Raw genomic sequence first — 144,179 nt, 5'->3', positions numbered from 1 at the left:
TGTGACCCGTTAATTCGACCCCTGTTAATAAGGACGACTCGAATTAATGCCTGTTTCTCTCAGAACAATCTTTTTCAATGGATTTACGCCTCGTGAATATGCAAATCTTGCTCTCCGGTAAATGCGTTGGGTGAAATATTAAGGAGTCCATGGAGACACGTGCATTGTTTTTCCCGCTAATGTGGACAGCGATGAATATAAAATCCCGAGTGCCTCCGCGAGACTGTCGGCGCCTAGAATTTGGAGTGCAGAAAACCAGCGAAAGGTAGAGGAAGAGCGCACAAGCGCTAGTAATAGCCGTTTTTACATGCGCGGTCTTATGCTTTAAATGGGAAGGTGCCCGGTCGCCGCACCTCAATATATGCTGCATTGAATGTGTGACTGTCAAAATAAAAAACAAAAAGTAAAAACTCGCAGCGCAGTACGCTGAAACCCACATTCAGCAGCCGTTAGACGAGTCAGTAGACGCGCCATCGCGCGTCTCATGCATGGACCACTACACGATTCAAACTTCCTTGAAGCTACACCAGCTAATTTAAACACAACAGCGACTAAAACAGTTAGCCTCTAGTTTCCTTCATACCCAGATTTTCACTGCACTGCCTGCCACTATGCGTAAATGTAGTTGGTAATCATGAAATCCTTTTTTAGAGTAATTCGTTTTGTTTTACTTCATCATTAGGTATTACGGACAATTCGCTTTGTGGAAACATTTGCACGAGAAAAGAAGTACCCATATTAATGAAGAACGACCTTATACAGCGCGTGCGCTTATTGTATATAACTTCCTTTCTCAAAAATGTCAGGAAATAAGGTGGACACGTGGAATCATTTAGCAAGGCCACTCAGCTGGATCGCGATTTTTCGGTAAAGCAGCCGTCATTTTCACGGCGCGTGCGAGCACAACTGCAATGCTGCTATCCTGTCTTTCATGAGTCAGCCGGAACTTCACCATCGGCTGCATACCGTTGTTGCTGTTCATAATCCGTCAAAGTGAGGCGAATGCCCTGTCGTAAATCAGTTTTTAATTCATTGCCTGCCAGCGGCATGCATGGTAAATCAGTAGCTGTATACTTTAACCCTTCCTGACCAAAATGCACATTAGCTTTGATTTATTACCTCAATTTATTAGTGGAGGAATGGCGTAGAGCATCAACCTCGCTGCAAGAGGACCGGAGTTCGATTCCCGGTGCCACGCAATTCTCCACCGCGTTTAAAGAAAAAAAAAATCCGCGTGCTGATGGAATTGCTAACCAGGCCTGGAATGCGGCCTGACCTCGTTGACCAGAACCAACAACGCAGTTCTTCATCAGAACAGGATTTCGCCACAACGGTTTAATACTTGGCCGCAACCTCTAAAAACAAAGCGATTAACCCTCGGGCCTCAGTCCCCAGCGCCTGCGGAGCAGCTGACCAAGGCGGTGGTCAGACCTGTGACGCAGCAGAGAGTGCTAAGAATCTCTGGCTCCGGACAGGCCGCCATTGGAAACTGAACCTGGCAACGTTTAACGCAAGAACCTTATCCACTGAGGCTGGCTTAGCAGTGTTGTTAGAGGAATTAGCGGGTATTAAATGGGATGTCATAGTGCTTAGTGAGGTTAGGAGTACAGAAGAGGAGTATACAGTCCTAAAGGGCGGGCACGTACTGTGTTATCGTATATTAGTAGACAAACGGGATTCCTCATCAATCAGGATACAGCTGGCAACATAGAGGAGTTTTATAGTATTAACTAGAGGGTGGCAACTGTCGTAATTAGGCTTAATAAAAGGCACAAGCTGAAGGTGGTGCAAGCCTACTCACCTGTATCAAGAAATAGTGACCAGGTTGTTGAATGCTTCTATGAAGATGAAGTGAGAGGCACTACATAGGGCACTACATGTGTTGGCACTAGCTAGGGCAAACGAGTAGGTGTTTGAATGTGCGCCTCCCAGAGCACAAGAATAAAGTTGGAAACTTCACCACAGACAGCCAACTGGCGGCCCATTGCAAAAAAAAATTGACGCAGTACCACCTTGCCACCCTGTCATACCGTCCTTTTGTATCGACACCATATCGACTTGACTATAGAAGTCAAGGAAGCGTGTGAGATAGCACGGGCAGGAGACGAATGCGTCAGCAGGCCGTCTGTTGCATTCTCAAGGAAAGAGCTTGATTTCATGGCATGACGGAATGTGGCATTTTGTTGTATTTTCTTCTTTCTATCGGCTGTATCAGTTGTGTATAATATGCTCCTGATCTGCAATAAACCCGCTGTGTTGAGAGTTAGCGCTTGTCCCGTCTCGTCTTTGTCCTGCGTTCTTCCCGCGTTATGATTACTGCGTTACAGTATGGAGCATAAAATGTCGGTATGGAAAATAAGGAAGCAAGTATGAAATTTTACAGACTCCACATCACTTCATCTACGTTGTTTGGAAATCTTAAAGAAACTCTGTGGATTCCTTTTGACTCCGTGCAGAGGAGATATGAACTTCCATGTAGTTTTTCATATTTTTTGTATTCTATATTTCCGTAATTCTATACGAGTGGCTTATGTTGAATGTTTCAGTAGAGTCGCTGAGTTGTTTATTGCGACGTTCTGATCGACATAGCAAACGTCATCGCAGGTTGCCTAAGTGCTCCGCTTTATATTTTGTTTCATATTGGCTCAGTGCTATGATCACTATTTGCAGAAAAACGAAATATGTCCTTTGGATGCACTGAAACGTTCCAGTTACTCATTTCAGTCAGCTACGGGAGAGGGTAAAATAAGGAATAACTTTGCGCTTTCGCCTATTTTTGCATTCGTCCAAGACTTGTATGGAATTTAATAAACTAACGTGGTCAGCCGCGTCATGAAAGTCTTGCTTACGCGCGCTTTGAAACTCAACCACAGGAAAGAAAAATCAGTATACACACTGTTTCTTTCTGAATCACTTCGAAGTTCAGGCATTTCGAAGACATGGAGCTCCTCGCAAGACAAAAATCAAGCATTTCCGCCGATACAGCATGCAATATATTTAGGTGTTGCGGTTTGAGTTCCGCCGCGCTTGAAAGTAACTACCTTTTCCAGAAAGATAACATAAACACTTTGTTGAGTAGCAAATTGTTTTGACTGGAGATTTGATGTCCAAACAGCTGCATATGTTTGCGTAACACGAGAAAGGAGAGGCCTTTACCTACACCTACCTGTGTATAATAGTTGAGTACATCTGAGAAAATAAAATACACTTTCTGAAAATACGCAGTGGAACCTAGAGAAAACATTACTACAATACTCTCTTGTGATTGTATGGAAGAATTCACCTGCAAACCACTGTAAACCAGCACGAAATATGCGCTTCAAACCTCGCCTGAATTGCTCTCTTTTGATTGATACTACCGTTCCGCACTAAAACCAATCATTCGGCCATTACGGATGCCAGTGGAGCACTGTTCACCATCCGATTGTTAGCGAGCCAGCAGGACGCAACAGAATTTCACCATTGTGCATATGTACAGCTTTCTGCAGTACAATATGCGCCGTCCTCAGCTTTCCAATTTGTCTAACTACGAAACTCGCGGTGAAATGCCCTGCCACCGTTGTATGTATATGTTTATTTTATTTATTATTTTGTAATGGCTCTTAGATGAGCCACAGTCATTTTCAAGCTAATTGCTTCGGCTTTTGGCCTGGTGCTCATTCTAAAGGCTATGCACATTTTTGAAATAAAGTTTGGATTCAATTCAATTCAGATTGTTACTCGAGAGATGTCTGCCATCGGAGACACTAGAGAGGGTTATTCAGTGGTCTCCAGAACAGGCCACCTGTTGTCATCACGCTGTTCGTTCACATGGGGCATCCGTTGTGGCAGAGTTGAAGGTGCAATAACACGGTGTTCTTGCCTCTACGCATCGATAAAAGCCTAGGCACCAGTGTTCTATTAAACATTTTAATAGGCGCTAGTTCGCTGTCTTTATGGTCTTGCATTGAAGCTATTTTGAAAATGTCGACATGATGTCGGGTAACTGCCAAGAACACAGACGCGCCGGATGTTTTTTTTTTTTTTTTCAAGCTGGGACAGTTGAGTACTTATTTTGCACTCAGTTTAACTTCGATAATCGCTGCCTGGCTCTGCCCGCCACGTTCGACTCAGACAAGAGACAGTCTGTTCAGCCGCTCAAATTCAGTGATGTTCTTTGCCCTCAACCGCCATCCTCGTGACATTCATCGGCGGTCTGTTGAGACGTGCCTGCTGGTGGTACCTTGGAGAAGAGCTGGGGCTTCGGGAGCAGCGATTCAAACTCGTCTCATGCATGGCCCTCAACACGCTCTCAAACAGTCGGTTAAATAAGCTTTCAAAACAATGCGTGCCCGTGGAGCTGGCCACGAAATCACTCCCACCAGCACCCTTAAAGTTTGACCGTTTGTGCGCACGTCTCAAGAGAAAGACTGAAAGCACGATAGGCTGTATAGCCCATTTGTCTGTCATGTAAACAAAAAGTCACGGTACATTCCTTGCGTGTGCACTATGGTCTACGAATTTACTTTTTCTTGCCAATTTTTTTTTGTTGGACAGACAGGATGGTGTGTTAATATTCCTTTGAAAGAACATTTTACCTACCTGTCCTCTGATGAGTATTCGCACGTTGGGAACATTGCAGGGTCTGTGAAAAAAAAAGACAAAGAAGTAGTGCCTTCTGTTATTATACAAGGCTGAGAATTTATACAGGCATAGCACACAAGATCTGTCGAGGCACAAATTGTAAAAAAAACTACGTGTGTTAGCGACCTGTCCCTTGTACTTGCTGGCTGTGAGGTGTGGTTTCTGGACGCGAGGTTGTGACGGCAGCAATTTGATAGCCTTGAGCACGTAGTTTTTGTTCACTGTGTATATATATCATATTTCCCGCCGCGATGGCTCAGTTGTTACGGTGCTCGGCTGCTTACCTGAAAGACGCGGGTTCGATTCTGGCTGCGGCGGCCGAATTTCGATGAAGGCGAAAATCCAGAGACTCGTATGCTGTGCGATGTCAGTGCACGTTAAAGAACCCCGATTGGTCGAAATTTCTGGAGCCCTTCACTTGGGCGTCCCTCATAGCCTGAGTTGCTTTGGGACGTTGAACCCCAATAAACCGATATATATCATATTCATTCAGAAAAATTCAGTTGTCGGTGTGCGGGGGCCAGTCCACTCGAGCTTCTTTTCTCCCTGTTTTCTGGAGCAGTTTCTCCAATTACAAAATTTACCGAGCCTTGTGATCGGCTACAGGAGCACAGCTGAGTTGCACCTGACTCCAGGTTTTCAGGAATTCAGGGTCGTTGCTACCCAACCCCTTCTGGTGCCCTCGCCGCTAATACGACGGGTTGACGGTGACGTGCGGCGCGTCACTTGCAGTGGCGCCGGTTGCTGTTCAGCTGCAGGGTGGCATGACCGAAGGAAACCAGTATGGAACCTCCAGGCACCCGTTGCTGTCGAGCTGCTTGCTGACTTATTCATAACCATTAAACCATTATGCATTGTCCCCACCCGTCTGATCTTGTAATAGCGAGGGGGCACTCAGGGTCGTTCAGGAGTCAGGCGTACACAGCGCGTTGAAGAGTGACGGTGCGTTCGCTAGTGCGACACACTTAAAAGTACTACATCCGCCCACCGGCCTTTTATGCTTAAAGAATTTTCCCCGCTACAGTTACATAACGATGATCACAAATACGTTCGTTTAATAATCCGAAGCAATGCAGCCGGTTAAATACCATTCCAATAACGAGAAGACATGACGGAAAATGATCGAAATGAGTGGTATTTCCTGCAGCCTTGAAGTAGGCGGACTTGCGCTAGTTAATTTTGCTGCCGAGGCGTTTAGCTGGCGATACGACCTCTGCTGTCAAAGATGAGGCAGTTATTGCCGAGATAATTGTTAAGTTTTGCCCTACGGTTGACGAACTACACACGCGTCCAGCATATTGCGCCAATAATTTCTTGTTTCTTTTCGTTTTTTATCCACAAGAGATTAGAGCACTTATGTTCCGAAAGTGTTAGATCACACTAGTTTCGAAACTCTGCTCCGAAGCCCCTTTATTCTCCCTGACCTACTCTACCCCTACGTTAACTGTATCAATAACTGTAAGCTGGCCTGGCATTTATTAGAAGTTACCTGCGTCTTCCTTTTTGCTCACTAAATTCAAGCTTTAGCTAGCGGTGAAGAGTTCCTTCTAGTGTTGCTCATTAAACGACAGTCTATAGATATAGATTAATTAGTTGTTTTAACACATCCGTTCTATCGTTAGTTCGCATCTACAAGGGTAACTTTTGCGGTGAGCAAGGAAACAAATATTCATTATTCGCATTAAGTAGGAAAGGATATTTCAAACAAGCCAGCATTGCCTTGAGGGTTTAGGGGATTATTTTTCCCCACCTGGATATTGGATTCGATAAAAGGATCATTTTTGCCGCATTCAATTTAAATAAAGTTACAGCTCTTTTGAATAGAGCCCTAGATGTTCCGAAATGTGGTTCAGTCGCACAGAATGAGAGACCAAAAAGGGGGGTACGCACTTGTGGTCCGATGCGACTAGCTCATAACCAAGATGCTCTTTTAGGATACTACTTGTCCTTTGGACAGTTGACAGTTTTTCCTTTGATGGTTTCCCCATTGTGCAGCTTCCCATTGCCTAAAAGTGGCGCGAATTCAATTCGATGTGATTTTGGCTTGATTCATTTTCTTGTTATTAATTCGATGGTATTGCATTTGTGGGCATTTTTATGGGAACGAAATGGAACCTGCGCGAAGCAACGGCCTCCGGGTTGGTCTCGGCATCACAGAGGTATCCTCTTCCTCGGGAAATATAGCGGAAGCCGGGTACCTACTACTTCATCACACCCTGACAAGAAGCATTTCGTTCATCGCATTCACATGACCCACAGCAACCCTGGCTTTGGTGAAGCCTTCAAACTTCCACATCTTCCAGGTCCGCAAGAGCTACGAAATTATTGTTTTCCTATTTTTCTCCCATAAAACTCTCGCCCCTCCAAATGCTAAAATTTTTAACAAGTATAAGTCCAAAGGACTTTAAGCCACAGACAGCAAATCTCTGGGTTGCTCTGGTCTACTGAGATGAAAGGTACTCGCAAGAAACACTACTCTTCGTCGATGCATCAGTTTTTTTTAAACACAGTGCCTCTAGTCTTTTTTATGTGCTCTTGTCTGGGCAAATACTCTCCTGTCGCCTGCAGCGGGCAAAGTCTTCCACTTCTCAGAGCTCCAAGACGTCAAAGATGCTGTGTGTCGAATAGCTGGACGATGTGTGATATGCATACACTCCTAAGCAACTCTACAAAACGTCCCAAGCCTGTTGAGAAACCTAAACATTCACTCTACGTTGACTTTGGATATCTGCATCACTTTGCCAACGACACAGGACACTGTATGCAATTGGAATCCATGTCCACGCACTGAAACTATTGTCAACGAAAAGGTAGAAGAAAGGGCTCGCGGAGGTCTCCAACTCTAAACCTTAAGAAGGATATTGTTCACAATAACTTACACCTCTCGACTAGTAAGAAAATAAGCCTACCAGAAAGCTGGATGGCTCTCGAACTTGCCGTCTCTTAATTATGCATTTATTTGTTCCACTGAGCAATACCAAAGATCTAGACTACCGCACTGACTTCCTTGCCATCTGAAGTCTGCCTACCATCGCCTACGACAGAACGGCGCGTTTACAAACAGCGCCTGATACCGCCTATGTCAAGCAACCAAACCACACCGCGATAACTGTGCTTCAGTTAAAACTGTGCAACACATTCTCTGAACGTAGAGCTTATGCAGCTATGGGAGTATATTCCAAGCATCAAGTGGACACCCTGGATGAAATGCTAGTAAAAATGAACTGTGTTCGGGTCGTTCCACCTGCCCTGCCGCGCCTTGAACTTTGGTTGCGTATTTGGCACACAATGAAAAAATTGGAAAATATTGAAATGTTTTTCCATGTGCTTTCATGCGCATTTTTTGTGCACTGAACTATCTCTCTGCCCACTTGGAAGGCTATGGCCTTGTTCAATAATTCTAAACATTTTGCAGCACCCTTTTTTGTAGCACTCATAGCTCATCAATCCATATTTTTTTTCATAGCTCGAGCTTTTATGCGAAGCATACTACTTTAGCTACCACTTCAGCCCTTCACCGTGGTTATGCGCCTCCAAATCACGTGATACATGACGTCACACCACGTGACACGATGACGTCACGACAGTATAGAAACGGGGGCCCAGCTCGCGCCGTCGCTGTGGTTGTGCGCCTCCAAATCACGTGATACATGACGTCACACCACGTGACACGATGACGTCACGACAGTGGAGAAAGGGGGCCCACCTCGCGCCGTCGCTGTGGTTGTGCGGCTCCAAATCACGTGATACATGACGTCACACCACGTGACACGATGACGTCACGACAGTGGAGAAACGGGGGCCCACCTCGCGCCGTCGCTGTGGTTGTGCGCCTCCAAATTACGCGACACGATGATGCTTCTCATCCTCCAGGCTTAACCAAGTTACGCCTCAGCCATTTTTTATTTTACATTTCTAATGCCATTTTCCTTCACCATTCTCTCTCAAAGCCCATTCCCAAGAAATAGCAAGACATAGCAGGTTATGGATTCGTACCATAACCTTCGCAAAGGCAACCGACCCTAGCCGACCACTCGTTCAAGAACTGCGATATTACCGGTATCAGTTGCATACAAACTAAAGATACCTAAAATAATAAACAAATTAAAAAGAACTAATGATCCATTCTCTCTTACACTGTTTAGATCACCGCTGAGACAAACAAGAGCCGCCGCTAATTATAGATTTAATCTACCGCCTTGTCACAACACTTACGGTCAAAGCCTTATTATAGTATAATGGTGCTCAGATATGGAATGAGATTCTCCTTGGCATCAAACTCAAACATTATTTTTCGGCCTTATTTTAAAAACACTTTTCTTCTCTGTCCAGAGCCGTCGGACTAAACACGTTTGTGTTTGGTTTTGTACATTTCCGAATATTTTTGTTTTTCAGTAAATGTATGCGCTTTACATATTTGCAATGCTGCGATTGTAGTATCTCACGCCTTTTTGTACATGTAGTTTTGAATTTCTGTCATTTCTTTTCTGAATATCTTGTATATGGGCCTTTCACTAGCCGAGCTTCCTAAGGGTCCAATCAAGCTTTGTTGTATTGGTTTCGCAAAGTAAAATTATAATGATGATGATGATACTAGTGTTCTTCCCACCACAGGTAAAGTATGTGTCTCTTATTAGAGAGCATTTCCCTGAGTGCCTTAGAGCAGCGTGGCCTCGAAAATGTCAGTCTCGAGAACTGTAGCAGCCCGCTATGTTGTCGCAGACGCGTGTATGTGATAGCGGTGGAGGTTATCGAAGGACATTTTCCACCGATGGTTAATTCCCCTTTACTGAACATAGAATACACTCTGTACATCAAATTACTATTTTGTATTTTTTTATTTCTATAGTTTCCGCACCACTTTTTTCCGCCTTTCAATCCCAAAAATCTTTGGCAGCACGGACCTAGATGCCAGCGCTGTTTACACGGCGGCTCAATTATCCGCCTTTTAATTACAAAACTTCTCTCTCTCAATTTGACATGACCTCTGAAATGTCAGTCCTGAGCACCGGTGACAGCCTGCCATGTTGCAGAACAGGGCTGGACGCAGCCTTGATAGAGATTTTCGGATGACATATTTCCACATGTGCTGCTCCACAAAATATTGTTCTTGAGTGCATCAAACGATTTTTTCCGAAAATTGCAAAAAAAGTAACCGATGTAACCAAGATGTAATCGGTGGAGACGTTATCCTCACAATGCAAAGTAAAAAGTCTGAAAAAATATTCAGAGTAGGAAGCTGTTCTCAAACAAGCATTGTTGAACAATCGGAAGAACTAAAGCAGCAGATTACACGCGACAACGATAGATAATTTTCTAAGCAACTATCTTATTTCATTAAAACATTCCCTGAGGAGTTCTAAAAGCAAATAATGCTAAGATGATAATTAAATGGCACTTTTACAGCAAATGGCAAGTGAGAGCGTAATGATGCTTTGATGTGCAACGGCTTTTAACAACTATTCCAAGTCTGTATACACACAGCATGATGGCTCTCTTCCTAACTATTCCAGGAATTTTCCTTCAATTCATGATGTTGTGATTTCCGGGCCAAGTATTTCAAACCTGTTGTTAAAGATAAAAAAAAAAAACCCTAGGCCAGATGGCATTCTCAATGCAGCACAGAAGCGCTGTACAGAATAGTTTCCAAAATACTTACACATCTTGTTGGACAGGTGGCTTCAAGAAGGCTCATTACTGGATCATTCAAGAACAGCCAGAACTAAGCCAATTCATAAAACTGGATACAAATCATGTATTCAAAATTACGCTCCGGTATCATTATCCTCAGTAGCATGCAAAAATTTAAAATGCATTATCCACAAACGAATAGGTGTTATCTTCAAGTAAAATAGTTCCTAAATCAGGCACACAACGGCTCAAGACGGCAATTCTCTACCAACACTCAGCTAGTTCAAACCATTCATGACTTGGTACAGACAATAAACGAAGATAAAGATCCTGAGGCTATACTTATGTATTCATATTAAAAAGCATTTCACAGATTCTCATCATAAACTTCTTCACGGAGCAGGTAAATTCATTAAATAATAACAAACCGCTGACATCGATTTGAGCTTATCTAAGAAGCCATCGCCACTTTGTACCAATAAATAATTCTCCTTCTCTAGTACATGATGATTCTGGCGCGCCCCAGAGGCCCGTTCTTTGGCCCATTCTTTTCTTTAAATCATTATTAACGATATTGCTTCTATCTCCGCGTCTCTCAGATTGTACGCTGAGGATTGTGTGCATTTTGAAAAGATTACAGCCACTGAGAATGAAGTAGGGTTAAACAACGATTGTGCACAGGTATATTGGTGTGAACGCTGCCAGACGTGTGTTACATACGACAAGAGTGTTTATGCGTGTAACTGAGAAGAAGAAGCTTCCTCTATTTAATTACACTGCTAGCCATACTTTTATGGCGAAGCAAATAGCTGCAATATCGAAAGCTAAGGTTCTGCAATAATCTCTAATAGGCAGAACACACTCATAACGTCAAAGCTAACGTCCTACGCAAATCAATTTCCCTTCGACGTGCTTTGTAGTTCACCCTCGCCAGTGTTCTTTTGCTCATATATAACATATAATTGAAGGAGTAGACACGCCCATTGCTAGGGCTGCCGTCCAGATTTTGGATGCTATTGAACCGGTGCTTGCTACTCTTTAACAGAAGTCAGAAATTACGCCTCTACTATAGTCAGCACCATCACTACAGGACAGAATCTATCGATCGGCAGTATTGCAGTGGAATGCTCGAGGTCTGCGAGGTCGCCTAGCAGATTTCAGGCGGAGGATTTTCAAGTACCGATTTCGTCTGCTTATAATATGTTAGCCGAATATCACATCTTTTCGAGTGTCCGGTGCTGAGAATTTCCTGTCTGAAGCGGCTGGGCATTTGAGCAAGGTACTACTATGCGTCCGCCGCGACTTCACTTACGTTCGGCATCAAATACCTGGGGTCAGTAGAAACGAGCATGTTGCAATCACTGTGACATTGAATGGATGCACAATCTCTATTATAGGGGGCTACATCTTACCAAGTGGTTCATTTCACGCCATACGACTGAAATCGCTGCTCGACAGGGTTTCTGAGCCCTTTATAATAGTAGGAGATTTCAATGCGCATCAGCATGGCTGGGGAAGCGCCGTTACGAACGTTCGAGGACGGGATATCGCCACGTTCATAGAGAGTACAGGTCTTCTTTTGCTCAATGATGGCACGCCGACCTTGTTGCGCGGCACTACCCACCGCAGCTGCCTGTACCTGGCATTTGTATCCAAGCGCCTCTTATTGTCCGCAGTGTGGTGTGCTGATATTGACACGTATGGAAGGGACCACATACCAATGTATGTGCAGCTACGATGGTTTCATGCTCTTCCACATGCCAAATACGCTGCACCGACTGTAGTGCTTTCTGCATTGTTCTTCGTATTTTCCTGTTTGTGTGCCTTTTTGGGCAGTTAAAAATGTTGTACCCGAGATCGGCATAACAGGTCACACAAACTTACGTTAAACCGAGGTCATGCGAGCAGCTGCTTCAACAGATTGCGCTTTTGTTAGCTGAGGATTTTCACCGGGGCCATATCATAAAGCTTTAGTGGATACCGAGTCATTCTGGCATTGCGGGAAACGAACGTGCCGATGCCGAGGCTCGGCTAGCGCATGATGATGGTTCTTTCATTGGAATAACCTTTTACAGATCTGATATTGGAGCCTTGCTGGCGCATTTATTGCAACTCGCAATGCAGTTGCACTGGAGTGCTTCGAGCCATCAGCAGGACCACATCTCTAAGATGACGCCGGCTCGCGATTTCATCTGCGATCTCGGGTAACGCGACGTCAAGGGACTTTATTCTACCGTCTAAGGCTTTGCATTGGCTGCACCAAACACTAACTTCACAAGATTGGAATAGAAACTAACCCAAATTGCGTACAGTCCCACCACTCCAGAGAATATTGGACACCTTCTTTACGAGTGCCTGAACTGCACTGATGAGAGGAGACCCTGACAGCCACCGTGAGACAAGGGCATTCTAGCCCTCTCTCTGAGGAAGCCCTTCTCGGCGCCAGGGCGAAACATGCTGATTGGTGGTGTGTGATGAAGGCCGCGCTCAAGTTTTATGTGCAACAGGCCTCGATACCAGTCTGTAACCGCCTGTGCACTGCCTACACGGGTTACATAGTTTACAAGATTTAGTCAGTTTACGGGCTAACATGCGTGAGAGCGCGCTTTGTGTTTTCATGGAGCCCCCACTCCAGTATGCTAATGACATGTGTCGATGTGTATTGAAGACATGAATTTCACGTACGTCTACTCATCGGGATGCGAGTTCCAGCCAATGTATGTGCGCGGACATCACCCATGAAACTCATTGTATTATGCCATCATCACCGTTCACTCGCACTTTCTCTTTCCTCCCCTTCCCTTTCGCATGTGTGGAGTAGCAGGCCAGGGCTATATTACCACCAGCCGACCTCTTCTCTTTTCCTCTCATTAAAATTCCTTTCTCTCTCTCTCTGTTACGTGTAACACCGTTATTCGCCCGATGCTAGCATATTCCGTCGAACTCTGTGATCCGTTCATTGAAACAAAATCCCCTAATTAGAGACGGTACAAAAGAAAGTAGGACGGTTTATTTACGACACCCATGGACACACATCTATCACTCACTTCCTTTAATCAGAGTAGTTTGCTTCCAGTCTTTCCAAAGAAATCGCATTTGTTGTTTGAATTTCTTTTTTTTAAATAATCCAAAAAAGGTTCACATAATATTTTCACATCAAATATATCGTATTCCTATGGAAATAACAGAAGACAACGGCACGATTTAAGGTAACACCTTTAAATGCACTAATTCACGCCTGTAAGTATCTTTATTTCTCTAGACCAGCCCCGCCGCGGTGGCTTAGTGGTTACGGTACTCGGCTGCTGACCCGAAAGACGTGGGTACGATCCCGGCCGCGGCGGCCGGATTTCGATGGAGGCGAAATTCAAGAGGCCCGCGTACTGTGCGTGTCAGTGGACGTAAAAGATCCCCAGGTGGTCGAAATTTCCGGAGCCCTTCACTACGGCGTCCCTCATAGCCTGAGTCGCTTTGGGACGTTAAACCGCAGTAAACCAAACATTGCCGTAGAACGATCACTGGCCAGAATAACCTCAATAATGATGCGGCGACCAAAATTCCCCAAACATTTTTGAAACCCACGTTTATTTTTCTTAAATTTTTACATGCTATATACCTTTCTGTTGCATCTGTAATTTGCGTTTCTGCATTCCTGTTCATTATTTTTGGTAATTTTCTTTTTTATTGCAACATCCTAACATTTTGCTGTTTAAAGCATTTGTTCACTTTTTGCGAATGTCTACCAGAAAGGGCTCGTCAAGGATCCCACAAAATATAAATAAAACTAACATGTATGGATTGCTATCGGGTGCATTCTTGCGACGAATGAGATAGGCCATCCATAAGACTGTATTCACTGAAGATATCTATAAAAGCAAGATCTCTCAGCATTGCATAGAGTTGATGAACAAATAAATGTAGCGAAAAGCAACAGGTGCCGCCTGCCGTGGTTCATCCCGCAACGAGAAGATTCCGGTTGCGCATTACCTAGCTGCGGAGGCTACTGCTCAAAAAGTGTGCACAGAAACTTTTCCCAGCCACTCATTTCAGTCACCTGTTTTTGTATTCACACAAACTGTTTCTTGTAAAATTTTATTGCGCTACACACCATACACTCCTTAGGCACGCGCACACAATAATTTCGTAGCGCCACCACGCCTCGTCTATTCAACGGTATAGTATATGAGATCTGTGCTTTCATGCTTGAATACGTTCATTGCAATGCCTTTAAGAGACTTGTTGAACTTAACAAAGCGCAATAAAAAGACAGGGACAAGAAGAAGAAGCACGCAGGACAAACGCAAGCGTTTGTCCTGTGTGCTTCTTCTTCTTGTCCCTGTCTTTTTATTGCGCTTTGTTAAGTTCAACTCGCCCAACTTTCTGCATTGCTAAGAGACTTCTTGCGCAAGAAGGAGAGTGTAGGAGAAGGAGGAAGAAAATTTTAAGGAAATTGGAGCTATGCCCTTAAGGAGTATGACCCGGTAGCGTTAACCAATCCCTGCACCGGGTCCTATTGCCCAGGCACATGCGAACACTGTTTCAATATTATGTGAAAGACCAGACGGCATACGTATCTACTCGATGCAAATGAATGATTGCTGCTTTATAAAAATCCTGGCGTATGACGACCTCTCTGGAAAATTTTACAAAGCAATTAAGTTGGTTTTATCTCCTGTCCTAGTTCATGTTTTGGAGACCAGTATTTGGTATTGGTTTTCGGCCACAATCATTTACCGAAAGTCATCTCATCATAACACCAAAGCCTGATATTGGAAAAAAAACTCCGATTTCGAGATGGCAGCACACCAATGGACGCAGTATGGTGTTGGGGTAGAGCTTCTGCCTCTAGTGTAAGGAGTGTGGTTCGCGAATTCCGGAGCCGCGTAATTCTGCACAGGATAAATAAAAAGTGGTAGAATTTTAACGTCGCTAAACCTAGTAGACGTGCGAAAGTATGTGTCTAGCCTGGTTGACTAAGGAGCTTCCTTTGCGGGCTCGTACGCACGTATGGGAACTATATTAGTTCGATATTAGCGTCAGTTGATCAAGACGATGTGCAACCCACATCGCCAGTGTGTGTTTCTTAATCCCATAGTAGTGTTAGTTGCCGAACACGACGATGTGCACTGCAGAGCGCGTGAGTGTGTAGCAGTTTACAACAAGACGTGATAGGCTTCGGAGACGGCATGGTGCTCGTGCAGTGGCCAGCGAAGCTAATCGCTTCACGCCGCCGCGCGTTCCAAACCAAGTCCGTGCAATTTTAGTTGTATTTGTTTACTTATGGCTTAGCCAACGTCACCCTCAAACACACAAGCACAAACTCGTTGAGCCGGTTAGTCCCCACGAAGTAGTGCTTTCGCATTGGTAAAAACCACGTTTCAAGGGAATTGCATAACCAGCCTTGGTGTGCGCCTTGATCTCGATGAGCACAACCGACAACGCCCTCCCTCACCAGAGCAGGATTGGGCCACCCTGGCGTACTGCTTGGACGCATCATCTCATATGAATACACTACTTAACCCTCGGCCCTCAATCGCCAGCGACCACGGAGCAAATTACGAGTGCGGTGGTCTGTCCTGTGACGCCGCGACGGGTGCTAAGATTTTCTCGCTTGCGGCAAGCCGCCATGCAAAACTACACCTGGAAATATTTAGCACTAGAACCTTATCCGGTGAGGTTAGTCTAGAGGTGCTGTTCGGGGAACTGGAACTGGTGACCATTAAATATGATATCATAGGGCTAGTGAGGTCAGGAGGGCATATCAGGTGTAGACAGTTGAAAAGAGTGGGAACATACTATGCTATCGTGGATTAGCAGACAGACGATAACTACGTGTGATTTATCATCAATAAGGTAATAGCTGGCAACATAGACGAATTCTATAGAATTAGCGTGAGGGTGCCAGTTATGGTATTTAAGCTGGATAAAAGGTTCAAACTGAAGGTGGTACCGGCCTACGCGCCTACATCCAGCCATTATGACCAAATCGCGGAGAGCATCCATGGGGACGTAGAATCACCAAGATCAAAGTAAAAGCACTGCACAGTGCATTGATGTGTGACTTTAATGCCGCGGTTGGTAAGAACCAGGCTAGAGGCCAGACAGTCACGTGGTAATTAGGCATAGGCTCTAGGAATAGCCGGAGGCAGTTATCAGTAGAGTTCATAGAGAGGAATAATTTACAGATCTTGAATACCTGCTTGCGCAATCGGGATAACAGGAAGTGAGAGTGGAAAAGCCCCAATGGCGGGGATAAAAAAGGTGTGGACCATACTGTGCACTCATTCCTTAATCGTGCACAATTTTGAAGACCTCGTAGAGGCCTGATGTTACCACTGAACAATGTTAAGGGCACGAATCTGCCTGCACATGAAGAGGAAAGGGTAGAATCTAGTGAGGCAGAAGGCCGCCAGTTAGTTTGCGGTAAGATAGAATGTGCTGGAACCAAGGATCTCGCTGCAGAAAATATATTCGGATTTAACTGAAGGTGATAGCCTCACTGGCCAAACAATTAGCAATAATCTCACTGCTACCATTACGAAGTGCGCAATAAAGTAGGCGATAGGATGGTTAGGCGTGATATCGGTAAGCGCTATTACTGCACGAAAGATCTTATTAAGAAACGCCAGAGCATAAAAGTATAACCACACAGTAAAAATGGAACTGGCAGAGTTACCAAAGCTAAACTATATATGGAAGTTGACCTACATGCAGAAGTTTGCAATGGAGAGAATCGAGCAAGCTCTAAGGAACTGGGATAGGATGAAAGCGTTCAAGCTTAAACTATGCATAGAGAAAAATCAGAAGTATGCGCTAAGACACAAGGTTGGCAATGCCATTAGCACTATGGATGAGATAGGTAAAATAGCCGAGAAGTTCCACACATAATTATATAGTAGAGAATGTAATCCGAACGTTAATGAGACAGGCAGGACTGAAAAGCGGTTAAACATCCCACTATAGTGAAGAAAAGGGGAATAAGGAAAACTTTAGAAGCAATGCGAATGGAAAAAACAGCTGGTAAGGATCAGGTAACAGGGGATCTGTGGAACGAAGGTGAGGAATCTAAGCATGAAAAACTTGCTGTGCTTCCACCTTTTTCACGACGCGACTGCGCATGCGCCCATCCCCTGGCGGCGGTGTCGCGAAACATACTGGAAGTGTAAACAAACCGGCTTCCTACGCGGCGGGGCGCATTGCTGCAGCCTTCGGGCGCTCAGCACGACGCATTTGGCGATGCCTACGACATGTGTTGCATACGGCTGCAATGCCCAATATGTAAAAGAAAGCAAAGTCGAATTTTTTCGCTCTCTGAAGGCTTCCCGGGACCGCCTTCGACGCGAAGCGTGGATAAAAGCAGTTCGCCGGCTGGACGATCGTGGCCGCGCTTGGGCACCGTCAAGCACGTCAAGACTGTGCGGGAATCGCTTTGTGACAGGTACGGACGAGGTACCGCGGTTAAATGCGTGTGCAGTCTATCACGAAATCTTTTATTCGTGGGCAGGAAGGCCGCGGCACCGCGGCACCCAAACTTCCGGTCGCTGATCTCGAGATCGTGGTTTCGATGCACACCACGACAGCCGCATTTCAGTGGAGGCCAAATACAAAATAACTAGTGTGCTGTGTATGTCAGTGCACGTGAAATAAGTCCAAATCGCATATATTAATACGGAGGCCTCCACTGAAGCGCTCCACACAGCCCATGTGGCCGACGTTCAAATCCAAGTATAATACCATGGCGTGCGCTCATCGCAGGCAACTGTTTTTCAACAAACAAGCAAAGGTGCACTGCGGCGGTAGCCTCTCACGCTTCCAGTTCGTCATCAAAAATGGCTCTAGGTTTATATCCCGGTAGGGCAAAAAGTGAATCGGGTATATTTAAGTTATCTCCAAAAGTTTTTCAGCACGCACATCCGTACGGATCCCTACGGACGGGCGGATGGTGGAACGGAAGAAAAAATAGAGGACACTCGAGGCAAAAATGTGGCCATTTCATCTGTTCCTACATTAAAACACTGCAAACTGGAATCGCACACCAGTAAGAACATACGAGTTTGCACATTCAATATCGCGACTGTATGCAGATCGGCCTCCATGCAACCAAGCTGCGGCACGCTTTGATAAAGCTAAACAGCACTACCACCAATAAATGGGCAATGATCGGGGTATTTCATTGAACATTACGTTCCGAATGTAGCCTTAATCTTTGAATCGGCGGCCCAGACGTTCATCATTGAAGAGGCGGCCCTGAAGAATTAGCTCTTCGGTGGGCACAGCAGCCTGCCTCGGACTTCGCACCCCGCCATAAGTCAGCCGTAGAAATTCTCCAGATACCAGGTGCTGCCCAGGACACGCCATCGTCGACAGATTCCAACAAAACGTGCTCCGCAGCGGCACTCAGTCAGGCTCTCATGGCGCGTATTCGATAATCGACCATATGCACATTCACTCAGATGATACAGAAATGCGCAGACTATAAGCAACCGCTATGTTGCCTTCATAGAATGCGGAAAGTTTTTTAGTTAGAATTTCCGCAGTCGATCATGCAGGCATTAAGCTACAATTCTGTACATTAGCGCCATGTAAGCATACAAAGATGTCTATAACGGCTGCGCGGCGGCCATAGTCCTCCATAAAGTGATTAACATAATTTCATTAGGGAAGCGTGTCAGGCAGGAAGACACGATCTCCCAAATGCTATTAAACTCCTGTTAACTAGAGGTTTCAAGGATCCTGGATTGAGAACAGGTGGGTATTACAGTCAATCGAAAATACCCAAGCAAGCTTCGACTCTCTGATTACATCGTCATGCTAAGTGACTCCGGGGACGAATTGAAAAGCATGATCAATGCCTACGAGAGATATTTCAGAAAGGTGGGCGTAAAAATTATATGCACAAAACTAAAGCAGTAGTCGACAGTCTCCTAAGGGAACAGCAGTTCACGTTTGGTAGCGAAGTGCTAGGAGGGGTAAGGGGATACGCACGGCCACTTAGAGCAGGTAGTGACCGAAGATCCGGATCAATAAAGTGAAATAACCAGAAAAATAAGAATAGCATACAGCCCGTTTAGCAGGTTCTCTCACAGCATTAATGGCAGTTTGCCAATATCCTTCAAGAGAAACTATATGACTGCTGCACTTTACCGCTACTTGCCTATGCGGTTGAGAGGTGAAGACTAACATAAAGGGTTAAACTTAAATTGAGGACACCGCAACGAGATATGGAAAGGAAGATGACAGGTGTAACGTGTGGGGTTCTGCTGCCCCCTTTTAGCCGTTTAAACAGCGCGCGCTGCGTTCCAGTCATCAAGGTGCGCGCGCGAGCAGCGCAGTTGTGCATGACCGAACTCTGCTCGCGAGATGTGGCATGTGATCGCTGCTGCGATGACTTCATAAAAGCAGAGAAAGCGGGGCTGGGGGGATTTCCTGCGGGAGCGCGGGCGGGGCGCGGTAATGCATTCTGTGACCAGGGGCGCTATGCTGGAAGGCCCGAGTTTGCTGAAACTCGGAATCTTCCCGAGTTCTGGCGACGCCCTCAGATGAGTGAACTAATGGTAGCAAGACAAAATCCCACCCTCGTCACGCCTCCAGCTTCATTGGGTTATCGGGATATATTCCGTGGTTTATCATCGCATCGGCGCCACCTCATGGTCTTCTTGGGCGGTCTACAAAGAACGGGTCACGTGAGCCAATCGCCGGTGCACTTTTCATTTGTCTGTCGCTCCACCAAGTGCATTGCGTGTCCAATTCAACAAACGAGGTTTGTTGAATTTTTTAATGCACTTAGTACACCTTTATAAACATTTTATAGTGTGCAAGATTTGGATTTAAAGAGCTTTAGAGTGATTCATACATCATTAAACTTTCCTTTGTACCGCGAGGGAACGCTACCAACGCTACATCATGTGCAACGCTAGGGCTAGCAACGCTGTGAAGGCTACGGAAGTAGTCCGCAAATAAAATAAAGAGAGGTATGTCGCTGTGCGCTGTTTTGTGGCCGTGTGGTCTAACGCGTCGCTCCGGAGGGTCGACAAGCAATGGGAGTGCGTGGGTTCGAATCCCGCATAGTTAAACTTTTTTTCCCACATTTTTTTTTCATCGCAAGTTGAATTTCGCGTGACTTGAATGAGAAAACTCGTTTTGTTCAGAATCGCTTGAATATTATTCCGTGTTCTGAAAGGAACAGGATGCATCTGTTCATTTGATGCATACCGCATACGCCATGCATACACCACCTCGATATGGCCTGTTTTCCCGTGTTAAGTGTTAAATTTTGAACATAGTATTGATTTCCACAGTGACAGCAAATAGTACTGCCTCAGGAGTCAGCTTGGCTCGATTTCCCTGCTCTAGAAGAGCAGAAGCTGCTCAGGCAGGATTTTCATTCAGCCAGGTACAAAGAGTTCCAAGCTGTGGGAGCGTCAAGTAAAAATGCAGAAAAAGTTGTATAACGCTAGGTAAAAATTTTTCAAAAAAGCAAACCATAAATGAGACAGGACAATAAAGAATGCTGACCCTGCAGTGTTTGCAAGAAATGGTTTATTCTGGAAACAGCCAGTGGCATGGATCACAGTGCACACAAATTAAAGGACACGTGCAGTGGATGCACACCAACACACAATCAGTCAAGTGCTCCAAAACTGAAAAAAAAATGTGGAACCATCGAACAACACTATTTGATAAAACGAAAACCTGACCAATGTACTAACAAAGACGTGACTCGACACAAATTCACACTCAACTGAGCAAGAGCCAGCTTGAAATCACTCACACCTCCAAAAAATTAAGGACAAAACATACAGTACTCGCTACCTCAACACTGGCACTGCATAACATGTCAAAACGACCAGAGAGTGACGGTAATGCAAGACAGCACCAAACCAGGAATTCCTTTTCAGGACATGAAGATCAGACACCAATATATACCATTCCCAACCCTCACACACAAATTGAGGACAATGCCTATGGGTTTGTGAATGTTCGAACTTTTTGGACAGCATAATTGAATAAATTTCTGTTCAGTTAGTCGAACGAATTAAACAGTATATGTTCAAAATTATTTTAAATGAATCCAATTAACCCCCAATTTTCATATACTTTCCAAATAATTGACACAACGCTTCATTAAGCTCCCCCATATTTTTCTGCAATTAAACTTCCAAAAACTGCACACATTGACGACGTGTACCAGTATACGTATTCTAATTGGAAAGTACTATTTGCACTCCCTTACAAATTCTACTTTTCTACAGACACTATTAACATCACCACGTCCACACCTACACTACAAGTTACTGCCCAATACAATTTGATGCAACGAATTCCAATGATGCAATGATTTGATGGAAATGTTACAATTTCCTCGGCAGACTGATCGACACACACACCCACATACAGATATTTCACCTATCCACCCACACACGCACAAAGGTGATCACAGCAAGCCGATGAGTCCTCTCTCTTTCCTCGGTAGCATATGTATTACACATCAATTCGAAGTCAAACAGGTTCCTCGATGCCACTCAAATCTTCATCACTGGAATCGGTGCTCGACTCATCAGAGGAGGAGTTGCACGAGTCGGAAATGCTGAAGACAACCGGTTCAATTTCAGCGTCAACATTCATATCGCGTTGCCATGCTTCAGCCTCAACTTGCTCCACATGAACACAACAGTTATGCCAGTTTTCCTGGCTTACAGACGCCAGTGCTTCCGGCAGGAGCTTTTCCACTTCAACCAAAGTGAAACATTTATTGCGACTTACGATTATGAATACTGCATAAGAATGCAATCTGCCAAGTGACGCAAATGCTACCGTTTAAAAACCCATTAAAATGCATGCATGAAATAGCTGGAAAAATCCATGCACCTATTACGTGCGCAAACATGAGGTAAAAAAAAATTATCTACACTGAGTGTAAAACTGCTCAGTTACTGCTAAACGGAAGCGGTTTTTGAGGTTTAATACCCCAAAGTAACTCAAGCGAGGAGGCATGCCATGGTGAAGGGCTGCCAATAACTTCAACCATATGGGGTTCCTTAACATCCACTGACACTGCACAGTACACGGACCACTATCACTAATCAATGGGAGAACATTCCATTAACCGTGACATGCATGAAAGCAAAAACAGAGCACTCTTACAACCATTGTGTTCAATACATAATGTGCCTTCCTCGTGAAAAAGTAGGCCTTCACCACGTCAGAGCTGGACTTCGAAGGGGGCTTTACGCCAATGTCGGTCCTGTCGACGCATCCCACGACGTCTGTGATGCCGCCGCGCAGAAGGAAACGCTCCATAACATACGCACGCTCGGCCGCAGTCGTGGGGAAAGCGAGCCACCGCTTCTACACAGCCGCGTCGATAAGCGCGTCGGAGACGTCCTTCACACAGCGGCTCACAGTGCTTTGGTGGCGTCCAATAAAACGGTCTGCGCCGACGCTCCCCTGGAAGCTCCCGGTCGCGAACAACCGGAGGGCGCAGAGGACTTGCTCTTCGACCGAAAGCGAATGAGGCCCGGTACGCCCTCTCCGCAGGCGTGGGTCGCCGCCTAACTCTTTACACAACCATCGTACCGATGTTTTGGAGAGGCGAAAATGTCACTGGAATTCGTCGTCGGCCATGGCAGCAAACGGGTCCAGCCGGCCGTACTGACATTTGCCGTCAGTGGAAGCGATGACCCAGGCTGCTGCTGCTGCCGCCATGACAGTCCCGAGATGAATTCGGGGCACTTCACCGTTCACGAGTTTAGCTCCGAGTTCACCTGTCAATCAAAACCATTGTTCACGCCCCCGGCGTGCCGTACATAAATTATAGGCGTACGCGCTTTGGGTGGGCCACTCCCAACATCCCTGCCGGCTACAGGTATGCTGCGAGGCTGTGCTGATTGCTGACAGACATCGACGATGTTGACCATCGAAATATAACAGGCAAAACGCACGTCATCGCTGATTAATCTAAGCACCTCTGGGAAGGACACGCTACGTGGCGACAGCCGCCGATTTCTTCGCTCGCATACCAAGATTGCACAACACTATAGCCTGTTGCAACCACGTAAGACAAAGCACAACGCTGACGGCGCGTCACACCTGCTTGCAAAGCGTCAAACACGGACCGCGATGACGAAACGGTGCTTGGAGCACGTCCTACTCCAACAACATGGCGCCACAGGTGTTTGGCTTGGCCATGCTTTCATCGGTGATAAAGCTCAGCATCAATGTGTCAAACACATCCGGGATCGACAAACGGTCGCTGCTCTAGACCCAGTGCAATAAACGTTCACCTTTCTCGGTTATAAGTCCGATTCCATTATTACAAACAGGATCCCTCATCTGCCCGAACGATATTATTGCGATGTCACTGCGGTATAGACCTTTGCATCGGGCGAAGGAGTTGTCGAAACTCCTCTCTGGACTGTCGGAAACCGGTTGCACCGCCGCTTCGACCGTGCTAGCGCGAGGTGCTCACGACAGTCCAGTGAACAATATGGCAGCGCACAGGGAGCCCTTACTGCAAAGGTCTATACAACGAAGATCGACGTTAGTGACAAAACCAGCCCGCGCAACCTTGAAGTGCACGATGTAAACAAATACTACGCAGATACGCGCGCCACCACCTTCAGAGCTTTTAGTCAGCGTCTGATGACATAGGATGAGTTGTGTCGCTGGGTAGCACGCTCTTCGCATCCGCAGCGCACTAAAGAGGCGTCACACACAACAGGCATACGTAATGGATCATTGCATACAGCCAAACAGCATTTTTTTTTTTTCTCAGACCGCATCACAGCCGCTCGCACGGCCAATTTCTACCGCTGAGATTCGCCAAGAGCGTACTAAAAGCAATGGTTGGCCATAGGGGGCTGCGGCAGCGGCCGTAGCAGCGGAGAACTCCACCTGAGGTCACTGCAGAGAGCAGCAGTGACAGGGGGGGGTGCAGTGCAGTTCAGTTTTTTGTTGTTGTGTATTATGCAAGCCAGAAGATGCATGACTGTTATATTTTGATATACGACACAATAAAATATATTATCGCAATGGCCGAAAAATAAGTCAGATTCCGCGTCTAGTAGTTGCCCAGTCTTTCCAGTCGAAGGCAGCGCTACCGGCGGCGTGTGAGCGCAGGAGCTCTCGTTTTCGGCGCGGCCGGCTGCCGCTCTAGTTCGTATGCAAGCCACGCTGCAAGCAATGGTCTCAGTATCGCCACTAGCGGCAGAAAGTGTCAAATCTTTGTTAATTTCCTAAAGCTATACTTTTCAACAACGCTTCATTCGATTCAATTTTAAAATAAATTTGGAAATGAACAAAATGTTCGTAATATTATCTGTTGCCTTTTAACGTATTCGAGAGAAGAGAAAGGGTTGATACAAGAGTGCGCCTAGTGCGCACTGTTCGTCTTCGGAAATGGAGAGACAGACAGAGCCTGAAAGAGAAGACACGCCTTTGACGCCCCCGAAAAGGCGTGTCAAACAGCTAGCGGTGAGTGTGCAGATAGATAGGAGAGAAGTGACGATTTCGCGATTGCTGACATGGCGCTGATAACTTCAGGTAGCGCTGCGGCCTGGTATTGCGCAGTGTATTGTGTTTGAAGTGTGAAACGAGCGCGCAGAGTGCGCTTGTATCGCCTTTACGTGGCTTTATCTCTACATTTTATTGTCCGCTGCCTGCGCACGTTCCGCGCTATCTTCGTTCACTGACTGCCGTCATCGCAAACTCGGATGAAACTCGGGCGAGCGCCAAACTCGGGCCTTCCGGCATAGCGCCCCAGCACGAACCATTGCGATGTATAGCTAGAAGCAATATGCAAAACGCTTTGAAAAGCGCTGCCAATGCCATACGGCGAGGATGGGTGACATCAGTAGCATGCTCAGAAAGAGCCGCCGGCCAAGCTTCCTTTGGATACGCCTTTACCGCCGATACACCTTTACCGCCTTTTAGTCGCTCATTTTGGTGGTCATAAATGTTGCTAATGAAAGTTCCTGCTACTACTTTCTGGAGAAAGTTCCTGCTACCACTTTCTGGAGGTAGATATTGTTAGGCCGCCGCGGTGGCTCAGTGGTTATGGTGCTCGGCTGCTGACCCGAAAGACGCGGGTTCGATCCCGGCCGCGGCGGTTGAATTTCTTTGCAGGAGAAATTCTAGAGGCCCGTGTACTGTGCGATGTCAGTGCACGTTAAAGAACCCCAGGTGGTCGAAATTTCCGGAGCCCTCCACTACGGCGTCTCTCATAGCCTTAGTCGCTTTGGGACGTTAAACCCCATAAACCAACCAACCAGATATTGTTAGCACCTAGCACTTACTATCGGTAGTTACGAAGCAGCAACTTGTGTGGCAAGCACTTACTACACTCGAAGTTTTTAATGGTGACAACCCTTTCTAAGAGCACAGAGAAATAACCTTGCATATTTTGCACACAGGACAATGTGGCCGCATGGCCGCATGGACGTCACTTCAATGTCCGCGTGGCATTTTTATTCACTTCGCTTTAGAGATTACGAATGTTGGCTTATTAGGGCTGCATGTCTGAAATCTGTATCCTTATTTTTCAAAAAAAAAAAGAATTCTACCGGGCGCGCTGCCACAATTCTCTTCGAGGTAAAAATGATTAGACTACTTACTCCCCTTTCACCAACACAACCAACTGAACAAATTAGAAAGACACTCGACTGTATTTGTCATTTTCAAGGACCACTGGACTTGTTTATGTGCATTTACAGCATAATTATACGCTCGAAAGGACGCTACAACTGAAATAACCAAGCTAAGACGAGATCACATGTAACAACCAAGCGTATTAAAACCAAATATGATAGCCAAATGCTCCCTACGAGTCCGGCACGGCTACACCACAACATTAGGCTTGGTTTGGTATATTCGTTAAACGTGAAAATTTTCCTAACCTATATAACTATAGATATTAGTCCTCATACGCTGCCCTATTGACGCTTGCAGGTTCAGCCCAGTCACCTATGTAACGAAACAGGAAAGCCATTGCAGTCGATGCTTGTAAAATATCTGCGACAACATTACCAGGCGAAAAACTAGTGGCGGCCGGAAATTTGTTTAGGACGGCACACACTGAACTCATGTTGCCTTAATCAGGAAGGTCGTGTCAATACCCGTTTTGTCCGGCTCGGATCTTGTGAATAAACATGGCAAGGACATTTAGTTATGCAGCCAAGTTCAGTGATGACGTGCATATGTCAGAAGCTGTTTCCATATTCCATACGCTCGATTCCTCCTTTTCTTCCAACTTGAAATACGTGAACTGATAGCTATTGCCCTTATGTGATGTTGCCCTGTGAGCCACATTCACTATGAAATAGTGGTGCGGAGAATAATCTTTCTCTCTTGGTCTCACTATACTATTGGTCCATTGAGAATATTTAGCCTTTGTCAATGCGCTATTGCTTACCGCCGCGAAGGCTGCTAGTGCTAAACATGGAGCGTATTTAAAGCCCAAGAAGCAATTAATATATCTTCCTTTGAGAACAAGCAAAAGCTTGCCGATCTACTGCACATTCAGCAAGTGCGTTGCAATAATGCATATAACTAGAGTTCTGAAGTAGTTTCGGACACAGTTTCGTATTGATTTGAGAGTTGTCGTTCATGAAGAAAAAGAAAGATATAGAAAAGGTGGTTTATTGAAGCCACTGGCACCTCAGGAGCAGGGTGGCAACTGTCCGTGGTGAGCCAAGGCGAGCACAGGACGCGCAGCGATGGCAGTGCCGCCGCTAGACAGAACGGCCGTGTTAGTCTTCACAGATAACACAATTGATGAAGCGTGTGTGTACACCGATAGGATAGGATAGGATAAACTTTATTTGCTCTATTTTACAAGTTATTACGGTAGACAGAGGTCGGCGCCGCTGTTCCAGGGCACTGCTAAACTTAGCTGCTCGCTGGGCATGGATGACCAGTTCTCTCTGGAGAACCGCGTTGCCGCTGGACAGCAAACTCTCCCACTGTTCCGCACTCGGATTTTGTACACCGAACTTCCTCCGGACAAGTTTTTCGTCCATTTTTAAAAAGTGGTTACCTAATGCATCATAGCTGGGTACTTTTAAAGAAGCTTATGCCAAAATGGAGCTCGAAATGAGCTTTGGTGTTGCCTTAAGCAATTTTATCGCCCTTTGACCTTCAGCCTGCAATCGCCACTTTTTATGGTTGACAATGACAAACACTACATGGGAAAAGACGGCGGATGCATTGCCGTCCGCTTCCCATACGTTCTCATGGACAAGCTCGCAGCGACATCTTTTGTATGCACTACGAATTTGTCCTCATGATTGTCCTTCACAAGGTTACATTGTAATGATCGCGAGAAGTACGCGTGAGTTGCCGCCGTTGGCTGGAGCATTATTAACCTTGGCCTGCATTCGCTCGCATCGGAACGAGGACAAAGTAACGCGCCCATACGCTTGAGCCGCGCCGTCTTTAGGGGAGAGCTGAACGAGGACTTAGCCCCGTAACGAATATGACAATAAAGGTCCTGAGCACCGTAAGCTCAAAATTGTGAAGGTCTGGCGGTTCATTTGGGGGCTTTCGGTTGTTTTTTTTTTTTCCATTAACCTCAATCACGGTACGCCTTCAGCACCTGTAATTTTTATCGCGTTACGTGACGAGATCGAAGCGCAGCACTGCCTGCAATACAACAAATGCAGAGTGCTGAAAGTTAAGCTCTACTTACTATTTGTTTTTTAATTCGAAGAGCAATACATACAAATCGTTTTTGTAAAAGGTTACGCGCTCACGCAGGCACAAAGATGAGCGAATAATTATGATAAACTGAGTGTAACTAAAATTTATTAAATACGTTTCAGTTAGCTCGCTTGATTTCACTGTAAAGTTAGAGGCAGTGGCGTTAAAAGGCTTTTGTGTACTGCTCTTGGTATCTGTTTTTAATCCTTAAAGCCTAATTTTGAACACCCTGTATACAGCAGCCAACGGTTTATGCTCATGAGAGTGGGTTGTATTATTGCCGCGAGTTTCAGGCCTCCCCAGTTCGAGCTCTTCGATGATCATTCGCTGCTTCTCAGCATATTATGTTTGTGGAAAGGGTGCCCCAAAAATGCTGCTTCTAGCAGTGTTAATACGGTTTTTTTCGCCCCACGATGAGCAATCATTACTCGCGGACCACAAGGAGATCAAAGTATTATCCTTTTGTTACTGGTGCAGCTTCCTTTTGCTAATTCCTTTACCGCCATGCCCAGAATGGCGACAAGAATTCAAAGTTAAATTCTGAAAGCGTTACGTCGGGTAAATTTATCCATGCATTATAATTTCATTCAGTGCAGATTATAAAGAGAGACTCCAGTAGTAAAGAGGGTGGCGCATTGAGATACTTTATACTTTTAGACACATAACATTCAAAATTACGATCCGATTAATTTGATATTTAGCTGACAAGAAGCGCCATCTATGCACTTGAATTGAACATAACACTCACAGTACAAGCGTTTTCCAAGCAGAGAAAAATTGCAATGTGAGCCTTGGCGAAGGAGAAAGCAGTCGAAAAGACCGATTTTCTACACTCAACTTTATTTCTGTACTGTGTAGTGCAACCGAAGACGCGTCCTCAGTCACTGTAAGAAATTAGAGTGGAACCTCATAAGACAAAAGTTGAGGAGGCTCCACGATTTTTCCGTTAAAGCAATTGGTTTGTTAGAGTCATATACCATCTTGCCAGAAACTGTAGCATTCCAAAAGGCCCACCGCCGTCCAGACAGCGCATGTGCGTGGCAGTGTTCTGGAGAGCGCTTCAAAACTTACACCCGAAGGAAAAAAAACGGCTCAATTGGAAGCAATGGGAAATCTTTTTGTCCTCAAAACCCTCCATTGCCCTTAACTCTACACGCGGCATGCCTCTCTCTACCCATAAATGAGTGCAGTGCACAAACCCAATGCATTAACTGCTCAAAGAGGCACTAACTGGGTGGGGGAGGGCTAGTCATGCGGAAAAAACTCTTCTGCTGCAATGGCACTCGTTAGTTCAAAGGGAAGGACGTCAAACAACGCAAGGGACAAAACCGTCGCTGTCCATTCCGAAGTTAATAGACTCATCTGCAGGCATGGAAACAAAGCTTCGTGGAATCGAAGCAGTCGGGAGCTGAGGGAATAAAATTCATTTAACATGGACCACGCTCTTATTTTCTTTTTCGAATGTCACTTGCAAGAGTCATCGTTAAGTAAGTATGCGTAATATAATTCGTTGGATTTTGTTATGAGCTTTTTCGATTCTGCGTGAACATCAGAGGCACTTAGCGAGAGGGCCAAAGTGGAAAAACGCAAGACCCCGTAGCCACTGCCCGCCAGTAACGAAACACGAAGCGAAAGACTTTGGCAGTAAATGCTCGCCCATACTCTGCCCACTCTGTTAAACTATTTTCGCCAAAATAAAGTTAATATTGAAAATGTTAATAAGAAATCCATACATTCATTCTTTCTCTCGCAAATGTAATTTTTTTCTGGTTTCCTGCAGTGTGTTCTCCTCTGTCTTTTTTGTATTTTTGTGGGTTTGTTGCTAGGCACAATTGCTGTTATTCGCTCAGCATGTTTATGATTCACGTTGAGCCTTTATCCTTAACACACACAAAAAACAACAACTGAACTATGTGTAGTAACAGCTACAATGTCTGGTAAATGTGCTGGTATAACTGTTATTACCGACACCTCACCTCGCTGTTTTGCCATGTAATGGGGCCCGTGCGTCGTTAAGTGAATAAACGTTCAGTTTTCATCTCAGGTCCCTCATTTCTTACTGAAATGGAAATAAATTACAACTTGAAAAAACTTGAAAGACTGACTGCTCGCCTTGGTTTCAATAGGCCGCCACGTGTAGTTGCCAGTTACTGCAAGATCAAAACAGAAAACAACTTAAGCGCTTAAGTAACTTAAGTACCGGGAGTAAAGTGTACATGCTTCGCCTGTGCTTGTTCGGCTGAAAATGCAATTTCCGCCGCTGTGCTCATGCTATAACCTAGCTTGTTTTAAAAGCACATGACACCCAAATCATGAGAATAGGGAGAGTAGTAAACCGAAGTTATTTACGTGCTTCGTTTGCAGTTATTTTATTTCCAGCTCTGAGCGCTCTGCTGTAGTGGCTTGGTCATATCAGCGCTCGTTTTCCAATCCAAAGCTCGTGAGTTGGAATCCTAGTGTATTCGGGGGTGTCTATTTCTTTGTCATTTATTGTGAAATGACACAGAAGTGATATACTGGAGTGACATACTGCTTCCACAGCCATACAAAACGGGTGCTCGCAAATGAACGGCTACGGTGGGCTCCCGCTTTCACTGCGGCCTGTATTGACGTCAATCAATAAAAATAATGAATCAATGCATGAATTAATTAATTAATCACTCAATTAGTTTTCTTTTAATGCATGAAAGGAAAAAATAAAATGAGGACTCGAAAGATATGTGGACATGCGCGTTTTACGAGTTCCGAGCTCCTTAGCGTCTGTCGCCGAGCTAATAGCTTACGTTTCCTCGTCCTTTACAGCGTTATACCTCGAAAAGGGCCTATACACATGCTCCAAGCGCCCCCAAGGTGGCGGAACATGATTACAACCAAGCAATATGTCAGCCTCACCAACGCCCAGCACTTTTCCTTCCGACCCTGATTGCTTTGAGCGGGTGGAAAAGACGAGGAACAATGTGGCAGAGAGAATCATTTATATCCGCAAAATTAAGCCGAATATTCATAGTGCTGAGGCACATATAAGTGTTTAAGTAGTCATAGGAAAATAGCGAACAATTTCACTGCCTGCAGCGTTAGCATCGCGTACAGTGACGAGTGCCCCGCCCACTAACCATAGCCACAGTTATCACGGCGTTGCTCCTTCTAGTGCTGCCGTGCGCATGCGTTACTTGGGGTTGTTCACTGTCACCGCCTGCAGTCAGCTCTAGCACCTTATCTCTAGCTGTGTCGTCGTTCTCGAACGTCCGCTGCGAACATAGCAGTCTCAGCGTCGCTGACTGATTTAGTGTCTATGGTTTGTGGGATGTTTTCTTGGAAAGATAAGGCAGACGGCTAATCAGTGAACGGCTATTCAGCAAACTGCGACATATGCTAACCGAAGAGGAGCATATCCGGTGTGCACGAAGCATGATCGGCTGCCCCAAGTATCCTGCTGACTGCATTGAGGACAGGGCGGACCTTCGCTGTAACGGCGATCCACCGTGCGCGCCGCAACTCTGCCCTCAACAGTCGGACATCCTAAGAGCGGACGACCCCCAGGGGCGACTCAAAGCGCAAGTACTGTGCCCTGCTGCGCTTTACTTCGGAGTTCGGCTTGCTCAACCTCATCTAAACCTCCCACTTCTCCTTTAGGCCTCAGGAGATCTTTGTCAGTACAGATATACGATTGAATTAATGAATGAAGAGAAGGAACAAAGAGCGAGACGAAAAATAATTTATTGCACGCCTATGGGACGCCTGGTGAAAGCCCACTTTTACCACTCTTTCCTCTTTCATCTTTTCAACTTATTTCTCCTTTTCATATTTTTGAAAATTGATTTATTTGATTACTTGGCTCTATGCCCCAATCTTTAATTTTTACTGAGGTTTTTTTCATCGCCCGAGATGCGTTACGGGTACCGACGAGGTCTTCTTCTACCAACATCAACCTACAGTAAGTAGAAAACCCGACAAATGAAATGTGTTGAAAGGGCATAAGAGACAGCATTTAACTTTTATGTGGCTTTGCAGTCGCAAAAAAAGTGTTCTCTTTGATATCTCAGTTATCTCTTTCTGCTCTGGTTTTTACGAGGAGTAGGGGCATGAAATTCCAATGCTCACTCTCTGATCTATTTTGACTCTAGTACTGGAATCCAGAGCTCGCGATCACCATGATATAAGATGATTGTTAAGCACCATGATCTGGCACAACGTTTAGTAAACTCTGTGCATGTTTTCGTTTCAGCATTTTTTTTCGGGGTCACTCTATGTATTATAATTAAATAATCTCCTGAAAAACCGTGATGAAGTACCGAGTAGTTTATTTACTTTTTTGTGTTGCCTGCCCTGTAAAAAGAAATATTGTCACCAATTTTCAAGCTCCGTGCCCAGGAAGTAGGCCAGTTTAATACTACGTCCTCGCTAGAGGTGTGGCGCTAGCCTGGTTAGAAATTGTTTTTTTGCTTGACTTTGACAATGTGACACAAAAAGACTGCAATATAAAGCAGCTCTGCGTTTCAGACCCTCCATAGTTCTCACGTGTTTAATCACATGTGCTTAATGTTCGAAGAAGGCTTGCGGATCAAGCTGGTTCCTGCAAAAATGGGATGCGTTCAAGCTGGTATTCCAAACAGGTGATAGTGGCTCGGATGTGTAGGAGCTGGTAAAATGTGCATCACTGTATCCCCCACACTAGGTCTAGTTGAGCGGCTCACACGCATGTTTTATTTACCTGTACATCCAAAGGTCAGAATACATAAATCTGTACTATGCGCGATCTAAGTTTCCGGTTCCATAACATTCACATGGAACTTTTAAATATCTCTTTATAGCTACGTGGAACCAACGCGCTTATTACGTCCAGACCAAGGACCATATGCCACTAACGGGGCGCTCTTTCAGGAACAGCGGGAGTTCGAAATAAGGGAGTAATTACTCATTGACATCCACCGGGGCGCAGCCATACGGCTACAAAGGAAAGCTAGCTACTCCGCCTTGGGGGATTCTCCTAAAACATTGTACCAGTGCGAGTTGGAGAGAGCATTCCGTGTTGTGCTCACGCTTGAACCCAATCACTATCATCATCAAAATCATTAGCCGAGCTACGCCCTCTGCAGGACATTACAACAACCTTTTAAGTGACGTTGGGGGAATTACAAAATCATTCCCCAGATCAATTACGACGCTTTTGTCCGCCAACTGCTTTGCTCACTGAGCGCTGACTCATAAAACTCCGTTGCCAGATTTGTACTCTTATGTATTTTTGTCCCTAGCATTGTTACCTACTTTTCTGAGTGCACATTTTACACCTCCTATTTACCCAGTTACATAGCCGGTTTACTAGCGATTATTTTGCCGATGTATGTTTCCTTCTTTTATGATTCATTCCGTTGTCTATTGCCGTTCTTTCGTGATTTTTTTTTGACACACTACCTAATGCCCGCCAAGGGTCTTTTAGGTACTTCAATCGACCCAAAATTGAGAAACCATGGGAGGAGGGTTTGATTGGGTGTTAAAGGTCCGCTACGATTTATCGAATATCTTGGGGAGTGGGGACGTAAAAACGGTTGGGCAAAATCATCCGCCAAAGCTTGCCTGTTGTATTGTATAAGAAGCTCTATTCTTAATGGTGCAGCTTATACACCGGGGTGGTCTTGATTACAGCGGCCTGTTACGAAGTTCTCAGAGCAAAATTATCTACATTGCACTGTAACTAGCCGCATATCCCTGCGAATGCCGAACCTTGCTATGCTAAATTCATTAGACGCTATTGGTTCACTGCAATGTTTCACTACAAGATACAAAAGCAGACAGTAGCTGCGCAAATAAAGTAGTCATGACAAGAAGTTTAAGCGAGAATTAAATGAATGAAGCTAAGCAATACTAATACATTGTTCTTGTGGGAAGGCACAAATTCACTACATTATTTGCAGAATATTTTGCAAGATTATCAACGAACGTCTTAAAACAGAATTCTCACGAGAACCGCTTGCTTCTAGTGATTAAATATTTCAAGTAACGTTTTGCACGCCACTAGTTGCCCCGAATAACTCCCATTAAAACCAACGGTTATAACCGCACGCGGAATTATTTCGCATGTTGATGCATTTTTCTTAAGTACCAGCGCCGATGAATGCAAACAGGCGCCGCTGGCCATTCCAATCAAACGCGCTCGTTGTGATGCCGAAAATGGTTGCTATAAAGCGTGTAAAAGACACAGTGTCAATGCCGATTTAGTCCAATGATACCGAGGCGTTGAGTCGAACCTGAAACTAAGTTCCATATGGTTCGAGCAGCAAAAAAAAAAATGTTTATTTCTGCATCCCCTCAAGTTTATGCGTGACGGAACGCCTTATTTGGCGCTAACGGAACATCTTATATGGCGTTCCGTTAACGGAACGAATATAACGCCTTCTTGAGTACATGCACAGTCAGCAAAATATGGTACCCTGGTCGCGCCACTATTGCTACGCCTTTGTGTCACTAGCACCTTATGTCATATTTAAAACTGCAGCTGGTGGCACACGACAAGAATAAAGTACAAAAACAGTTTGTCGCGGAGTGCATGCATAATTAGAATTGTTTGTTGATCTATTGATGTAACGACGGCTTCAAATGGGAGACCGGTGAGAAGTTTTGATACGCCTAGCTGCAACTGATGGAACCTGAAGCCTGCACATCGGCATCGCTTTTTATTACAATTTACCTTCGATGTGAAAACGACAAGGCCGTTATTTCAGGCGCAAAGCGATCCGCTGTTATGTGATAATTCACAAGATGCTTCATGAAAATGAGGAACACGACACAAAGCGTAAATGACAACGTTTTAACTCTTAGGATGTGCTTTTGGGAAAATTGTAACAACGTATGAAGCTACTTATCTACTGGGGTTGACGAAACAATAGCAATTCTTTTCGGCAAATGAAAAGGTCAAAATGTTCTGCATGCAATATATCTCAAGCCTATAAAAATACACCCGTAGTTTTGGCGTGTGCGCCTCCAAGCACGGGTTTTGATGGTGCGAAAAATACAGTCTCCGGTGGAATAGGGATTACTGTGTACAGCTCAGTGATTTTCTGCAGCCGTTAGAACTAGCTACGAGGGCAGTGGGCAGTATAAAGACAGAATTTGTAGTGCATTGTAAGCCCACTACAACCTCAGTTCTGTTTCAGTTGCATATAAAGGTATCCCTTTTGTTACGTGCTCTTCCCCATTAGCGGCCGATAGATGGCGCCAGTCGGTACAGTCCAGGCTAGATAAGCAGTAAGGTCTAGAAAAGTAGTGCTTGTATTCCGTAGCTTTGATTGACCCCCGCGCTTTGGACTGTCTTCGACCGCTTATATCATGATTGTCTTCAAGAGTAGACACCGCCACGTGTGTGCAACGCCCAGTGCTGACGCAGAGTGACGCGGAGTGCCGCGACAGACGGCGGGAGGTTTGCTCTGGCGACACAACAGATTCGCAGAAAGTGGCACGACGTCAGGAGTCCCAAACTGGAACACCGTTCTGAGCCCGAGTTGGGCTATTTCGAGAATAGCGGATTAGAGAGCCACGCTCACGGTTCAGCGACTTGGCGGACGCGACGGCGCCAGTGTAAACACAGCGGGCGCTTCCGTTCTTTCAACAACTTGACAGCTCGGAGCGATTGGGGATGCCTCAGCGAAGGCGGAGGCGTTTCCCGTGAGGTCGACGTCACAGGCGCCTCGGTCACAGAGGCGCCTAGCGTTAGAGAGGACCTTCAACACTTGGCCCGCATTATGTGTGAGCACGTCAAAGAAGCCCTGTAGCTCTGGGACGAAAACTCATCTTATTTTGTTGCCTTGCTTTACATGAATTGGCTTGTGTGGATTGGCACCGATGGCCATAGCTCGTATTTGCTCGAAAGAGCTTTAAGTCTAATGTCTAACGGAAGCGGGTCTGTTTTTAACGGGGCTTAACAGAAGATAAAGCAGCGCCGACCAAGAAGACGAATGAAATGACGTCGTGGCTTCCACACAAGAGCCTTTCCCACATTCCACATAAAATTAATCTTCCCACTCTCTTCCTAAGGCTCTCGTATTGCAACCGAGACGCCATTTCTTTCGTCTAATGAGTCAAGGCCGCCTTTATTTCCGCAATATGCGCACAGTATAGCTATAAAGAGTGGGTAAGATGAGTGGGTAAGATTGTTCCAGTTCTTAAGCCAGGTTCTACTAACTACCGGCCCATATCTCTAACCAGCGTCAGTTTGAAAATTATGGAGCACATTATTTATTCGTAAATCACAAATTTCCTTACATCTGTTAAGTTCCTTAACCCTAACCAGCACGGATTTCAAAAAATATGCCCAGGCTTAGCTTGGTTATGCCAAGAATGCGTTGCATATTGCGCGGTCTCTTTGCGCGAGGTATCGCTTGGCGGCACTCGATTTTCTCAGCAGCTTTTCCTCCGTGACGTATGGATGTATGGATAGATGGATAGGGCGCCCCCTTTGAAACGGGGCGGTGGCAACCGCCACCATGCTCAGCCGTCCTTTTTATTCTTTTCCTCTTTTTTTCTTTTCTTTTTTACGTGGTTTGGTAACGTCACGTCACCACGTGACTTGACGTCACCAAACCACGTGACGTCACGTCACGCGGTTTGGTGGCTATCCGGCCGTGCCCAAGGGCTGAACTGAGTGATTGCAATATGCTACGCATAAAAGGACTTTCATGTGACACCCAACTTGCGCTATTTCTTCACGACATAAGTACTAATATAGACCTTAATACGCCTGTTTGCGCTCTCTTCATCGACTTCGAGAAGGCTTTCGACAAAGTTCCTCATAACGCCTACTACTAAAGCTTTCACAACAAAATCTTTACCCGCTCGTCTTCAACTGGATACAGGATTTCCTCACTAACTGTCAGCAATTTCTAGAAGCCAACAACAAATCTTCTTCACTCTCTAACGTACTCTCTGGTGTGCCGCAAGGCACAGTTCTTGGCCCTCTCCTTTTCTTAATTTACATCAATGACTTGCCTAATCATATTTCATCAAACATCCGCTTATTTGCCGACGATTGTGTCATTTACCGTCATAATAATAGTGCAGCACATAATAATGCCCTTCAATGTGATCTATTAACACCGGAAGAGTGGTGTCGCAGATGGCTGATGGTCTTAAATACTAACAAAACGGCGCTTGTTTCCTTCCACTGACGACAAAATTACCCTACCCCAAATTATCTTCTGAACGATTCTAGTGTCTTACCCCGCAATTGCGTTAAGTATCTTGGTGTTGACATCTCGAGTACCTTAACTGCTCTATCCATATAACGCGGATAATTAACAATGTTCGCAAAACTCCCGGCTACCTTCGTCGTAATTTACGTCTATCTTCATCAGCAGTTAAATTACTAGCTTATGAAACATTAATTCGGCCAAAGTTAGAGTACGCGTCTGCCATCTGGGACCCCGCTCAACTTAACCTAACTAACTTTATTGAACTTGCCCAAAATCGAGCCGTTCGGTTCATCTACTAAAACTACTCATACTCTGCTAGTGTTACTTCCCTCAAAAATAATGCACGCCTACCTAACCTCAAGCAACGTCGCACAGTTAGTTGCAAGGCTGTGCTTGTATCACAAAATGTATCATAACTTTTCTTACAACTGTCCTATCCAGCCTGCTCATCGTTCTTCAGCCCGCACAAGCCATAAAAATGTCGTTTACCCAACCCCTGATCGCATCGTGACCCATCTTCATTCCTTCTTCATCCAAACAGCGCGTGACTGGAACAGTCTTCCCGCAAGTACCATCCGTCATACAAACCCGGACCATTTGAAGAACGACATCGAAAAAATATGTTATTAACACCAGGTTGCTAGCCCAACCCTCATGTAAAGCCCTCACCCGAGGGCCCTTGAGGTATTTGTAATAAATAAATAAACTGCTTTTTCACACTTGAAATGCACAAATAGTGTTTTTTGTCCGTTTGATACAATTCAAAGCTTCTGTTTCGCTTCTAAGGGTTCAGTATACTTCACGCTTCGAAAATACTGGCAAAAAGTTTCGCTTACAGCCGCGTCTAAATCTTCACTGCTCCAATTTCCACTGTGGCTTACTCACGGCGGAATTTCAGGTACACTACAGGAAAGCGACATCTGTGCCGGAGCAGTCAGTTTGCCCGCACAAGCGCGGATTATACTCGCCAAGCAAACAGTAGCGAACTGCCAGCAGAAGCACAGTATTTCTGTGAGCGGGTTTACGACAACTGCTAACTTCAGCAGCAGCAGTAGAAGCGATGAGTTAGCACGCGGAGGCGTGACGAATGACGTCATTAGAACGTGCCACGGCAACAGGATAAAGCAGAGGAAGAGTAAATAGCAGTAGGACGAGGATAAAGAAAAAAAGCAGAAGGCAAAGAAGAGTAAGAATTAGAAGTAGAAGGGCAAAAACAGAAAAGAAGAGAGAGTGGAAGAAAAATTATTGTTTTCTTCTTCCGCATTAGCTAAGATAGAAAAGCATTACCGCTAGTTACTCGCAACCGTCGTGTGTTTAGTTTTTACTTTCTTCACAGCGGTTTCATCACAGTGAATAGCAATGAAAAAAAGTTGTTTCTAGAGCCTCCAAACGTACATTTCAAACCTCACTTAATGTGTGGAAAAGCGCAGTCGCAATGCCTTGTAAAACGTGCTCTCATGCAGCTGTTGTTACCAACCTTTTTCTCTTGCTGTTGATCACGTTTCCGCTTTTCAGGAAGCTCTTTCGTTGTAACTGCGCGAAGGTATAATATATTAATACGTATCCCAAAATGCAAACCTTAGCTATTCAACAGATAACTATAGCACAATAGGAAGATAAGATTACATTTCTTGATGTTGATAAAATGCTGCCGGTATTGTTTGTGAAATTTTAGAAATACAAGGACTCCCCTCTGTGGCAGTTCATCGCACAGTTGCTAAATTGATAAATTTTCTTAAGTTGCTGCTAAAATGCAAGCTAAATATGCCGTGAAATAATGTGGAACCGCATCTCAAGCGACAAAGCGCCATTTAAAAGGCTGACCTGCTGTGTTTGACACGTGCTGTCAAAATAGTCCGGATTTTCGCATGTAATGTGTAGAGCAGTCACGACGAGTCCGTAAGTTTAACATAATTGCGCATTCACTCGCTGCTTACCAGTCCAAGATGAAATTTTTATTCCTGATACAAATAATGTTGGAAAAACAAATGTCTTTGCAATACCTTGAAGTACCCTTTAAGGACTTACTGCGGTAACAACTAGGCGCTTCTCCATATCATAATAAAATATCTAAAATACATACCTCTCCAAAGATGTCATTCCCGAGAGTATCCTAGGAAAGAGCTGATTTCATACACCGCTTTAAACCTGTTTTATATCCCGAGTTCAATATGTCACTAAAAACGATCCCATATATAAGCCCGCCGAAAATTTAAGCTTTAGAATCAACGCGAAATGTCTTCCATATTCGTCGTATCTTAGTCACTTCAGAGAAGTTTCTCCCTTTATCATAGGTGTCTCGTTGGTTGCTTGTTATTTGTATAACGATGTTAAAATAACCATGTTCTACTTGCTTCTTTTTCCCACCCCAGTTATGTAACCCCCCTCACATAATACTCCAGTCGGAGCCCGTGAGGTATTTGAATAAATAAATAAATAAATTTTCGTCTTTCCAGACGCCTATAACTGAGACTCGCCAGAATATGCAGTTTCGCAACAGACAGACAAAAAATATAGGCTTCTCTATTGGCTATAAATACTTAAATAAAATAACAAGTTTACAGAAACTCCAATTTGTGAACACGTAGTAGTGCGTGAATTGGACCTTCCGGCCGTGGTGCGATGTGTACTGATTGCCACCACACTGCAGTCGGTGTTAACATTCCGGACTGATATGACATTCCAAGCACGGTATTCGGTGGGTGGGCCTTCTTTACCGTTACTAAATAGCACATTTATGTTAGGGTGCGCGCAGCCGTGAACATAATTTCCTTTTAAGCATTTTTAAACTTATTATTAATCCACTGCACTCTGTCCATCCTTTCCCACTGCCACTGAGCAAAATCGCACAAGCAGCGCCATATTTCAGCCCACAAGAATCTAAATGCAGGTTACTAAACAAAACAAAACGCAATACGCGTAAAATCACTTCAAGTAATCCCCAAGGTACAGAGCCGCTTATCGGGCATTAACGAAGAGGGCGATTCATAGAAGGAGGCTTTTCGTGCAAATCATGGCTTGCATACGGATTCATAACGCTCATTTAGGTGTAGGTAGATTGGTGCGAACGCGATAAAGAGCGAAGCTGAATACGGGAACCGATTCTTTGAAAACTGCTCAGAGCGAAGACTGCCCAACCACGCCTTAGGGCACCGCGCCGACAAACCATTTACAAGCCTACAGACAACTGCACGAGAACGGCAGCCATCTGATAATGAAAGATGATGCAGGTAGTGAGTACTTGTTGCACGATTCCTCTCTCTCTCTATTGCAGCCAGTTCTCACAAGTCAGGGCAGTTCTCACACGTATTTCGGCCGGACGACTCGTACAGCACAAGTTGTTGGAGCCACGGAGTGAGTGCCCCACCCGCTACAGCAAAATAAAAAACTGACTCATCCAATCAATAATCGTTTTTGGACTCGAAACCCACGTCTATTTGTGCATCCTTCTAAAGGCATGTAAGTAGGCACCGCTCTACATACGACTTTGTATCGAAAACTTAATCTATATAGATGTTCCAATTAGATCACTGATTCAGGACTACTTTATCAGCAGCCGTTGCCCGGCAGAGCCTGAATGAAAGTGGAAGTACTATTCCCGTGCAAATGTGCCCAGACAACGTACTTGTCAATATTGACAAACCCGTCGTATATAATGCTGGCACATCAGGGTCGACGCAGTTCCTAACTTATTTTTTGTAAGCGGGAGACAGGAAAGGAAAATATGTATACGCGAAATGTAGGCTCTTTTATTTTTGGCAGATAGTTTTTCTCCTATTTCCCACGAATTCTATCTTCGAAGGCGGTCCACAGCTTATCAATCCTGCACACAGTGACGTTCTTCAAAGAAGCATGATTTGAAAAATGATCGCGTTTGTTAAAACTGCGAATTCTTTGAGCCTTGAGACACACCTTCATCTAGGGTCCAAACCAACGCGATAGTTAACTTCAACTTAATTGTCCTTATAAATAAATTTGATGTCACTGCTTCATAGCATCAGCACACATTTACAATTCCTTTGCATATATATTGTACGCGTCGAAAACATCTTCTGAGGCGTCTTGTCAGTTCAATCAGTCTGAAGAAACGCACTCCGCAGCAGTCTAACGCTGAGCAAAATATATTTTTCGCTTGTTTTGGTCACGTTCCGCACAAAACAGGGGCGTTTATAGCCCTTGCAAGGCGCCTGTATGTATTCAACAGCAGGTGGACCTGTTTTGGTAACTCAGCAGCTGGTCTGAAAACTGCGGATAGCTGGAGAAAAAATAAGCCGCTCTTGACGCCCAAAGCGAGGCGGCTGTCTGGGCTGCCGTGCATGGGAACCGTTTGTTAGTCTAGCGGTGGCTATCCCCAACAACCACCTCGCTATATTTGGCGTGCTTCGCCACCGCCTTCACTAGACGCCTCAGCGAAATGAAGAAATCGTCGGCCGTAGGCTGCACTTCTTGGAAGGCAGGCTATACAACGAGTGGGCGAACCCCTTGCGTATGCGAATAATCTTTTTTGCATCTTACGTTTAGTCCACATAATGTGGATCACTGCTGTAGGAGCTGTAATTCAATGCTTTAGAAAACAATCTGCGGCTTTCTTTAAGGCAGATTTGAATTAAACAAAGCGAAAGGATAGGGTAAATTTTTTTTTGCATTCTGTCTTCCTTACCCGATCACCTCATTTTCATAACCACTAAGATCGGCACGTTGCGTATAAATAGTCCTTTACACTGTTTATTTTCTCCCAGGGATGGCTCAAACGAGCGTCGAGTAGGCCTCTTCTAAACTTAACGACTTCTCAGTGTAATGTAAGAATATCCACGTACATTAGGAGCGGGCTGTCTATCTGAAACAAAACTGACTGTTATTTGCCGCATCCTTTTTTGTTTTTAATACGTCCATGTTTGCTCATTTCAACCAAAGCTGGAACAGAGAATTTAGTCATAACCACAGCGTATCGATTAATGAAGTCCGTAAAGTTTATTTTCATACACTACGGCATGAATATTTCGCCACAAAAAGTTTTCTAAAAAAAATAGGAGAATGCGCGGTATTATGATGGCGCGAAAGCGGCGTCATATCAACTTTGCACCATTCAAGGCGATATAATACCACGAAGTACCAAAACATACCGTTTCAAAAGATTTAGCAACCTTACGCTTCTGAATTATTCCATTCGGCATGACATTGAGTGTAGCCTTTTTGCGCCGTTTATGAGCATACCAGAGTGGCTATGACTGTTGCTAATGGCATGCTAGAAACGCTTTCTGAGAACCGCCCATGCAAATGTAATAATTATTTAATTAACTCTTCACCGTGAAATAATTAGCATGGAAATAACAAGACTCACTTTTCTCCATAATTATTCACGCACTGGTATTAATCATGCCAGAAGAGTCATCTTTATACCTAAGACTATTTTGAACATTGCTCGCGGCGATCGGTAAAAGAACACCTGTGATAAAAAAAAAAGTGAAAACGATGGCTTGCATTTATTGTAGATGAGTTCTTGCCAAGTGCATTCATTTCCTTGGAGATATTGAAGCAGCTTTTAACCATTCCTCTAATACCGAGAATAACACAAGCGCAGTGCAAAAACATCAACGGCTTAAATGCCGAGGTTTGATCTGGGAGGTTTTCATTCATTTACTGCGCGACTGCGTACTTGGTACCCTTGGTGGCGTTCCCACGCGACTACATTTAAGAACGTACCATCACCTGCGTTGCGGCGGTACTTGCCAGCGATATCTCGAGCGTACCGTACACGCGTTTTGGGTTCCCAGCAAGTCCGCCATCTCTCGTGTTGGTGCCGCAAAATAAACTATTCACTTTAACGTCACCTAGCAAAAACCCATAGTGGCATTTTACTGAAAGCTTTTTAACATAGGTGCAACCGATTTTTCGAAATGGCATTGAGGATGCCATGCCCTTGAAAAGTGCGAGCGCTGTGTCCGCAAGCTTAATCGTTGACAAGTGCGCTTATGGTGCGGAGCCTACCTTGTACTATGCTCTCCGTATCATTCGTGTAAATAAAGCGCTACCAAGAAAGTCAGCGGCCGCGTTCCATCGCGCGATTACCGGTCGCGCTCGCACGCCACGGGGATTTCCGGCTAGCGGAGATTTAATATTAAGGTCGCGATGGTGCTCCCACACGCCGCGAGGCGCTACCGTAGAGGGCGCTCTAAATAAAGTGCCCAGACAAATAATACCCAGAAGATGGCGTCCAATTCAAGGAAACGGGAGACGCAAGAAGGGTACCACGTCGACAATTTTTACAGCGCCTCAGGGTACAGGAGCTCCGTTTGTACTTCACGGCCGTTGCTCGGTGTAAGGTCAAGATGTGCAAACTCTTCAGTATGGCAAACAGCAGAGAAACCAAGACTGCTGCAGACAAGGGGAACAAAGAACAAGAGAACAAAGGATATACAGCAAGCTTATACTCCATTTTCCCTGCGAAGAAAACAGCCTACGTGAATCCATGTTGACTCTCTGCAGCCTATTGTGCTGAGGCACTTCGTTCAGGCAGGGTCCCTGACATTGGTATCGCTGCAGTAGCCTATATCGCGTTTAAAATGTGCGGATATCACAGCGAACAATTGACCGCAGAAAGTTCGATTGTGCGGAACACTGCAGTGCCTATGACGCATGCGGAACGTCTTTGCACATGTGTGTAGTTCTAAAGCTTTCCAGATGCCAAAGAGTGGTTGAGACTCGAAAACCTTTCGTTAGCAGTATGAGATCTCCGTCTGCTCGCTAACACATCAGCTATTAGTAAAATGCCGTGGCTCCAAGAAAATTTTCTTATTTTATTTCGACACAGGTAGCATTGACTCAAAGCGCATGGGTCGCATGTACTGGTTTTGTATATTACAAGACGCAAATGACATATGCTAAGCGGAACTTTCTTGTATGCAAACCATTGCGAAAAACTGCAGTGAAATGGCTTCCCGTTTTCGCTAGTTCTTCCTCCGAGCTATTCTTTTGTAGGCGTTACATGGGAGAACCCTGTTTTGTTCGCAGCATCGCAGATCAAATCCACGTGACTAAAGATTTTTCTTTCCGGGGTGGGTAAAAGCTCTGGCATTGTAGTTGAATCCCAGATTAAAACGCACAATGGTGATTTTAGGTGCTTACTCTCTTCAGGTGCTTCAGGTGCTTCGTGTGTACAACTCCCCTAACCATTTAAACTCTCACAACCTTTCGCCCTTGAAATTATTTGCCGAAAGCAGTTTAAAGAATATTTTTTAAAAATAGAACATTAAGATGCAGCACTAAAACGTGTAGCTTCTGAGCACAGATAGACGTATAGTTTTACTACTTAACTCTTTCAGGCGCTTTGTACACAATTGTGTAAGCGGCAAACTTGCAGCTTTTTCTGAGAAACTGGAGCACTAAACAGTGATTTCATTATTTCAGTCAAATTGAGCACCCTTCTTGTTGCAAATAAGTTGCTTTTTTGTACCATGTCGCGAATGCAGTAAATAATGTTTCGCATAAGAGTGAGCTAGGTAGCACTTCGTCCGCCGTTTTTGTGCAGGCAGATTTTGCCGCGAGTGAAAACGTCGATTGTTTTTGCTCAATTTCGAGAGTAATGTGAATCTTCGAAACACAAAGCGATTCCACGATCCCTAGGGTGTTTACCTGACAGAGGAGAACATTTCGATGTTATTATTTCTGACAAATCTGACACTTTGTATGGAATTCTCCATATCGTTGTAAGAACTGGCCTGCTGGTCTTTCACGTTCGAAAACTAACAAATTCCCTTTCTTGAGGCCTGAATATACTACTTAAGTGAAAAACAATATATTTCAGTCAAAACAAAAAATGGCGCTTAAAGGGTTAACTGTACTTAATTTTGCCTCAAGAAAAAAAAACCCCCGACTTAAGCTGGGTGAACATGGCGCCAAGAAAGGGAAAGTTTTATGACCTGTAATATATTTTAGATCTAAACTGGCACGCAAACCCCCATCGCGTCATGATCTGGGAAGCTTGAACTCTACCACAACTAGGTATAATGGTGCTTGCAGTAATCTACTGGCAAAGCCCTAGAGCATGACATGCTTCAGCTTTGAGGACGCTTGGAGCGAGTAGCCGATTCTCTCGTACTAAACTTCCTCTGCCATTCACCATACAGAAAGCTCGCCCTTTTCTGTAGGTACAGTGCAAAACAGGGAAACGTGCTCCTTCTCCGACACTCCTCTCCTGACATGTGCTTCCAATTGGTCACTGGGTTCGCTACACTCGTATTCAATTCAAGCAAGCAAAGTTTTGGATTTTTCTTGCCTTTTCAATTACTACCGGTGAATCATAATCTTCCCTTGCTCCCGTTTCGTTTGCTATGTCCATACCTTCTACTAATTGCTCATGTTTTCAAAATTCTACTGCCACCAAACCATACCAGGACGTTTTCGCATCAACAAAAAGACATGAGGTTCAATTTTTCTGGTTTGAATAACCGAGCTATGCGGTTTTATGAGCAAGGTTTTGGCAGCTTCGTTTCCGAGACAGTCTAGCCACCCAGCCCTGACGTCCTGATTGAAGGGAATCTAATGATTCATGCACGATATTTATTATTATTATCAAGGCCAAAACATTTAACTCGGCTTTCTGCCTAAACTGCGCTTGAAAAACATTACAAAATCACTTCATGCTAAATAAATTAGTTAAGGAATAAAAAAAACCTCGCAATATGCAGTGCATTCTATGGCACCTTTGTCGTGCGTCAACGTCTTCGTCATTTTAGAACACAAGAAAGCATGAGGCGAAAAATCAAGAGGGAAAAGTTCAGGTGAAATGAAGACAGCCTGACTACGAAAGTTACTTGGTACCTCTGTGACTCATCAATACAACGAAATATTAAACCCATGATCAGTTTGTCCTTATGTGCGCACACCAAGAATCACAGCGTTAATGCTTTCGTTAAGAATTTAACCACGCTGTCTGCCCGTCGCCACACTGAATCATTAAAATTCTTACATTGTGTTGTCAATTTCTCAGTAAGGCTTTCAGCTAACCACTACATTAACTTTGCACCATTATTATCTACAAGAAGTCATCACGAGCTTAATTTGATACCGTATTTCGCGCATGCTAATTTTTTCAAATTCAGTTTTTTTCCCCGTTCAATAGAAGCCTGGAATTCTTTACCTGGGTCCATTCGTTCTCGTCCATTTCAAAACTTTGTAACTGCCATTGAAGACGCATAATAGCTGTGTATTCTTACCCTGTTGTTAACAGTTCCTTTCTTGTTTGATATTTCATTTGTGATTTGAACTTTTTGTAATTCTCACTTTGTACATTTTGCTGCATTTTGTTTCCCTGCATTTTGTGTTTTTCCCACTCCTGCCATAGCGCATACAAATTGCGCTGCAGTATGTATAAATAAATAAATAAATAAATAAATAAATAAATAAATAAATAAATAAATAAATAAATAATGCTGAGATGAGCTGGTATGCGCAAGCATTTTCATCGAAAATAAAAGTTCACACTTAGAACCTTTTTGAAGTGCATGGTTGTGTGCGCTTTGTTTCTGCTGCGGAGAAAGGGTGCCGACTTGCACTGGTTCAGTAAACAGTGTCGTTTAAGTGATGCATTTCTTCACTCATTCCATTCTTCTACTGCGTTGATTCGTCTGAAAAATTCAGTCAAATTAATTTGTGCGCCAAAATTTTGAATTTTTTAATAATTTTGATGTACCGTTCTCAGATTAAACTTGCTTTTCTCTTTACATTTCTGTAAGGTAATAAACTTGATTCCTTCAGCTGCTTAGTACTTCGAAACCACGGCTGTGAAGTGAGAGAAGCAGCTATGAGTTATATGCCAGTGTTTCTCTTTAAAGCAGGGTAGCCGCCGGACGATTATTTTTTCAGCAGAGATTCTATTTTTTTTTCTTACGTCGATTTCTATATCATTCTATACATGCATTCATTGAGAACTCAAAAAAGAAATGAAGCCGGTAAACGCTTAATGAACAATTTACGAAAACGGTCGAACCAGTTTATGAAGAATTCATAAGAGGAATACAATCATTGCTATCGGTGTTACATGAGGAAACTGAATATAGGGTAATGTTATAGCCAGTGGATGAGATTAATCCACTACAAGGCTTTACTGATTCATCGCTCGTGTATTCTCTACAACACCAAAGCCAATGACTACAAGAAATATGCTCTTATACATGCAATAACACTCTGGAATGCCCTACCTAACGACATAGTTTTATGCAACGATTCAAAATACTTTCGTACAGAACTGGCACGCCATCTTCAGAATAAGTGAATTCCCTGTCATTTTTACCACTTATTTTTACCACGTATTTTTACCACTGATTTTCATCTGTGCTCGCTGCCGGAAGCGAATTTTTTCTTTGTATGCTTTCACTGCACATGTACACCCTTCATCCTTTTTCTTTATTTTTTTTTCTCTTTAGCTTTTGAAGTTTCCAGTGTGTGTTCATTGTGCGTGTGTTTTTTATGCTTCTTTTATATGAATTGTAGCCCCTCCTTATGTAATGCCCTCGGGCCTTTAAGGATGAAATAAATGAAATGAAATGAAATGAAAAAAGGAAAAATAGCCCATCGGTAAAGCAGTTATGTGCCCAAATTTACTACCCTGTAGCTTTGTCTGACTTGACGTAAGAGATAGACATACACAAAAAAACACAGATTTACGAGTGTGCAACACCGATGGTCCGGTGATAGCTGGTCTGAGGTCGCGACGGAATGGATACAGATTGATCTTGATGTATTAGATTGAATGGAGAGGTAGGCACGCGGTTAGAACACTCGGCTCGTATGCCGAAGGTAAGCGCTCGACTGCTGATCCGAAAGACGCGGGTTCGGTCCCGGCGGCAGCGGTCTAATTTCGATGCAGGCAAAATTCTAGTGGCCCGTGTACTCTGCGTTGTCAGTGCAAATTAAAAAAAAAACCGAGGTGGTCGAAATTTTCGGAACCCTGCACTACGGCGTCCATCATAGCCTGAGTCGATTTGGGACGTTAAACCCCCATAAACCATAAACAGTATGCGGAAAGTGCTGTTAGAGAGGTGGTGAGCTCATAGGAGGGAGATGCATTGCTACCGGCGGGGGCCCGAAGTGCAGCAAAAGTAATGGTTTCGCCGACCCAACATTTTTCAAGAATAAGCAAAGAACAGCTTCTGCGGTGAATTGTCTGCACAGGATACGCTTTTCGGTGGACCGTAACAGGGGAGACAGTGATGCATTCGAAGTGGGGGTACCAAGCATTTCTTTCCTCGCGTGGTTACTTCACCCTCGAAGCATGGGATGAATGGTCGTGGCCACGTAAGACCAGCGCTCCTCCCATCCGCGTCTTACCCGCCGCTCTCGGGTTCTAAACACGGATACGAGTACGAAACACAGAGGAGAGCATTTCCAGCAACTGACAAGCAAAACGCGAGTCTGCACCCTTCTTTCCTTTTTTTTTATTCGTGCTTCCGCTCGCTCTGTTTCACGCGTTTCCAGACCATCAACAACGCGGAGACGGGCATCAGCATTCCTCCGGGCGCGTCAGCACTAGGCGCGTTTTTTACGTGGGTGTCGTCGCGTCGGCGCACGCGTAACGCGTTTATGTACTACGTCATCAGATGCGCGTGCGTTTCAGGAACCTTACAAACGTGTTAGGTCACACAATGGGAAGGGCAAGCGCTAAACTGCCGCCGGATTTCGACACTTCCTGCTTATGAAGTTTCTTGATAAGGTTTTAAAACAAAAACTAAGAGGAGGAACTCTTTGTGTCGCCGACAGCTCCGGCGTCTTTCATGTACTTCCCAAAGCGCTTCGTCGGAGTCTGTGCGGGCTTTGGAACATAACTACTCGGGTGGTTATCGTAAGAAGGAAAATCAAACATGACGCGGTGGTCGTTGTCAGCCTCTTGAACTTAAGCGAATGGCAAGGAACTCAACCTTCTGAGCGAGAAAGTGAAACAAATTATTTCAAAACTATAGGGAACTTGTCGCAGGTTAAAGACATTCCAAAATAACAATTTCTGCCTAGAACACTGATTTAGTGATTCCCATGAGTGTAGACTTGCTCATTACTAATATTCACAGTCTTATTTTGTCTGTAGATTTGGAATACGTACTATGCCATGTATGAGTTTTTAGGGCTAGTACGCTCACATATTTAAATACCGAGCATCCCTGTAGGCCCTCCACCTCCCTTATAGTTAGATGCTGCTAATAAGAATCAGAAGAATGGCAACAATCTTCATTGCCTGTTTGAATATTACGTTTTCTGGCACAAAGTTGTCAGAGCCGAAACTGGTTGAGCGACTAAGTAGTCACCAAGATAATAATAATTAGCACTCCCAAGCAGCAGATGTAAATGGCCCAATATTGGAAATGGATGGTTTCGCTCTGGTCACTTTATAGGAATCGCCTTTGCCGATACATTTCGAATTATAGGGAAAAACACAGCGCACACCTAGGACAAGGACGAAGAAAGACAAGGGCTTAGGCTGGGTCAAACACCAACGCGCAGAGGAAGCAACGTGTATTCTCAGTATCAGCGCTCCCGAAAATCATAATTATACAAAAAATGAAGGTCGCTAGGAAAGGAAATAAAGTAAAAAGTTTGAAGCACGAAAATAGCATCTAGCGAAGAACAAATGCTCCGTACATAGTTTATTTTAAGCCAATGGACTTGACATTCTATTAAACAGAGCACTAAAGCAAATAACTATTTCTTTTGCTTAATTCAGCGGCTCAGGAACTATTGTAGAAAGGGGTACGTGGTGCTCTAGGCGATATCATAAATAAATAAAGGACAGCACAGTACAACAACGTTTCGTGAAAGGAGGATTTGAAATCATAGCTCTCTTTGATGTCTGGTATTCTTCGCAGTGTCGGCGTGGTCATGGCATGTTTTGGGAGTAAATAAATCGCAGTTAGGACTCTCTATATCAACTACGACTTCTTCGTGAATAGGGCCTGAATGCATGCGCTTAACATTTTCGTTTGAGCACGAGTGGCTTTAAATGACCGAGTTTGGTATAATTTATAGTTTATCTCATTTGGCTTTTGTTTGCAAATCTGACAAATCAAACCATTTTATGTCTTAAGTGAACTTTTTATAGTTGATTGATTTTTTTGGTAATTCCAATAACAGGAAAACATGCGCAGAGCAAATAGACGTGGACAAAAAACTGTTAAAAGAGTAGAAAACTGAGCTAGTTGGTTCATAATTCTTGGTGGGTACAGCCGAAATAACAAGACGCAGACACAGAAAGGAACACGTAGAACGTAGACGAAGCTGACTGTCAACTAAAAATTTTATTGGAAAACCCGCGCTTTTTGTTTCCTTGTCAAAAAGATCTTGCTTTTATCTCCCGTGGGGTTCGTTCAAGAAGGAAATTTCTTTTCTTGATAGAGAGATTGATGGTGTACTAACGCACCGCTGTCCTGTTTCCCGTATCGCCAATGCCTCCAGGATCTCACGTGTCACTTGGTATGCAAACCTTTTCATGACTTGAACTTCATGCAACTTGGGCTCACACTTGCGCACTTTTTTTCCTTTTTTGTTTTCTTTACAATCTCTGCAATGCAGGGCTAGATTGCTGCTTGGGGCACCTGATAGCGATGATGCATGTTCCCTTATCCTATCATTAAGGCACCTTCCCGTCTGCCCTATATATTGTTTGCCACAAGCCAGAGGGATATTATAAACCACACCTTTGACACACTCGCTGAATCTTGTTCGGTGTGCGATCTGGCATTGCTGCTTTTTTTGCCTGTTGACTCGGGCACACATGCTCATTGCCTTGTTCGGTGCAGAGCAAACAACCCGGACCCCGTGCCTCTTGCCAATCTTCATGAGGTTGTGGGTCAATCCATGAACATACGGAACCACTGCTAATTTCTCCCTTTCATTGCCTTCTTCAGGTCCACCTTTCCTTGCTTGCACTCCTTTCACTTTCCGCAGCAAGCTTTCAGCTACGCTGCTGAGCATCGGAACGGGGTAATCCGCATGTTTTAGCCTATCAATCTGCCGCCGAAAACTTGTCTCCATCTGATGCTCACACGATTTCTTCAGAGCTGACAAGAGAGCAGCACTCGATATTGCCCTTTTCACGGTCTTTGAATGGCTTGATGAAAAAGGGAGAAACTGTTTCTTCGCCCTAGGCTCGTACCTCCAACATAAGTGTCCGGGTTGGAATTCAAGGCGTAAGTCCAGGAATTGCAGCGAATCCTTGGCTGGAAGCTCGTGGGTGAATTTCAACTCTGGGCAGGTTTTGCGAAAGGTCTCCAGTACGCTATCCTTGAGTCGCTCAAAGTCCGTTGAATCCCCTGTTCTGCACAGAACCAAGAAATCATCCACATAACGAAAAATCCGTGTGACGCGATTTTCTTTCACAGATTCTTGTATTCTCTTGTCGCATGCGGCCAGGTACAGGTCACTGAGTAGTGGTGCTACCTTAGAGCCGATGCTGACGCCTCTTTTTTGGACGAACAAGGAATCCTCATGAGCGACGATCGTAGAGCCAAGATAGGCGCGCAGCAGCCCACGAACCCCACGGGAGATAAAAGCAAGATCTTTTTGACAAGGAAACAAAAAGCGCGGGTTTTCCAATAAAATTTTTAGTTGACAGTCAGCTTCGTCTACGTTCTACTTGTTCCTTTCTGTGTCTGCGTCTTGTTATTTCGGCTGTACCCACCAAGAACAAAAAACTGTGTAATTATTCAGGTGATTGTGGGTTTTGGGTTTCATATGCCTTGTTCTGTGCATACACCACTCATACCCAACAATTCTCAAGAAAAGCTTTTATGAACGAGAAATAGATTATAAACGCAATTTTTTTGCGTATACTGTAAAATTCACTATAACAATCATCAAATATGCAGATCTCACGTCAACCGGCTGCAATTTTTTTTGCTATTGACGTTTTCGCTACTATCAAAATCGTTCCCGATTGCTTTTCTATCGCTGTCTAACTAGTCAATGCGAGCGATGGAAGTAATTTATTACAAATATTTTCCTACACATCGGAAAAACAGATCATTCAAGATTTTCATAACATTAGCTTGCAATTTTTTAACACTCAAAATTTTTGCCTAGAAAAGTTGCATGAGAGCAGCAGCTTTGTTTGGTTTCCTAAAAAACTTGCCTCAGCCGAAAAACCTTGATGTATGCAGATGACAAAACGTTGGACACTAAATAAAGTTTCCGCAACATTAACATCGTTTGCAGTGAATGTGCATGCCAAGGGCTAATGAAAGTTAACAATCGCTCGTCAGCCAAAACGCCGCTGCTATCATTTCTAAGGCTAATTGTGTAAATAGTAGAAATCATTTGTGCGCCTCATTAGTTGTCTAGAGACTGGGTAAAAACTTCTCAGGCCATAGGGGTCTGTTTTGAGCCTTGTAGCGTGAATTTTATTGCGCCCCTGAAGCTCAAAATAATTTAATACTGGGAATGTCTAGTACATTCATGTGAGACAGGAAGACGTGGCAGGACCAGGCAGGTTCCGCAAACCCTACTTTGATGCCCGATCTCAGAAGCAACTTCTCTACGCAGCAGTCGTCGGCCTCGAGTACAGAGATGCGATTATAGGTTTTTCTTCTTTGTCATAAACAGCAACAGTCAATTTTCCTGTCCCTGTAACTTGACCATGACTGAAGTAATATATTGACTAGGGTCCCCTAGGGCCGATTGTCCCCATATTCGAGATAAGTGTTTTGTTATGTCATAGCTACAAGTGTAGAGCACGCCACCATCTCGTTTTTTCGCACGGTTGCGTATTTATAGAATACGGGCATTAGCACTGCATTTATTTATAAACATTCCATTGATTATCGATCCGGCTACCTACATATTCGCTTCGTATCCCATTCGTTAGCAGAGCTACACTATTTTATTTGTTTCGGTTGCATAAAATTACTATTCGCTAAACATTAACATGAAACCATCCCATTCGAAGTGCTATTTTCCTTGAATGTAAGGGCAAAAAAATATAACAGTCTACTATTCACTTCTGTCCTCACCGACTGCGCCCATAAAATAGTTAAAACAACTTGTAATCCTATGAACACATTCTGCGCGCCGTTGCTTGCGGATCTATTCAGCGGAGCTTCCTGTGTGCCCCGCATTCCTTGAAGCCGGAAGTGACGTTGAAATGTGTAAGAAATGGAGCGGCTTTTCCTGTGTTATCGCCACCGGCACGACGTTTACGTATGAGGGGAAGCTGAGTTCGCGAGCGGAGTAAGACGATTCCGTGACTCACGTGTCAAAGTGATTCAGGGCTCCATAAACAAGCGTTGCCCTTGAGAAACAGCACCTTGCCCCCACTTCGGTGTGCCACGGGTGATAGTATTACGTTTTATTTTAATGGCTGAGCCATTCTAACATTCTTGTAGTACTTGGTTCGCCTCACACAGGGAGAGTGTATTACGTTAGTCAGCCTCAAGGGCTGCTCTGTGGCAAAATAATAATAATACTAATTGATTGTACCGTCGGCAAAGGTGCCGTAACTTTTTCACTAAGGGCGGGCATCGGATCACTTTAGAAACTGTTTCGCTCTGGGTGTACACCCGAAGAAGTCTTTGAGGAAAAGTGTTTATTGCTAGAAACTACCTCACTACTGGGCGGCCACGTCAAAAGCGTCGTGAGAGAAGAAAGTAAGATGTAAATAAGTGATGATGGAGCGAGTCAAAGAAGGCAGATAGTGGACTTAGCGTTGGACTATTAATTAATTTCGATCATTTGGTGTCTTCTAACTTGATTGTTGCACAACACAAAAGAGCATAACACAAGTTCTCCATTACCATTTCATCTCCGCGGAACCGCGGCTTTGCAACCCGCCGAAAAACTCTGTCCTTAAGACTTCTTCACTCAATAGTCGATTCTGCTAATTGCCTTTCAGAGGGTAAGCATATCTCATTTTCAAAACCGTCTGCAACCAGGAGCCATCACGATCTTAATATCCAACCTTTTTTTGCCCACACTAAAAATACAGCTTTTTTCCGCGCAATGTGGAGAGTTGGAATTCTTTGCATGGCAACATTCGTGCATTATCAATTCCTGATTTTGCGTCGGCAATTGAGTCGTAGAATTGTATGATGTTGTTTTCAGCGTTTATATTTGTAATGCTTGTCATGTACCCTTGTATGCGTGTAATTGTTCCACATTTTATGTAACCACTCGTGCTATAGCCCATAGAATGGGGCTGCAGTATTTTCAAAATAAATAAACCCGGCCGTTAGCATTCGTCTCCGCGCCTTCGAGCTCAGCAGGCGAGCTCATTATCCGAAACCAACATTCAGAACCCTCTCACTCAGTAGTGCAAAAACAATTTGGCACCCTACGTACTACTGGAATACCAATCGGTGAAAAGGGAAAGCCCAGAGGCAAACAGGTCGCCAGATTCCAGTAGCCAAAGAGAAACTCGAGCGGACCAGCCGACACCTTCCCACCACTCTCGTGCCGCTGGCGGCGGCTTGCGACATTGGCATTGTGCTGCCAGCGGAGAGACGCATTTGGACGCGGCGCCCACAGGCAGGCCCCCGTGCGGCGTCCAAGAAGCCAGCGGCGGCGACGGCAAGCGTCGGGGTGAGAAGAAAGGGGGGAAGGCGCGCAAGAAGAAAGCCACAAGCAAGAGGTTGGTTGCCCGGAGGAAGCGCAAGATAGGCGCTATACTACGCTGCGTGCGTGCGTGTTCGCGGCCGGAGAAGAGCGTTCCCATCGGCCAGACGGCGTTGAGTGCGCGGGGCGGGACCAGTGCTCGAGAGGGAAGAACATGATGCACGCCGCCGTGCCCTGGATGCTGTGCGTTCTGCTCGCGGGACTAGCGAGCGGCCAACGAGAGTACGAGGATACGTTATGTGAGTGTTTATGCCCGCTTACTCTCTTCATCTTTTTCTCTCTGGCGTAGCCTGAACTCAAATGTGGTGGTTGACAGGGCCTGTTAGTGGAGCGGGTAGTCAGAACGGCTCCTGGGTGCATGCGAGCCTATGTTTCGGCTTTACTCTTGGATGTGTTTTCAGAGCAGCGCAGAGCGCAGTGACCTAGTTCTCATAGCTCCCATATTTGGAATTCTTGAAGGGTTGAAAACATAGCAGCAATACGATTTTGGTTCTGAACATCTCATTTATGTTTATTGTTTGAACAGCTTTAACGGAACAGGCAGGCAGGTGCTTTATAAATCAGACTCCCGTCCTTGTTTTATGCGCCTGTGTTTTGGGGTACAAATATTTAGATACGATCGGACACGCTGTAGTCGCCCACTTACTAGCGTGTGTACGCTTTCATCATTCAGTGTTGGATGGTTTCTTCTCAATATATTCACTTAGTCTATGCCTCAGTTATGGATGTACTCATTAATCGACGGATATTGTGAAACACGTTGCACTAACTGCATTGGCTACCTTTTACTTGAAGAGCTAATATATAAAAAAAGATTATGCATTGTTTCTTCCCTATCGCTGTCATAAAGGTATCTAAAGTAATAGGAACGAAACGGTGTATTGTTGGAAATCTTCATTTTACAGTATATAAGCTGTAATGGCAAATATGACTTTTAAGCGTAATAATCCATATATAAACGCTTCTCTGAGTGTTTTTATGCGTTACAAAGAAAACTAAAATCTATTTTCAGGATTTCTAGTTGCACCGGCTTTAAAGCTGGGAGATGATCGCTTATAATGTGTTGCTCTATCTTTTCGGGCGAATCACAAATTAGGGCTTAATTGTACCGCTCTTCTCAAGAGAATCATATGAATAAATCTGAAAGATTCTTTCGCAACTTCATCAGCCGACGTCGGCAAAACAATTCTGTTTGCAGTGTAAACACGCAAGAATTTAATCGAAATTTGATGGGTAATAAAAGATCCTATGACGAGGTGTGCAACCTGTGACTTTGAGGAGGTTCAAACAGATGATCAAGTAATCTTCTGCTGACTACAAAAAGAAGTACTGAACACCAGCAGCTGCTCACGATTTTTCATTCTCCACGTGTGACGAGTTCAACTATTTCAACGTTTCATTTCAATTTTTTGTTAATTTTCTGATTTTATTAACCTCAAAAGACCCTAAGAGGGGTGGTACTCAAAGGGTGGCAAGAATACGAGAGCAGAACAACAACAAGAAAATTAAAAGATACGTTTTAAAAAACAAGATTAATAGATGTTGCGGTTAATTATGTGAGTGTGTTCAGAAATGATGACTTATCTAATGTAAGCACAGAATTCATGATTTCTTCCAAACGAAGTTTTTCCGCTTCCGTTCCGCTGCCACAGTGTTTCATGCACTTGTGCCGGCAGATTGTTAACTCATGCGTGCCCACTTTGTTGAGATTCAGTATAATGTTCGGTTCTTTAGTAAATACATACAAAAAGCTTCAAAATGATTTTATAAGTACATTGAAGTTCGCACTGTAAAACTTCTCTAAAATTTTGAGCCGTTTATAGCTAGCGGCGCTCATCGCTAGTTGGTTGGCAAAAACATTACCTCACTGACAACGCTACACATGACTATAACTGCCACTGCTCAACAAAGTGCACTATGTGTGAACGATTCTGCTGATTTGTGGCATATGGGAAGTGAACTTGATTTACTGTCCCAGTTAGCACTTCCGGTTCAAATTCGGTAGCCCATGTTAGTCTCCGCCTGAGCCTAGAACCATCACTGCATTGTGAGTGCCCCCGAGCCGGTGGCTTTGTACATATTTATATCCTTATGTTGTTGCTGCTTAATGGAAGGTTTAGACAGGACGACAAAGACAACAACGGCAAAGAAGACGCCAAAGCAGGAGAACTAGGCTAATGCGCCTGGTGCTGACATGAATCGCACTTAACTATCTGGTTGTTCCCAACCATCAAATGCGTAAATGCAGTTTAATCTAGCTTCATAAAAGACGCTTGATCACTACTTGTATTCGGGTTGGTTCATGAGTGATCACGTTACCAGCGCAGCGCAGATAGAAGACGTAAGGTGCGACTTTAGAGGGCCTATGCGGCCAGACACTTTTCTCAAGCTCCGAAAGCGCATTTTCTCAACATGGCCTGTGGGTTTAGTAACATGTTGAAGTCATCGAATTTTCACGCCACGATGTGATCTTCGAACATGTGAACGTTGCGCTGTTCTGGGGCTTCCGGATTAGCAGGGCAGATGTAATAGAAAAGTTCGCATATGGATAAGGATCTTGAATAATTTCTACTGCAAACAGAAGAGCAGAAAGTGTGTTTTGACGAGCACTATTGGCCGATCTAAAAAAACATAGGCGATAGTGTGCGCGCATCCTGACATCATGCAAGATGTGCAGCCGCTAGACAAGGAGAGGTATAGTAACCATAGCACAGTGAGGTCTAAAATTAGCGTAGATTTGAACAGGTCACGAAGGACACTGGCAAAAAACAACACATAAACGAGTTAGTGGTAAGAGTTCCAGTTGCACAATTCAGCCTCCCGCTCCATAACAGTTACTCCACTTAAACTGAGGACGACGACATTAGTAAACGAGCGCTGATTGATAATCTCAATAATATTACGCAGGGCGAAATACAAGTAGCGCGCAGGGTAGCAAGACAGGACACTGCCAAGTTCTTTCAGGAACGAAAGACCTGATTTAAAAAAATGCCAAAGTAAAACAGGACCTTAATCGCTAATCAACAAGCTTACGGTAAGTTACAGACAGAGGTACTATATGAAAAGAGTCAAGCCTGTTCTAAAGGGCGTAGTTGCTCTAAAACACTCCAGATGAAACAAGGAAATAGAAAAAACGTCATGTACGCACTAAGACGCAAGGAGAGCAACTTTAATACAAATATGGAGGAGACGCTCATAGAGATTTACACAGAAGCCGAAACAATCAGGACGCTCGTGAGGGTGGAAGTTATGTGCAAAAATCTGACATTCATCCGGTAACGAAGGAGGGAATATAGAAGGCTTTAGAAGCAATTTAAAGGGAGAGAGCGGCGGGTGAAAATCACGTTATTACCGGTCGATTTAGGACGGTAAGGACAATGTGTTAGGAAACTGACCCCCGTACACGCAATTGCTCATGATCTAGAGCATACCGCAATCTTTGAAGCAAGCAGATGTTTTGTTAAATCATAACCAAAGGGAGGCCAATATCTTCAAGAACTATAGTTCGATCAGCTTACCGTCGTTTGCGTAGTAGGTATTGACAAGAGTAATTGGTAATAGAGTGAGGGGTTCATTAGATTTTGATCGGCCACATTACCATCCTAGATGTCGTTAATTGTCGGCTAGAAACCACGCTCTCACCATTAACCAAGTGATGTAAAAATTGGCACATTTTAACTAACACCAACATGTAGTCTTCATAGAGTACGAGAAAGCATTAGAGTCGATAAGTCAGCAGCCACGCTTCCATTGTGGTACCAAATTGTAGAGAAGGCAGTTGTAAGATACTGGGAAAAATCTATAGCGGCAACGCAAACACTGTAATCCTCCATAAATAAAGAGGCAAAATCCCAAATCAGGGAGGGTGTCAGGCGGGAAGACACGATTCCCTTCCGCACGGTTCACTGAGTGTTTAAATGAAATATCAGAACTGGTTGAGAAAAGTTGAGTATAGAAGCTAAGAGAGAGCACATTAGCAAACCCCGATTTGCTGACAACATCGCGTTCTTGAGTAGCTCAGCGACCAAACTGCAAACAGGATTGAGTATCTCGACAGGCAAAGCAGGACTGTGTTCTAAAATTTCTTATGAAGAAATTCAAAGCAATATTCAACGCTCTCTCAAGCGAACAACAGTTTACGATATACAGGGAAAGGGCGGAATTCGTTAGAAGATACATCTAGTAGGGGTAGGTAATGACAGTAAATTCAGACCGGGAGAGTGGCTTAACTACTGGAATAATAACGAGGTGGACTACATTTTTCAGGCGCTTTCAGGTAATGAATAGCAGTTCACCAGTAACCCTCTAGAGGAAGGCATCCAACAGCTGAATCTTATCGGCGTTAACTTATGGGTTGAATTGAGGTGAATTGATACTGAGTACAGCGTGTTGGGAAATGGATGGGAAAATTATAAGTGCAGCGCTAACAGATCGGAAGAGATCAGTGTGGGTCAGGGAACAACTGCGAGTTAATGACATCCTAGTGGAAAACAAAAAGAAGCAATTGGCATGGCAGGGTCGTGTAATTGGAAGGGAAGTTAACTGGTGGTGCCTTCCAACGACGGTAACCAAGCGGATACGAAAGGATGGCGGTTGTAGCGGGGATGTAAGTGAGTCAGGTGTGCATATCAAATTGGAAAATATGATGGATAAGGTGGGCGCTGCCGGCACATGACAGGTTTTATTAAAGGCATATGGAAGAGGAATTTGTCGTGAAGTGAATATTATTAGGCTAATAATGGTGATGGTTTAACTCTGTCACTATGCTCGGGTTTCCGGTAGTTCTTTGAGTACCTGTACTGTCTTAAATATTCCTCGAAGATTTAACCTGTGAACCGTGAACGCTATCCGAATGCTTCAGCAGTTCGCACTTTTTTTCTAGGTGCCATGATGGCACAGTTGCTATGGTGCTCGGCTGCCGACACGAAAAACTCAGGATTGCTTCTTGCTGCGGCAGTCACTTTTGGGTGCGAGATAAATGCTTGGTGCACATTTGCTACACAATGCAAGTGTAGTTAATGAAGCCTATGTGGTAAAAATCGTCCGGAGCTCCCAACTACGGCGTCTTTGTGCGCAGGTAATCGCGCACAATGCTTTTGCGTAAGCACAAAAGCGTTGATCTTGCAACGCTTTTGACTAATTGACAGGTTGACATGGCGTTGCTGACGATGTTTCATCACGTCGTGGCTGAAGTCTGCGAAAAAGTAAATGTACCTGTTTAAGTACCGCGTTTTACGAGCACCAAGCTCTGTTTTATAGCTATCGCACGGAAGTTGCCTCCCGTGTTGGAGTCAGGCAGATAGCGCCGACTTCCTTACATGGATGCAGCAGTAGTGATAGTGTGGCGGCACGCAGACATCGGTGTCATGGTTTTCGCGGTAATTACAGCAATGCGTGGAAAAAAGAGGGCATATGATTCGCTTCCGGTCGAAGATATTGCTTTATACGGAATATCAGTGTAACTGCAAACAATGACTGAGAGTCTGAGGGCTGAAGTCGCACCAACTGCGGCACTGAATTTACCAGACCAAGTGGGAGAACTTTTCTGCATGGTTCTCCGCATGGTCACAATTTCAATACCTTACTGCAGCATATGATAACGCTTTCTGTGTGATACGACCGCAGGCGCCGCTGCGGAGCGTAAAACCAAGCGCTGAAGCGTTACAGGTATGTTTCCTCCGTAGTGTAACGCACTCTCCATCATGGTACCTTATGACAAGCCTACATGCAGCCCATCAGTACACCTGGCTTTTTTTCGGGGAGCAGCTACAGCCCTTTCTGCATGGCTGTTAGGGAGTCGGGTTACCTGGATAATTTTAGCGTCAGCCACGTCATGAAGGCGCGTGATTACACGGGTTTCGCTAAAGACAAACAACCGTGGCTGGCTAAGCCCGCAGTAGCCCCCTTTGACAGTTATCGTTGATTATCCCACAACTTTTCGAAAGCAAAAAGCAAAGGACACTAAGAGGTACGACGGGCTACCAGAGTCTGGATGATGCACGTGTAATTATGTCACCAACCGTTTACAATATGTAATGAGCCCTAAGCAGAAGAAAAAAGCGCAGTCGACGGAAGACATTACGGGACGCGGGTGGTTGAAAAACTATTTCGACGTAAAGTTTCTTATTTGCACTCACAACGTCACAGGCATCAGCTGCCAGTAAATCCGTGAGAAATATAAAGAAAAAAGAAAATACATAATACGGCTCCAGATGTGAACTTTGAACGATCAGAGAGTTCATCTTTCTTGATTCTATACAAAATGCAGCCATGTATCACTATCAATTTAGATTCATTGGGGCTGGTACAAGTGATTTTTATATTCAGAATGAAACTTGAAAAAAAGTAAGGAAATAAATTGAAGGAACTGGCTTTTCTTCGGCACCTGATCTGTAGCCGTCCAAAGAAAGCATATGGCGAGCGTTACAGATACGACAGATTAAAAGGAGCATAGACAAAAGAGAACGATAGCGGAGATAATTACAGATTGCGGCTATCGGCAAGGATGGTTTTCACACATACTTAAGCGGTGTCACAAAATATAAATGAAGAAACAACCTCATCTACGTGGAGTTTGCTGCTATTATTTGCACTTGTACAAAAATACCCCGTTTGCCACGTCCTGTTAGAACGAAGACACACTGGCTCATTCTTCATTAGCTCTTCAGCGTAAGAGCAAGGTAAGCTGGAAAGCTGGATACTTCCATAAGGTGGGTTCAAAAATAACATTTACGCGTTTTCGCACTTTACGCGCTGTTAATATTCGATATAACTTCGTCCGGTTAACAATAACACGCAATGTTCACCGCTTAAGAGAAAGCCTCGCTCTGAACGGTCCGTATTTCTTCTTCTGTTCAACGTTCACAAGAAATTTGGCTCCGTGCACTGAGTGGATAGCAGCTTCGAACTCTTTTGGAATTACAATGTCTTAGTAATCTGACTAAACGTGTTCTTTATAGAAGCAGCTTTAATAAGCTCTTCTTTAAACAATGCTCCAACAAGGTAGTGTTTATGGCGTATTCAAAACTACTGCGAGCGTTGAACAAGCAACAGGCTAAAGATATTTTAGAGGAAGAAATACGATAGCCCTAAATTCAGTTGTTGGCAGTTTCCCACAAAAAATGTCATTTAAGGTGTTGTCAAGTCTGACGTACCTGCTAAAACGGAAAGCTTAGCTTCTCATGACCGCACACCACGATTGGGTGTGCTTGGAACCGGCAACGACGAGCTGAAAAGAAAAGAGGAAGTATTATGGCTCCGATAACAACTTTCACAGCCAAATAAATGTATTTTAGTACGATGCGAAATCAAGAGATTCTTATCCACAGAGCGCATAAAGAGCGGACGCTATCTGAGCCAATAAAAGATCGGCCTTGCCCCCAGAGCAGCCAGCTGGCAAGAGAGTGGTCGCATACAAGCGACACGCCACGCCGCCAAAGCGGAACACAGCGGCGGGCCAGGAACCAACATATCCACTCATTGATAGGCATCGCACGCAGGGCGGACGTGAGAGCCGGTTTACTTTTTACGCGCTTGTTTTCATTCTCCCTATCTTTTCTCCTCTCTCGGCGTGTTGTTCACTTATTGCGGCATCGCAAGGGACGTGCCGCAACACACCGACTTTCCGATAGGGCACGCTCCTCCACTTCCGTGTCTCGGAGTTGAAGGCTTTGAACGCGACGGGCCTGAGGAGCAGCGCGCGTAATGGAGAAGTGACAGCTGTCACAGACAAGGCCGAGAGCTGTACGTCGCTGCCTGTTTTATCGCCTATTTGTTCCTTCGCCCCTTAGAGAAGCGGTAAATAGTGTTCGGGAGTCTGGCATGGCGCGTCACCTCGCTTAGAGCACGTGGTGTGCGAGGCCAGCGGGCCGTGCCACATCGAATTCATTAACTGTTTGCATGCGACGAGGGCTGCAGGCTTGCAAGGCCGGATGTGCATGACAGAGGCAACGCAACTACGAAGTAATGCGTAGATGTTTGGTGGCAAACTAAGAGAAGCAATGTTAACAGTTGTCGGTACGTCTTGCGCCAACAAATATTCACGTTGCTGTTCTTACTGGTTGTCGCTCATTAAAATCCTGGTCATTCCTAATATTACTCGTCGTCTATCACTACTAAATTGTCATGTTTTTCTTTAAGACACTGAATTTATGCAGTGTGGCTGCTTCGTCAACGTAAATGGATCGCAACACATAAAAAGTTTTGAGGAGAACCCGCATTGGTGGTTTATGGTTTATAGGTTTTAACGTCCCAAAGCAACTTAGGCTATGAGCGACGCCGTAGGGAAGATCTGTGGGAATTTCGACCACCTGGGGTTCTTTAACGTGCACTGACATCGCACACTACGCAGGCCTCTAGAATTTCGCCTCCATAGAAATTCGACCTACACGGCCGGGATCGAACCCACGTCTTTCGGGTCAGTAGCCGAGCACCATAACCACTGAGCCACCACGGCCGACGAACACGCATTCGTATTTGTGAAGCTGTATGAAAATGAAGCTTTATCTTAATAACAAAATGTCCCCTTCAAAATAACCGATGATTCCAAAGTCTCCTGTCTCTGAACTGCCAGATTTGCCGGCCTATTTTGTCATGTGCTTTCTAACGCAGAAATATACACGTAAACAAAAATGGGAAACGTTTCGCAAGACATACACACTACGAATGACGGCATTAGGCGCAATGTGTTTTGCGGAACGAAATCCGTGTAAAATACGAAGGTGAAGCTGCCTATTTGGTTCAGTATCGATGAACGTGGTTTAGTTCAGCCCTACATACATACATGGCACGTCTTATCAGAAGCCCTTGGTTGTTTTTTCTCAGTGTCAATTTTTAAAGATGTGCCTTTTTTGCAATGCTGATTTCAGAGAAGGGTTGCTGGCGAGAAAAGAAAAAGATTTTATGCTTTCAAGTTAATGCAATGTTTTTAGAACTTTCCTATACGTGGTACGCTGTCCTACCAGGTACTGAGTCATGCAAGCTTCCTGTTTAATTAAAAGCAAAAAGATTAAATCAGCTGCACTGGATTTATTCTGGCTGTTAGCAGAATATCTATACATATTCATTTATGATAGACCTAGTGTCGATAAGGAGAACTTTTGTTTATATTGTTACTTTTTCTGTTCAACCCAATTTTTTTTGCACCGCTATACAGCAGGGACAATGCTCTCATTACTTACGGTGTTTTCGTATTGAAGACTGCATATTTTTTTTCTGCACAAGCAGTCATGGCTCGCAAGTTTATCTGCCATGATTTTTCATTGACTATGTATGCGCTGACAGCAAGTTTTTGTATACTGCCGTATAAGAGACTACAAAAAATGTGTCAGGTATGTATTTGGTGGACTGTTTCGGCTGTGTACGGTTCAAAAGCACAGGCCACATCTTTATGAACGCGTGAACCTAAGCACTAGAAGTTCTAATAACAATAAGTAGTGCAAGATAATCACTGCGAAGTTAGGCACTGTAGCGCTCGAACGACTTAAAGAAGTGTGGTTATGTCCCTTCCCCCCCCCCCCCCCCGAAAAAAAATACAGAAGACAGCCTGCCGCCTGCATTAGAAGGAATTAAAGCCTATTGCATTAGGCTTAACACCTTTCCTTTTTAACGTCGACAAAACATTGAAAACAACCCGCCGCGGTGCTTCAGTGGCTAGAGCGCCCGGCTGCTGACCCGAAAGACGCGGGTTCGATCCCGGCCGCGGCGGCTGAATTTCGATGCAGAAGAAATTCTAGAGGCCCTTGTACAGTGCGATGTCAGTGCACGTTAAAGAACCCCAGGTGGTCGAAATTTCCGGAGCGCTCCACTACGGCGTCCCTCATAGCCTGAGTAACTTTGGGTCTTTAAACTCCAATAAATCAAATAAAAAAAACTGGATACTAAAATTCATCAAAAGTCGCAGTACTAATAATCGTCTTCTAATAATAATCTTCTAAGCCTGTTAATCAGTAAACTTATGGGGAATTTCTAAAATATAGCAAATATTTTAAAACTTTTGATGTGTTATGCCTTCACCAAATAAGGAAAGAAAAGTTTTGTGTTTTTTTTTAACCCAGCGGCAGCCACCCCATTTGGTGCAATCTCTACTACCTTATGCGCATGCCTCTGTGACGCCCTTTTGACAATAGAAAGCTGCCTTCAGGGAGCCTAATGTCGAAGCTTGAAAGCAAAGGCCGCAACTACATACCTCAATGGCCGCTGTAAGCTTTGATATTGCTTCGAAACAACCTATATCGTGACATGCTACACGCTCCTTGTTGTTGTTTGTTGGAGTCATTCCTTCTTCGTTTGTTACCTACGTCCTCAAAAACTCGGGAAATAAACCGAATGAAGCCAACCGAGAAGTCATGTTTCGCGGAAGATATCTCAATGGACACAATAGCACCCTATTAATAATGCAGATCACACCTCGTCCTCTCTAGTTTCTTCCTAGCACTCCTTGTTACTTTCTGCATTATTATATCCATCGTATCTTGTCCCCAGGCCAAACAACTGCTTTGTGGTCAGTTTCGTCGGGCGCCGTTCAAGCAGAATAATAATTGTTCTTTTAACCACGTACGTGTTAACAGATAAGAAGGCAGAAAAGCAAGCCGGCTGCCCAGGTTTCAAAACGAAGGCTGAGCTGGTTGGGAAACACTCTAATTATTGTTCGCCTCAAGGTAGCAAATGGTCCTGTTAGTGCCTTTCGTGACTCAGGAGTGGGGTGAAATAAACACTCGCATATAGGAACCGCAAAATCAAGACGAACATAAGTACGTCCATGAACTATATTGCGCCGAAAAATCGATATTATCGAATGAGGCGCATGAGGTGCATACTCAGTACGTGTCGAGTGCTACTGAGAGGGTTGCGGCTTACATAATGATGCAACAGCATACGAGAGAACCAGCTTAGAGAGGGGCGTTATTTTTTCTAGCTCCTATAATTCAGAACAGCAGAGATCACGCATACTACCTTACTTCGATATGCTATTACACGCTGAGATCAACGACTTCAGTAATTTTACAGAACGCATGGTGGCTATGTCGTGAGGCGAATGGATTGTGCAGTGTAATAACCCAGCCTGTGGCTGATTGCGACTGCCGGCTACTGACCCAGTTAGGCAGCCTCGTAGGCACAGCGGAGCAATAAAACGAATGGTAGGTCACCGCTGCTTCGAGATGACTACGGCCGTTGCAAAGACGACAACTGGAACGACAATAACGCGTTCCGTGATCAGGAGTAGAAAAACAATCCCGAGGCCGCCCGTCGTTTACAGTGGTATGAAGGACCCAAGAAAATGCCTGAAGCAAGGGCAGGCTAAGCAGTGAGTATTAGTGAATTTTAAAGCAGTTATTTAAGAGTGTTTCTAGTAGTATAGTCGGTTCCATACCCAACAATTCTGGACAAAGGCATTTTTAACGCGAAGGGTCTTATGAACGATTTTTGTGTCTTCTACTGCAAGAAGCCACTATAAAAATCAGTATATCCGCATATCTGCCGTCGACACATTTTCATTTTTTTTGGTTATTAACTTTTTTGCGATCGTCAAAGGCGTTCCCCATTGGTCTTATAAGGCAGTTTTCAGTCCTCCATGCGAACGAGGCTAAAAATATAAAAGAAAGATCTTACTAATGATCGGAAGAACGGATCATTATTCTCAATATTTCCAAAACAGTATTGAAAATTTTTCTCCAAGAATGATTTACATGCACAGCACCGGATGTCGGCTTTTAAAAAGTTAATTGCAAATTCTAAACATTAGAGAAAATTGCCTGTCATGGTACGGCTCTTGAGAATCCTCTGCAGCAACGCACACCATTTATAAGTTCTAATAAATGTACACTATTTGTAAAAGTATACGGCCCGAGGGGTCTGCTTTTGAGACTTGCAACGCGGCTCCTCCTGCATACTCGGGAACCCTAATATCACGAACGGAGGAGGAGCTGAAGTCCTCAACCCTCTCAAGCTTAGGACTACCAAATGTACTTAAGAGCCCCGCTGCACGGCTTGGAAGCGAACGCTTTGGACTGTACATTTTTGGCAAAGACTGTACATGGACAAGGTGGGTGCATGGCAGTGATGCCACGGCTGCTGATTTATCAGTAGATCTACTGGTTTTTAAAATTTTCTGCTGATTCAGTGATAAAGCACTTGAATCTACTGATTTCCTTGCTTTTGTACTGAAACAAAAGCAAAAGCTGCTACTTTTTTTAGTCTCCGGCAGAGCCTTGCAATCTTTGTATACCGAATGGCGATATTTAAGAAACGCTGATATCCCTACAAGCGAAGATACCTCGTTGCACGAGTTCTGGGCAGTCGTGTTTTCTCAAAAACATTGTGATGGAAGCGCCGCTTTTCCTGCATTGACCGAGTTTGTGACGGCTATACTGTGCTTACCGCATTCCAGTGCAGCAGTTGAGCGGGCATTTGTTGTTGTTGTTGTTCACCTCATGGGATGGCGCATACCCACAGAGGGGGATCGGCCAAGAAGAGGGGTGCATAGAGAGTTTTCGAGATTTTTTGCTTGTTTGTTTGGTTTTGTTTTCTGGGGAAAAATCAATAGATAAATTAAGTAATATATAGAAATAGCAGAATGCTGGGGAAGAGAATCTTTATGAGAAAGCAGAAAGACCAAAAAGAAACAGGACAAGCAGAACGCACGCAGGAGCTGCACTCAGCAAGATCTCTAGCAGAGGAAGTTGATTAACAAATAAATGAATGATAATAATAATAATAATAGTAACGAGGGATAGAAAAAAATGAAATGATGTGTAAAAATTAATTAAATAAATAAAGAATAAAATATTAGCAAGGTAACCGTTTAGATTCCAGTAAAAAATTTTGAATGGCGGTAAAAACAGACCTGGGCATTTTCTGCTGTAAACAACCTGAAGACAAAGCTGCGGAACAAGCTTAGCACAGAGACTATCTGCGGCTTTCTGCACACGAAACGCCTGATGACGTCTTCAGCATGTCACAGCTTCAACATTGACAGGCCACTGATAAGAAGAATGGACGACTGGCACAAGGATAAGCATGAGTGTATTTAATGCGGCTTTGTTGGCACAGCCACTTGTGGAATTTCACAGCATATCTAGTCATATACATAGCCATTTTGAAGTTGCCTGTTCACACGCAATAAAGTTTATTTGCGTAAGCTATAAGGGACTCATGTTTTCTTATTTCTGGATCGTCATCATCGTGATCAACCTATATTTACGAGGTCTGTTAGAAAAGTATCCGACCTTTGGCCGAAGAAAAAAAACTGGCATGACTGGAGCGTTGGAAACCCAATAACCTTCAAAGTAGTCTCCTTGGGACTCCACACACTTCTCCCAGCGGTGCTGCCATTGTTGGAAGTATTCCGAAAAGGCCTCTTTCGGAATGGAGTTTAGCACAGCTGTCGTTGCAGCCTTAATGTCCTCTCTTGTTTGAAATCGCGCTCCTTTTAATGCCCTCTTGATTTTAGGAAACAGCCAGAAGTCGTAGAGGGACATATCAGGAGAGTAAGGAGCCTGTTGAACTACAGGAGTCTGGTTTTTCGCCAGAAAAGTCTGAATCAAATGCGAGGAATGTGCAGGAGGAATGCCGCGAGGGATGCGCCAATATCTTGTTGACCTCAATTCCGGTCTCTTGCGCGGCACAGCACCACGCAGGCGATGGAGGACATCTCTGTAGTACTCTTTAGTCATTCTTTGACCCTGTGGGGTGCGTACTCGTGTTGTGCCACACAGAGGGAGTCAAAAAAGCAGTCAGCATCACTTTGACATTGCTGCGCACTTGGCGGGCCTTCTTTGGTCTTGGTGACGTAGAATGCGTCCTCTGTGACGACTGTGATTTGGTTTCCGGGTCGTACCCGTACACCCAAGACTCGTCACTAGTGATTACGGCGTCGGTGAAGTCAGGGTAACTGTGTGGAATCCAGTATCTCTTGTGAGACTTCAACACGAAGCTGCTCTTTCTCCACTGTTAGCAGCTTCGGCACAAATTTCGCTGCCACTCTCTCCATGGCCAAATCTTCGGTGATAATAGAATATGCAGAAAAATTGCTGATGTCCACCTCTCCCGCAATTTCTCGGATAGTCACACAACAGTCCCGCATCACCACAGCGTTCACTTCGGCAATTAGCTGGTAATTTCGGCATGTTGATGGCCGTCCGGAGCGTGGCTCTCTCTCCACGGATGTGCGGCCGTCTTTAAGCCAGTTACACTACTGCTTAATCTGTGTGCTGCTCATAGCATCATCACCGAAAGCCGTCTGAACATTTCGAATGGTTTCCACTTGGCTATCGCCAAGTTTCTGGCAAAATTTGAGGTATTAGCGCTGCTCCTCTCGCTCCGCCATTTTCTTTGCAACAAAAAACCGACGAGAGAACGGCGCACTGCCTCCCTCAAACGCTGCTTCCCAGCGACTGACGCTATCGGCAGGCGGGAAAAAATTCGTGCATGCGCACGAGGGTTCAAGGTCGGCTGCTGTAAGCGCGCTTGTTTCATATCCATCAGGTGTTCGCAAAAAAAAAAAAAATAAAATAAAGTCGGATACTTTTCTAACTGACCTCATATGTCTACTGCAGCACGGATGCTTCTCCCAGCGATCTCCCAATCACTCCTGTCTGGAAGATACTGTAATCTAAAGATTTCAGGTACTAGCTACCATCTGACGCCTTTGAATATGCCATCAGAGGGCTTCACTGTTTTTCACTTCGTGCTTGACAATGGCTCTCTGGATCCCCGGGTTTTTCAAAAGTATCGCCAAGAATCTCGTGGCCAATTTTTGTACTATTTCTTAAAAGCTACAATACAACAGCAAAGTACTAATATAAGCGCTGAATTCGTGGGCTCATAAACTGAGTACAGAAATTGAAATTAAAAATCTACTGATTTCTACTGATTGCTCGCAAAAACATTTACTACTATTTTTTTATGTGTCGTGGCAACACTGGTGCATGGTCATACAGCGAGGCAATGACAGGTGCTGCTTGCTGCTCCGGCCATTAAAAGAACTGAAAATACCGCATCTGTATTCGAGCACACTAGACAACACTGTCACAACCATGCCGTAAAGGCTTGTCCCTCTGCCTTCCCTTATAAAAATTGTCTATAGAACGTCTATAGACTTCTTATTGACTCTATTCCATATTCCATAGACTATTTGTAGACAAAAGTCTAATAAAATTGTATGGCGATAAATCTAGAGATTGTCTATAGACTGTCTATGGCATTTGTATTTCGTATAGACTGTTCGCTAGGATATGTCTGTAGACAGTCTATATATAGACTTTATAGACAGAAGTCTAAAGACACTCTATAGACTACCTAAAACTTTTTTTGCAGGGGTTGGGAACTCTTACTAGAGATCGCCCTTTTTTCTCCCTTCATGGCCCAACATAGTTCTGTTCTAGGACTTTTCACAATCAAAAGACCGCAAACAAGCGATGAAGGCAAGAGTTAACGATGCATTCGACACTTTGGTAGTTATGCGCATCGACCGGAGCTCGAGGGCCGTTCAGTGCCAGCAGTAACTGACCACCTGGCATATGTGTGAAGCTTTCCAACAGTGCGTTCCGCGAACAATAGAATCGACGTCAAAGAGCAGCTGCAGGGTTCGAGGTACGCCGCATACATCCGTGCGGGTTACACGGCTGTTTCGCTGTGCTTGCGCGCAACTATTGTTTCCGCAACACACCACCTGCGGTCAGACGTCGACATCGGCGCTTCCACAACGAACCAGGTGCCCGATAGAAATATGTGCGCTAGAGCCTGCCCACCTGCCTTTCCCGAGTTTAACACGGGAAACGCGTCGTGACCCCATTAGCGGATTTGCCGAGTACGGAGGTGAACAAACGCAAAGAGTGGATTGTTTCTTGCTCGAAATATATTTTAGATGTTTTGTGCTCATTACATTCGCATATATGCCCGTTTAATTTCTTTATTATGCCTATCAGGATTAACATTATTCACATTTAGGTTTCTGAAGATACGACCAAAGAACAATGCTCGTAAGGAAGGTTAAGTCAGAATGAAGTGAAAGGTTCAACACGTGGAAGCAACTGATACTTCTAACCTTCAATCGAAAGGCGCTCGGGAGGGAGTTCGATCAGAAAACAAGCGTCGGTAACATTTTTTCACCGCTCGTATCGAAGGCATTGAATTTCAACGGGGCGCGTCAGGAGTTGAGCATAGAGAAGATGGTCTATCGGAGTTCGAGGTTCATTAAGAAGAGAAAGGGTCCGTAGACTAGAACAGAATAAAACAAGGAAAGAGTAGCCGGGTTCGAAAATTCGCACAGAAACAGGAGCGGGCCATGCCGCAGGTACCCGCTGCTTAAGGAAAAAAATTAGACAGTTATGATGACGACGTTCATGAATATCAATATTTATTACCGCCTAATTTTCTTTGCGTTAGCGCCAGAATCACCACAAAAAAGCGGCGCGCGGCATCGACCACGGAGCAGGTCTTAAATGGAATCAATTGTGGAGCGGATATCGGCGACAGGCTTCGAGGTAGCTATGCTCGGCGCGCCACTAGTCCACCGAACGACGACGGCCCGCTCGCGGCGCTAACGCGCCAAGCGTCGGCGGCGTCCTTAACCATTTGTTGCGGCAACCAACGCACTCTACGCCTCGCTCCATAGTAGAGGCATATTAGCCTTGACGTGACTCGTGGAGGCGTCGACGGCTAGCCGGGGCGCGGGCATCCCCCAAAAAAAGTCGTCCGAGGAGGGCTGCGCAGTTGGCTCAGCGACAGCGCGATGCGACTCTGTTTGTCTTAATCCGGTATGCATGGTACGAGCACCCTTTGTTAGACTAAAAACACTCCCCGGTTTCTCTAAATGTAATTACCGGTTCTCAGGCGAACACAAGAAAACAAAAGAAAGCACATTACAGGGGCATCTGACGTTCCAAGTTGGCTGCAGTGCGTACAAAGCCAGTGTCGTGTACCCACCGGCCACAGCGCATTAACGCGCTCGTATCGCTTTCATGTCGGCGCTGTTTCTTGTCATATTCTTATTAAAGACATGCGTTAATGGGTTTGAAGCTAGATTCAAGTACTTTTCACAATGATAGTTGTTTATGGAATGCTACCGGCGACAGAAGCCGCAGGGATTGATACCCTACTGTATAGTTAGCGAAAAACCGTCTTCTGCAGCATGCCAAGAAACTTTCATTCATGTGTGGCGAGACAAACCTGCTATTACAGCCGCACGCAGGTGCTCTTGTGAATGCTCCGTCGCCGGTCATGTCAATCAAATGGGCTTCGGGTTGGTCTGGAAAGGGAATACAGAGAATGTGGTGTTGATTATTTAGCACCAAAGCCGTTACTCTGTTAAGCAGTCTTGCTTGCTTGTATCTTGTTTATGGGGTGGAAGCTGCGAATTTCAGAGAACCCGTCCGCAAGATGAGAACATCGACTGCCATGCGAGATAAAATCCATATATTCATAGGAAAGAATTTCGGAACTTAATTTCTTTTCTCTTGGTTTTCCGGCTCCGGTTTGAACAACCGAACAAAGCCTCTCCCAAAGTGTTTTTCCTGTCACGTGGGGCACGGGCACATACACAAAAAAAACCTGCAATAATACAGTCTCTGGCTGATTCGCTGTGGTTCCGGGTGTTTTGTGAGATGGCTTAAGAAAGGAAGTCACTTAAAACAGCGAATTTGCGATTGTATACATGTTTTGTATTTTTCTCAGGTCGCCTGAGTTAAACTACAACGTCATATCCACCTTTATTTCCTTGGAACTGAACAAAAAATTGAAAAGAGAAGTAATATAAGTAATATTTATTTAACTGGTGTAGCCTAAAAACACATGAGGAATATTGCGTTCTAAGTTTACTTTCGTTTTCATTTATTTTTCTGAGCACACATAGGTGTTATAGCGACGAGTGGGTGGACAAGAAAGTATACGTATATATAGGCGGTTCAAGGTTGGCGACAGTACATTGGGAGATTTGAAGGCGTCAGGTGCGGCGACGGAAACATTGAAGCCTGATATACTACACACTCTTGAAAACATAAAAAAAACATGACCATAAATTAGCGTCTGAACTCTCGAAAATGTGTTGCCACATGGAAAACGAACGAAGAGCAGACACGTCTACAGCTGCAGATTCAGCGCCATGAGCTGCAGTGTCCTCGCGACTGAGTGATCCGATCTTCTAACACAAACTAAATGCATGTGTCCACAGCTGCTGGCCGTGATCCGCTTTTTCGAGCAGTGTCGTTCGCATTGTTCGGTGGTACGCTCTGCACTATCAAACGAGCGTTGGATCCAACGCACCTTTATTTTCTCAATATTTTAGAATGGTTTTTGGTGCTAAAAGTTGCGAGCCGCAGCTTGACATGGCCCCAAAAAGCCTTTAAAACGCGACGTCTTGACGTAAAATCATGCAACACTAGAAGGTAAAAAGAAAGTTTTCAGAGGAGTGTACTTGCGACTGCACTGAAATTTCATTTTAAGGGCAAAAATAAAAAAAAAGTGTAGTGATACTAACAGCAGGAAAAGCGATGCATCCAGATTTGCTGACAATAAACGGTAGTAACCTGAAAAAATCTGGAAAATACACACAAAAATGTCACCAAAGTAACTACTGACTGAAAATAGTTGCCCAAAAATGCATTTAGAAAATGTGTTTCAATTATTTCAGTATAAAGACTGACATGGCATTTAGGGTACTTAGTGTTTTGCGATTACAACCAAGATGTTATGAATGACTTCTGCGGTTGAATGAAGAAGTTTCGCAGCTATTTTTATATTCTATAGCTGCAGCACATTCGACAGACAACAGAAGAAGACATGCAAGAGCACACGACGTTTTGGTTATATTTATGCTAACTGAACATTGATTAAAGCATTTCAGTGTGAGATTACATACATTTCTTTTGCCCCGCCGAATTGGCTGGGTGGTTAGGGAGCTTGGCTGCTGAGCCCGAGGATACAGGTTCGAACCCGGTCTTGATAGCCACGTTTCGATGGCGGCAAAACGCATGGCGACCGTGCACTGTGCTATGTAACTGGATCTTAAAGAACTCCTGTTGGACGCAATTCAAGGGATATTTCGTTATAACAACAGCTGGTCTATTTGCTTAAAAACAATTCTGCCAGCGTTGCTACAATATGGACTGAAATAAAAGCAAGGAAACCTTTCTTTCCTAACGCCGGTTAGGTTGTCAGACTTCCTGTCAGTCACAACCGCTTAAAACCGACGCCATGTTATGTTCCACCGAATCAACAGTGCGCACTGAAAAATCTTTTAAAAGCTTTAAACCCTTCCATTCATTGCTATAGAATAGCAAGTTCATCAGGGAGAATCGTTTAGAGAAAAGCAGAAGGGTCTTTCTCTTAACAGACTAAACAATGGAGACGGTTCGTGCAAATCTCTGCGTGTTGTGTCCACTAAACAATTGTCTTAAGCACGTTCAATATTTTGCTCTGACCTCCTAAGGCAAAGTATAAACTAAATAGCGATAGCAATAACTGGCAGCTTTTATGAACAGTATCTCCAAAGACTAACAAAACTTTTCTATGTCATAGCTGGCTAAGCACTGGTAAGAAAATAGCATGCGCAAATTTTTCGCCGCAGAGGAGACAAGAACAACCAAAACATAGTGTCAGTTTTTGCATGACTAAGCTTTGTCCGAAAACAATGAAACTATTATCTTAGAGTTATATAAATGCGCTAAATGCCTGGATCTCATATTGACTTCAAATCCTATATTTACCTAGTGCCTGAAGGGAAACGCTATGCCTTACGGCTTTTACGAAATTGCTAATAGTGGCATGTTATAGCAACACAGGCGTAGACAAAGCGTTTGTTGTAATCGCCTTATTAGAAAACCTGTCATTATTGGCACGTTGTGCAACCTCCCTGCGCTGATACCGACGTCGGCTATACCAATCATGTATTTTCTGTCAGCGTCTCTTATACATACGTGATAAGTAGCCATCAACTCTTGCGGAATAGGCTGATGGTGAGTGGACTGGCACCCGCTTATTGTTGGACATCTAGCATCAGCATGTGTACAGAAGGCTACTTTTGAAGCAAAACTAGGATTGAGGGTCAAATATCTAACAAGACAAGCTCTAGACGCCCCATTAAGTGGGCAGAGTGTGATAAGCCTTAAAATAGACAACATCCTCCACGAAGACTTGGGTAGTGACAGTGGTCGCAGGCACCTCCAACAAGTCTCCATGTCCTCTAAATGCCCCCAGTGTTCTGACTGACCAGTGTAATTCACTCACCTTTTAGTCCTTAATTCATCGCAAAATCTGGATGTACAACCAGCATAGCAATTTTTGAAATTGCACATTACATTCCCTTAAATAGATCATGTTTGGCGGATTTTTTTTTTGTAGGGGTTTTTATATAGCCCGCGGAATTTCACAGTTGACAATTCATCATTCGGCACCTGCGATGCTGGCCCTTAGAACCGGGTCCCGGCCGTACAGGGATTCGGTTACACACAACGATAGTAAAAAAAAAAAAACAGGCACACGGTCGCAGCGGTGGTCCTGCGGTTCGCGCGGAGGCTTCAGCTTGCAACAATTGCGGTGCTCTTACCTACCTAAAGGTATTTTTGAATGTTTAAAGCGCCGACGACCGGGTCGCAGTGCTGACAAGGCTTCCTTCTCTATCCGCACGAATCTAACGAAAGGAACTTTCGGCAGCCATTGCGGAGGCACCGCTGGAAGTGACGGCCTCTTCATTCAATGCGACTTTAACCGCGCTTCTCCAGGCAGGGTGCATTCAAGGTCGCTAGCATCTATACGAGGTTGCTAACACCGCGAATATTCGTGTGTCAGTGTCTAAAATTCAACGGCTCTATTTTGACCTAGAAAAATGAAATAATTAAAACCTTCTACTATCAACAAAACAGAGTCGAACGGGCATTTTGGTACGCGCTTTGAAATTTTCAGTCTGAAAATCTTCCGTCGATGTGAAGGATAAAATGTTAAAGAATTTATAAATTATGGCAAGAATTGTAAGGTATTCCTCTTCCGGTCTTAAGCTCATTGATTACTGTAACTTGATCATTTATCTATATATTCGCACGTGCTATCTCTTGCTACGCACGCCAGCAGCATATAGAAATAAAAATGAGCGATTAATAATCTTTTTGTTACTTCGGAAACCAGGCCTATGTTTCTCGACTTTGTCCTGTCCCTGCGCACTGTTTTAAGTAGAAAAATGAACCAACTGGCCCCGCTACTTGCCATGATGTAAAAGATATACTGACCAGCACAAAATGTCTGCTTATAATTCTGCACTAGAAGAACCTTCGTAGGTCGCGTTGCTGATTTTTGCAGCTTGCACAACGTAGCTGAAAAATGCTTTGATTTATAGTTAGTGTACGAAGTTTAAAGTCATATAGCGATTCAGGCTATGGAGAAACCTCAAAGTGGTCGGAGCTTTATTGGCCGATTATATCACCATTTTTAATGCTTACTTTATAGAGTTTTACATCCCAATGCAGCTCAGGCTTTGAACGACGCCATAGTGGAAGGCTCCTGATAATTTCGACCACCTGGGGTTTTTTAATGTGCGCAGACATTGCACTAAATGCGAGAGGTTAGCATTTCGCTTCCATCGAAATGCGACCGCCGGCGTCCGGGATCGGACCTCCGTCTTTCAGTTGGCAGTCGAGTACCATAAGCACTGAGCCACTGTGGCTGCATGGCTGATAAAAAATATGTACAGGGTCGTCCACTCTTAGTTAGAACCCGCTAGCGCATGGCCATACTCTTCAGAGGGTCACCGTGTGCGACACAGTCGCTCATCGCAGCAAAGTGGCGCAGGAGGTGTACCTGGACGTGGTGCTTCGCGTCATTTGCCGCTTCACTTCGATGCGCAGCCGTTTCGGACGCAGTGACTCTCCAAGGAGCACGGCCATGCGCTTGCGCATTCTAAGAGTGGACGACCCTGTATGTATGTATGTATGTATGTATGTATGTATGTATGTATGTATGTATGTATGTATGTATGTATGTATGTATGTATGTATGTATGTATGTATGTATGTATGTATGTATGTATGTATGTATGTATGTATGTATGTATGTATGTATGTATGTATGTATGTATGTATGTATGTATGTATGTATGTATGTATGTATGTATGTATGTATGTATGTATTGTAGGGGTGCGTTTATTAGGCGTCCTCAAGAGACCGAACCGCCGTGCAGGATCTGGCAGCGTAGACGGGCGTAGCCAGCACCAAGAGAGCGGGGCAACTTCGTCGTCGTCAGGCGCAGCGTAGTGTCGGCGCATAACTTCGTGGTCGTCAGGTGCAGCGTAGTGTCGGCGCATGGCGGTAGCGGAACCTGTCACAGTTGGCACACTACAGTTTCCCCCGGGCGAAAAGGAGCCAGCCTGGCGTCTTAAGGGGAAGGAAGAACAGAGGGGTCGTAGTACGCCTTCAGTCGGTTGACGTGGACGGTTTCGCGGCCACGACGACGCAAGTCCGCAGCGGGTGCAACGGGCTCAACAATATAATTGACCGGAGAGGTTTGCTTGAGAACCCGGTAGGGACCATGATACCGATGCAGCAGTTTCCGCGAAAGGCCGGGAGTTGTGGGAGGCACCCAGAGCCACACAAGGGAGTCGGCAGGATAGGAGGTAGAGGCCGCGGAAGTGTCGCGGTCATGTTTTTGCTGCCACTGGGTCTGCGTGGTAAACGAGCGAGCAAGCTGACGGCATTCTTCGGCGTACCTGGCAGCGTCGGAGAGTGGCGTGGACTCGGAAATGTCGGGCCGGTAGCGAAGAAGAGTATCCATCGTGCAGGGGGGCTCGCGGCCGTACAGAAGAAAGAAGGGAGAGAATCCAGTCGTGGTTTGTGTCGCAGTGTTATATGCGTAGGTGACGAAGGGAAGAACTTGGTCCCAGTTGGAGTGGTTGGCGTCGACGTACATGGACAGCATGTCACTGAGGGTTCGGTTGAAACGCTCGGTCAGGCCGTTGGTTTGAGGGTGGTAAGACGAAGCGGTTTGATGGATAATGCGGCATTCCTTGAGGAGGGCCTCAAGGGCGTCAGACAGGAATACGCGTCCATGGTCGCTGAGCAGTTCTTGAGGAGCGCCATGGTGAAGAATCAGGTTCTTTAGAAGAAAGGAAGCCACGTCGCGGGCGGAGGCAGATGGTAATGGAGACGTTTCAGCATAACGTGTGAGATGATCCACGGCCACGATAATCCAGCGGTGACCAGCGGGAGTGGGAGGGAGGGGGCCGTAGAGGTCTATGCCAACGCGGTCAAACGGGCGGGCAGGGCAGGGTAACGGCTGCAGTGGAGCAAGCGAGGTGTGAGGCGGACATTTACGCCGTTGACAGGATGGGCAAGATCGCACAAAGTGGCGAACAAAGCGGTACATGCCACGCCAGTAGAATCGGAGACGCAGACGCGTGTAGGTTTTCAACACGCCGCCGTGGGCACACTGGGGGTCCGCATGGAAAGCGGCGCAAATGTCTGTGCGTAGATGGCGGGGGATCACTAGGAGCCATTTGCGTCCGTCGAACAGGTAATTGCGACGATAGAGGAGACCGTCCCGAATAGAAAAGTGACGGGCTTGACGTAAGAGGGAACGGGACGAATTATCAGTCGTAGGACTCGAAAGGAAGTTAATAAGAGTGGCGATCCAAGGGTCTTTCCGCTGCTCGGTGGACATGTCGGCAGTGGCAAGCGAGGACAAGTCGTAAGCAGACACAGGAGCAGGCGACGAAGCACTAGGTAGCGACGAGCGGGAAAGAGCGTCCGCGTCATTATGCTTGATGCCAGAGCGGTAAATGACATGAATGTCATACTCCTGCAATCGCAGAGCCCAGCGAGCTAGGCGGCCTGACGGGTCTTTGAGAGAGGCCAGCCAGCACAGGGCATGGTGGTCGGTTACTATACAGAACGGGCGACCGTAGACATAGGGACGAAATTTTCCAATGGTATGTATGTATGTATGTATGTATGTATGTATGTATGTATGTATGTATATATGTATGTATGTATGTATGTATGTATGTATGTATGTATGTATGTATGTATATATGTATGTATGTATGTGTATGTGTGTGTGTGTGTATGTATGTATGTATGTATGTATGTATGTATGTATGTATGTATGTATGTATGTATGTATGTATGTATGTATGTATGTATGTATGTATGTATGTATGTATGTATGTATGTATGTATGTATGTATGTATGTATGTATGTATGTATGTATGTATGTATGTATGTATGTATGTATGCCAGTATTTGCCAAAGTAACCAGGCTGCGCTGCCCGCTTCACAGTCATATATTAAAGGTATTATGCCAGTCCTCATGCTCCAATTCTTTGTATGGTAAGGAGAACCCCTGTCCTCCCCTTCAAAACACTTTTTGATCTTTTGGGAAGGTTTGAGGGCTCTACTGTACGAATGAGAAGCAAGCCATGCAGCCTAGTTACTTTTGGCAAAAACTCTATGTATGTATGTATGTATGTATGTATGTATGTATGTATGTATGTATGTATGTATGTATGTATGTATGTATGTATGTATGTATGTATGTATGTACGTACGTACGTACAGTCGCAACGGAAAAAATATTAGCACAGTGACGTGACACCGGAGCGCCAGAGAGCAACGCTTGGCGCTGCGGTTACGATCACGCCGATAACAATGCTAAGGGGTGTTCACGAAGCAGGGCCCTGCGCCAGCCGCACAGTGCGATTTTCGTCACTACGGTGACGTCATTGTGGCAATATTTTTGCGTCGCCACTGTACGTACATACGTATGTATGTATGTATGTATGTATGTATGTATGTATGTATGTATGTATGTATGTATGTATGTATGTATGTATGTATGTATGTATGTATGTATGTATGTATGTATGCATGTATGTATGTATGTATGTATGTATGTATGTATGTATGTATGTATGTATGTATGTATGTATGCATGTATGTATGTATGTATGTATGTATGTATGTATGTATGTATGTATGTATGTATGTATGTATGTATGTATGTATGTATGTTCGTATGCATGTGTGTATGTGTGTGTGTATGTGTGTATGTATGTCCATGCGTATGCCGTCGTGTTTGCATGCTAAACGTGAAATGCGGGTTGGAAAAGGTTGGTGCAGTCTGCGCTGCAGTGAAAGACCTATCGAGGCATTTCGGATGTCTTCCTAGCGCTAATAGCAGGAAAGAAGCAAGGCATCGATTACAACCGAGTCAAGCGACTGGAGAGCCGTAATACCATCGCCCGTGTCTTCAGAACTTCCGTCAAGGACTCATCCTTGCGGGACCGCGCACACCCGCTTGCGGATAAGTGCTGCTGTTATACAAAAAATTGCGTTGGCTCAAGCATCTTCCCGTCAAAATCCTGCGAAGTTCCTGTTATCTCCAAACTCCTAAACTAACAACAGACCATTTACTGTCACTGATGGCTACCTCACTGGGCGAGAAATGAGGAAACAGGCTTGAAAACGTTTGCCATCATGACAGTGCTTCGCAGACCACGACTCTACTAAGTCTTTCTTGACGTAAGCGGACAGTGCCACAACATATCCTCCCTGCCCCAGCCGTGTTTGAAGGGAATGAAGAAGGAAGCTTACGCGCGGAGCTGCGCCTACAAGGAGGATGCTTCCTCAACTAGCTACTTAAAGGAATGCTTCTAAGCCGCCTTAAGTGTTTCTTTTGCACTTGGACTGAAAATCACGTAATTTGACGACGGAGTTTAACTCAACGTTTAAAGGCGCCCTCCGTGGTCTATGCGTCGCACGAATCTGGCACTGAGTTCTCTGACGGGTTTTGCTACGAAGAGAACAGCCGTTGTGTACTTCAGTTGCACAAAGTTAGAACACCGGAGTAGCTGTAGGAGACTGAAAGTCATTTCAGCCACACAGATTGTGTGAAAGAGAGGGAGACAGAGAGGAAACCAATTTTGTTTTGTAAACTTTCCGCTGACACTCCTTTGTGCACTGGTATATCAGAAACTTAGAGAGTATTTTCCTCCCATTCAGGAAGTGTATTTAGCAAACCTCTGAGGACAGTGTGCAGTCGATGTTTCTGCAGAGCATAGTAGGCCATAGTGATTCGTTACTCTAGTATAGCTAGTGCTATAAATTGCTGCCTATGCGCTGTATATATTGTTTTTTTTTTAATGAACGCAAGAAATAACCGAATTGGCCTTTAAATGACGTATTGAAAATTTCCACTACAACCTCCCCTCACGCCCATGGTAATAGCGGTAGGTATTTGCGCAAATGATCAGGCTTCCTTTAAAGCACGTTATGATATGAAGCGCATCAGGAGGATCGTATCTGGAAATGAGTTTCCCCAGTTTTTATGAGCGATATCAGAAAACAATCTTTGTTAGGCGAAACCAATGTGAAGATAGCATAGGTGGGAAAGTGGAAGAATAAAATTGAGTACAAGTGCTAAGAACGGGAGAGAAAAGCGGGGTCAATGATTATAGCATTCGAGCTTGGGAGTCGAGATAAAACACGCCAATACACATGAATACTTTAAGAACAAAGCCTTGCCCCTAGAAGAGCGGTCAATACCTGAAGTTCCTATGCTATTGCAAACGCTCCTTTTATTACCAGCGATTCGCCACTGTTGATTTATCTGTTTTTGTTTGAGTGGTTTCAGTTAGCGGCAATAAGTGCAGGCGTTCGGGATCGGCCAATCTCGATCGACATCGTTATGAAGCACAAGCTGCACAATAAAGGCGCCGAATATCTTTTAGTGTGTTGCGAGGGGTGATCGCCGAACATCTGATGATTCTCTATAGAATTAAAATTGAGTAGTATTCCGTATCAAACATTTTAAACAATTTTTTTTTTCATTTCCCTGTTTAACACCGTTGGTTTCGTCTGATTCGTTATTATGATTTCCAAGTGAAGTTTTTGTCCTTTTTTATAGGACCAATACTAGCACTTTTGTCTTTTTTAAGCGGGCTCCACAGCAGGTGTCCTTTTTTATAGGACCAATACTAGCACTTTTGTCTTTTTTTAAGCGGGCTCCACAGCAGGTGCATCTCGACCTACAGCTCTCCGCACACACATCACAGCACGCATAGGGGTTCTTTTCCTGTTTTAGGGCCTCAAGGTCGGGAGTTATTTTGACTTAGAGAAGGGGGCTCGAGTCACATACGCAATAATGCAGTTGGGCTGCTTGCTGCTTGAGCGGTCGTATTCTAGGTAAATATATGATATCCAGTGACGTCGATTATAGGTCTCTGCAGGCGTAAAAACTGGTGATTACCGTGAAAGAGATGTTTTACCCCGAAAAAAAAAACTGGGATTGAGGTAAAAATACCCTTCCTGGCGACGTGAAATTCCACGTATTTTTCCTGACAAGCACTGCGAGCCGACCAGCATGACAATAGATGTTGAAGAAAAACCTGATGCCAGAAATGCCTTGATGCCTTGCAAAGAGACTTCGTAAAATCAACAAAGATTAAAAGCATAAGGGCAGACAAAAAGGAGCTAGCTCTATGAAATTTACACTTTTTTAATGGAGCTGTAGAGTTTTGCTAATGTAAATAGAAACATGTAACTCTCTTATAATGGAAAATGGCTGATTCAATGAGTGCGTTAGAATAGCGTCGCGTGCGGCAACAGTGAATTTGAATTCAGTGCAAGCCAAAGCTTCATAGACAATAAACGCTTGCAAAGAAAAAGTTGAAGCAAAGTAAGGTTTAGGATATTTTTATATCAGTTTTTATATGCGGTTTGCCTGATCGAGTATGACGCTGAGGTGAACTCTCATATACCGACATGATATTAAAAAGCCAGCATTCGAAATATTTTGACCACAATATTTTGTGCACGAAATATTTTCAACAGAGTACAAACGATGGAGCCGTATTAGCTTGAGCTAAAAATTTAACGGCTTGAATTTTGCACTTGTACGTAGCTTTCACTGAAGGCTCCATTTTTTTCAGCCGGTAGAGATGCACGATTTCGAAATGATGTATGAATGCAGCATAAGAGCAACTTTATTACCATTCAGTTCGCACGATATACTACAATCATATGAGCATAAAATAACGTAACCGGAAACGAGCTCATATTGGCATATAATGCACACATTTAAAAACAAAAATGTTTCTAAAGCGCAGCCGTGAGGGATGCCGGGGGTATAGGGCTGATAAAAATAATAATAATAATAGAAACAACAGTTAGGAAAAATTAACAACAAGAACGGACAAAATAAGAATGAACATCAAATAGATACCGCGCATATAACACAGGAATAATAATAAATACTTTTTAAACTGGTACATGATACCGAGCGTTTTTTTAAATGCATTTCTTGATGAAACCAAGAATACCTGATCTGGCAAATCATTCAGAATTTTGGGTACATAAAGAGAAAGTCTAGCTTCGCCACATCTCGTGGAAGAGTGCGGAATTACAAAATGAACACTACTTCCTAGACTTCGAGGAGCTGTGTAACATATTTTAAAGCCAATGGACCAGAAATGTCGTAGCACAACAGTTTGCACAAATAGATTCCAGAAGCACGGAAGGCCAAGTGCTGAGAAGATGTTAAGATTTGTAATTGTCGGAGTGTATTGTGTTCTTTAAGAAAGAAACAGCATTGCTTTGCCATCGGGTGGGGCAAGACGCAAAAAAACAGTGACACTGTATCAAAGAGTGCTGTAGATAAGAGCATGCGTAATAGATTCATTTGTTCGAAACAAAAGAATCAATAATTATTAGCAAATAAAATTGTGTTGCATAGAACTTTAAGCATTTGAAAACAAATAATTGATGGCCGTTATAAACCGGTGTGTAACCCAGATTCCCAAATTCACTCCTCCGCACCAACTGTTTCTGGTTGGCTGACGTCCATTTTTTGCACCTTACGTAAGAATGGTTTTGCTAATCCGTCTTTCTTGCCTTCTGTAGGCATTAGAGTGAGCTTGTCACCACTGAGCAGCCTTCCCAAATTGTTCGATCACTCAACTCGAACGGTCTTCAGGAGAAAGAAAGCGGTTTCTCCCGGCGGCATTTCGCGTCTAGTGCGGCCTGAGCGGCGTGCTACACCCTTTCGAATGACGTCATACTTGTCAACGCGTGTGATGAGTAGTTGGAATCCCAAGACACGTGCGCGTCTACAAGCTGTCATAACGACGGCGCCAGGATGCACGTCAGCCATCACCTAGCCGCGTTTTTAACCGCTGTGTCAGCTGCTTGCGTCACGACTGCTTCCTCGCCAAGACTGCAGAAGCTTTTTTTAGGATTCGTTTTTTTAAGTGCTGATTTGACCAGATGGCGGGGACATAAGAACTCTCGCTGCATCTACGTATTTGCGCCACTAATGAAAAGTTGTTTACATAGAAGAAAGTCGCGAAGACTGTTAAGAACTTTCTCAGCTCAGACAATTTAAATTTTCAAGGTATGGTGATTGAAGAGTTGAATTGTGCCCTAATCGGCCGTTGGCGGAGGGCAAAACAAGTACAGAGCACTGGTGGGCATACTGCGTGCAGATGAATATTTGTATCTCCGTAAAAGCGTTGCTAAGATACCCAACAATTCTGGAAAAAAGCCTTTTTGCGCGCTGAACCGTTGATGAACACAATTTTTTGAAATAATGGAACATTTAACTATGACAATCAATATATCCGTATATCATAAGACGGTGGTCCGATTTTTGTTTCCATACATAACGCTAATACATCTGAAACTTGATTTTGCGTCAGCTAATTGGAATCCTGACCCATCGTACTTAATTAATAACGGCGAAACCTTGGAAAACAGCGCTGTGCGTTTCATATTCTCTGATTTTTCGCGCCACTGAAAAGTAACACAACTAAAGAACCGCGCTCAGTTTGAAGACAGTGAACCGCCCCAAGATAGCCCGCACTCAACACTTGTTCTTAACTTTTATCATCATCCACATCATTGCGAGGACTTTTTTGAGCCCTTGACCGCCATTTTTCCGTGTCATGACCATATAAGCAAAGTTAAACACGTGATCTTTCATAATTATTATTTTGCGAGATCAATCATTCTCCACACTATCAAAGGTATGAACGAGTTTCCGTCACACATTGCAACCGAAACTAATTTATCGAAATTCCGAAGGTTTATTGTTGATCCGTGGCCACCTAGATTTCAATATATTTTTTTTTTCAAACCATCTGCTCATGCTTGTAATACGCCCTAATACTGTCGAGCGGTTGATGTATAATATTTCTTCTTGACGTTTGTGATGGCTGTCCTCATTTGTATTTTTATTTTGCACTTTTGCATATCATTTCATGCATTTTTCCCGTTCTTTCTGCTTATTTTTAATCCTTTCGGAAATGTCTACTTTTATTTACTTTTGTGCATAGGCTGGGCACTTTTATTTTTTAGTGTATCCGCATTTCTGTTGGCCTTTTGTATTCCCTATTATCTATTTGTGTTTTACACCTCATGTAATACCCTCTGAGGAGCATTGAGGGTATTCTGAATAAACAAACAAATAAAATACCACCTTTCCTGTCGTAGAAACGTTTCCCATCGGTTTTCTATGGCAGTGTTAACTTTTCTATGCCATCGAGGAAAACACTAAAAAAAAGATTTTGCTACATATCAGAAGAGTCGACCATTGCAGTAAATATTTACCTAGGAGTATAATGAAATTTCCAAGTTGCAAAATGTTTGACCGAGAATTTTAGACGTGGCGGTTAATGCATCAAGAAAGTGCTATCTTTCTAACTCACACTTGTATCTAGCACGGTTATTCGGTTAAAGTGCTTAGTTAATCGGCTTAAGTATACGGCACAAAAATTTGATGACGTTCATGACTATACTGTGCCTGCAAGCCTGCCTACAACTACAGGATGCATATTGTAGAGTACAACACGCCCACCAACGCAGAACAAACACCCTGTTAAGGTGTAGAGATTGCCAGACAAGACGCGTAAACAAGGATCGCCAGCCTTTGCTTCAAGCTCAGCATTTTTTTCGCGAGTACAGAGGTGGTGTATACGTCCTGTATGTTGTCTGCGTCTTCGTAAAGTACCGCGCTCTTCATGTATGGAGTACGCACCTGCAAGAAATTTCAGTGGCCTGTTTACGCGTCCATAAAACATGTAACAAGGTTTGGGGCTCAAGCCACATATTTCCAGTACTGATTCACCCACCCACCTCTGCCGCTGGTCTCGTCGCAAAGATCCACTGCACTATGGTGTTCCATTACTCTCTACCACCGTGTACCGAGCATGGTTCGGGGTATTCAGCAAACTCTTGTTTTTCACATCGCAGAGACCCACTGCATTACAGTGCTCTATTACCCTCAACAACCGTGTACCGAGCTTGGTTGGCGGTATTCAGCAAACTCTTGTTCTTCACATCGCAGAGACCCACTGCACTATACTGTTCTATTATCCTCTACAACCTTGTACCGAGCATGGTTTGCGGTATTTACCAAAGTCTTGTTTGTCATGTCAAAGAGATCCGCTAGACTATGGTGTTCCATTACTCTCTGCCAATGTGTAGCGAGCATGGCTGGCGGTATTCAACACTCTCGCTTGTCACGTCATAGAGATCTTCTGCACTATGCTGTTCCATTACTGTCTACCACTGGTACTGAGTATGGTTGGCGGTGTTCAGAAATCTCTTTGTCACGCCACAGAGACGCGCTGCACTGTTCTGTTCCATTACTTTCTACCGCCTTGCACCGAGCATGGTTTGTGGTATTCAGCAACCTCTTGTTTTTCACATCGCAGAGATCTGCCGCATTACTGTGTTTCATTAATCTCCACCACTGCGCACCAAGCGTGGTGTGCGATATTCAGCAGTTTTGGTTGCTACAGGCTCCTGAAATTGTTGGATCAGCCGCCTTGTGATATTTTGCGCTCGTTATATTTCCTTCGTAATTTCGACAACGCGAGAAGTTACTTTGAGATCGCCTCGGAAATGAATATTGTTTACTGAGCCTGAGATCTAAGTCGGCACTGGCCAACCACGAAAAAGATATGTTTTATTTTTACCCTGGTCAGAACCCGAAGAAATGCACCGGAATGGAAACAGATTTCCCCGCAATGGCATGGTCTGCGCAGCAATGGTAGCAAGCACAGAAAAGGCCGCAGTGTCCCCCTAAAATTAGACTTCGCTCCCCATGTCAAGCACCACAAAAAAAAAGCAGTAATAGTGTCCCTACATACACATCATCACTACAAAGTTGTGATAATGACAGCTGTACGAAAATAAATGTTTATTTTAATTATAAGAGTGCGCATGTTGCGTCCCTTTCTTGTTTGTGTCCATGTTGCGGCGCCTTTGATTTCACCATGCACGAACTCGCCCCTCAGGCCATTATTCAGCAGATTGGATGCCTTTTTGTCTTTACAAAAACCACTTCATATGGGCGAAATTGGTCAAAGTTCTGCTGGTCACCTGCGCAACATAAATCATATTCTAATAATTTATCGATTCTCGTGCTGGAGGTACTGCATTTTAAGTCTGATGTAGCAAATTTATTTCCTCAGAGGTGAAATGGCTGCGAAAAAATTCAGCGTACGTCTTGAAATGTTGGGTAGGTGAAAAACTAAAGGCTAGTCAGCGCCGATCTGAGCGCTGAGTCACCATCCTTTGTGTCTGCGCTGGTTTTGGAAAAGCTCCAAGGAAGGCATCGACAACAACGCAGCGGGTGTGCGAAGAGCGATTTACGATCAAGAAAATAAAAGAACGTAGTTTCATGCACGCTCTTTCTGGTTCGCACGAGTGACTCGAAGCATAGTATTGCACTCCGTGCTAACGGAGGGCAAACGAAAAAAGCAAATTCAGTGACGGATAAAACCCTAGTTCAAGGTACTTTACTCTCGGTTGTTTCCGTCGACGTGTCGCTAAGAAAGAGACAATATATCTTACCAGGTACCCTTTCTTTTGCTTTCCACTTTCGCAGGGGGACCTAAGAATCCTCAGACGAGCTGCTATGACGCGGTGGGCTACCACCCCTGCCGGGTGGCAAAGGCAGGACAGAGGTGGCACTTCGACATGCTCACCAAGTCTTGCCTGAGGAGTCAGACCTGCGCCGAAGATCGAAACAACTTTCACAGCAGGGAGGACTGCGAGTACGCTTGCCCAGCGTGTGAGTGAAAGTTACACTGTTTAGACGGGTAGCAGCTTTTGAAAGACACGAACTGTATTTATGCAAAAAACATTGGTGTTCATCTATGTGCTCCCGAGCATGCGCAATAGCTCAGTAACAAACAAGTGCCATGTGTGGGCATGTAGGAGTGGAGACTTGGAAAGTGAAAGCGAAAGTTTCAACTTTTATTTGTGAGAAAATACTGATTAAACGAGAAATTACAACATATTCTCACAGTGGTCAAACGAAAGCATTCAGCTGCGGGATGTCTGGTTGGGAAAGCAAATTTCATTTAACTGAGCAAAAAACACCAACTTGAGAAACACGACCTTTCAGCACCTCCTCCGTTCCTACATCACGCATGACTACGGGCGAGTGGCATTTAGCTGTTCAAGCGCAAGTTCAGACAACCGCCGGGTCACAGAACGCAAAACGTGGACGTACAAAGAGGGAAGTGTTCCTTGAGAGCGGTTACCATTCCCCGCCTCTCTTGAGTGTGCTATGACTCAATCAGTGGCTGCCTGCGCTGGTTTCTCCAGGTCTGCATCATAATGGTTCCGTCAAAGTCAATTTATGGGTGTCACGTACCGCAGTGCTCGGCCACTGTGCTTCGCTCCGTATTCTGCGCCAGTTCTGCTCGAACACGTTGAATACGATGGCCAACTCTTCCGAACCACTGCGGAATAAGAACTATAAAATGATTCCCGCGCGCTTGCGGAGTGTTTCCAACTGCAGCAGAAAATCATCATGGTACGTTCAGTGTCAATTCCGGAGTTATTTCATTATTCAGGGTCACGCGGCACGTGGTGGAAGCCGCTCATAGTAGACGCGATCTTGTTGTCGTGCACCTCACGTGCTTTACGGGCGCTGGCATCCTGCCGCCCTCTATCTCACCATAAGCACGAATTCTTGGGGATGTATTATTTGTCGTCAAGTGATGAAATTACCGCAAAAAATAGGAAGCGACACTGCAATTTGCCGAATAAGGGATGTTTATGTGTGAAAACCAGACACAGATTCTGCACCAAACTGCTAAGCAATAGTTCCAGTTATTTGAAAGACATATGGATGTTTTACGCAAGGCAGAATCATTACAGCAAGATCTTGTTTCTTACTCCGCTTGGCTTACATAAAATGCGGATGGCAAGGCCAAGCTCAAGCCTGTGCAAAGTTCAGAGATGGTGTAAATTCTGAGTCTTTGCGAAAGCTATTCATGCACTGTATATTATAGTGCCACTCTGTGTGGACGCATATTATCTTAGTACACAGCAGTAACTTATAAAACTTATACAATCTATCTACTCTAATAGTAATAAAAAACCTGCTACGCTTACCTAGACGGTGAGCGCGGGGCCTAAGTTAGCTAGCTCAGGTACTTCCCCTGCGTAAAATTACGATCGTACGGTAATGTAGACGCGCTTTAGGCATGAACGCAATGTAAATGCATACTCGTGTTCACTTGTAATCTCCGAAATTGCGCAAGAAACACGAAAGTTTGTTCTCTGCGTCCACGGCTTGTACGAATTCAATAATACAATTATCATCTTGCATTTGCGGGGGCATCGCGACAGGGGAGGGGGAGAGGCGGGGGACATTCTTTCTGCGTTCCCGGAATGTGCTCCACGCACATATCTCATTGTAGTATGATGATGTTTGGTACTTACCAGACCCTTAAGCTTTTTTTACGCTCTGAATATCGCCCAAGTACCTTGCTAGACTCGCTGAAGAAGGGGGAGAGCCAATCGCCGAGCGGAAGCACCCGACTGAAATTGGATATTTTCCATGACCTGAAAAAAAAATAAACCGTGATGAGGCAGTTCACGTCTATACTGCTTCAATTTTCATATGGCGTCATTGTTAATGATGACGCCATTGTACAGCCTTTGTCAAGCTCGGATTCTTCGGGTTTGGTAGTGTGTGTAGCAAGTATAAAAATGCATCTTTACGTCGCAAATTTCAGGTCCCCTCTCGGAAGCACTCAATTCCACAGCGCTATAAGCCTTTATTCACACTGTAGATGTGCCGCTGAGCTCCTGAGTTTCAAAATTTTGCACACTGTCCCACCACTGTGAGTCCTATTATATTTTGACACTGAAATGAATAAACGTTTTTCTTGTAAACGTTTGTTTATGCCGCCGATTCCAACGTTACTGGAGGAAAAGGCTTCACGATTAATTAGGCAGCTTGACAGCCTGATTAGCTCGATCATAAGACTAGAGAATTCTACCATACTTGTGACAGATGTAGCATGGTCACACCAGAAGTAAATCTAGAATGAATTACCGAGAGAGCTTATCAATAACTGACGTTCCCGGTCATTAGCCAGTTTAGCATTGCGGCTTTAGTATGGTACAAGCGTGCAATTCCTTAACAAAATACCGTAGAAAAATCGTTCCTATGTGGCCAGCACACGACTTGAGAAATAGGAGGCTTCCCATCGACAATGCTTAATCGTATAATGACTAATACTTTTCTTTATTAGGCAGGCATTAGTTATGTGCATTATTTAATGCAAATATTCGATCTCTCTCATACCGGCAATCAGTGAGGTACCGTGGACATAAATGCATTGAGAGGGTATGCACTATGCCCAAATTTAACGCACATATAATTGCTCACGCAAGAATAAATCATATTTCACTTGATTAACTCTGTTACCCCGAGTCTGTCGCAACCCACTATGGAAGTTGATGTCTCTACGGCGTTCACCGCTGCTGCTTTCAGCCACTTTCTCATTTTATGAAGCAGTGCCATAGCATCCGTTAGGCCAACATGTAGCCTAATCAAAATTAGATCATTCTGTGCACATCGACCTAGAAGTGTGAATACTGAACACAGAAAAAAAATAGTTCTCATCAATGAAGCAGTTTCCGACTGTTGACTGTCGATCTAATCTTCTTCAATGCCACATTTTTCTTCTTGCATTAGATTCTTTCTGCCTCTTCCCGAAAGTTGAACAGCACTGCTCCAATACCACCACGCAGAGCCAATGGTTCTTCGACGCAAAAACTCATCGCTGCAAAAAATCGGCCAACTGTGTGATTGGAGGCAATGCCTTCGTCACGAGATCAGACTGCGTCTCCAAGTGCAGAGCTGGTGAGAAATTACCCTTTTCCAATGCTGCACCTCTCACAGTTGCAAATGTTTTTTTTTTTGTTGCCTCTAAAAAAATGAAAGTTTTTCAATTCACGTTTCCGCCGACAGCATTCTTACCACTCTCGGCCACGCCTTGGTCGCAGAAATGCTTATAAAATTGGTGATACTTCATTACTGTGTTTATCAATGTCTTCTTGAAATAGTGAGCGCCTGTTCTGCAATGAAGGCTATTAGCACTAACATAAAATGCACCCCGATAGGAACACTCGTTGAATTGCGAAAGCTCAGAAGTATGGCGGATGGGGCTTGTTGGTGCAAGTATGGTTTGGTTAAGCTTATGGGATTTAACGTCCCAAAGCGACTCAGGTTATGAGAGACGCCGTAGTGAAGGGATCCGGAAATTTCTAACACCTGGGGTTCTTTATCGCGTACTCAAATCGCACAGTACACGGGCATCTAGAATTTCGCCTACATCGAAATACAACCAACGCGGCCGGAATCGAGCCCGCGTCTTTCGGTTCAGCAGCCAAGCGCCGTAACCACTGAGCCACAGCGGCGGCGGTGCAGGTACGACATATTTCAAAGCGCTAACACAATACGGACGTCCATGGTGTCCATGCGCTTTGAAAATGTTTGAAAACATTGTGAGAACAATTGCTGTCACCCCGTACCTTCATGCTGAGGACATTGCCTAGGAAACTATCTCTGAATTGATGATGCGAATTCGAAACTATTCAAAGAAAAGGGGAGTAACAGCAGACGGTCATGCTGGCAAACAAAAATTCATCTTATAGGGAAATGGATTAGCGGTGACGCCAACAGCATCACCTACTTTATCTTTCCTATGAATTGGCCGCTTGTGGCAAAACGTTCAGGCTTTCAGAGATTAGTTTTGCTTCTTTTTATATCACTTTCTCTCAGGACCCACAAAGAACAGTATCAGAACGAACAAGGGAAGCAGTTCTTTTTTAGTACTGACTTTTTATACAGTTAATGTTTGACTACACACCGCCGTTAATCATTCGTGCTCGGAACTGGGGTACTCAGGTGAAACAAAAAAATAATTCGCTGAACTCGGCGACTGCTCTAAATATAACTGTTGTTCTTTTTGTTTCTTCCTTCAGTTGACGTGTGCGATGCACCGAGGCCACTGGAACTTTGCGCAAGCGGGCAAAGGACCGTTTGGTACTACGACCCAACCTCTGGCCAGTGTCTCAAAGACGTCAACTGCCACAACAGGGGGAACAATTTCCCGAGTCGACAAGAATGCCACAGGGTTTGCGTTAGACGTGAGTGCCGTTCTAAGCCAGAAGTTCATTTCTGCTTGTGCGTTGGAGTATACTGGCGGCTTAGATGCTTGTGCCTTCCTGTGGAACTATGGAAGGCTGATTTGTATGGAACGCTTCATACATAAAGGCGATTTCATTTATTTAGCCGAGAACTCCATGTTCGCACTATTCTGACGATAAAGGAGGAGCGTACAAAGTTTGTAACAAATTTTGAGGCAGAGTTTTTTTCCTAAGCTGGAGGTGACCTTAGAACCTGCGTTATCTTGAGAACATTTCAAACAGCACACATTTGTGGAATTAGGTAAACTGATGTAAAACTAAAGGAAAATGACTGATCACGGGACATAAAATAACTGCTGGAATTAATTCTGTTCATTACCTAACAATTTCTCGGACAGCTACTAAATATGTGAAAGTTGTTTTAACAGGAGCAGATTTAAACAAGCTCCTCGAGGAGCACCTAGAGAACTGTCGCCAATTCCATGCCTCTCAGAAATTGAGGTTGTGCCGCAAAATCGGAGCGCAGTCAAACCAAATGCCGCGGTATACGCAACATTCGCAGCCGAAAGTGCCTAAGGGAAATAACGCAAGTTCCTATTTTTCTGTCGCCTCGTCCCCTGCACCTCTGTTTTCATTTGGTGGTGCCTGGCAGAGTGCTCCTGGTGCAATTTCATGGAGCACCATGATCTGCAAAGATACGGACATGTAGATCCTTCGCGCTTCGTTGCGAAAATTTGAAGAGGTTTTTGCTTTGAAGCCATAGAACCTATCTTGCGGTTTACTTTAAAATGCATAGCACCGAATTCAGTGCATGCGCTCTTTTTATGCTGAAGAACTTCCTCAAATTCAACACCGTTCCAATTTATTTGCTTGGGCACCTGTCCGACGGATCTGTACTTTCTAGCACTTAAGTGTTACCTGTCACGTAAAATGGCACTATTTCTAGACGCCTCGCAATTCACACGCATGCAGCCATTCGAGCTTTCAATGTGGTGCCGTGCGTCTAAGAAAAAAATATCTTGAAATGAGTAGCGATGGGTGTCATGTGAAAGATGTTATCCAATTGGCACTGGAGAGGAGTAGCGAGCGGCAGCGTATAAAAAGAGACGGCCTCAATGTCTCAGAGGCAAGAGGAGTTTAAACAGATGTACTTTCTGCATGCGGGCAATTAAATTAAGAGTGGAGAGCCAGCTCTCCTTCTCATGCTGTATTTTTGCCAATAATGCAAAAGAGCCAGGAGCTTCTCGCCCACCTCTGCTGCTATATTTATTTATTTATTTATTTATTTTTCCTCAAAGGTCTCTTTCGGGACATGACATGAGGAGTGGAGACAACATGGCAAAAATATTATACATTAATACAAAATGGTAAAAAATTACATTGATGAATAGGCTTCTTCGATGGTGGTCTTGAACGGTCGAAGACTCATGATGGTGGAAACTTCAGCAGAGAGGTCATTCCAGTCACGGGCAGTCTTTAAGAAGAACGATTGCTGGAATGTTGTAGTATGTGCACGTTCAGAGTAAACACCGTTCGGGTGGTTATGGCGGGAAATGCGATGCACACGTGGAATTAATCGGTTGGCTTCTGGAATGTTGGGAAAGAATTTGAGAAATAAGCAGAGACGTGCTGCGTTATGACGGGTGACCAGTGTAGGTAAGTGCAATCGTGTTTTCAGCCCTTAGATGCTGGTACGATAGGAGTAGTCAGATGATATGAACCTGCCGGCACGATTCTGAACTGACTCAATGGTATTAATTAGGCTAGTCTGATGGGGATCCCAGACAGAATTGGCATATTCAAGTTTAGGTCTGACGAAAGTCTATTGTTCTTTTGTTTGCTCTACATTAAAGTGAATCGAGAGCCAGAGTCTTAAGTAGCCACGGCCATCACCAATGAAAAGTTCTTTCCACAAACGAACGGCTGTGTTGATATGTCACCACAGGAGTTTCGCCGGTTGCGCCGCCCAGTCCCGTGTGCTACTCCTTCCCTCCTACGCATGGCTGTGGGCGGCTTATGGAGAGGTGGGTCTACAATCTGGACACGAAGAGGTGTGAACGACGGTTCGTCTGCCCTAAGGCCGGCAACAGCTTCGTCAAGAGGAGCGTCTGCGAAAAGACATGCCCGTCTGGTAAGCAAAAAAGTGTGAACTATACCAGATGACAGAATATACATATCAAGACGTTCTGGAAAAAAGCATTTTTGAGCAGGAAATCGTTTATGAACGGAATTTTTTCATATAGTGTAAGATTTAACTATAGCAATGAATATATCCACAGAGAACTCGACGGCAGTCTTGGGTTATTTTTTTATTAACATTTCTGCTATCCCCAAAACCGTTCCCCATTGGTTTCTTATGGCAGTCTAAACGGCTTGATGCGAGCGATGGAAACAATATAAAAGAAAGGTTTTGCTACATAACGAAAAAATTCACCAATACCTTCAATATTTTTGTACAAGTGTTTTACAGTTTTACAATATTCAAACTGTCAATATTCTAATTGTTATCAATGTTTTTTTTTAATTGCGTTCCTAGCGTTGGTGGCGGAAAGGACAAATTGTTTTCACTGAGGAGGTTGACAGCTTCGTTCATAGAGTTTTTCGTCGCTAAGCGACTCATGCTATAAGGGACGCCGCTCACAGTTGACAGGCCATGTTGACAGGCAACCTTTTCTTTATAATCTCGGAAAAGGGCTCGCAGCTCGGTCCGGTCCGAAAAAGCCACAGCAATATCTTACTGTGTCGTCTTCAGGCCTGCCCGTTCAGAACTTACGAACATTAAGTCCGAGTTGACCGCTTGACCACATGTGTATCGGATGTTTCGAGGGCGTCATCGGAGTATGCCACATGTCTTTTTAGGCTCAGGCTTACGCGGGTAACGATATCTTTCTGTAAGAGGTAGCGAGATTGTGGTCAAAGCGTACTAAATGGCGACGACGCCATTTAGCCAGCAAAATGCATCTCGTTCAACTACTGCTCGTTACCAATTTTTGTACACGCATTGCAGAGTCCTTCTGCCACTTTCCGAGACCAGCCGAGGACCCTGTTTGTGCCAACTACGCTCCGTCAAAGCACACGTGGTACTACGACAAGCACACCCGCGAATGCCGCCTGGGTGTCGCCTGTCACCTTGCGCGGGCCAACTCGTTCGCCTCAAGGCAGCTGTGCAGTGAAGTTTGCAGAAGCCGTAAGTACTGTCCAGAACTGAACGTTTTGAGTTTTCTGTGCCTCACTACAATATTGATGCTCCGCCATCGTAACTAACTTGAATACACACTTACATTAAGAAGAGTGCTTGCAAAAAATAATGCATAGATGTTGAAACTCTGAACAGGGGTGGTATTCTGCCGGTGTCGCCTTTTGCGACATGTCGCATATGGGCGGGGCCTAAAAAAGTGCTTACAGATGCTCGAAGAAACGGAAAAAGCCGCCGGCACTTTCGTCTGCGGTGCATTCATTCACTCCGAGAAACGACAATTTACCACTGCTGATTCACTAGCAGCAGTAGTTTCGTGTCTTTTATAGCAAGAATATTTGCCATCACATGCCGTCTAATGTTCAAAAAAACATTTGCAAATTTAATATAAACTCGCTTCACTTCATTTAAGTCTATAAAACACCGCGAAAAAGCTCCAAATCTATTTTTCTTTCGTTCCGGACGGTTTTGCTAGGCTTCGGCTGCGTTTCGGGCAGTTGCAGACGGTAGCAGTGTAGCTGGAGGTCCCATTAGGCTTGCGCGCTCCAGAATCGAGAGCGTATCTAAAAAACTAGGCTGAATTGCAGCTTAAACTTTATCGTCGAAGCAAGGTAGGTCATAGCGAAAAGTAACAACACCAGTAGTTGCCGGTAAACATGCCGACCGGAATCGCAAGGACTGCTGAATTGGCTGAAGCGGGCGGCTCTCGCTTGAAAGGACGTCGCCATGTTTTCACGCCAAGGGCGCAAAAGCCGCAACTGCCGATTGCGTTCGTACGCTGAGTAGGTTCTAGTAACGTTGAACGGTAGCCCGTCGCCCGCTCGAATCGCTTCAGCGCATTCCGTTGTTCGACTAAGCGTAGTAAATTGGGGCGACGTCACGATGACGTAGCAGGAAGGCGGGTCCGTGTCGTCACGCCGCCGTCACCGCGGCTCGAGCCAATCAGCGAAGAGCGAATGCGACATGTCGCAAAAGGCGACACCGGGAGAATACCACCCCAGCAGTCGCTATCACATCTCTGCCGGTCATTGGACACAAGCGTTTGACCGTGGCTTTGGAGCAGTAGCAATTTTATTCCACTCGGTGCACAGTGAAGTGTCATCACGTAAACATTACTGTTTACCTAGACGGACCAGCAGTTGCAAAAGGTTGAGTGACAGATAGGAAAGTAAATGAACGCCGCTAGTGGCAGAGCGTATTGGCGATTTTCACGAAATTTATTGCACACTGCGGTGGCGCCACGAACTAGTATAACTAATCTAAGGAAGATCGGCGAGCACTGGAGCCATGCTGCTCTTCTCCGTTCTGTAAGTGGTTCGCCGTCACATCCATACAATGTTTTACGAGTTTCGCTGTAAACATATATCTTTGGAGGCCTGTTATACGGATATTTCTGCTATAACAGGATAGACGAGGCGTTTAGCGTCATGTTATTTTCTGATTCCAGGTAGTGAGAATGGCGCTTCCAACTTTCTACGCTGCAGTGGGGCGCTAACAGGATTATAAAGTGCAGTTGACATCGGGCACAGAGCCCAAAAAGCTATTTTCGAGGCGACTTCATGATAAAAGTGCGCCAGACGTTTCTAACAAAAGTTACTTCAGTGTTCAAAGGCATGCACGGTTGGCAGCCTCAGAAACCTTGGTGATTTGGCTGTGGCGACGATACCTGTATTTTAGATCTTGTTATTTTCAACTTCACCAGAGCATTTCTTACAGCAAGAGCAGACTCTTTGCGTCAGCAGCTGCCATTCTACCGATTTAAGCCAACATCACTTTCTCTTCGGTGTCCCCCCGCCGCGGTGGCTCAGTGGTTACGGCGCTCGGCTGCTGACCCGAAAGACGCGGGTTCGATCCCGGCCGCGGCGGTTGAATTTCTTTGGAGGATAAATTCTAGAGGCCCGTGTGCTGTGCGATGTCAGTGCACGTTAAAGAACCCCAGGTGGTCGAAATTTCCGGAGCCCTTCACTACGGCGTCTCTCATAGCCTCAGTCGCTTTGGGACGTTAAACCCCACTAAACCTAAACATCTTCGGTGTCCATTTATTGCGAGCTGCGTAAGGCTTGAAGCTACGAGGAACCTGCTGTTACCAGATGTTTGACGGAATTTCAATTCTAGCCTCTTTTCGGCCACTCCAGCGTCAACTTTTATTAGGTGTACCGGCAAACTTCGAGCGACCTCAATATGAGTAGAAAACGCCGTCATGACCACTAGCGCAGACGCACACAGTCCTTATTTTGAGTTATTGGTCGTTAACAGGCATTCACTCGCCTTTTATATATACTTTCTGGTGTAAAGCTCCTACTCTACTCCTTTTGATGCTACAGGTTCTTCTAGAATTTTATTCAGGAGCAGAACAACCCGCGAATTTTTTGGGGGGGGCGAAAATCAGGCGGTATTTAGCCGGAACCACGGAATTCATAATGAAAGTGACGGTGAATAGTAATTACCGTTATATGTAGTTTGGGGGTTTTACAGCAAATAATAGTGAAAATTCGATAGGTACGATAAATAATTGGGTTGGAGTACATCAGAATAGCGAAATCATTGAGGTAGGCAGTGGTAGGTCGGTTACTAAGGTTACTAACGTAACTATACAGGCAGGACAGCACCAGTCCTCTAGCGAGTGTTTCTTTGTGCGGACATTTTAGAGCACGTAACTTATGTTTTTGTGTTATTTTTCTTTCTCAAACGCTGCTCGAATGAGTGCTATAAAAATGCATACAACCATTTTTGGGGTAGAGATCAAAGTAGTCATCAAACCTTTCCAACATTTCAAATTTAAATCATGAGTGATAAAGCGCAACACCTCAATGTAAAAAAAATAATTTCTATGGACGGTACGAATGGTGTGAGTTCAGCTTACACAATAAGAACCATCGGTTATTAAAAAATCCAGTTGCAATGATAGAAGGTCTGATAGCCACCTAAACTGCCCTCATTTCGGCGACTTCTCTGTATAATGGAAGATGAAGTGTTTGAGTTTACATTCAACATTTCACAGCGCTTTTAATTTTCGGATATCACAAAGGAAACACTTTACAATAGTTCCCAATACCTGTGAATCATTCATTCATCACTCCCACACTCAATGAACTGCATTCGAGCTGCTGTAAAACATACCTTAACACAGGAGTCTCAGATCTAAGATATTTTAAAGCCTTAGTCTTTTAAGCTACGGAGGTGGGCATGTCAGAAACTACGTAAAGACCGGAGCTCTAGCTAGCGTCAAATAAAGCCGGGGCAAAAGTAGTATTGATGTTAAAGGGGAATTTCACGAGGAGTACAAGAAATTTATGAGAAAAAGAAAAAGAAATTAAACTGAAAGTCTACATCCGAGCGGCATTAAAGAATGGTGGCCGATGTACGGTATCAGCAGCATTTGTGTCCAGTGAAGCCGTAAAGCGTGATGGCTTGTGGTATGTGGTCGTATGATGTGAAGGAATCAGTGAAACCAGTTATTATGCGTTAAGAGCATGTTTAGTTTAAATGTGTTGCTCAGGTGGCTTATTTCATATAAATATTGGCCGATTAATTACTACATATTATTTTTTATGCTACCAGATCGACTCGAATATAAGAGGCTGTGCTGACGTCAGTGAATGCTACCTTTGTTAAACCAGGTGTGGAAAATGAAAAAAAATCGAAATAAGTGTCTCCGATGGAAGTTTCACAATATTTCATTACATATTTCCCTGTAAGCCCACAACTTTGTTAAGACACATTTACTGCATTGTTTATTGGTTTATGGGGGTTTAACTTCAAAAAGGCTATCAGGGACGCCGTAGTGATGCGCAGCCGGCTACTGCGCACGCAGTTTCCTGAAACAACCACGTGAAATCACTCTATCTTCACACCATAGGAGAACGAAAGAAAGTAAACATTGAGGTCCCATCCTACCCACATGCTATGTTCAAAGTTTACTCTGGCTTGATAGCACATCATGGCAAGAGTAGTAGCGAAAACCACAAAGACGAACGTATTCCTTTGTGGCTGTACTCCCGTTCATGAGCTCGGCCGCATTTCTTAGTAAGCTCTGTTTTAGATTATTTCGTTTCGTGTCTCGCAGTGCATTTCCTGACGGGCTGTTTCTTGCTTGTTTTCCTGCAGGTGATGTGTGCAGCCAACCCCCTCTTCCCCATTCGTGCTCCGAGAAGGAGCGCAGCGTGTACTCCTACAACCCGGACACGAAAGTGTGTGAGAAGAGATCCGGCTGCCACAATCGCGGTAACAACTTCCCCAGCATGCCGGAGTGCCGCAAGGCCTGCGAACGACGTAAGTGCACATAATCTTCCTCCACCTTCTCGTCTATCAGCCAAAGCAATGAAAGGGAAAAAAATGGCTCTGAATTGCACCTACTTACAAGTCCTCGCTGTGAAAACCGTGCGAATATCCGCGCGCGCGCGCACGCGCGTGTGTATGTGTATGTGTTGTGACACTCGATGGTACGCAAACAAAATGACGTCCACATGCAACCAGGCACGGAGGAAAAAAAACTGAGCAGGGAGTGTCCGGCGACAGCTTTGAAGCCTAGTCTTAACAAGTAAAAGTATAGTAAAAATAAGAAAGTTTGTCACTCCGTGATCATGCCACGTGATAGCGCCCCGCTGCGCGTGGGCATGTGCGGATATGTGCGGAAAACTGATTGTAGATCAACCTCCTTGTTGTATACGTCCCGCGCCACAAGCCGCGCGTGCGTGTGCACTGAAACATACCAAAATCAAAACATAAAGGACAGACTGGGAGAGCGAAATCTTAGGGAGAAAACGGCTTCATAAACACTCGCCTTGCGAACGCGGGCCGCGTGACGTAACGCTCCCTCCTTAGTTTTTTTTCTCTATGCAACCACACAGGTGGCGGTTAAATTATTCTTTGGACGCCCAAGCTTGCTCGGGAAGAGCAACCTTGATCAGACAAATTCAACTGGCGGCAGCGCCTGCCATCTCAGGGCAGTGGCGCCTCACTTAATCGCTCCACCACTACGCCAGGAGTGGTATGAGTACTCTCAGAGATCTATGAATGTAAAGTAAAGAAACACCAATTCTCCATTTATGGGCCTTAACCCATTAGGTATCACGTCGTACCCTTAAGGCGGATCAGCGCGTAGAACAGAAGGGATGCGGCGGCGCGGTGGCGGCGGTGGAGTAGAGCCATGTACAAGCAAAATCGCCAGCTTCGTGGCATCATGTTACACAAAGCCGCAGCGCGCGGTAACTGCGTTCGCAAAGTGAACGGGAGGATGGGGTTTCGCCTTCCCGTGCGTAAGCAGTCTTAAGTGTCTCTGCTGTCTATTTCATGTATTTGTCTGGCGCAGAAGCATATGTTTATTTCCCATTTCACCAAGAATTACATTCTTCGGTGTTTAACAATCAATGTTATTCGGATCAAAGAGCATCATGTAGCACTTTTGACGTGCATACGACAGACAGAGCAGAATTGAAGGCATGTTGTTGCAAACTGCGTTGAAACTTTTGAAAAGGCTGGCTGGTTCAGTTAGTGTCTTAAAGTGAGCTCTGGCACTGGCTTTTGTGGCTCGACGCGCCTGGTGTAGTTACTGAAACCTACAGACCAAGCAACTCTCCTGCCAGGCGGGAACTGTTCGGAGACAGAAATGGTAATAGCGCTGCAATAAGACGTACACAAGAAAGACTAAACACAGGACTTGCGCGAAACTTGCTGCATATGTAACTGTTCTATTGGGTTTACAGCTAAATGGTTTACATCGCCTGTAACATTGTATCTGATATGATCAATATGGATAATTTTTGAATTAAAACTTTTATAGCAGACAAAATTTCTTTTAAAACGCACAGGACGCATTAAGATCGCCAGTAGGCCTAGATGAAAGCAAATCGTGAACGATCAACTTTTTCAGCAATCGCAATATTTCCTGAGCCCTTGTCGGGGAGGGAGCAGCCATTCACGTGTGCTAAATATTTAACATGCAACATGAAATCTTATGATTCATATTTTGTTATGACGTAGTCCTTTTCACTGTCTCGGGCATTCCTAAAAGAAAGCAACCGAAAACATACATAGGCTAGATTCGAAACACTATTCGAGTAAATAATTGGGAAAACGGCATTCTTCCTCGATTCACCGCTCAAAACTATGATTATAAGAAACTTTTTACACTATTACTCGAGTAAGCCATGTATTAATAGACCAGCACTATAAAGAGGAAAGGTGACAACAGATCGGAAATGTGAAGCTAATAGAAGATTGAAAATAAGTTGAAGAGCATTCAGTATGAAGTTTGCGCATGACGTGTGAGTTACTCGTATTTCCATCGAGGAAATGTGATAAATTTTGCACAATACAAAGTGAGGCTTCAGCGGACAAGTAGACATTGGAGATATTTACTAAGTATGGCTTCACTACGGCTTCGTCCTTGTTAGGAGAAAATATTTTTTTGTTTTGCTGCTTACGTGTGACGCCGAGTAGAATAATGAAAAAAATTCTACCGTAAGCCTCAGGACCCCTTAGCTTGATGTAGAAAAAAATACTGATAACGGTTAAGACCTGGGAATATACAGCGTGAATTAAACTTCCACAACTTGATGCTCTCGCTGAGTCTGGATAGGGCAAATTAACCAATGCAGAAATAGTACTGCATACAACTGATGAACAGTTATTCTTTCAGAGAATTCAGATTATGTCTGAGAAATTTTACTCGGCGTTATCGTAGTACTGAGTGGTATTTTAGGAGGCAATTATGGGTGAAAGGCGCGAGCGAAAGGTAGCGTTGGTTCACCCGCATTTCTGAACGCTTTCTTTGTATTTTATAAAGTAAAATTATTTTTCTACTCTTCCAAGAACCCAGTTCGAATCAAAGATTGCAAAACTGAATATCGGCCATGTCGCACATCTCATCGCCTCGATAATCATAGCAGCTTTGGGCGTATTTTTGGTCATACAAAAGCATTCAACATGTCTGCTCTCCCACGTGCCAAAAACTATTGGAACAGCCTTCCTGACGATGCTACTAATACCAGAAATCCTGCTACGTTTCGTGATAAAATAACCGCAATCCTCACCTTGTGTCTCAGTGTCTGTATTCTTGCGAAAAATCTCTTTTATTGCTGCTTAGTATGAACTAATTTGTGCACTTTATAGCCTCACTGTCAAATCATGTTCTATTTCCATGTTGCCACATTTTGAAACTTATGTAATTATTGTGTATTGTATTGCTTTATTTGTATTATACTGAGTGCCTCTTGCTAACTATTGTGTAACGTTTCTCTTCTGTCGTTGTTTTTTTTTGCGCTGTTCGCTAACTTCTATGTACTGTCCCACTGACACAATGCTCCAATGTAATGGAGCCTGTGAGTAACTTGAATAAATAAATAAATAAGCACTACTAATACCAAAAGTTATAAAATACAAAAAAATGCCGCTTATCAGCGTTATGTTGCTTGTGCTGCATATGTTTTAACTACATTACCACTTTCAGGGAGATCCCCGGAGGACTGTCGCCACTGGCCAAACCGTGGACCATGTTACGCATTTGCGTTTAAGTGGTACTACGACCACTACCACAAGAATTGCTTTCAGTTCTTATACGGCGGATGCAACGGCGGACCAAACTTGTTTGACTCGAAGGAAGAATGTCTTGAAGTCTGCTTTCGTGAGTACCATCCACACAGCCTTCGTGTGCGATCTCCAGCAATACACAGGGTAATGATATATTTGTCGATGCTAGAAGCGTGTCCCACCAGGCATCGGGTCCAGGAGCACCGCCGCAGTGCCGAAGGAGGAAGGAAACGTGGGCCGGAGACGGGGAGTAGGGGAAGTGAAGGAAAAAACTGTATTCACATATTTACATTATTTACATAGAGCGGGACTGAGAATGGCTCTCAGTGGAAGGGGAACGTCTTCGTCAACCGTAGTCGACTGGAGCTAGCAGGCTTCTCTCGGCCACACTCACGGCCGAGTTAAATATCGTTCGGTTTCCCCAGATCCCTGGCTGGGGAATAATGGTCGACGAGCACTGTCCAATCCGATGGACCGAAGGGGACCTTCTTGTTACCGCCCACGGCTGGGCAGGTGCGAGCTTGTCCACTCTGTCGCAGCTGGGTCGAAGAGAGGGGGAGATTGCTGACTCATCCAGCCCCGCGGGAAAGGAATCTCCTGAAGTCTTTCAGCAGGGGAATGAACTTGCCTCCCCGCCGATTGCCCAGAACGCGAGTCGGGGACACAGAATTCTTCAATTATCCGCCAGCGTGACCGGCGCCGCCAGGTCGCCTCCGCATTCACGGTGGTTGCTCGGACAATAGCTCCTGGGCCTCGCCTGCCTTCGTCGCCGCTGCACTCTGCTCAAGGAATTTCGCTGGGATTACTGCTGACAATGGCCTTTGACATCCCTGCTACACTAATCCGCTGAGGCTCGGAGGGGCATTCCAAGCATCCAACTTCCCATGGTCGTCGCGAGGTTGTCGACCTCGATGAATGTTCACGGTAGCTGCATGATCGGGCCCACGTGGTCCGAGTGGACACAGGTGTGACGGGAACACACAAAGAGAGTTAAGGGGGGGGGGGGGGGTAGAAACACAACAGCACGTCCGCCGCCCGAAGAGGTCTCGTAGTGGTTGCAGCCAACGCTGCTGCGCGCAGAGACCTGGAGTTGTGTCCGTTCGGCCTTTGGTCACAGCTGGGCCCAAAGGTTCTTCTTGCTTCGTTGACAGCTGTAACGAGCTCAACCAGCAAAGTCCAAACCCCAACAAGCAGAAAGCGCCAAACTGACTTCAAGAACTGCCAAGCTGTTTTCGGTCAACAAAATCTCTTTAGAGAAAATGAGCTGTAGCGTGAAATTTACGTCCTCCTCCGAAAGTTGACATGTTTGACCAAACCAGAATACACAGAGCTTGTTTAGCCAAAAGGGAGGAAAATTTTCTAAAATTTTGGGGGGGTGCCGTAGCACGGTTTATGTCACAGAAAGCCACCGCCCGTGAGAGCACGAAGGGAAGGTGGTGCTGCTGAACACACACAAAACAGAGAAAAATGATTCCCGCTAAAGCAAAAAACAAAATACAAATTTACATAGCGGAATAACGTCTGGGGAGTCAGGAAAGGGCATTACACGGGAAAGCTTCGGCTGAGGCCATCAGCGTTGCCATTACTCGCACCTTTCGGCAACGCATGTGAACCGAGTCCCGCAATGCCAAGCTCCGAAATTTCGCTCTCATTTCGCATAGGAGAGTGATATGAACAAAAGACAAAAAACAAGCATTAAACTCAATATGAGATTATGCGTCATATCCGCCCCTTGCGCGGCCGTGGTCCGACAGCTGCTTTAGCAGATGAGACATTACATAATGCTAGGAATTTCAGCTTGCATTTCTGTACAGGAGAGTTAAATGAACAAAAAAAACAAGCATTCAACTCAAGACGGGATTATTCCTCGAATCCGTCTACAAACAGCTTTGCGACTCAAGGAATTTACTGGTTCCTATTTTTCAGCCGCCCCCTGCGCGGCCGCGGTCCGATAGCTGCTCTAGCAGGTGCAAAATGACACAAGGCTAGGAACTTCCGCTTAGGACCCTTAACTGTTCTTCGTCCAAGTCTCGTGGTTCTGAAGTTTGGCTGACGCTCAGAAAGCAGAACTCGAGAAGGGAACGGACGAGTGCGAATGCCGTGCCAGCGTATCCGTCTCTCTCGGATCGGGTTCGCGCGTTGCGTTCTCTTGGCTTGTGTTCCCACGGGGCGGGTGCGAACTCTTGAGCACCGAGGTGCCAAATTGGGGCGGCTACGCGGTTCGGATTTCAGTCGAGCTTTCAACAAGAGCCGCACTTTCCCCTTAATTAACTCTTCCCGTTTGGCCACCTCCATACGCTGCCGCTCCGTGGAAACCCTCGCAGTTGGTTTGCGTGGCGCGTCACTAGCAATCGCTGAACCGTCACAGGTAAAGTCGCTGGCGTTCGCCTCATCATCAGTTTGTAAAATTGCCTGCTCTAGCTCACCACCGTGAGAATTTATCAGGCTTACTGGGTCATGTTTGCCCTCGTCACCCGCGTGCTCTGCTGGCGCTGCGAATTCTGGAGCCTTCGAACTGGTGAGGACCTGCGCAGCGTTATCTCCAAGACTAAGGCCCTTTTCTTTGGGCAGCCTATCCAAGCGATTTGGGAACATCGAGGGATGCTGCATAGGCAGGTCTTGGGAGACGGCTGCCTCGGTCAGACGCAGCTCGAGCGGGCTCTCGATCGCGACGCGGGCAGAAAGTTGGTCGTGTTGGATACCTTTCCTATCCTTATACTGGCGGTACAGCAGGCCAGAACGGAGCTGGAAAGGTATGCTCTTCCGTGACACACCCATGTCACTTTGGTGACTCAAGTTTCGTAGAGTCTGGTCTTTCTCTTGCTCAGCGGTGAACGTTTCTCTGTCCACACGAAGGAGTTCGAGAAAGCCATCTGAGTGGGGCAACACTAGATTCGTTTTCAGTTCCTCACCTAGCCCCAGCTCATCATTTGCGCCTGCTTCGGAAGACTCACTATAGCTTGCACTACTTTCGGTGCTCTTAACCCCTGTGCTAGAAGTGAGTAAGTCCTGGGCTGGCTCGTCATTAGGTAGCGCGGAGCCGTCACGGCTTAAGTCGCCGGCGTCCGTTTCATCGCCAGTCTTTACTAGAGCCGGCTCTGGCTCAGCACTGTGAGAATTTATAGGCTTCGGGCTTACAGGTTCAGGTTTGCCCTCTTCAACCACGTGCTCTGCTGGCGCTGCGACCTCACGAGCCTTCGAAATGGTAAGGACCTTCGCAGCGTTATCTCCAAAACAAAGGCCTTTTTCTTGGGGCAGCATATCCAAGCGATTTGAGAAAATCGAGGGATGCTGCTTAGGCAGGTTTTGGGAGACGGCTGCCTCGGTCAGACGCACCTCGAGCGGGCTCTCGATCGCGACGCAGGCAATTGGCAAAGACACGCAGTTTTCATTGACGATTTTAATTTCACTTCGCGCCGAAACCTCCTGATTTAATGTCGAATTCCTCTCGGCGCGCTTCGCCAGTAAATTTTGCAACTCCAAACGCATTAAAGCAAGTTGCCTTTCATCGGCTTCCTTGAGACGAAGATATTCTTTTTCTATCCTGTCAGCCTCTTCCTTAGCGGCTTCCTTGCGGTAAAGGCGTTCTTTTTCTATCCTGTCAGCCTCCTTTTTAGCGGCTTCCCTGCGGTAAAGGCGTTCTTTTTCAATCCTGTCAGCCTCCTTCTTAGCGGCTTCCTTGCGGCAAAGGCGTTCCTTTTCAATCCTGTCAGCCTCCTTCTTAGCGGCTTCCTTGCGGCAAAGGCGTTCTTTTTCAATCCTGACGGCCTCCTCCTTGCGTTCCTTTTCAACCCTGTCGGCCTCCTCCTTAGCGTTCCTGATTCCCTCCTGAATGACTTCCCAGGTCTCCAAAATTTTGTCTCCCTCCTTAGCACCACATTCCCTAATAGCCTCAATCAGCTGCGGCTTTCTGTGACTCTTCCTGGCCTCAATACCCAGCTTTTCACACAGCAACATCAACTCTGGCTTCTTTAGCCTGCTCAAATCCATGGCAACTTCCGAACGAGGACTTTCAATACAAGCTGCTACGTGAAATGCATAAGCGAGCACGTGCAGAAAAACAATCTACAGGAAGTGATAAATTTCCAGAGTTATCAAGCCTGGCAGATTCTTAAAGAAAGTCAAGCGCTCACCACTGCTGAAGCCAGGACCAAGCGTGGAAGATCCCGCCGCTGCCAACCAGTTGATATATTTTGCCGATGCTCGAAGCGTGTCCCACCAGGCATCGGATCCAGGATCACCTCCGCCATGCCGAAGGAGGAATGAAACGTGGGCCGGAGACGGGGAGTAGGGGAAGTGAAGGAAAAAACTGTATTCACATATTTACATTATTTACATAGAGCGGGACTGAGAATGGCTCTCAGTGGAAGGGGAACGTCTTCGTCAACCGTAGTCGACTGGAGCTAGCAGGCTTCTCTCGGCCACACTCACGGCCGAGTTAAATATCGTTCGGTTTCCCCAGATCCCTGGCTGGGGAATAATGGTCGACGAGCACTGTCCAATCCGATGGACCGAAGGGGACCTTCTTGTTACCGCCCACGGCTGGGCAGGTGCGAGCTTGTCCACTCTGTCGCAGCTGGGTCGAAGAGAGGGGGAGATTGCTGACTCATCCAGCCCCGCGGGAAAGGAATCTCCTGAAGTCTTTCAGCAGGGGAATGAACTTGCCTCCCCGCCGATTGCCCAGAACGCGAGTCGGGGACACAGAATTCTTCAATTATCCGCCAGCGTGACCGGCGCCGCCAGGTCGCCTCCGCATTCACGGTGGTTGCTCGGACAATAGCTCCTGGGCCTCGCCTGCCTTCGTCGCCGCTGCACTCTGCTCAAGGAATTTCGCTGGGATTACTGCTGACAATGGCCTTTGACATCCCTGCTACACTAATCCGCTGAGGCTCGGAGGGGCATTCCAAGCATCCAACTTCCCATGGTCGTCGCGAGGTTGTCGACCTCGATGAATGTTCACGGTAGCTGCATGATCGGGCCCACGTGGTCCGAGTGGACACAGGTGTGACGGGAACACACAAAGAGAGTTAAGGGGGGGGGGGGTAGAAACACAACAGTAACATTTCGCCATAGGACTGTTGCCAGCAGCTACGCTTAAGATGGGGCAAACAGTGAAGCTATGATCGATCTTTCTTTTTTATATTCGCAGCCGCATTAACAGTGTACAGCTTTTTTCCTTTTTATTTGTGAATTTGCCTCGGTTGAGACTCTTGGAGCCCCGTTCGGGCTTCGGATCTGCAGTGCAACCTTTCCTTTCTTTCTTTCCTTCTTTCTTCCTTTCTTTCTTTCCTTCTTTCTTTCTTTCTCTCTTCCTTTCTTTCTTTCTTTCTTTCTATCTTTCTTCCTTTCTTTCTTTCTTCCTTTCCTTCTTTCTATCTTTCTTTCTTTCCTTCCTTCTTTCTTTCTTTCTTTCTTTCTTTCTTTCATTCTTCCTTTCTGTCTTTCATTCTTCCTTTCTTCCTTTCTTCCTTTCTTTCGTTCTTTCTTTCTTTCTTCCTTCCTTCCTTCCTTCCTTCCTTTCTTTCTTCCTTTCTTTGTTTCTTCCTTTCTTCCTTTGTTTCTTCCTTTCTTCCTTGCTTCCTTCCTTCCTTCCTTCCTTCTGTCTTTCTTCATTTCTTTCTTTCTTTCTTCCTTTCTTCCTTTCTTCCTTTCCTTCTTTCGTTCTTTCTTTCTTTCCTCCTCTCTTTCTTTCTTTCTTTCTTTCCTTCTTTCTGTCTTTCTTTCATTCTTGCTTTCTTTTTCTTTTTCTTTCCTTCCTGCTTTATTTCTTTCTCTCTTGCTTTCTTCCCTTCTTCCTTTCTTTCTTTCTTTCTTTCTTCCTTTCTTCCATTCTTGCTTTCTTTCTTTCTATCTTTCATTCATTCTTTCTTCCATTCTTCCTCTTTTTTATTTCCCTCTTCCTTTTTTCCATTCTTACTCCTTTCCTTCCCCTCTTCTTTTCTTTCTTCCTTTCTTTCTTTATTGATTTCCATTAGAAATAATGGAGGAGGCCGAGATGAAAGGTGCTAGTGTGGAGCTTGGGAAGCCCAGGACCCCCTTTAGACCCAGCAGCTCGGAAAACATCGCATACTAAGTATACTGTAGCCCTTTTACAAACAAATTTCAAGACCAAATAACAAATTTAATATGCAAACAATGTACATGATATTTGCACACATTGCCTGTCCTAGAATAACATAGCACAAAACATAGAGAAGAGGTAATCAAGAGAAAATATATTACATTTTATGCATTCATAATTAAGTACAGAAATGTAGGAAGCCTTAAATTCTGAAGGGCTCATATTTGAGATATCAATGCGAATTTAATTTATTTCATTTAATAATGTCGGCAAATTATTTTTAAGCGCTTGTTTGCTGTATTTTGTTCAAGACCTAATAATATTCCACATTTCTATGCTTTAATGAGGATAACTCGCGTTCATGTTAAAAACATTTTTGTGATTTGCTCTAGTTTCGGGCAATTCTGTAAAGCTTGCATGGTGTTTAATTCCGTTGTTCATTTTGCGAAGCTGCGATAGAAATTTTTTAAAACTCTGCTCTGAAAAGAGCGACTCTGAAGATAACCGGCGTAGGCCTGTTTGCCTGCTGGCGTTTTAAGGAGGGGTCAGAATGTTAAAATTAATTGGTTTTACTTTTTTTTTCAGCCCACAAACGCATTCCCCGAGGCTGCTGACGTCGATATTTTGTATGATGGAAACATGGAAAAAATAAATATAATGTTCCTGACCTACGAAATCATTTACTGTGATGGTCATAAGCATTGCACATCAATGCAGATAACTGGTGATGTTCGAATTTAGAAAGGGAACTTGGCCGTAGGAGACCAACGCAAGGTGTTCAGTCCTACAAAACATGGGGTCACAGCCCTGTATTCAGAGCACTTCGCCCCAGAGAAATCAACCACCTTAGCAGAGGAGTGCTTCTGCCCTCCGAACCACTGGTTGGTATCAGGTGGCATAAAACCGCAGCTAAGCAAGGAAGCTGTTTCTTTTTCTTTGTTGCAAGACTGATGCTTGCAATACACAGTATAAACAAAACAAATTAATCACAGTGTCAGCAGTGCCGCTAAGAAACATGAAGGAGCTAAACACCGCAGCGGACACGGGCCTACACATCTACCCTCCTAAGTTATGTGTCCCCAGACGTAGGCTCTTTTATGTGTTCCTTGGCCCCCGAGGTTCAGTGTACCGCCCTGTGTCGTCTTCTTTTTCTGTCCCGTGTCCGTTGCGGTGTTTATCTCCTTCATGTCTCACCAACTGGCCTACACATCTACCCTCCTAAGCTAAGAAACAGCTTCCTGCAGAGGACTGTTCGGTTTTGGGGAAGTCCCGATTATACGCCGATCTTTCTCCCTGAACATATTTCTTAAAAATGGGTAAAACATGAATCCATCCAAAAATCCTGCTCATATACGAAGTACGCTTACTGTGTACACAGAAACACCGCACAAAAATTTGAGGAAATGTGCTAACTGCAGACGTGTGTTTCCAGTTGACCTTACTGTTCATGAAGCAGATTATATGTTATGTTCTAAAAGTACGTTTCATAGCTTAGACGACAGAAGACGGCTGACTAGACGTCCGATTCGAATATTTACACCAAGCGCTATTCAAGTTAACGACGCTATGGACCCTCATTTGACTATAAGGATTAGCTATTCACTGTCCATTCCGGATTCATTCGGTCCTCTGGTGTTGGCTCACTCTTGTTCGGTGCCGCTGACACGGCTTTCAAGCGTCCGTGGAGAGCGGCCTGATCATTGGCTAGTTGGGAGACGGACCTCATCATTGGGTACTTATCGCAGCCAATTAAGAGCTGGCGTGTGCGGGCGGTAGGGATAACATTTGCGACGCGGGCACTCGCTCTGCCTTGTGATTCCTGTGACTTGCTGCCTGGCTGTTTCGTCTGATGCTGCCATGAGGCTGACGTCACGCCAAAAGGGATGAAAACTCGATAACAAATTTTTACGTAACAAGGCGCCTGCTCGAACCTTCTCGCGCTTTTATAAAGCCAACTTAATGTAAAATCCTTGTTATTGGAGTGGGAAAATAATGAAGGTCTTGCTGCGTAGGATACTGATAATTTACTCAAGGATATATTTGATATAGATGAGCAAGAAAGTACGAATTGGTAAACAGTTTCTTGATGTTGATCTTTAAATAATGAACGAGGAAATTCGCCATTTTATGAACAACACAAAAACGAGAGAGGCACGAAATTATTTTTACCTGCAAGATATCCCACCAAGTAATCCCAATTGTAGAATTTTTCAATTAATGACAAGATATTTATGAGAATTTGAGTTAAAATATATAGAACCATGTGGCACCGCGTTATGCAAAATGAATGGCGCTCTCGTTTTCCCTTCCTCTAACGCCATCCTATATCGCCTACGTTCCAAAAAACCCAGCAGAACACACCACATATGCCCTCCTCTCGTTCACGACTCTCCTTCCTAGGCGCACCATATTTGGAATCTCCCTTGCACAACAAATAAATTTCAGTGATTCGGTCGCACGGCTCGGAGCGGCGATCGTGCCTTCAGGTGTCGATGCAACGCTGAACCTGGCAGATCAGCAAGAGCTTGGTGTCCAATTTGGTGCACATGTTGAGCTCCCATAAATTTAATGTTGATTACAACACATTCGGAGACCAGTGCCTTTTACGAGCTTGCAGCATGTCGACCCAAGTCAAGATACTGTACATCCTGAAGAAAGCAGACGCCCATCTTGCTGGTTGCGTTTTGTTCATTGCTGCACTATAGGGTACTGAAAGAGCCAAGGTACCGGCGTTGTCTTGAGTGTCGAGAGAGATACCGATACTAAACCGGCGGGGTCAACATCTGTTATGTCAGTTGGTCCGAGGCTAGCCATGTTGAAGGCACCGTGTTATGGTTAAAGGGTGCTTAAATGGCGACATGGCAGGAAAAAACAAAACCGGCCTAATTACCTAATGAGCGGTGCAACTGCGGCATGCACAAGATGGCTAGAGGCAGCACAGGTAAAAATTTCATGGTTGACAGAGAGAGAGAAAGAAATTTTAATGAGAGGAAAAGGAGCAGAGGTCGGCCGGTGGTAACATGGCCCTGGCCTGCTACTCCACACTGGGGAAAGGGAAGGGGAGGAAAGGGAAAGTGCGAATGAAGGTTGATGATGTCACAATACAATGAGTTTCATGGGTGATGTCCACACACACACACACACACACACACACACACACTGGCTGGCACTCGCACCACGGTGAGTAGACGAACGTGAAACATTGTTGAATAGCGCATTGAAGTAACTACATGCACCGAAGACTGTTGTTGCGAGGTGGTGTAGATTCGTCCCGAAAAGGATTACCAACTGAGCCTCTAATGTCATCGTAGTGAAAATTCATTTCGAGGACGCAGCGGTGGCCCTGGGCTGCAAGCAACAACTGAAGACCACAGTTTTCATCTCGGCCCTAAGTTTCACACCGCACTTCTGAAGCCAGTTTGAGCTTCGTCTACTTAATCTGTTACACGTTGGCACACATCGCACCTACGCTCTCGACCACCACTCGCAAGTTCGAAGACTTTTCTCTTGCATATCTTGCAACAGGAGTTGTAGCAGTTTGAACATCATAGGAAAAGGAGCATGGTCGCTCACAATAGGAAAGATTATTCGTTTGCTTAGTACAGGCTTGAGGCCTCACCAGCAGTTCAAATTTAAGTTACATAAATATGCGTTACAGCAGCTAACGCATGACGCTATCAAATAAAAAAAAATACAATATGCTTGCTGTCAGCTTTGCCGGCTTTTAAGCAAATGAGACTCTCGGGACAGACTACCTAAAGCCAATTTGAAGAAAAAATCACCGTCCAAACAACAACTCCACCAGCATCGTCATCAGCATACTGCGCTTCTTGCTCTGTGGTTGCTCTTCTGGGTCTATGAATCATGGTCGCCTCAATTGGACTGCTATTTAAAGCTTTGTCTCTTCGTACCCCAAGTTACATGGAGCCGCGAGTGCCATTGTAACGACAATTTTATCGGGCGGAAACGTTCTATTAGCTCTTAAAAGAAGTCCAAACAGCCTATATTATGAGCAGTGAGAAGATTTCGGCGGAAGCATCACACCATGGAGGCACAACCATGCGCTGTTTAATTTCTAAGCGGTATTCCCCTTCCTGCTAACACATCCTTGCTGAGTAGTGGTCGATCTGGTCTATGTGAAAAAAGATTTTCATCCCGATTGAATATATTCTTTGAGGGGCTTGACATCGGCACGTGTAGGGTGGCAAGCACCATTCATTGCCGCATAATTAAAGGCTCTTCTCCTAGGATAAAAAAATAAACGCTGATTTGGCGCCTACCCACGTGAATAGCTGCCATGATATGCTGCCATGATAAGCCAGGGAAACAAAAATCAAGAATGACGTGATGAACAAGACATCGTAATGCGCAATAGTTAACTCCTTAAATGTAGAACTGACATTTTATATGCCCGTTTTCCTCCTGAACATTACGAGAATTGAATCGGCTACTATTAGGGCTTCAACTACTGAGAGCATTACTACTGTCATCAGAGCAGGTAAGTATAGGGGAATGGCGGACTCGTTATGATATAGAGTAATGAACAAAATTTTTGTAATGTGGTTCGCAGAAGAAAATCCACATTTTTATAGGCATGCCAATGAAGACAACTAAATATACACAGGCATGAACGGACATATGTGCTGTGTCCGCTGGGGCAAATACCAAGTGACTGGCTATATAAGAAATGGAGAAAGACATTCCTTAGGTTGAATCCGCTTCCAGTAAAAATTTCTTCGTAACTGTGCATGGGAAATAAACCAACACTGCCGGAAACGAAGAAAAGCGCAGGTAATGTTTTAATGTCTTGTGGTGTTGCTGAATGAGAAATAACTTGCATGATCAATTTTTGATGAAAGGCATTTCATTGTAAATTATGGTGCATTGTATTTTGCGTTCAGTTATCGCTCAAGTAAAATCAACTACACTACCAATTTTTATTCAATGACATCGTAACATGTTTTTTCTTAGAGTTTCCTTCGTTTCAATAAGTGCATGGTTCATGTAAAGTGGAATAATATTAGTCTCGACCTAATTTTAGTTAAACTCTGTTTTACGTCATATGCAAGTTGCTTTGGGACGTTAAACCCTAATAAACCAACCAACCAACCAACTTTTTAGTTTTGCGGATTTTAGTGCTAATTCTGTTCTTTGAATGAACTTAATTAGTACTTCTCCTTATAACGGAGCTTACCAAACGTGGAAGATTCGAATAAAGTAATTAATAAATGCTTCTCCCAGAGTTTTGTAGCGAAATAGCTATGTACAGGATAATGACACCTTTGCAAACGGTTCTAAAAAAAGCACTCTTGTATTTTCAAGGCCAGTTTTTTCTCGCGAAAGCGTCATTTCACTTGACAAATTTTGGGTTTCGCTCAAGTTGCATGGTGCTAGCACTGTAGTCTCCGCAGCTTATCGTGAATGAAGCACAAAGTTGACGATATAATGCTGACTCTATTTTTATGACAACCCTTTGTTTTTCTTTTCTAACAAGCGAAAATGACATCCAGCAAAAAAAAACCTACCCTATACGCGCCGTCGCAAGGAGGACGACTGCTTACCGCTCACCTGCACTGATAAGGCAGCTGAACCCTTGATGTTACCGCCACACTCCTCTCGTTTACTGGGCACTCCATTTCCACCCTCTTCAGCACCTGCGAATGGCTTGAGTCCTTTAATGAAACAATCAATCGCTGCGCGGGTTTTTATTCTGCATGTTCTCTAAACGGGTCCGAACTTCACCGCGTACTGAAATCACTGCCGCGACACAGTCGATTGCCTAAAGGAATCATCATTGAAAGATGTTTTACATAACACTTTATCTATAATCGGAGCGTAAGGAACGTAAGGAGCGTATGGCTCACGTTTCTTGTATCTCCAACCAAATATTCTCCTTTTTTCCGGGAATCTAGGAAGCATTAGCAGGCAAGGTGGTTGGAAGACGATATCGACAGGGAAGTGTGATTGCCCGTACATGAGCACTAGTAGAGAAGCAACCTACGACGCGAAGGCTGCGCGCGCTCAGCTCGGCCACGAAGATGTGACGCTTCTCTACTACTACCCTATGATACTTGCGGCTGCTATGGTCGGAGCAACTCCGTCGCACGCTTTATCTAAAAGGCCGTTGTGCGCGCTCACATGTTCTTCGAGTGACCCATCAGGGAGCGTTATGGTTTGGAGCTTTGCGGAAGTGCGCAATATTAGCGCAAGTAGCTATGTCGCGTGTCCCTTGCTTCCTCCTCGACTTCTACTGTCTTCGTGGATTTCCTCTTTATCTATCTATGTCTTCTCTCACTGTTTGTCGCCGTGCGTCCCCCGTAAGGTCAAATATGTTCTGCAGCCGAGGTAGAGGTCGAGTACATTGCAATGAAAATGTTATTTTAGCAGGAATGAGTTAGTAATTCTTGTCTCTACTACGCTGAAACACTAATCAGACAAAAAAAAGTGAGTTCCGTAAAACACTCCAGCAGCTTCTCGTAGAAACATTCAGCATATACCGCAAGAAAGTCTCTTCGAATAATCTCTAAATGCTTAGGGTTCCCGGGCCCACTAAAAATCCCGTGTTTTTTACTTCCTACGAAGGGCCAAGTTTGCAGTCAGATGTAGAATACAGTACAGTATACTGTGCCCTGAGCCAGGAGGCTGCCTTTAATATTCTATTGAGGTTGCTTCTGTGGAAGCGTTATTTTATAGGCCACATATTCAACATCGAGGTTCCTCAATTATTTGAAATGAACATTACAACCTACCATGCGCTTTCGGAGCACGTGCGCCTCGATATCCACTACACTGTAGTCCCGCAACGCAACCAGCCAGACTGTTTACAAGGAAAGCTTCGCACTGTGCAAAGCAGGTGGCGCCTCTAGAACGACCTTCGCAGCAACCTTTAACAGCACTAGTGCTCAGTGCAAACAGCTGCCCTGCAGCTGGCATAAAAACGTGCCGCGAGTTTCTAACACCGCTGCTCATGTACGTAACAAGAGTGTATTTTTAAACCATTGAGCCGGGAAATAGAGGTAATGTTTCTTCTGTCAGCTGTCGGGAAAATTCACGATGCTGTTCACGTACGGCTCACTTCCTGTAATGATTAAAAAAGAACGTTAGGCTAGTTGTTGCGGGGATACTGGCTGTGACGTGTTATCTAACACGAATAAAACAGCGGTCAGAGACAGAGAAGCAGATGGGACACACGCTAGACATCAACTGAAGTTTGACAGATATGACACATTATCTTGTCGATGCGTCTTGCATGTTCAAATTTAGTTGATGTCTGTCGTTTGTCCCGTCTGCTTTGCTGTCTCTGACCGCTATTTTATGTGAAGCATACTACTTTAGCTACCACTTCAGCCCTTCACCGTGGTTATGCGCCTCCAAATCACGTGATACATGACGTCACACCACGTGACACGATGACGTCACGACAGTAGAGAAACGGGGGCCCACCTCGCGCCGTCGCTGTGGTTGTGCGCCTCCAAATCACGTGATACATGACGTCACACCACGTGACACGATGACGTCACGACAGTGGAGAAACGCGGCACACCAGGAATGGGGGTACGCGAGGCAAGATCCGAAGGGCAGACATCTCCTTGAGGAGTCCCAAAATCTCGGACTTACCTTGCATACCGACCCATGTGCGCCCACTAGAGTAGGTAGCAGTGTAAGTAGAGACACCGCGCCGGACCTCACCTTCAGTAAAAATGCAGGCAGGGTAGAATGGGCAAACACCAGAGAAAATCTGGGTAGTGACCACTTCATCGTAGCTACGAAGCTGGGAGAAGGAATCAAGCTACGGAAACTCAAACAGGCGAGAATAGTGGAGTGGGACAAATTCAGGGAGATTCCCAGAAGCCACAAAGCTAAGGAAATTGGATACATAGGAGACTGGACGAAACAGCTGTGGGAAGATGCCAGGCACGCGGAAGCAGTAGCTGAAGGGGAAGATGCACCGGAGATAATGGATAACAAGCTAATGAGCATGTGGAAGAAGAAGGAAAGGCTCGAGAAGAGACTCAAGTCTCGAAAATGGAACAGAAATTTAAGGCGTTCGTTAGCCAGACACACCAAGGAAATGGAAACGTATGCTATTAAACTAAACGAGCAAAATTGGTACGCCAGGTGCGACGAAATGGAAAGGGGCATGAGCCTAGCAAAGACGTGGAATATATTGCGGCTTCTCCTCGACCCGGGAAAATCTAAACAGGCAGCAAGCGCTAACCAAGTGAAAGCGAGACACGCTTTCCAGGGGACGGACAAACACCTGATGGACAGGCTCAGGGACATTTACACAGGGGACGCGACAGAAGTACGACAGGCAGAATATGGAGGAGCGGAAAATGAAGATCTAGACGCGGACATTAGGGTGGCGGAGATCACAGCAGCTATCGCTGAGCTAAAAATTCGCTCGGCCCCTGGCCCGGATAAAATATCCAATGTCATGCTCAGGAATCTAGACAACGACTCGATAGATGCAATTGCGCGGTACATGAACAAAGTATGGACGGAAGGTAAATTGCCAGAGGAATGGAAGCAGGCAGAGGTTGTTCTCATCCCCAAGCCGGGAAAAGAACCAAAATTGGAAAACCTAAGACCGATCTCGCTGACGTCTTCCGTGGGGAAACTCATGGAGCACGTAGTGCAAACGAGTTTAACTAGATACATGGAAGATGGAAACCTATGGCCGCACGAGATGGTGGGCTTTAGACCTAAGCTCAGCACGCAGGATGTAATGCTCAGACTTAAACATGACATTGTAGACAAGAAAGGATTAGATGCCAAGGTGATCCTAGGTCTTGACCTCATGAAGGCCTTCGACAACGTCCGACACGAGGCGGTGCTCAGAGGTCTGGAGGAGGTAAACGTGGGCAAGAGAACATACGAGTGCATCAAGGACTTTCTCCAAGGGAGGAAGGCGGTGATTAAATTCCACGACGCAGAGTCCCCCGCCATAAGGCTGGGCAGCAAAGGTACCCCGCAAGGCGCCGTACTGTCCCCCTTCTTATTCAACATAGCGATGAGAGGTCTCCCGGCCATGCTGAACAAGATCCCTGATCTAAAATTCAGCATGTACGCGGACGACATAAACATTTGGATGAATAACGGAAGCGACGCGGAAATTGAGTGGAGTCTTCAAAGGGCAGCAGACGTAGTGGTGAAGTACGCGGCCGAAAGAGGCCTGGCGTGCTCACCGCAGAAGTCGGAGCTCTTCGTGTACAATAGCGACAGCAGGAACAAGAGAGACGTAGAAATTAAAGTGGTGGTGGGAGGCCTGGAGGTGCCCAGGGTCGAGGAAATGAGGATCCTAGGCATGTTTATCAACAAGAAAGGCAACAACACCAATACCATAAAGAAATTAGCCACACATGCAGACCAAGTGGTAGGCATATTCAGGAGGGTAGCGGTAAAAGGCAGAGGACTAAAAGAAAGGAATCTCCTGAGAATGTCGCAGGCGTACGTAATAAGTCGGATCTGCTACGCGACGCCGTTCCTAAACATGAACAAGGCAGAAATAGAGAAGGTAGACAGACTATTGAGGAAATGCGCCAAGTGAGCTCTGGGACTTCCGATATCTACGTCGACGGAGCGGCTTGAAAAAATGGGGGTACACAACAGATGGGTTGAGCTGGCAGAGTGGGTGAGAATATCCCAATTAGAACGGCTCGACCAGTCTGAAACGGGCAGGACAATACTCGAATGGGTAGGAATCCGGCCAGAAAGTAGCACGCACAAGATGGTAAACATCCCGGCAGGAATCAGGGCCAAGATATGCGTCCCACCTATGCCGCGGAACATGCACCCCGTGTATAACAAGGAAAGGCGAGAACATAGGGCTGAGGCCTACGAGAGGAAGATGAAGGAGCGACCGACAGACTAGGTGGCGTACGTAGACGCGGCGTGCGGACAGCACGGGGCGGTTGTATCCGCTGTGGTCGACGGGGCAGGAGTACCAACGGTAGCGGCTTCGAGCCGCACGAGAGATGCCAATGCGGCGGAAGAGTTGGCGATAGCGCTCGCTTGCGTCGTTACCAAGGCCACGATGATTTTAAGTGACAGCAAAACTGCAGTAAGAAACTTCGCTAAAGGAAGAATCTCGGAAGAGGCCAAACACGTCCTCGAGGCGAGGCCGATAGAACGTAACATAGAGATAATATGGATCCCAGCGCATGAGTCTATTGCAGGAAATGAGGCTGCACACGAGCTTGCCCGAGCTCTCTATCACCGGGCGGCCGCAGAGCAGCCCTCCCGCATAGACATGAAAGATAGCCTAATTTCATACCACGAGATCACGGAACATTATAAGCTGAGCAGGAGGGTCTATCCGCCGCCCGACCGTTCCCTCGCAAAAGAGGAGGCAATTGCGTGGAGAAGATTGCAAGGGGGGAATCATATAAGCCCCTTCTGGGTATACATAACAATCTCCAAAGAGGAGAAAGACCAATATTGTATAACGTGCGGGGAGAGGGGCACTCTCGACCATGTCATATGGGAATGTGCTGGAAGCCCGGGCGCCGAGCAAAATATAGAAGATAGAGAAGCCTGGGAGACCTTGCTGCGGAGCGAGGACCCCGCTAAGCAGCAACAAGCCATCCGCCTGGCGGCTGAGGCCGTGAAGAGACAATGTGTCTTCACCAGACCTTAGTTTGCGAGGAACCTAAGTAGGGCTCCCTGAGGCCTGCGTGCCGGGGGGTCCAAAAAGGAGTCTCATTTCGGTGGAAATAAACGTTTTGATAATGATGATGACGCGGGCCCACCTCGCGCCGTCGCTGTGGTTGTGCGCCTCCAAATCACGTGATACATGACGTCACACCACGTGACACGATGACGTCACGAGAGTGGAGAAACGGGGGCCCACCTCGCGCAGTCGCTGTGGTTGTGCGCCTCCAAATCACGTGATACATGACGTCACACCACGTGATACGATGACGTCACGACAGTGGAGAAACGGGGGCCCACCTAGCGCCGTCGCTGTGGTTGTGCGCCTCCAAATTACGCGACACGATGATGCTTCGCATTCTCCAGGCTTAACCAAGTTAAGCCTCAGCCAATTTTTTTTCGCGGTAGATAACGTGTCGCAGCCAGCGACTTCCTGTAAGAGGCCGCCATTTTGCTGAGAGCTGTATCGCAAGTTCATGCTCGTTTTTGTGAGGATATAACACCAATGAGCTGCTGCAGAGGAAAAAGAAAGGACTAAAAACATTAGCATCCTCAAGCGCCTGCTAATTTCGTCGTCGAATTACAGTAATGCAAGAACAAGCTGATGATATTCATACTGCTATTATCACAGTGCGTTAAAAGACACTAGTTCAGGCAATTAATGCGAACACCTTAAAAATGAAGTTATAAGGCCGATAACTGAGGTCACTGTGTGCATGTCTCCAACAATGCTCACTTACTACGACAGTTACCCTGCACACAAAACATTCAATGGTTTTATAACGACGCATATATGCATGGTACCGCGGCGAAAATTCTCATCAGAAGATTTTGTATGCTTCAGCTGACTGCAACTGGATACACCTGCGGGTCCTAAACTTAGGTGCAGTTTTCAGCCTTTCTTTTGCAATATCATGACACAATTGGCCTAGGCGCATGCACCCGCATTTGAACAACGTGCATATCGCTCCTTTGGAAGCCGAAATGTTAGCGGAAGATAAAAATCGGAGGAGGCACTTTAGATTCGCCGTTTCGTTATAATGCGATAGCGTAATCTGTGGATTCCCATATATGAAGAAGGTCATTCTCTATTTCACATTCATAGATCCCTGGGAGTCCTCATAGCCCTCCTGGCGCACTGGAGCAGCGGTTGAGCGGTGCGCCACTGCCCTGCGATGGCAGGTGCTCTCATCGGTGGGCATTGTGGGACCTAGGCTGCTCTTCCCGACCGACGAATTATTAATTTCACTGCCACAAGCCATAGAGGGCAGTTTGCTCAATGTCCGGGAGGAGATTTTCATGAAGCCGCAAGGTCACGTGGCCAAGGTGGTCCACCTGCCTCCCAGGTTTCTCTCTCGGCACCACCTACCAGAGTGATGCTGGTGATTGCTCGCTCGCTACGCAATCATCACTTTAACGCTAACGCGTTGATAATATCTGGTAAATAAGATCCGTCACTGACTGGACGCAACCAGTATTTTGTAGCGGAGAAGCTGTTTGCCTCATTTGTAATACGTCAACACAGATTGGCATTCTCTTGGGTAACAAATTAGCTGAACATAAAACGTTCTTATCGTGCGCTAGTGAGGCAGCAACATGCCTAGCAAAAATTTGGACAATATTGCATATTTACGGAATAATTGTTGGAGTTCCGTTGTAATGGCCCGAAAGAACACTGGCACACCAACGACTTGTCCTGCTTGTGACTCTGTGTCTGTTTCGAGATGTTCAATCATGTCCACCGATACATCAATGTAGTATCGTTAAATTGGGGAGAAAAAATACTTTATCTACACCTGTAGATATCACCCCCAGCCGTTTCAGTGTGCGCGGGATGCCGCCAGGTCACTAGCGACTGATCTAGGCGTTCTTTTGTTGCTAGGAGAGCATATTTCAACAAGTGCGAAAGTTTTAAGAGTACATAATGACGAGTTTGTGGCATTTAATATTTACTTGGCAACATCTCTTATTATGATAGATTTTTATTTGGTTGCTGTAGAGAGGACTCTGCTAAATTCTGCCATTCTTGCGCTGTTCGCTGATGTAGTTAGAACATCGCACGTCAACTTGTGGCAAAAGCAACAGAAGCACGTTCAGCTCTTTTCATTGCATGATGCGTGATAGGTTGTTCTATGAAGCTGTGCGTGATCGCATGCTTGTTTCCAAGGCGGCAGCTGCGGTTGGGCATTAGCTGCGTCGCAGCTTGATCGGCCCTCGTTTCCGCCATTGCATGCAAAGGCTGGTTGAGAAGGCACACCATAGAGCACGTGGAAACAAGTGCGATCATATCTATAGCCGCGTCCACCGTGCTTAGTTTGCAGACGAATGGTATCCTTCGACCTGAACCGCTGCGTCTTTGCAACACCTGCGTTGCCTGGCACATATTGAGGACAGTCCATCGAAGTTGCGTCAATCCACGGTACCGCACATCTGCTGGACCGTGATGATGTGCTTCGCTTCTCCTAACTATCGTCCGAAAGTAAGACATCGCCGGCAAGTGCAGAGTACCACAGACTGGTGGCTGTTGAATGGTAAGCGCAAAAAACGACAGAAACGGTTTCTGCTTGCCACAAGCCACGTGCACAATGCAAAGTGCCGAAGCACTTCGCGGACAACACCGTACTTGACGGTTCGAGCGAAATGCCAAGTTCGAAGCACCAGCATTTCTTCTGATTGGAGATTACGAAAAACGCTACAAACTTTTGAGTCCCTTACTCAGCACCTACCCTCTATGCCGCTCCATGAAAAAGGCGCCCGTCAGATGTGGGATGTCCGTGCACGTTACCGATCCCCAGGTAGACAGAATTTTTCCGGAGTCCTCCAGTACGACACCTCAGCCTCTCTTCTTTCACTCTCTTTTCCTCACTGCCCTGCAGGCGCCGTTGAGGCTCACTTCGGGAAGTGAGGCAGATACTACGCCTTCGAATTCCTCAAATTGATCATTTTTTTCTGAAACCCGGAAATCGTCCGATTGCTGTGCGACGTCAGTGCACGCTAAAGCCTTTCACCAGGCCCTCTTTCTCTCTCCCTTCTTTCACCGGCAACAATTCTTTCCATGAGACGGTGTAGCTGTCCAACGAGTAGCGATGATTTCAATGCGTCTCTACTCGTATTAAAATGTTTCATCTCGCGAATAGCAAGAGCAGCGCCACCTCGTTTGTTTGCAGAGAGGCAGGAGGGTTATAATTATTCCAAACATGGCCAGGCGGCACTCCAGAGGCGAGTGGTGAGTTTCCTCTTTATGGAATTTCATACAACAAGCTCAGACCAGGCTGAACCTTTTGCTTTTAACCAGAAAATGGTCGCAGAAAGTGATGTTTTCTTTACGCAACGGAAAGCTTTTGTTTCAGTGTACAACGCCGTTTAGCGTGCAGATTCAAGAGGTCAGCTGAGCTTTACTTCATCTTCTAATGTAACAGAACAGCACAGAAGATTCAGTTAGAGCAAGGAAAAAAATCACAGTGCAGAAAAAATTCATTCATAGATAAAGGAAACACCCTAGATGATTGCCAAGGCACTTCAGCGTCGACTTGAAATGGTGCATTTCAAAATGTCTTAACAATGCTAACTGCCGCCAGCAATGGGAGGGTAATGCAACAAGAAAGTGATAGGCGAAACCTAGCCGAAATGAATAACAATAAATTGGCTTGGGCATGGCATGTTAATCGAAGGCAAGATAACCGATGGCAGTGAAAGGGTAACGCACTGGATTCAACCTTAAGCAAGCGTATCAAGGGGCTGCAAGAAGTTTGGTGGGCTGATGCATTAAGGAACTTTGTGGGAATATTGTCACAGCACCTGACACAGGAGAGGGTTAAATGCACAGATATGAGAGAGGTCTTAGTCCCGCAGTGGGCGCAGCCACGATGACAGTAATGGTGATGATGAAGAGCATAAAAAAGCTAAAAACTAGGAAGGTACTGCAGCATTGAAATCAAGAGCAGCATAGGCAAAATCACCTCTCAGAATTGATGTAAGGGCAACAGATTGCTTGTTTACATAAAGCTATAATAGAGCAATCTCTTAAAACAGGCTGCTCTTGGAGGCCTTCAGAAATCGGATGAGGCCGCTTCGCTTATCGCAGCACATTTCGAAGGACAAACCAGCAATGGCTATCGCCGTTATTATGATGCAGCATTAACTACATCTGAGACAACATCCGTCATCAAATTTCAGTAGGAAGCGGAAAGCACCACGAGCAACTGGAAGCACCATAAGGAGAGGAGTGCCAACCACCCAGGGCTAAACGCATGCCGCTTTTCCCTCTGGGTTTTTTGCCTTACCGCTGCCAGTTCAAAATCAAGCTCAACTAACGTGCTCCAATCTGCATTCTAACGATATAACTGATATGCGGTGTTTTAATATCGGTTTCAACCTGCCTTCCCTAAACGCGCACTGCCTTCGATCGCTTCAAAACATAAATGCACAACCCCCTACCCCTTAAGCGAAGCAGTCCGTCGTCGGGTCAGCCAGCCTTTGTGGGGTCCTAGCGGTATGGCCAAGATTACTAATGCTCTTACTCGATAAGAATTAGGCCATTGCTATTGCTAAGGAAACACTTGTCTCTGCGGGCGGTTACAATCTATGTTATGCGATCCTACTTGTAGGGCTTCCGTAGGAAACAGGAAATTTTAACAGCGATTTCCGGTTCTTCGAGAATAGTGGAAGCTGCTCTAGGACTCCACAGCACAACTCTAACGACCTCCAGACTTCCGCCAGGGCGTGTAAGTCCACTGGATTGCAAAAATTGCAATAAAAATAAGCGCGAAGCGCCTTTGACACGCCGGAACCCACTAGCATGCTCCAGAAACATCCTTCTTACACCCACGGGAAACCTAGGCCGCGCTGCTGTCGATCTGATAAAATTGAGCTTGGGTTCCGTCTAGGCAACCGATAGAAATGTTGTGCAGAAAGCAATCTTTAGCGACCCCAACCTTCACGAGTGGAAAAAGAAACGCCGCATTATAATGCCCCGGATGACTTTCGATGGCCTTTGTTTTCTTAACGCGATGAGACATCGGAGAGCACAACGGATTTTGCCTTTTAATGCAAGCAAAATGCTGCTGCCGAGAACGGGATAACACCCCGTGACCTGGAGCTCCGGAGCCAAAGGCCATGGACAATGAGCTGCCGCGGCGGGCACCAGATTACTACGGCTACGTCGCTAAGCTGCAGCCATTTTCAACGACGTACCTACTTATGACATTGTCGTACATATCGCGCGAAAGAACATCTACCGGCGGAGCCTTAAACACAATGTAAAGTGCCGAAGCCACGGAGCGCGGAAGGCAGAACAATGCCACCATGCTTAGGAGAAAGAAGAGAGTGCGAGCCGGACACCCCTATAGCAGAGAAAGCGTTTAAGCAATACAGAGGCCAGCGAGCACACGCCAGTGCTTTAGGAAATGATATGAGAATGGCATTCAAGGAAAAGAGAGAAGCACGGCAGATGGCAGCAGCGGTATCGTGTCAGGGAAGAAACCTGTCTCTACAAGCAGAATAAGAATAAGCAATAGAGAAATAGTTTTCTTTTCGCCATCCACCCTACCATGTTCTGACTGCGGTTTTTTTGGTCTTCTTGTGAAACTTATTCGGTTTTACTCCTATTTTTCATCGTAATTTTGTGTTTATTCACAGCCCTGGAATTCAATGCGAAGCCACTGTCGCCAGTGCGCACGCTAACCTGGTCACAGAGTCAAAACTACATCACTAAAAGGGTGATCAGGACAGACAGCGCTGACTGTCAACTCAGCAATTTATTCAAGAAAATGGCTAATATGTGCAGAAAACAAAGCATTATACCGCACGAAAAAGAGACCATGTGACTCAAAGCCGCTGCGGTGGCTCGGTATTTATGGCACTCGGCTGCGGACCCGAAAGACGCGGGGTCGATCCCGGTCGCCGCGCTCGAATTTCGATGGAGGCGAAGTTCTGGAGACCTGTATGCTGTGCGATGTGAGTGCAGATTAGACAACCCCAGGTGGTCGATATTTCCGCAGCCCTTCACTACGGCGTCCCTGATATAGCATGAGTCGTCTTGGGATGTTTAACCCCCATAAACCAAACCATGTGACTCAAAAGAGGTAGATTTACAATCTATAGGACACATATCCGATTTGTTTCGTGGTGGTGGAGCATGGTGTTTCGCAACATGATAACCTTCTATGGTGACTCTTGTTAGGTGGAATTTGCCCTTAGCAAAATTTCGCAGGCTCTCAGCGGACATTTTCCTTCGTTGCAGGCTCGACAGAGCGCCACCAAGTTCCCAGATACGGGTGTACTATCTCCCTTGTTTTTCTGTTCTTGTAAACGTACATTCAAGAACCTACCCTTCTGGCGGACATAAAAGCTGCCACATGTGAGGGGCAAAGAATAGATTACCTGTTTATGAATATGGGACAAAAGCCTTTCGATGATTGGTGTGGCAAGCCTTTTTATGAACCTCTGGTAGTCTTGGCGACTTGACAACCCCGGTCATTCTGATGAGTTTAATTAGGAGCAGAAAATAATACTGACTCTTCGCTGATTACCCATTTTCTTTAGTTGATGCGAAAGGCAGGGGAGATACGGAACCAACATTGTCGTACTTTCGTCCGAGCGTTCGGTAAGAGGTTGTCATCGCCTAAGCTTTTAGTTGTCTTTTTCGTTTTTGTATTTCCGCTTCCGAAATGAAGAGATGGTGAGAGAACCCAGCTGTCGCTAGCCTTGCTGTTTGATACTGAAAGCATGCTTCTACGCAGATCACGAAAGAACAACCAACTCTCCCGTACTTCCCCTAACGCTAGGCGTGCCCCTTTTTCCAAGGTGAACAACGATAAAAGAATAAATGCTCATATTCTACTATCAATGCGCACATGGGTTTTCACGGGCCTTGCATCGGCTACGCTTTTAGTAGGCACATGACGCATGCCTACAATCAACATCTGGCGCTCTAGTTATCACATTGAGGTGAGAACTTCTAATAAGACCTCGAAACTTGAATCCAAACGACATCATTGTTCATGGAACCACAATAACCATCCTGGGGCCATATTCTGCAAGCTGTCTATTTTTTCATGGGTCACTCAGATATACTCGCCGCTTTCAAGGGTCCTTGGCAGATGACTTAGCCATTGGTTGGTTGGCCCCTGGACGTCACCATTGGCTGCGCTATGCAACCAAAGATGAGGTCCGGTCACCAACCAACCAATCACCGAGTCGTTTTACACAGAAATTTGAGATCCGGGGGGCAAATCTCAGTGACCAATGACATTGGACCAAATGGGCGCGAAATGAAGAACGGAAGATGGAAGTCTTATAGAACTGTGCCTTTGTTTGTTGTGAATGAATTTGAAAGGGAGAATTTTGTGGGTGAACGTGTATTTGCGTTCATTAGGCATTAGCTTCGTATGGCAAACTATAATGTCTCTGGCTATCGATTGATCACCAATAATTCGCCCTTTTACCCAGAGAGCGGTTGATGGGACACATTCTGGAAATGAAAATGCGCGACAGAGCCTTCATTTCTCTGACAGCGTGTAACATCGCGGACAACGCGTAGCACTTCTGGCGACGCCTAAGCACGTTGCCAATAGCATTGACATGTCCACCCTCTGCATTTGTCTCGAGGAACCTCATCCGTGTTTGAATGGTATCGCACTGGCCTGCGAACAAGTGACCGCCACAGCACGTATCCGGCCCCTCGCGTTTCACATGACCTTTGCCGACATTATGGGGGGAACGCGGTTTCAAGACGCCGTGAAATACAAACCACGCGGCTAGTAGATGACAGCTCCTAAATGTGGAGGGCGTTGATTACTAGGTGGAAGCGTTCTGGCCGCTGTCTGCAAATGTACTCCCCCAAAACTTCCGCATGTTTATGCACGCACATTTATACAAAAAAAAAATGATGTTTGGCAATTTTGTTTTAGGTAAAAAGTGGTGGAAATCATATCGGAGCACTTTTTGGGCCGTGGCTTTTGGCAATTTCGTATTGGGAGGAAAGTGGAGGCAATTATTTCGGAACACTCTTTGGACCAAGTTTTGTTGCGGTACACTATCGGTTTGGCCCGTGAAACCATATTACTTGGCTCTTGTGCCGCATTAGTGGACGCATATTAGGCGTCGTTGAGTCTTTATGGGAGGCAGGGTCTGCGAATTTTTTAAATGACTTATGTCAGCGGGCTATGAATCACAGTCTTCCCGGCCCAGCAGTTGGTGGCAAGTTACAGACACTTCTTACTTCGCATGCTTGAGGCTCAAGACGCGAACAGGGCTAAAACAGCGCAATAAACGTCGCACAAGAAGGAAGGTAAACGCAGCACAAGTGCTGACTTAAAACTTATCCTACATACACGAGGACTTGTCTGTCGTTTTCTGCGTAGTTTTAACATCATGATCCCATACTAACAATCTAAACTCTACCTTTAATTGAAAGCGCAAGACTTTGCTCAATGTACATATATAGATACTGCATTCCATGTCTCTTTGCTGCTAAACAGCTAGGCTTTATAAACGGCGTATTCAGTACGCGGGCTTTTTTTTTCACTTACTTTAGTGAACAGCACAAGCGGTCACATGGTCATCGAATATTCACGTTTCATTTTTGGATCAAATCTTGTTTTCTCCGCAAAACACGGTTAAACTTAAGCACACTTGGTGAAGCTAAATGATCGTACACCATGATCCGGGTTGGCCAGGTGGCTTTGTGATTCTCCGGCCTGTAAAAAAAAGAGAAATGCCGTAGTTTTTTTTTCTTTAGCAACCGACAAGAGAGCTACGTGTCTCTCCGTCCACACATTCTGTGAAACTGTTTATCCCGCATATTATCTGGAGGCATTGCATTCGAAAGCAACACTGAAAGCCGCATGGCCAAAAGCTTCCACAGTTCTTATGTATTTTCAGTTATCAAGCTCAGTGGTGGTCTGTACTGGCAAGCAAATAGACCTTGAGTGATCGACTGGATATATTTGAACAAAACCTCTGCCGCAAACACGCAACAATTGTTTTATTTGATTTTAAAGTGGGCTATGTTCAGTATTCACAATTTTGCTGCCCGCTCTACGTGCATGTGTTCTGCTGAACGCAGTATGCTTTCTAGGAAAAGGTCAGTATACGTGGACGCTTAGACAATGTTGTTGCAGCGCATGTGCGCATCTCTTTTACAATGGACAATGAACACCTTCAGAGAATATTGTATCGGTGAGGCGCCCGCAAAAACACGTCTCAGTGGAAAACACAAACCTGTGTCACATATGTTTGGAATCTCCACTAAGGTTTGCGCAAATTTTTATTTGTACGGCTCTATGCAGTAGCGAGTCTGCCAGGACATTTCATTTAAAATAAAGAAGACCTTAAAACCAGCAAACGCGTCCACGTATTCATGTCTTGAAGTGTGGTGACTTGGAGAGAGGAAAAATGAACCGACTGCGTGGACCAATAGCATTGTTGTTTGTACTCCTGTTCGTATATCCGTATGGAGAAGGTAAGCATCAGAACTGCTCTCTAAACTAGGCCAATCGGAGGCGGATGGAAAGTGCTCATTTTTTCAATTCAGATGAAGTACGAACTGGAGAAAGGCCATCATTGCTTTGCGTTTAGTAACAACGTACCGAACGTATTTCATTTATTTGTTACAAGAGAGGGCAAATTATAGCATCGATTAATCACCACACTTTGTCCAAGAAAGATGTTGCAGAGAACAAGAGCGTGATTAAGATGTTTCTATAGAATGCACTAAGAAAGAAGAAAGCTTTATTATTCACGGAACAATAAGCGGTGCGCAGTTATGTGGCACGCCGGATTACTTCCATTTTACCCTTCCGTTGCTGCGACTCCAAACGCGTGTGTAGGGATAGCATAGAGGTGCGGAAAGAGAGAGTCCTTCCAAATGCTCGTCTCACGAACTTAGTTCCATTGATACACGCAGTTATCTTTCAACATTTTGTTATCCGTGGAACTATGAAGCGAAAGAACAAAACTCTACACCGATACCTAATTACCTTATGAGGTGGCGATGTTATAGCAGTGCATACTATCAATATCCTTACGCACTGTTGATATCTTTACCAGAATTCACATCCTGAAGAAAAGCGACGTCACTTCCGGTCTCATGACGCCACTTTCCTCCAGCCAATGAGAAATATGCGCTTCCGTTATATCACCTCCAATTGCATGACGTCACTTCTCTTCATCCAATGAGAATTATGCTGCCTGGCGACATCACTTTCCTTCAGATAATGGGTAAATTACAGGACCGAGGATGATTTTTTTTGTATGACGAGGCTTTACTGTTCTCGCTATAAAAAAAAATGAGCTGATATACGCAATACACTGGGTGTCTCGGTGCACAAACGCATTCCCATTAATTTCTCTTGGAGTCCTCCGTATTCCACCGAGACAATCTCCAGAATGTTCCGTTTTCAGAGATGTTAACAGCGGTTTGGTCGGCCTTGGTGATGCAGCCGTGACCAGTCCCGTGGCCACTCCCTCCACTTGCCTCGCGCTATCATTTTCGTATTCGGGTCGGGCGAGGGCTAATTCTTCATCACGACAGTACGCGTCGCACTTCCGCGCGATCACGCTGCCGCCATGGGCACACTGGTTATGCCTCGCGCTTCGTGCAGCACTCGCCTTCATCGCGTGGGATGCGCCGTCGTAAGGCGCTAGCACATGCTTGAAAACACCTCTCGGACGCTCAGGTCACGCCTCTGTAATAGTTATCAGATATTACGAGGAGATATTACGAGTTATCAGAGGTGCGGTAGCATCCATGCAGCAAGTTGGCACTGCCGTGGAATAAGAGAATAATGAAAAGATGAAATAGACGATTACACTGAGGAACGCGTAATTATTGCGAGGCATTTAAATCTTGCAGGATGATTACGATAGTAGGTAAAGTTGATCGCATGCGGACCACCAGCGCAGAAGCGCCAAGCTGACTCGGAACGACGCTTGAATACTTATTTCCAAAAAAAAAAAAATTCTCTCTCATTCCAAGAAGTAATGTTTACCGAATACCACAATTTCCTTGCGATTGATAGCGAACTTCCCGATGCACGGAGAACGCCGTCAGCGGGAAAAGCGCAGTCGTCCGACAACCCTGGGCGACGGGGTGACTAGCAACCTTGGAGAGGAAGAGGAAGAAGCAGACGCAGAACGGGCGCTGGATCGTACACACCCATGTCATCATCATCAGCCTGACTACACCCACTGCAGGGCAAAGGCCTCTCCCATGTCTCTCCAATTAACCCTGTCCTTTGTCAGTTGCCGCCACTGTATCCCTGCAAACTTCTTAATCTCATCCGCCCACCTAACTTTCTGCCGTCCCCTGCTACGTTTGCTTTCTCTTGGAATCCACTCCGTTACCCTTAAGGACCAGCGGTTATCTTGCCTTCGCATTACATGCCCTGCCCAAGCCCATTTCTTCCTCTTGATTTCAACTAAGATGTCATTAACCCGCGTTTGTTCCCTCACCCACTCCGCCCTCTTCCGATCTCTTAACACACCCATGTAATCACTCTTAATTTAAGCTGATTAGTAAACACTTATTCGAAAAAGTAAAATGCATTCTGCCGTTAATTCGCGCCGCAAAATGAGAAAAGCCTATACGATTTTTAAAATTCGTTTTATTATTCGAGCGAACGTTAGTCTAAAAGCATGGATAACCTGTTCGGCCTAGGCGGACATGTCTGCAGAGTACGCTGTACGTAGTTGTGTATGAACAGCAAGTTTTTAAACATATTGGTAAGTGGTTTGTTATCCAAGTAACTTCGGCATTGCGGTCGTCAAAGTGTTGCCAAGAAGTGAGGCGCCAAAGTTTTTTAAAAATACACTTGCGCAATGAACTTCTACTCTAAGTGAGAAGCTCCTAATGATTCCGCTGTGGTCATGAATGTCAGAGCACGAACTATTCAAAGGACCAAGTTTCTACCTCATGCTAGCGCTAATCGGGTTACTCGGACCATATGGCCGGTGACCATAAATTTGCAGCGCACTGACTATTCCACGGTGCATGATCACATGATTACAAGGTAACAGGTAACACTATAGTTTACGAGGAATCCATACTGCGGAGCTCGAGAGTATGTCGGAGCCATTTACATCCAGGAATTTCTCACATTGATCTATTGCCGTGAAAGGTGGAATAGAGATCGATGACTACAGGCTTCTGATTAGTTTTATGGACGTCCGGAGCGGTAGATTAATGTGTCGGTACTGAGAGCTCTGTTGTTGGTCCAGCAAGCCGTATTTGACCGTATATAAGATGAAAAACGTCACGGAACATGCACTGAAAACGTGTGTTAGGAGACTTTACGAGGTAAGGCGATAGCGTGAACTGATTAGCGGAATCTGCCTTGTCGTCGCGCAGGAACACCAGAATATTTCGTCACGACTGCTCGCAATGCTACACCCGCTAGCCCAGTGCAAAACCGAGTGCCAGCCCAGTGCAAAGCAATGGGACAAGGAGACGACGCATTATCGATTCGGCTATCTGATCTCAAAATTTGTGTAGCATATCCGGCGAGCTGTACTAATTTTGCCTGCCAGGGATACTGAAGTTGTAGCTCGACTCAGCGGCGGCAGATTGTCTCTTTAGGGCTATACAGTTGCTCCGTCTCCACGAACCTCTGAAATTATCCCCGAGGCGCTTCTTTTGCTCGATCCTTCGCTCAGAAGGAAGAAACGAAGTGACCAATGTCGTCAACGATGCTTTCAAACACTGAGCATAATGTCTGCACAATGCCGATTGTAACGCTACCTTGTCAATAACACACCACGTAATGTTTTCGAGCCTGTGATCTCCAATCTTTAGGCGCCCTGAAAAAGGCAGCCAGTTTGCCGAATTAAAACCCGAAGTTTTAGGGTGACATCTGGGGCACCAAACACACAACCTGTGCCTTGTAAACTACTCGTTCTATGCATGGAAGTAGCAGTAATTATGCTGAACACGGGTCTCAGCACTACTAATAGCTGGGCTTTAGTGGCACAGGAGTGACATAATGGTTCATTGTTAATGAGTGCTTAGCGTCCAAAAGTGACCAAGGCTACGAGGAACGCCATAGTTAAAGGCTCCAGAAATTTCGACCATCTGGAGTTTTTTGACCTGCACTCTCATTGCCCAGTACACGGGCCTCTCTAGAATTTCGCCTCAACGAAAATTTGACCGCCGTGGTCGGGATCGAACCGGCGTCTTTTGAGTCAGCAGCCGAGCGCAATATCTACTGAGCCACCACGGTGGACCAGCAATAACTTTTTCATGATTCGCCTATTGCAAGGTAATAGGCTGGAGAAGAAAAGTACGGAGTGACCAATTACATTATGTGTTGGAAATGTAATACCATTAGAAGCTTTGGCTTTGGTTCCCGGCGGTGACGTTAATTCCGGATTGGTAATGTCACTTCTGCTTTGATGGTGTCACTTTCCTTGAGCCGATGGGTGACGATGCATTTTGCCCTATGAGTCTCTTAATACTTCCCAGCGTGTACGGTGAGTTGTGGAATAAGCGTCACTGCCGTTCAACTGCATGTGATTAACTTTCGTATGGTGAACAAAGACGACACGCACGGAATGGCAACTGCAATTTAACACCCTTTCATATACTTCATGGTAGACGAGCCACCAGCCTGTTAATTCAAGGTCAAAAGTAATTACCCTCCATCTAAGCCTACTACATACACTTCCGCTACTTCTTGTGTGGAACATCCTGTATGGCGCATGGGCATCTAATCTTCATTTACCAGTTCAGAGCCTTGAGCGCAGGCTGTGATTGCGGTAAAACAGAACTATAGCACAAGACGTGGCATAGAGCGTTTCAGCGGTGACAATGTCGCGTGGGGGCCACACACGGCTCGCGGATGTAGCGCTGCGCTATCTGGAAAGAAATTTTCATATACACGGAACGCACTTCCAGCTTTACAGTGGCGGCACCGACGGAATGCTCGGTGCTGGACATGACAGTGTCTTTGGCTTAACTAAAAATTTAAATCCATGACAGGCACCCAGACACGAAACGGCGCTTGCCTCCAGCCACCTACTACGGGTAATTGCACCAAGGTCGAAAAAAAGTGGAGCTACTACCGAGACAAATCACTGCAAAGAAGGAATGGTCTGCTCTGGTCAAGACAATTCATTTCACGACAAATACAAATGCGCTCGAGCATGTCCGCCAAGTAAGTGCACGTGTTACGAATAGCCCGACTGAATATAATTTCACTAATGGTCCTAATGTTGTGTGTTTGAGGACACCTTAAGTATGTGTAAGGCTCAGACCAAATTAAGCTGTTTATCTTTGTCGCCGGCCACGGCAAGAATGGCAGGATTAGCTCAGGAGCGAAGGAAACGTCTCTAATATTTAATCACGAAAGGTTGATTGCTAGAATGACATCTTCTATAGTATAAATGTTCCAAAATAAACTTCAATTCAATGAAATTAAAAAAAGAAACCTCTTAGTTGTCAAGAAACATCGCAGGAACAGTCATCAAGAACAAGGTGTGGTCAAAAAGGAAGCCTCAGTCAGATCAGCAACGTTTCGGGAAAAGGTCTTCTCTTTATCTGGGAAAAATTAGTTCACTTGTCGAAGCATTGGGCAGCGGACTGAGGCTTACTTGCTGGTCGGCATTCATTTTCGGGTGTTTTCAAAAAGCCTGTCACACTTCTACTTTTCGTGTAGGTTAAGACATAAAAACTGCGTTTAAAACACGCTTTACTAATGAATTTGGACGTTATGTATACTATCGCAGATCGTTGGTTGGTTTATGGGATTTAACGTCCCAAAGCGACTAAGGCTATGAGAGACGCCGTAGTAGAGGGCTCCGGAAATTTCGACCACCTGGGGTTCTTTAACGTGCATTGACATCGCACAGTACACGGGCCTCTAGAATTTCTCCTCCAAAGAAATTCAACCGCCGCGGCCGAGATCGAACTCGCGTCTTTAAGGTCAGCAGCCGAGCACTGTAACCACTGAGCCACTGCGGCTGCGTTTATACCATCGCAGAGCTTTGCCTGATTCGGAGGGGGGAAAGTTGTCACCTGTTTTCCTTTTCTAAACACTGCTGCAGCAGGCTCGAATGTTTTGCGGCTGTGCCAGCATCAAAGAAGGAAAGAGCTTCTGCGTTTTAATTTGGCTCTGATAAGAGACAAACCATTCAGAACTAATCCACCGAAATAATCATATGTGGGAAAGAACTTAGCATTTCCTAGCCATTTTATATTACATGTGTAATATACACAGCTCAGGCTAAATATACATAGCGTTCTGTTGCAGGACCACTGATGGAGTATGGAGCAAACCTTTAGTCAATATGTAAAATACTCGGAATTTTACCAGGAGCATAAATAATTCGGAAACGTCCAAAGAATATTGGGTCAGTGAGCCATCGTTCACCTCCTAATTTAGCCATTTTGTGTCTTTCCCGCTCTCTTTCCCACTGAACGACATTGTCCGGTACCTTTGCCACCCCTCTCCAGGATATAAAAGAGTTACTCTTCAGAGGGTTTCACTGCATCAATCTATTTTTTGAATTTCGCCTTAAGCGGCAATATATGTTGCGCTTTATTCGCTGAAGACCGCATCAGTACATCGTCCTTTGAATGCAGCCGTAATTTTACTGCCGAAGCGCCTGTTTTTATATTCACCCTTAGGACTAAATATATGTGCCGTCTTAGAGAAGAACAAATATTTTGTTACCCTTGTCACTCACGTTCAGCTGCACATTATCGTGGCATTGTTGATCACAATATGAGTCCTTCTATTTTCGTAATATGAAGCAGAAATTCTCACAGTAGGAGACGAGCTCAGTGCGTTGGAGGAGCCAAAGCTACCCATATCTGGAAGAATATTTCTTCTGCGAAGGCAACATGAATCGTTTTTTTCCCCTCTCAGTTCTACCGCCAAGAGGTTTGGACCACTTCAAGCACTGCAGCGACTGGCTCCTTGGGCCACCTTGTTTCCCGCGCTGGTTTCTATCCTACCCTGATGGCCGTGGAAGAGTGCACACATTTATGTTTTACACAGGCTGCGGCGCACGGAGAAACAAGCTATACGTCTATGACTTTTTTAGTGGAATATGCAAAGGTAAGTAGGGCACCTTTGTGTTACTGGGCTGACAACTTTACGGGCTTGACTACACCACTGATAATGTGCCAGTTGGGTGCTTTGTTATATTTGCTTGAAACACCGTGCTCAAAAGAGCATCCCTCTAGAAAAGATAATACTGAGAGAAGTAATGTTTTGTAATAGTGTACAGAGTTCAGTACGCTTGCCTGGAACGCTCAAGGGGTCTGCGGCGACGCAAAAAGAGTGAAATCTTGTCGGAGCTGCCTTCCTAGGTGCAGGAACTTGTGTCACTGGGCTTGAAAAGCATATTCTCTTGCTCTTTTTAGTAAAATCGAGGCCGCATATAACTGCCGCCGTTACAACGAACGCTCAATTACTTAGAGTGAAAGGGGGTTCGCGTACTAGTGAACTCAGCGATACAGTTCACCAAGCAGCTGAGCGGACGGCAGCAAAATCACAGTCAGTCTACACAGCCAGAGAGCTGGAGCCGTGCGCCGGCACACTTCGTCGTCAACTTCTTCGTCTGCCGCCGAGGCTACCCGAGTCGCATTCATAATAGTTCAGGTGCGTTCATTGTAATTCACTGCAAGAGCAAAGATGGATCTACCGTCAAGTTATACATTAAGGCAATGGCGTTGGATTTCAGACACAACGAACTAGTGTAGGCGCACAACTTGGTTGCAGTGAACGAGGAGCTGTAAACTCGGCTCTGAGGCAAAAAGCCTCCGTTTTTTCAGGAGCAGAGAGCGACTAGCACCTCCCAGTCCCGTGACCCCACCTGCCCCCTTTCTAAGGAAAGGCCGCAACTCCAAAAAAGCAAAAAAAAGAACAATACAGGCTGTATAAAACGCCGACGCAACTTTTTCCCAGATGCGGCTGTCTAAAACGCATGCGTGGAAAGACGCTGATGAAAAGTGCAGAGAGCTTACAGTCACCATCCTGCAATGCCTTAGCATGAAAGACAGCTGCGATCTGGTACCGTGTTACTTCGCGAAGATTTGAAAGCTCAGAGCTTTAGAAGCTCTACGGTCGTGCGCACGAAAGAAAGGACAGGACGATGCGTGACTTTTCGGTCGGCGAGTGTGCTCCTAGGCATAAATTTGTGGTTATTTGTCGAGTGGCTTCAAAAAAATATAGAAGATCCTGTTCGTGCTCGACAACCGTGCGGCGCACCATGGGCTGCCTTTTCTGACTGCGGGGACGGTGTACTTTTGCGAACGAACGCAAAGAGCCGGACCTGCGACTTGACGTCGGGATAATTTATATGTTTGAGGTATTGTATCTGCGCCCCGTCAGGAGTGCATACTGAGATCGATTGACTGACAAGGTGGCGACCTCTCAGTTCAGGTAACACTGTTAAGTGGATTAAACTGAGCGTGGTCTGCACCAGTAGTAGCTTCCGGAAGGCAGAAATTGGGATCCAAGGAACGATGGAGGATGCTGTCGAACACCCACTTTGGTGTACGCGAGGACGCCGACATTGCGGTGCAATACACCGCAGGAAATAATAGCTCGCGAACTGCGAATACACTACCGTTGCCATTATCTGTTGACAATGACGAACAGGACCACCTACCACAGGCTGCCGAGTAAGCTACCAGCATGATTAGTTATATAATATGTCACTTTTCTAAAGCAGCTTCTGGGGAGAAGAGCTGTCCGTAAAGGTGGATTCACACGACGGACTGAATCGCAGATCTCGTGGACGAACCGCACATCACGTGACTTGATGAATATACATCAAGAATCTACTCATACATTTAATTTTGTGAACAAAGCTCCATTCTGGCAATCCAGTCTCTTTTCCAGCAACTGCGTTTCACGTAGTAATCGCCACAGGCATCATCTGATTGATCTAATTCTTTTGCCGCTGCCACAATCGCTGCGTACCAACACTTCCGCTACGCCTTCATTTTGACGACTACTCTTGAAACAGCTCTCGGCGGCCGTTCGCCGTCAACCTGGCGTCGAGAGCTTGGTTGCTCCTTCCGTTTCCGTCCACTCGGCCGTCTGGTATTCACGGATGGCACTCTGACCCGACATCACAGATTCGTTGCGCGTGATCTGCGATTCGGTTCGTTGTGTTAATCCACCTTAAGGAGCATGTAACTGCTCTAGAGAGCTTGGGCAGCTCAGCTTTCGGGTCTAGTTTGAATTAGCACCCGCGCATAACAGGCTGACACTGTGTGACTATTTTTGGCTGCAAGGTGGTCCACTTAGTACGAGCCTTGTATACAACGAACTCAGTCCTCAGAACCGTCAGGTTCGTTATAAATGTGCTCAACTGTACTATCGCGCTCAATATGAGTTGCAACGCGCGGTCATCGACCGGGGCTCGTTCCGTGGTGTGCCTCCTCCAAACAGTCGCTCGGAATTCTGGGAGAAACTGCTGTTCCAGGAAACAACAGCACCCCCGCTCAGGAAAAAGTTTATCCCAGAATTCCGAGCGACTGTTTGGAGGAGGCACACCACGGAACGAGCCCCGGTCGATGACCGCGCGTTGCAACTCATATTGAGCGCGATAGTACATGCTTTGAGATATCCCCACAGCACCGCTCGAAACCTCTAGACAACTGCGTGCACACCTCTATATATTGTTCTGTAAGCTCCATACCTGCCTGAAGAAAGGCAGCGTTGGTTAGAAACTAATGTAAGGAATTTAGGAAATCTTCAGCCTGTGAAGAAAATTAAGGTGCCTTTTACGTAATCACCAAGACCGGTGCCCTCTCTAGTGACTGCGGACGAAGCGCGCTGGCACCAACTGGAGAAACTGAACATGTCAATCCTATTTTCTCTATATATTATGCGAGTATAAAATGTTATGTTGAAAGATATGAGTAGACTAAAACTAGCCCATTTTACTATGCCGAGGTTCCTGGCCTACCTGACTTATGAAAAATTCTGCTCTATAAGAAACAGAAACCAGAAGAAGAGGCAGAAATATTTCGTACGCTCTGATGAAGGACTGTACCTCACAAAAAGCATTGCAACACATTTTGCGAAAAGGATAACTTAATATGATCAAAATGATATCAACTAAAAAAAAGGTGCTCTACAAGCTCAAATCTATTTTTAGATTAACAGTATTCAATGAAGATAGGATCTGGCTTGAATCGCAGTTTCCAAAATACGAACAATAACAATGGCACTGGAAAACAGTTGCTACAACAGCCGGAACAATCTTAAAGCTTAGTAAACCTGCCACGAAGAGCATTAGGTGTATTTCTCCAAACTTTTTTATACCGTATCATTATGTTATCATATATTAGCTTTCAACCCTATATAATTGCCGCTTTGAAATCCCTTTTCTTCGATGTCGTGCCATAAATGCGTCATTTTGCGTCACAAGTTTTACACTGTATCGCGTTTCAAACCGACACGTATCATTTTCAGTGACATGCATAACACTTTCCCCGAATGCACGAAACGAAAAACCTTAGACGAACACTAAGTTCGCGCGCCTTCTACTGGGTTCCGAATTGTAGGGAACATGGAATATTTTCGACGGAATGCGGTTGCCTGGCTTACAGCGTTGATTCGCAGTATTCATTACGAGCCCAAGAACTATTTTTCCAAACTTGGTTTTGTATGTTGTTTAACGCGCAGGAACCGCAGGAAACCACTTTCCACATGCTCGTGTAGCACCTCGAATAATTCTTAAAGTTTTCTCAGCGTTAAAAGTGAAAATTCCTCCGTTCTATTAGAGTGTTTGTTTAAAGAGGCCAGCAAGGGGCATTAAATGGTGATGTCCAGGAGAGATGAATTGTAGGGGAGCAAGCACACGCAGAGAAATACCGCCGGCCTGTGGTGAAATTTACCAAAGCCACAGTTGCGCTAATCGCCTTGGCGAGAAATATGTGGTGACCGTGAAATTCAGGATCTCAGTAATAACAATGCTCAGAATTCTCGAAAGGTTTCGATTCCCGAGTCAGCAACGATGTATGCTTGAAGGTGATTTTAATTTTCACTTATTAAAATGTAGCTGTCTACATTAAATACAGAATTACTTGCAGTAGCGTCGATTCACGGGTGAAAGTTGGGTTTCTACAACCGCGAGAAAAAAAATGATAACCTATGCTCAGTAGAGATTTTTGTGCTGTCAAAGCAGTGTTACTGATTTTCAAGCTTTGGCAGCCCATAGTTTCGGAAACGATTGATATTTGAATTACCTTTGCACGTCAGCACTCTGCGTAACAGTAAAGTAACTTTAAGAAAATCACGTGATATTCGCTGTACTTATGAATCTCTGAAGGAAATAGTAAAGTGCGTTTTGAATATATCTGTCAGCTAGAATTTAGCGCACAAGATGGGACTAGAAGAGAGATGACAACATGAGCTCTAATAACAACTGAAGCTTCATTGCAAGCGGAGCATATAAATAGAAGCATTTCTATCACAAACACACAATTGTCAATTGTTAACAAAAAAAAACGCATGAGCACATATGCTAAAGATGAAAAGTCGCAGGAGATAGCCCTTTAGATAGGCAGGCTTCCTGTCTAGCAGGAATATCGAAGGCGCGCTGACATATTTACCGCCCATTTTATTTACCGCAACTGCTTCTGCGATTTCGCGCGTTAGTTTATCCTGATATTTCTTTAGGATTCGTCAGCCTTAGCCCTCTTGGCCGGTTCCGAAATGAAGGGTGAGGTTGCTCTTAAAGCTGCAGTTGTCAGTAGCGCTCTTGTTGTCGTCTGTCTTCTCGTCCCGTGTTGAGCGCTAAATTATAGCGCTGAAAAACCAACTAGTCCAGCTTCATGCTTCCGTCCGCTACTTCATGCAGACAGCAATAAATTGAAGCGTTTTAGCCCCAAAAGTTTTATTTCCATCCATTGTTCTGCTTCTTTTTCAGAGATATGGGAATACCAAAGCAAGAAAAAGTAACTGGTCCACGTATACATACGAGAGCGTGAGTCTTACGTGATACTGTTCCTGTTGCCACAAAACCTGAAGAAGCGTCGCTGTGGAGACTGTTGGTTTATAGTAATTTTGTTTTTGTGAGCAGAAATAGATTAATTTCTTTTTCCTTTCGTCCTACCTTATCAGCGAGTAAAACACAAGGAAGTCTATGGTTCGACGGAATCACGTCTGGCGAGGGAAATTCATACTGATTTGTCAAAGAAAGCATACACTTGCCAAGGTTCAAAGAAAAATAAAAATAATTGACGTTTCGGCGCCCGTACGGGTACAAGGAGAGATCATTCTTTTATGCGTTTGCAATGCGATAGAAAACTTTTGATGCCTTGGCTTGAAGTGAGTGGTGGGGCTTGTAAGACCCAGTCGGCACTACCCGAGTTCCCACACACCACTTGCTATAGTTGGCTGGTGGCGACTTCAAACAGACGGTACTTGTACAGTGACATCACGTCCGGTCAAATGACGCCCCGGAATTTCTCCGCTCTGAAGGAGTCATTGGTGACGTTTTAACCTGGCAGCCAAAGACGACTTAAGGGCTCAAGAACTCAAGCCCGCACTCAAGCAAAAGAGCCCTTTGTCATTCTTGTCCACCGGTAAACAGGCTTTTCCCACCTGCCCAGGTGGCCACGTTGTGATGACGTCACAAAACCATGTGACCTAAGTGGCAGGAGGAACGCCATCTTTTCCGCTCACAACGCCACCACCGATGACACCGGATTCTCTACAGAACGGGATCTGCAACTCAAATACGATGTAATCATTGGAGGAGATTTTAACATAGACATGTCATGTTCAACGAGCAGCAGTGTGGATTTTGAGGTCTTACTTAGATGTTATAGCGTTACAAATATGATAACCAAAGCAACCCGTATAACTCCCAATTCCCAAACATGCATAGATCTCTTCTTAACAAATATTGATTCTGCGCTTATTCACTCAGGAGTTACATGCTGTGACATAAGTGATCATATGGGCATCTATTTGTTTTGCCAGAAGGAGGTTCCGAAGCGTGACCCTCGTGAGAAAGTTGTGTGTCAATGTATTACAGAAGGAGCTTTAGAAAGATTTCGAGCGCATATTCTAGGTGTGGACTGGTTCGATATATGCAAAGAGGCCAACGCGCAGAGCGGTTATGACTTATTCCTCGAGAACTTTACTCATGCTTACAGCATACACTTTGTTTCAAAATTAAAGAGGCTACCAAAAACAATAAGAAAACCATGGATATCACGCGAATTGCATACGCGTATTAAAGAAAAGCGCAAACTATATCAGCTATTTGTTCACACCAAAGATATTCTTATTTCTGATCGCTTTAAGAAGTACAGAAATATATTAAACTCTGTCATACGAGTAGCAAAACTGAGGTACTACGAGAACTACTTTGCAGATACATCTAATCGCCCTGATAAACTCTGGCGTAAAATCCGGTCACTTGACTCTGGCGTTTCACAGGCTGGTAATCCCGATAAAACTACTGACAATGGCATAGAATACACAGGTAACCGTCTCGCAGAAGAGTTTAACAAGCATTTTACTCCTGCGTTGAACCCCTCAGCTGATACATCTCACATATCCATTGACAGGCGCCCCCCCTTCTTTGTTCCTTGAACCTGTCTCTACCAGAGAAATCTTGTCAACTTTTAGTGACCTTAAAAACAGCACCTCGTGTGATGCGGATAATATCCAGATGCGTCCAGTTAAGTACGTTATCGACATCATCACTGCGCCATTGGAGCACATATACAACCTATGCATAGAAACTTCCACTTTCACCGCAAGAATGCAGATTGCTAGAGTAGCAGTTATATACAAGAAGGGAAACAAAAACAGCTTTGGAAACTATCGACCAATTAGTATTTTGCCCGTCTTCTCCAAAGCTTTCGAGAAACTGATCCTTAAACGAGTTGAAAGCTTTTTAAGTAAACACGCCATAATTACCAACTGCCAGTATGGCTTCAGAAAAAACCGGTCAACAGAACTTGCTCTTTTACACCAGAAGGAATATATACTGAGCAATTTCGAAGATAGGAACCTGGTCTTGGGAATTTTCTTAGATTACAGCAAAGCATTTGACTGCATAAACCATAGCATCTTGATGAAAAAACTTGAATGTTATGGAATTAGAGGCGCAGCTTTACTCTTACTTAAATCTTACTTGTCCAACAGAAAACAGTATGTCCAAATAAATGAATACAAGTCAACTCTTCGAACAGTTACCCGCGGAGTGCCCCAAGGAAGTATCCTTGGACCACTGCTATTCAACCTTTACATTAACGACATCACTAGTGTGGATAATAACGCTGGTTTTATAATTTATGCTGACGACACCAGTTTGTTTTTATCCGCCGCTACTGGTAGTAAGTTACTGGAAAATGCAAACATTCTCCTGGAAAAAATAAAGACATGGTCCGATAACAATCTTTTTCCACTTAATGCAACAAAATCTAAGGCAATACTTTTTCATCCAAAAAACAAAAATTGCAGTGAGTTTGGTGAGCTACATTACAACAGAGACCAGATTGAGTTAGTAAAATCATTCAAATCGCTTGGCGTAATATTCACTGAAGACATGCAATGGGACGACCACATAAGTCATATAGCATTAAAGACATCTCGAGCCATAGGATTTCTGACGCGTTTCAAATGTTGTCTCCCACAAAAGGTAAAACTTCTGTTATATCGTGCATTATTTCGCTCACATCTAAACTACTGTTCATTAGTATGGGGTACTGCTACACAAACCAGTCTGAAAAAACTTGCCGTTCTTGAAAATAGGGCCCTCAGAATTGTTCATAACCTGCCATATGGATACTCAACTAAAAACTTATTTTCCAAGCACAAGATTATTAACGTTTTCAACCTTTATGCATATAAACTATTGCGCACCTATAAAATAGAACAAAGAAGATGCATTACAAACATATCTGACTTAGCCCCAATTCAGTTATTTCAGTGCGAATGCCCACGCCGTCGCAAGCCACACTGTGTAGTTCCTTTAGTCAGAACAAACTATGGACGCCAAATGGTAACATTCGAACTTCCCTCACTCCTCAATAGATTAATTACTGCAAACATTGACATAGGAAACATTAGCTGCTCTGACCTCCTCAACTACTTTATTTCCGAAGCTACATTTTTCTAGCATTCACACTTTGAACTTGTATTTCATGTATTGGTTGCTGTTATAATCTTTATAACAGGTTTTTGTCTTGTTATTGTTGTTGCTTTTGTTGTTATTTTTTAAAGCCGCATTGATTTTCTGCACACGCTGGTGATTGTGTATCTGTCTGTTGTCTTTTTTTTTCTCTCTCTATCTTTTATTTTCTCAGAAGTGCCGTCGCATGCCACTGCCTACTTGCTGTACAAGGGGTGGGAACCTTGTCAAGCGATAACCGCTTTTATTCCCATCCCCTCCAACACTGTATGGTGATGGAAATAAATCATTATATGCAGGCATACAACGACTGCGTTAAACATTGCCATGTATCACTGTCCTTCACCCATGCCCTGTAAACACGCAAAATACACCTGATGTACTACTTTATTCGCATAGCACTAGCACCAGTTAGAAAGCACAATCGCGAGAAACAATGTAAAACAAAGTTAAACAGTGGCCATACGGTGC

General features: G+C 45.0%; 1 protein-coding gene across 5 annotated transcripts; it reads left to right on the top strand.

Moving 5' to 3' along the window:
- Positions 1–54,627: 54,627 nt before the first annotated feature.
- Positions 54,628–140,825, top strand: LOC149328642 (papilin-like). Of its 5 annotated transcripts, none has more exons than XM_089559555.1 (10): positions 54,628–54,958; positions 87,587–87,772; positions 90,701–90,868; positions 91,993–92,157; positions 94,103–94,288; positions 95,165–95,344; positions 99,461–99,625; positions 102,804–102,977; positions 133,573–133,747; positions 135,461–135,569. In XM_089559555.1, the coding sequence occupies exons 1-10, from the start codon at positions 54,874–54,876 to the stop codon at positions 135,552–135,554; spliced, it is 1,578 nt and encodes a 525-aa protein (XP_089415681.1). In that variant the 5' UTR covers positions 54,628–54,873; the 3' UTR covers positions 135,555–135,569. The 5 variants fall into 5 exon arrangements, with proteins under 5 accessions (XP_089415681.1, XP_089415683.1, XP_089415684.1 ...); XM_089559557.1 differs by lacking the exon at positions 133,573–133,747 and adding an exon at positions 140,487–140,825 and having other exon boundaries at positions 54,629–54,958; positions 135,461–135,652; XM_089559558.1 differs by lacking the exons at positions 133,573–133,747; positions 135,461–135,569 and adding exons at positions 108,859–108,956; positions 109,530–109,620 and having other exon boundaries at positions 54,634–54,958.
- The last annotated feature ends 3,354 nt before the right edge of the window (positions 140,826–144,179 follow it).

The sequence above is a fragment of the Amblyomma mixtum genome, chromosome 9 (assembly GCF_055824585.1).
Source record: "Amblyomma mixtum isolate Tamu chromosome 9, ASM5582458v1, whole genome shotgun sequence".
NCBI lineage: Eukaryota > Metazoa > Arthropoda > Arachnida > Ixodida > Ixodidae > Amblyomma > Amblyomma mixtum.
The sequence above is the reverse complement of the archived record's forward strand: the minus strand, read 5'-3'. Positions and strand labels throughout refer to the sequence as shown.

Coding starts and splice junctions, on each gene's coding strand:
- LOC149328642 (XM_089559555.1), top strand. CDS start 54,874: ATGATGCACGCCGCCGTGCCCTGGATGCTGTGCGTTCTGCTCGCGGGA. Junction 90,869..91,992: donor CGTCTCCAAGTGCAGAGCTG/GTGAGAAATTAC, acceptor TTCTTCCTTCAG/TTGACGTGTGCGATGCACCG. Junction 94,289..95,164: donor CGAAAAGACATGCCCGTCTG/GTAAGCAAAAAA, acceptor CACGCATTGCAG/AGTCCTTCTGCCACTTTCCG.